The sequence below is a fragment of the Eleginops maclovinus genome, chromosome 5 (genome assembly GCF_036324505.1).
Source record: "Eleginops maclovinus isolate JMC-PN-2008 ecotype Puerto Natales chromosome 5, JC_Emac_rtc_rv5, whole genome shotgun sequence".
Taxonomy (NCBI): Eukaryota; Metazoa; Chordata; class Actinopteri; order Perciformes; family Eleginopidae; genus Eleginops; species Eleginops maclovinus.
The window spans coordinates 9,434,669-9,546,965 of record NC_086353.1 but is presented as its reverse complement, the minus strand read 5'-3'; the positions used below and the strand labels follow the sequence as shown (position 1 = coordinate 9,546,965).

Here is a 112,297-nt window from a genome sequence, read left to right as displayed (position 1 = left end):
GAATATTATTTGCATAGTAACAACCCAGGCGGGAAATAAGAAGTGAGCGTTGGGATCGCCTGATCCGGCGGGGCGCACTGTGCGCACTGAAAACAAAGCCGGCGAAAAAAGAAACCCTCTTTCTTCCAACTCGCGTTTCTCACACGATCGCCTGTTTACAAATCCCAGCAAGCGATCTTAACTCTCATCCAAGACTGGTCCGAGTTTTAAGGCCTGTCCAGTGTCATTAGAGTAATTAAGTAAGCCTTTAATAGGCTGTTCCGCCAAGTTCAGGGGAGATCTTTTGGAGACGGAGTCCCCCCGTTTGTTCTCGGCGTTTCTCACACGACTTGGTGACACGTCCATCTTTTATGAGAGATGGCAAGCTTTTTGTTTACATTCTTTATTTTGTTGGACTCCTCGGCAGGTGTGTGATTAGCCCTGGCACACGAGCGTCGTCTGCGTCAGGGCCAGCGTCTCCAGCAGCCTCTGGCACACGAGGGTTACCCACCGCTGGAGACTCTTTGGAGAGGCTCAATTTGTATCCTATTATCCTATAAGAAAATGTCTATTCAGTCGAATGAATAGTTTCATTGGCCTAAATTTTAATAATGCTGTGAAAGAAAGGGAGAAATAAAGAAGAATGCAGCTGGTGTGAACGCGCATTATTCCCCGTCACCTGCAAGATGGGTAGCCTGGAGACCCCTATTCATTTGCCTAATTTCGGTCAACTTAACAAACTTTGGGAGAAATTATACTGCCATTGTTATGAAGGGTGAAGCTTTCTGATCGAATTAACAGCATGTTTTGATCCGGTAAATGTCATTAGAAAGAAAGAAACAATCGCGTTTAAAGGGGCCTGGGTAATGCGCCAAGTGGAGACGCCAAAGCGCAAACTGCACAAAGGGTGCTAGTAAATGCCACAGGGGACTTTTGTACCCTCACATTGCTCAAGTTTTTCCCCCCAAACAAAGGGCATTATTTTATACTTGAATACATTTCATACAACAATTGGCTGTTTTCTTCAAACATATTTTCACAGCAAGGTTAACAACAGGTTTATTGTGTGCGCTCCTCACAGACTCAAACTGCTCTCATGCGCCAAAACACTTTGCTCCGATTCTTTTTGTCACTGAGAACGTTTTAATCTCAAAACTTTCACTGTGTTTGGATATATTTGATCCTGTGAGCGATGTAAAAGAATAAAAAGCAGCGGAGGTTGAGAAAGAAAGGCTCACAAGACATCTGAAGCGTTTGGAGAGTTTTCAGAGCACCATGGAGAGAAAAGCGCGAGCGAGCGGGACGGGGGCATAAAATCCAATTACTCCACTGTGCAGTTTTAACACTTTTTATGTGTTTGTCCTTTGAAATATGGACGGACTTGTGTGCTGTTGCTTTTTTTTTTTTTTTTTTTTACTGAATTAAATACTGGAAGTTTTGACAGACCGACTTTGTAAGGCCAAGTGTTGCATCAGTAGAGGCCCAGCGATGCGTCATGATTAACTCTACAGCTTTATTTCCCTATTTGGTATCTTATTTTACAAAAAGAACCCATTCAATGTAGTTATAATAATAGGCTCCTCTGAGTAATATATATGTCAGGGCACTACATATCCACATTTGTGTCTTTCTTTTTCAATCTTTTTGCAGCCACTATTAAGATATTCCATTATTAATATGATTTACAAAAAGCTGCTTGTTGTTTGGGAGTACTTGTTATACTAATATTATTCATAATATAAAGACATTAGAATACTTCATTATTGCTTAAATGTGATGGATGTCTGCAGAATGGTCTGGATTACACATTAGAATTCTTTATCGATTTGTACAACTTGTATTGATTGCATTGGATTTATGGAACCATATGTACAGTATAGTATGATACAGTACGGTATTACAACATTTAATAACATAATGAGTCACTTTTCTATACTTAACCTGATAAAGGGTTACAATAATTGATAGGGTGCACAGAGATCACAGCTTAACCACACAAAAACATCACTTCATCAACATTATGTTGCACCAGGACTAAATTAAGCTATAGGGAGTGGGCTGTGATATGAGTTTAAATAAATACTCATGGTCAAAACAGTTTTCCATTCTGTAGTTCCTGCACCTTATCTGCTATCCACAGCTTCTGCATGGATAAAACTTGGATATTAATCCCTTTTACTATCCATTTTGCATGTTCGACACCCTCACTATCAGACACTGGTGCACATTTAGCTTGAATGGTCCTGGAACCTGATGTAACTTATGTCTCATGGTTATATGGAAAATATCCTGAAATCAAATCAACAGCCATTTCATATTGATTTTTTTCATGCAGCCCAAAGCAAGAAAATAATATATAACAATATATATTAATACTGAACATTTTCAGATCTGTTTTAACTCAAGGACATCAGCAGTAAGTTCTGTGAGAATATAAACTGTAAACAGTAACGATAGAATAAACTTTATTCTCAATATAAGAGTAAAACATATTGCTTATATTGCCTGTTTACTTTTGCAAATAGCTGCAGCATTTGGTTTTGCAAGGGGAAACAAAACCAGACACACAAAAAAAAACCTCACCATCTGTAGAGAAAAAGCACAATTTTAGAATATGACTGTTTATGAAAAATGTCTCTGCTCAGTGATTTTGTGGTGACGAAATTGCTTGTGTACTTTTTACGGAAGTTTACACAGCACCTGCCAGTTACAGGAAAAAATAAACAAGCCACTAATTTGTGACAGAAGCTCAGTGTGTGTCTGTGTGTGTGTGTGTGATTTGGTGCGTGTGTGTGTTCGCTTGTGTTGTCAGGGGCTGCGCTCTGACCCGTGGTGACCTTTGAGGGTCCCGGACACAATCCTTTGGTTCGCTGCGCCACCCTCCGCCTGAACCGCAGCAGTTCACACGGTCCCCATTGAGCCTGCAGCGGTCTGAGCTGAGTTCACGCTGCATGGTTCAGCAGCCACAGACTCTTTGAAAAACTAATACAGCAGCAACAGAGGCTGAAGATTTACTCATGAAAACTTGTTAACATGGAGTTAAACGTGGATTGCTCTCACAGAAAGTGTAGAAATATATCAAAGTGTCCAAAAATGATCATGCATCACTATAAACTATAAATGAACTAAACGTTTATTTTTTCACCACATTGACTTGGTTTTTTGGGAGACAACTTGTATGCCTCATACACTGATTTAAATGTCAAACATTTTTTAAAACTGTTTTACCACTCACCCGTGAAGTAAGTAATGCTTTTTAAGCCTTTAAATGTGTAAAGGCTGTATTATCCTCTCTTTTTGAAGTGTGAAACAGCTCCCTCTTGTGGTACATTTAGGACATTTCCTGGGAGAGATTTTAGAGAGTTAAAGTTTTAGAAAAACGGACTTTAGCAAACAGTTCTGCCTTAAAAAGCAATAAACTATAATACATATATTAATAATGTTACAGGGATATTTATGCAGATATAAGATCATAAATCTGAGATGTCAGAAACAGTAACATTTGTCATACATTTTAGGATATTACTTTTAGCCAATATGATTTTTGTGGGTTTGGGTAAAGGTTATAGTTCACTATAATATATGTGCAGATCAATATCAGAAAGATATACAAGACAACAAAGCTGTAATCAATGTATTTATTATTTCTGACAACTAGAAACATAAAAAAGGGGATTAAAGTTAAATGACTTAAACACGTATTTGTATTTGTATTATAACTTTTAAAGTATCAGGGTACAAGTTGTCATCATTCAAAATAGAACCAGTGTTCAAGTACACTGTTGCCCATAACATTGAAATACAATATTTTGTACCTCTTCTCATGAAATAATTGTCAATTGATTTATTCAAGATACATTGTATATCTTCTCAAAACTGTATGGATTAATCTCTTTCAAACATATCACAGGGAAAATGTTATAGAAGTAAAAAGAGGACTGTGTCTGAAAACAAAATTATTCCAACTTTATGAGCAACAGTATTTTATAATTGAATAATTATAATCATGCAAGATAGATAGTAATACTTAGGTGAAAGAGATCTTATTTATTTCATTAGAAGAGTAAAAAGTACAATATCTCCAATTGTAGGGGAATAGTGTAGCAATAAATGATGTAAACTCAAGAAGTATCTCAAACATATTCCTGAAATGTAACAACTTGAATAAATGTACTTTACCTTTTTTTGTGGTTGATGATGCGTTGGCTTTCTTTTGGTTATTGATAAGCTATATAGGTCTCTGTGGCTTTGTACATCACCAGTTATTTAAACTGGCTACAATTTGACTGATGCTATTAATTGTTTTTAAATTAGAGAAGCTGGAGATGTGTGTAAGTAACTTTCAGTTTGTCTTAATTCAATGTGCCTATTACACAGAGGTATAAAAAGTGTTTCTTTGACTTTAAGATCTTTAACTTAAGTACATTTGCATACAAAACAATGTAAAACTACTCCATTACAAGTCCTTTTCTTAACTCAAATTTCATACTAAAGTCAAGTGTAGATGTATTATCAGCAGAATGTGATGAAAGTATTAAAAGTTATTGTAGTCATCCCGTGACTGATATTCTTTATGTGACATTGTTATTATTAGAAATAGTGATGCATCAGCATGTTAATAGCATTTTACTATTATAGGTTGTTGATTAAGCCAGTTTGAACTCCTTCATAAAGGCAGCAGTGGTGGAAAATAACTGAGTATATTTACTATCAGAATCAGAATTGGTTTTATTACCAAGTAGGTTTGCACATACGAGTCATTTGCTTTGGTCTTTAAATGGTGCCTACAGAGAAAAAAGTAAATAAAAAGGAGTATTTTTATAAAAGCTATTTTAAAACAAAAAATAAAGACAATATTTATGCAAAATATAATTATGTGGGGAACTGAATACAGTAAAATATAATAAAATATAACAATACTAAGTGCTATATTCAAAGTGGATAGTTACGGTAATTTAAAAACAGGATTGTGTGGAGCAGAAATGTTCACTATAGTCCTGGAATTATTGGTATGTGTATGTTTATTAGTCCATGTTCTGGTATTTTACAACATTTATTTCCATTTTTAAGTTACTAGATACTTTTCAGATTCCAATAATAATTCTAAATATAAACCACATATTTATTTGGTGTAATATTGTTGGTTGATTAAGACGTATTGCTCTGGGGGTACATTTACAAGTCATTCAAACAACCATATGCTGAATGCACTTTCTGTATTAAATGTAATGGACATCTGAAGTATTCAGAGGCTGCAATATAAAGTACATACATATGTTTAGTAACATTGGCGTTACTTTAAAAGGGAAGAATGGTAAATTAAGTCATTTTTTAAAATGAATAATTGTAACTGATTCAAAACGTGTACCATTTTAATTACAACACTGTGTGTATCCTGGGGTCCTGAAAACTGTCTTAAAACAAGTGAAAATCTGTAAATGCATTTAACCGGTAATATTTCTTGAAGAACCTGTAAAGAAGCATTGTAAAAGGATCTGTAGTATTGTAGTATAATTGAAAAAAATCACACATACAAAAGCATAACAGTGAAGTACTCTAGTATAGTACTTTAATTTGCTTAGGGGTGGAATGAACTGATGTAAATGCTCTCAAGTACTTTCTCATGTACAATTTTGAGGTACTTTTGATATGTTCTTGCATCTTGTTACTTCAACTCCACTACATTTAGAAGCAATATTGTACTTACTTCACTAAATTTATTTGACAGCTATAGTTTGTGATGTTATATATTCACAATATTAAGTCACAAAATATAAATCAACTAATAAATAAACATTAACATAGAATGAAATGCAGCTGCATTATACCTTTTTTTTTACCACTCTTACAGTGACTGTGATCAATTAATAATCAACCCAGTAACTAGAATTCTTAAGATGGGCCATGTAGCATAAAAACTACTTTGACTTTTGGTACTTCAATTATATTGTGATGGCAATACTTTTGTACCTTTACTAGAGTACGATTCTGAATGCAAGACTTTAACCTGTAACTCAGTATTTTGTCAATATGGTATTGCTTATTTTACCAAAGCGAAGGATGTGATTTCTTCTTCTACATACTGTATGCTTGTTCCGGTTAAAATATACTTTCTTTTTTCCCTTTACATAAATCAAACATTATATACACACAACACATTGACATCAGGGGTACATAGGTACTTATGCAGAGTAAATAAAATCAAATAATAATAGTGATAAAATAAAAGGTAACATTTCAAGTTAAATGTTTATCAAATACATTCGATTTTTATTGCCTTTTTGTTTTTAATATTCGTGTTGCCATACTGTTGTAATTCTAAGTAAAAATGCGCAACATTTGGTGAAAATTTAAATCCATAGGCTAAAATATAAACATATTGTAAGGGATAAATGTACAGCTAATGTCACAACGTATTGACCAATGACAGCACGCCTCTCAAACTCTAGGAGATTGCAACACCTGTGGCTAGTGCTGATTGGCTGAGAGCCGCACCGCTGAGTAAAATGTAGAGAGCTGCTACCGCTGTCGCTTCCTCAAGATTTAGGAAGTCTCCGGAACTGCTGCTGCTTACAGGTCAGTACAAACATTAACACCGTCTGCCTCAAATACTCATGAACACATCACCGTTTACTAACAGTATTTTGTTTAGAGGTTTGTTAAAACGTGATGCTTTAACGAACCCTCGGAGAAAAAGCTACTCTTTGCTAATTGTTGCATTAAAATAGAACAGAACCAAGCCACGTTTTGCGTTTTTTCTCCAAATCATATCTCCACTTCCCTTTTATCTAATCGTGTTCACATCCACAGCGCGTTCAGTCAGCAGTGTTTCTTTTGAAACAGATTAATTTGTGCATCCCTTGTCTGTCAGTATCGAAACTGCGTGTACGTCTGAGACTGCTGCTCTGAAATAACAAGAGATACAGACACGTAGCATCAGGTCGGACTGCGTATGTGCAATAATACTCTGCTTAGAAAGTTTTTTGTTTTGTTAATCTCCGCCTCACCTATTTCGCTGCCTTGCCCACTGACGCCATTCTGTGTTTAAAAATAAGATTACAACAAGAGTCAATGTCACGATAATCAGGCGCATGTTGTGGCTTGTTGTGGCATCAACACCATTAACATTAAGTACAGCAGTGTGTGTGTGACCTGGTAACCTCCAACAGTAGGCTACTCATTTACACACTGGGGAGTAGACCTGCCATTTTTCAGGTTATAGCCACTCCCTTTCAGTACGTTTCATTTATAAAAATCTTGTTTGTAAACTTTGTTTGTGTGTAGAAGTTGTGGAGTGAAGTTTGGATGTATTTTTTAAGTCACGATTACATGTGATGTCGACGTGTCACATGCTTTTTTACACGTTCGTATCGAAATAGATCATGTATTGAAGTTTGGTGATACTCAGTCCTTTTTTCAAACATATACTTCACAGATCGGATGTGAACTATTTGGGGTAATATCATCACTTTACATTTCTACTCAGCTTAACGTGATCAACCAACTTCAGTTAAATCACTACCGTAAAATTAAATAGCATTATAAAACAAGACTAAATGATCGTCTCTTATTACTCTGGATTTATCAGCATGCGTGTAAACAAACACAGTAAATATGCAGTATGTAACCAAGATGTGTACGGAGTCAGAATGAGTTTTATTTGCCAAGCACGTAATCAAATACTAAGAATTATGTGAACAAAGGGCTGCCTGGACTTTAGGACAAATCAATTTTATTTGCATTTGATCAACTGTAAAGTTCCTAATGAGTTCTTACCTCACAAGCACACGAGGGTACTTTTTAAACTTCACTGCATAGCTAAGAGAGACAAATGTTAATACTATTAAATGCAGGACTGCTTGTGTTATCTCCAAATAAAACAGAAACTTACAGAATGAAAGTGGAAGTGTAATGAAGGTCTGACTCATATTATTATTATTTTTTGCATAAGCATATCACTATAACTGAACACCTAAAACAGGAGGCTCTTTTTAATGGAAAATGTCCTTGGAATTTGTGGAATGTAGCTCATGTGGGTGTTTGTCATCTCCCTCCCTTTTTTATAAACAACATTTTTAAAATGCTAGGTAATGCGCTTTTTTCCCTGCTGTGTGTCACATGAACATGGGATGATCTTAAAGTGACCATGCACAGTTGAAACAAATCGAGCTTTTTTGCCCTCGAGTACAGGAGGAGCTTTCATTCCAGTGAACAGAGAGGGACAGTATGACGTTTGTGATTCAGGAACACACTGCCACCCTGTCATCACTCTGCTTTAGTCATTTGGGAATACCAGCATCAGCTTGTCAGCCTGTGTTGGGTTTGATGGCATGCAAAAGACTTGTTGTTTACACAACAGTTGCTTGCAGCTCTGATCTGAGACCTTTTTTAAAGCAGGAATTTCAGGTCAGAGCAGGATTTAGAAAAGTCATCCCAACTGACTTTCCCTGATGTCACTGACTGTCTAAAAAAAACAGTTAGGAGAATCATGTGAGCCCAGCAAGTGAAGGACCGGGCTTCACAAGCCAACCTCAAATTCATCAAGCTTTAACCGAAAAAATGAATTACTTGGAGTGGTGTTTCTCTCGAGGAGAGTCATTATTGGAGAATGTCAACCATTTACAAGAAACCATCTGATTCTGGGGGAAATTAGCTGCAGCCATCACCCCTAGGGTATGATGACAGAGAGCTTGAACAATTTTGTGAATTGAGCTCATCCTGCTTTTTCAATGGAGCCTAATGTCTGTTCAGGTGCTTACTGCTAATCCCCAGGGCTCCTGTTAATGAGCTAAGCCTTCCCTAAATGATTGATCCTTTACTATTGTGTATCTTCCCTAAAGTCTCATACGAAATATTATGTTTATCAACTCCAAATATCAGCCTGTAGTATAAGGCTACAGTTTTATAGTCAACAAAAACATTTTATTATCAGATAACTGTGAAGAACTTAGCACTATCAATGCGCTAACTCGGTTTTAAATTCTATTGAATGAGCAGCGGGAGGCTCGTAAACAGCTTGAGCAGCATGTATTGTGTGGTACAGTGATCTAACCTTACTCAAACAAACAGCGCTGCCTCAGAAATGTGTCTTTGTCTGAGCTGAATCTATACTGTCAGTGCCACGAGATCAGCGTACCTCTGAATTTCTGACACTTGTGCCTCGGGCTGCTGATAGCAGGATGTGTGTATGTAAATAGAGTGTATACATGTTTGTTTACACAATAACATGGTGTCTGCATACCTTTTTGTATAGCTCACAGCAATAGTATGTAGTGATACCACAGCTAGACTCTGTGGTGACCAGGATTTTGGGTTAGTTGGACAAATGGATAATTAAAATGCTAGAAATGTTATGGATACAAAATTCAAATAAAAAGGCATCTTGAATTTTTTCTGTAATTAAATAATTTTTGTAGCTTTGTTTTAAAGCAGAATAACTTGAGTTTTTTATTCTTCCAAGTCACTAAAAGGACCTCAGTGGAAGTAGTTTAAAGGTAACCTGTTAAGTGACTGACCTCTACCAGCACTATAAAGTGAAGTAGAAATGTTACATGTGTCAACACTGTTTGTTTATGTGCACATGGATTGATAAATATTCGTGCTGATAGTTTTGACATTGAATTTTATGATTGACAGTCAGATGTAGGATAATAAAAATCTAAATTGCTATTATTTTAACTGATAGTGATAGTATTGCAATATTATTTCTCATATTGGAGGGAATCATCATTTATACATTGTTGTTCAAATTTTTCTTAGAAAAACAAAATGACTATGGTGTGATTTTTGCAGGTATGTGAACCAGACAAATAAATGTTTAAAGTATATGATGTGTATGCTGAACGTCTCTGCAGCACAGTGGCAAGTGTTAGTCGCAGGTGCAATCTAAAAAGAACTGTTCATAGTTGTAAATGGTGCACTATTTAAAATGTTTGAAAAACAAGCTTTGCAAATGTTTACTAATCAGGCAGGAATCTCACCCGTGACATTTGTAAGACCTTTATGAAACTCTTAGTGGAGTAACATTAAATTAAAACATAACTTGTTTCATAACAACAACACAAATCTGACCTCTAAACTGATTTGCAGCCCATATCTCACTGAGACTGGTCCACAGTGACATCTCAATGGCAGCACGTTTTCTTTGACCTACAGTGTAGAGGTCATGTGTCCTGATGCTGGTAGCTCTGTACGGGCGTGCGACCTTTGTTCCACTTCACAAATCCCATCCTCCCCTCCCTCTCCCCTACATTTCTCCACTGAGACCATGTGCCTGGGAGTGTGCGATTTCACCAGGGAGGTTGGGACCTGCAGTCTTGAGCCTGGTCGTCTTGTGCAAGGTCAGCCTTTGTGTCCTAAAACCAGGGTCACATGTCCCCGGAGGAGGATAGACACGAGACAGGCAGAGGGCTGAAGCAGATGAAAGAGATCACACTGATGCCATATGGGATTCAACAACCAACCATAAACCACACATTGACAAATGTATGCGTGTTTAGGTCGCCTCTTCCTGTTGACGCTTTTACAGCTTTCACGTAGAGTGCCGCTCATCCTCGAAAAAAAAAAAAATCAAGAACAAGTGGTCGATCAGTAGCCCAGGATCATCATACACTATTTCCCTGTAAACCTATGCTATCGGTTTTACCCAGGAATGCATTGACTCCTCTTTCTTTTTAAATTACTTCTCAAATATCAATAAGGTATTGCTTTGGAGCCGGACTGAAGCCACCGGATCTGATAAATCAATCAACACGTGAATTTCAGATGTCAACATTTTGCATATTGAGAACAGAATCAATCTTGATGTATGTGGTCGTTACTCAAACACATCTGGTTTCAGGTTTTAAAAAAAGGTTGCGTCTAACTTTTTTCTGATCTCTGATGGGCAGAAAATATAACGTGGCTGTCAATGAGCCATTGTTTCACTGTTGATCAGGGCTGCGTCTAATGATTATTTTTGTCATCTTTTTGATCTGCTCAATTGCTTCAATGCAACATGGCACTGTTTCCTCACTTCTATCCATCGACTATTGATTTTGCCAGATGAGAACCACAAATGTGTGGCAGATTTGACTTCTTACGCATGCGTTGACGCTTGCCGTAGGGCGTGTCTGGTGCTTGGGGTAGCAGACATTAACGTTGTGTTCCTTAGCCTTGGAGATACTTTCTTACTGATGGAGGTTGTAAGATAGCAAGCCAAACATGAAAATGTATACAATTCCTTACATTTTTGCACTTGTGTTTGAGAGGTAGGTAAATCCTAGCAAGTTCACTTATTATCATAGCTGTGCATGACATGCAGACATTTGTGCTGATTCACGTTACAGCATCTACAAAATAAGCTGCTACTGAGATTTGCTGGTGATCGTCCGATCTAGATAGGATTAAGTAAAGTTTGTCTAAAGGCCCTGTTAACCCTGAGCTGATAAGGTTGTAATAATGAGCTTAACTCATTTAAGCTAACACCCAAGCTGAGCTGTTTGGTACAACAGTTTTTGGTCTCAGTGCACTCTGTTCTTTTAGTGTCACAATGAGGAACTAAACATTTATTTAGCAGAAAGTGCGAGCCAGCCCACTGGGTGCTTTTGTAACTTCCTGTCTGTGGTTTCAAAATTACAGCTTGCAGTCTACTTCAAACTGCAGTCTTGGTGTTCTGTTATGTGTCAAACGAACCAGCTGCCCTCTCCCCCTCTTTTTTCCAGTGTCCGTGTGCTTGGGTGTGGTGTGACTGGAGAGCTGGCTCTGCCATTGGCTTCTCATCTTCCCAGTCCAAGTATGGAGGTGTGTGTGTGTGTGTGTGTGTAAACTTTTGCCCTCAGCAACTCTCTGCCAATCATGCAATTAACGCTGTTGGCTATTTTGCATAAAGACACACAGCTGTGTGAGAGCTGAAACTAAAGCCTATTTAAATGATTGCTTTGTCACTTTTCTGATTACTAATTGTTCAGTCTGTGAAATGTTTGGTTTGATTGGAATAATATCTAAATAAAAAAACAGCTATTTCATGGGCCAAGTTGTGTTTAAATTGAACATGTTTTAGTGCTAAAAATATTGATTAATTTCCTCAACAATTTAAGTGAAAATAAATGCAGGACTTGCTGCTCTTGTTTATTTGCTTTCTTTTCAATAAATATTAAACCAAACACCTTTTGTGTTTTGACTCATGTTAAGACAAAGTTATTATTTTTTAAGATGTCATCCTGGTCTCTGTAATGTTGTGACTGGCAATGTTTAACAATTTTGATGACATTTCATATATTAAACAAGAAATTAAGTAATCTAAAAAATCAAATTGATTGATGGTGAAAATAGTTGATGCTTTACAGATTTCGTACATTTCTAAATCTTCAAGTAACCAATTTATATATAGACAAGTCTTCTTGATATTTAATTCCTTAAATAATTGGTTATATATCCATTGATTTCATCAGAGGTGGCATTATGATGATTGAGCATCAATGTGGGGAAATTTCTTTATTTTTGTCTGGTATTTTTTATTTGATGAATTAACCCAAAAAACTTTTTTGACTTTTTTCAGTATTATATCTATAAAAATCCAGGTTAAATCGAATATTGTTCTATTTTCGATTATAGGATTTAAGAAAAAATTGTCATCCATACTGCCCTACCGCTACGTCCATTGCTATATGTTGTTATCTACGCTCCCCAGACATCCATGTGTATTTGCATGCTACAGTCACAGCTGTTTATACTTAGTTAAGTCTCAGGCTGGCTACCTTTATCCTCTTTCTTGTAGCCAACAAAAAATGAGTAAATCCACATCGCCCTTCATTTTCCATTTTCCATATCCATTCCTCAATGGAAACACAAGAAATGGAAGTTGTACATTAAATGAACGCAAATTTAACACTTATTATTCATCTTAGACTCCAAGGAATCTGCACATGTGATCAGGTTTGTGTGTATGTTGGTCAAGTGCTTAGATACTCCGTGATATCAGTATACAAATCGGGGGAATTGTCAACATTTCTATTATGTGGAATACAAAGACCTTCTTGTTGTTAGTGTGTCATTCTTTCTTCAACTAGTTTAATCAGTTTTGACGCCCGGCAACACAAGAATTGCACACACTGTGTTCAGATAAAATGTATGTTTGATAAGATATACGTCATTTAGTCTTGAGCACACATTACTGAAGCCTATTCAACCAGATTGACTATCAGTTGTTTCTGAATTCTGATTGAATTTGTGGCAACAATTTCCTTTTAAAATATTTGATACGGTTTGTTGTGTTTTCAAAGCTCAAACTCGTGTGTGTTTTAAATGAACATGCTACTTAAATATTGCTCCAGTGAGTGGGTAGCTTTGCCTCACGTGTCTGTTTTTCTGTTCATGAGGGGCGTGTTTCTGCTATTCATAGTTGTGAGAATCTCAGAGGTCTATTAGAGGTCAGTGTGAGTCCTTCTAATAGCAACTGCTGCAGCAAAGGGCCTGTCAGATAACTGCCTCTCTGCCCTTGGACACACGTTTGTCTATACGTTTCTTCATAATCACTGCGTGGGATTGTGAGTAAAGAGATATTTTATTTCTTCTTCTGTTAATAATCAGTGCTGAAACTTTAGAAAATCCATTTGGTGTAATCATCTGGTCTTTCATTATGGCTCATGGACACCTGTAAGACTTACAGTAGTGGAGCATGTGTGAGGTTTAATGGTTATTACATTTTTTTTTACTTTGAGCTCATATTGAACTGAAATTATTTGAATGAATCGTGTAGGGGTTTTTATAGGTGTACAATTTAAGGAGATTATATAAATAACTTATTTTTTTTATACAAATTTAACAATTTATTTTCATTATATCTCAAATAAAGAAACGCATTTTGTCTACAATACTTTGTCCCTGTTGGCACTGATCGCAGTAGCCATGAGATGTGTGTAATAATAGAAGTAGGTGAGAAGTCAATTGTTCCCTACTGTACTCTGTGTGGCGGGTGGTCAGCTGTCAGTTTACCTACCGGGCTGGTACCGTCTGACGTAAAGGTCAAATGAGTTTAGCAGGTTGTACATAAAGGCACCCAGCCTAAAAAATAATCTAACAAAGCATTCAATTTTTTAAAAGTGAGTGTTATTTACATGTTTTCAATGTATTTCCATCATTAGATATAACCACCAAAATAAACTGTATATACTTATCTAGCCAAGTGCTTTGAGGATTTGATAAGTTTATTAGCTGGTGAGTTTGAATGAGTCTTTCTTTCCACGGGCTCATTTTATATGAAGTTTACTTTAACATTAATAATTTGACTGTTCTGTTAACACTTAGTGAAACAGAGCACTATATCCAGGACTTTAAAATATTACTTTCCGGCCATTTCCATAGCATCCAGAGCAGAAAGCCTCACTTCCCTTCAGACATGAGGAGAGTTGTTTTCATTGCAAAGCATCTGTGGTCGAGCCTTTGTATCTCCATGGAAGCTTGTGATCAGAAAATGAGTGCGGAGTCATATTTCCTTCCTGTGTCTTTGTTCCAAAGCTAGTGAATGGGACATCTTCCTTTTGTGTTCCTTATTCATAAAAGTGCAGAATGCGAATAATGGCCAAGATAAGCAGCGTATCTCGCCCTAGCTAGGCTTTAGTTAGTCAATCTACATTCTGGATTTTAAATGTAGAGACATCTCAAAGAAAACATTTTTACATTCAAGGTCACATCACTAGCAGTATATACTTTTGTGCTCTGAATAATCAAGTACTTCATCTGTATGGAAATTATTAAAAAAAAAAATCTACTCATGTTTTATTTTTTATAAAGAAGGACTTGATCGTTACATCTTCATAGCTGAGGTTTCTGTTTTGTAGGGTCTACAAAGCTGTCGTATCTAAAGATTTGAATGAAACACTCAATATATATGCCAAATAATCAGTAATGCTGAAATTGTGTCTGAGTCACAGTGCTGATCACAGCTGCTGCTGCATCGCCCTGCGCTGTATGATGCACTGGAGATCTATCCTTGGCGCTTTTTCTTTGTTTTAAACCGTATGTTTGTCTCTTATTTCATCATTGTGCCAGAAATAAATATTCATATATATATATATAAGTTCCAAATGTTCCTCCTGTCTATTGCTTCAAAGGAAGAAATTAAAGACTAAGATGAGATATAATGCAGAAAAAAGAGAACACTTTCTGACATGTGGGTCTCACTGAGATCAGTGTTAGCTGGGCAGCTGTTGTTGAAGTGTTGGACACCTGAGTGTTAACGGTTGAGAAAAATACGGCGTCCTGGCAGCCTAAGCGTGAAGGTATAACTTATGCTGTAGCTTCTGCTGTCTGATTCCAGCCAGGGACCTTCAATCAATGTGAGAGGTGCAGCTGTTAATCATGTTCATAATTGTTTAATCAGTAAATCATTTTTAAGTAATGCCTTAATCCGTACAACAAAGAAAGGCTTCAAATGCCAATCAACATTTCCTAGAGGTTTAGGAGCTAAAATGTCTTGTTTTGTCTGACCAGCAGTTTAAAACCTAATAATATCCTGTTTTTATCATGTTTTATCACAAACAGGATTTGCTGTTTTTAAGAGCCCTAATGTTGGGATGATTTAGTTGGAAAATGACAATGAATCGTCTGATCGTTGCAACTCCATAGCCAATGTCCTCTTCCTACGAGTCCTGTCTGTTCATTTTTGCTGTCAAACTATCCCATAAGAAAGAATCACATTACATACCCTAGGCCTAGGGTATGTCCAGTACAGCATGTATTTGTGAACACGTTGACACAGATGGTAGTATATTGCGTGCCGCTCTGAATGGAACCAGTATTCCTCTTCTGCAGTGTGAGCGCCTCTCATGTTGTGCTGTAATTGTCCAACACAAGAGGCCCATTCATACAAACATGAAAATACTACCTGCTGTATCACCACATCCTAACGGAACCACATTCCAGACAATTTCCTTTTAGATGATGCAATGTGTTAAATTGTGTTTTTTATTATGGTCAAATTATATGATAATTAGAAATGTTGTGCTGAAATAAAACAGATATTTTCCAAACATATCTCAGAGGCACACATGCAGAAGCAATGCAGACTTAAAGTTTCGTAATGTACTAAAGTTCCTGTCTCTAATTCCCTGCAGGCTCACTGCAGAACAGTCATGCAGGCTCAGGAAGTCCTGAGACAGCTGCGCTTCCCCGACCTGGATGATTTTCGGCATTACATGCGTGGCCTGCCGGCCAACGCACTCATGGGCATGGGAGCCTTCGCCGCCTTCACCACCTACTGGCTGGCCACCCGGCCAAAAGCCCTCAAACCGCCCTGTGACCTCGGCATGCAGTCGGTGGAAATGCCAGTAGGTGATCTCTTTAAGTTTCTTCTGGTAAAATCAAATGTCCTCAATGCCGGTTCTGCAACACAGAAAACAATGATGCATCTGTCCCTCCTCTGCCTTGTAATCCTGTGTGAGGAATAACGGAAGCATGAGCAACTTCTGGAAGGAAACTGGTCAGAAAACCTCATTCAGCAGGAATGTTAATGGATCCTTCCCAGAGACTAAAATCACAGCTGAAGCTCTTTGAAATTACAAGCTTACACATCCTCACTACTCGTCACACGTCCAACTTGACTTGAGTTTTTTTTTCCTTTGTTTATTTGAAAAACAACATTCACTCAATGCAAACATAGCAAGCTGTGCTTAATTGATTTGTTTGTCTGTTTTTGATTAGACCCTTTTTATAATTAGCTATTCTTTAAAGCAAATGTTAGGATTTGTAACCCAACACTGAATTACGCTGTTAATAAGAACAACTTCCGAATTGCCAGGTTTTTGAAAGATCACTCGGGTTGATGTTTATCCTCCTTCCTTATAACTGCAAAATGAATAGATGACAAACCCTCTATTAATAAGGTATTGACATTTACTGCACAGATAATGGCTATTAAGAAGTGAGTGATTGACTTTTAATAATTTAGATTAGAGTTGCACAGAGTTTTCACAGCCTAGCATCACAGTGGTCATTCTAACAGCATCGCTGATAGCTGTTATTGAAGGTCATGATAAAAGTCATTTGAAAAGTAGTAAAACTCATAACATTTTAATAGTATAGTTTGTGAAAACAATAGCTTGTCATGATTGATTCATTAAATAAATCATAGTATAAAATGTCATAAATTATAGTATGTCGCGAAAAAAAGAAGCAAAACAAACATAGGTCATAAAATGGCCTTACAGTTTAACTGCTGTTTTTTTATGGCCTTCACGTGTCCGACTGTTGGGAACACCCCAATAGCTTTCATTCCACAAAGTTTCTTTCGCCAGAAGACATGATCGGACACGTTACAAAAACAGAGCGACTCTACAACCTGTCTCGCTTGTTCTCTATCCTCGGTCCTACTACTGAAGTACAGGCGCAGTCTTAAAGTAACAGTAATAAAAGGTTGTTCTAAACATGTAAGAAAAAACACCTACAGTCTAATGTCTTTTGAAGCGTACTTATCCAATATGAGTAGTTTACTTTAAAATACTACAATTCAAAAGAATTCCAAATGTACATCTCTAGGAAAACTGGAAATCCTAACAAACACACCCTTACCTCAAGCGTATAGCATGTCGTAAAAATGCAAATAGTATAGAAATCTAATATAAAAATCATTCTATAGTACGGACATGAGAAAAGGTATATTCAAGAAGTATCATGTGTCGTAAAAATGTCATAAAAAGCCATAGTATAGTATCCCATAAAAAATATTTGATGCAGTATATTAAATAGGATGTCAAGTAATGAAAATACCAGTAGTATAGTATGTCTTTATTTTTATCAAAAACAAAGTCAGGATCCGTGTTTCTGTCTCCTCAATGAGTCACATAAATAAATAATGATAATTTCTCACATGTGCTCATGTAGTAGAGGTACTCAAGGTGTGCGTATGCTGGTCATAACTCCTCATGATTTTTTCTTGTAGGGTGATGAACTCGCACGCAGGTCGGTTCTGAACGACAGCGACGAGCACATTGCATATTACTACAGCGACGCATGCACAATGTACGAGGTGTTCCAACGAGGGCTGCGAGTATCAGGTGAGTGTCTCTCTTGTATCTCCTGTGATCTATCTCTTTCAGTGAGTGTAGATATTAAGACGCTTTATTTATTTCCTTTCACAGATAATGGACCTTGTCTAGGATCGAGGAAACCAAACCAGCCGTATGAGTGGCAGACCTATAAAGAGGTGAGACGTTGACCAGGACGTGGACATCTAAACTAATTCAACTTGTCTGTAATTCAAAACTAACTGAGTCGCAATATATTTGAAAAACTGAATTTTGTTTTCCTGCGCAGGTGGCGGACCGAGCGGAGCACGTCGGCTCTGCGCTCCTTCACAGAGGACACTCTAACACAGGAGACAAGTTCATTGGGATCTTTTCCCAGAACAGACCAGAGGTACAACAAGTTGCATCCATCCCTAACGTTGCCTGAATCAAACATTTTTTCAGATGCAAAGTATAAAAGTTTGTCTTGAATCAGTAGTTGGAAGCAAGAGTTAATTTCCATTATCCATTGCAAAGAGGGAAGAGTTCTAACCCTGAGTAGTTTGGAAATGTGTTCATTAGTTTCACAATTTTATGGCATGGTTCCACTCCTTTAAATCATATCTCAGAAAAGATTATTAACTGGATTCAGTATGAGAATCTCTGCTGCTCCACTATGTGGACTGGCATGTAATGTGTATATTAAGGGTTATATCTCTATACAGAACTGTTATTTACACCTTTTCAAGCAACTCTGACCACCTGTTTCACCTTGGTTATTAAAGCCCAAAATAAAGCACTAACATTGGTTACATATGTCTACATGTTTTTTGCACTTATTGTAAGTCGCTTTGGATAAAATCCTCATCTAAATAAATTGAAATGCAATGTCCTGTAATCTTAAGCATGTGTTTTTTGTGTGTGTGTATGTGTTATTTGTGAATGGATTCCCTTCAAAAGATGTTTTGTTTTTTTGTCATGTTTTATCTGTTTCCTGTTTTTGTCTCCTAGTGGACCATTTCGGAGCTGGCTTGCTACACGTACTCCATGGTGGCAGTCCCTTTGTACGACACACTTGGCATCGAGGCCATCGGCTACATTATCGAAAAGGGTACACAAAAGTTCACCTTCAAAGGCACACACACACACCACCTGCAGCGCTCTAAATCGAGGACACTGATAAAAACAAAGTGGTTCAATTTGTGCCATCTGTTTTTTCAGCTGACATCTCCACAGTGATTTGCGATGTACCTGAAAAGGCTGGGATGATTATGGACTGCATCAAAGGGAAAGGACGGACAGTGAAGACGATCGTGCTCATTGAGCCGTTTGACAGTGAGCTGGTGACACGTGGACAGGACTGCGGCATCGAGGTTCTGAGTTTAAGGGAGTTTGAGGTGAAAATAACAGCTATTCTTCTTTCTGTGTATTAGACCATCTTCTGTCTACAGAATGCCCACCATAAGCAGATCTGACACGGCGCCTCCCGCTGTTGCTATTGGAGTGATAAGGTTATAACGAAATGGAAATTAGGACTTGAGGCGATGTTTGTTTAAAGCTAGATTGTTATCAGCTCACTCTGCACACGTCTCACTGTGTTTTTAATATCTGTTCCAGGCCTTGGGGAAAGCAAACCTCCAGAAACCAATGGTGAGTAGTTACAGCACACCTCATTTGACTTGATGATTACATGACAAAAAACTGAATCACAACAAAAGAATAACCTTTTAAATGAGGATAATTCTCCTAGTCAGCAGGAGTCAGTCAGAGACCCTGTACTGAGACAAAGTATTGCACATTTCTAATGAAATAGCTTGATATGCATTAGTGTAGACCTGTGATCTGATTACAGCCCCCGAATCCAGAGGACCTCGCTCTAATCTGCTTTACATCTGGAACCACAGGTGATTACACAACTTGTTTACAACGTTAATCCGTTGGAAATGTTCTTTCTCGTGTATAATCACAATCATCGTTTTCTTTTCAGGGAACCCAAAAGGTGCAATGCTTACTCATGGAAATGTAATCTCCAACACTGCAGCTTTCATTAGAATAACAGAGGTAAACACACACACCAGCTAAACCTGATATAACATTTAAGTTATGAATCTTAACATAAATGACATAGTAACGTATCATCATGTATGCTTGATGTTTGTCCTCTTCTTTGTAAGGTGGCAGCTTCTGCTTTTTTTCAGTTCATTACTTTTATCATTAATGAAAAGTTACATTTTCACTGGTGTTCCTTTGTTTTTATTGTTATTGTTTTATTACTTTTGTCTCAGCCTGAATGTAAAACTGCAGCCTACTCAGAGCTCAAAAAGTACCTCCACCTCCTTGGCATAACTCCTTTAAACGGTTTTGCTTTCAGTCTATACCCCCCTATAAGGACAGGGGATCTACACAGCCAACATAAAGCAGTAAAAGACATCTCTTCTTTGCAGTAAACGAGCAAATACTATTTTCTGCTTTAATGAACTATCTGATATGGAGTTAGGCATTAACATTGCATCATTTTACACAGTGCATGAGATAAGATAGACCCTTTATTAATCCCTGCAGGGACTTTCAGGTGTGATAGCAGCAGCAGAGTATGAGTGAAACACAAGACCGTACAGATAAGAGTTCACTCAAGGATAATATAATTAAAAATAAGATTAGATACAAGTAGCAGTTTGAATACGATTCTCACAATAACAATTCGAGACACTGATCAGTTTAGAGTGCATGAAACAGATACGAGTTTAGATTGTTCATCATGAGATTTGGATCATATAAGATGTAAGCGTAGAACTTTGCTTAAAATCTAAGATGTCTCCGTCCAGGTTTGAGCTCCTTTTTGCCCCTTTTTGAAAAATATTTTCTTTTCCTCTCACATCTGTTTCTCTCCTCTCGTGTCTGTTCCTCCTCCTCTTCCTCCCCTGTGTATATTGTCGTCCAGAGCATACTGAAGCCCAGCGCTAAAGATGTTCTCATCTCCTTTCTCCCTTTGGCCCACATGTTTGAGAGGGTGGTGGAGGTACAGTACGCCATGCCTGACCTGCGGACGTGCATGTGTTTTGCTTTGTGTGTCCTCCGCAGGTACACTGCATGCTGGACCTCCATGACATTCATGTATCCTATCTCCCCCTAGCTCACATGTTTGAGAGGGTTGTACAGGTATGTGTTGGACTTGTTTACATTAAAATGTTCTGTACAAGTGGGGTTTTAAGTATCATTGATGGGACCAGTCCTCCAGTATTTGCAGTAATGAAACTTTGGTGTTGGCGCAGGTACCAAATCCATAGGTGATCCTAAATATTTCATGCATGTGGATGAACTTCATGTCTTTAACTGTTTTAATGATTTGCTTCTTGAAAATGATGCAGTGGATTTGAATATTAAACACTGACTGTATAGAGAAATCCTACCAACATTGCCCTCTTGTGGTTAAATTGTCGAAGTGATTTATTTGCAACACAAATGAATAAGTTCCTCTTTCCATCAGGGTGTCATCCTCATCCATGGGGCTAGAATCGGCTATTTCCAGGGGGACATTCGACTTTTGATGGATGATTTGAAAACGCTGCAGCCGACAGTGTTTCCTGTGGTCCCACGTCTCCTCAACCGCATGTTTGATAAGGTCAGTTTATCTAAAGTCACTAATTGTGAAGTCTACCAAAACCATGTTTAGCAGAAGAGCATGTATATTCACTATTTTATTTTATGTATTTACACAAGTGCCATTGCTCTGGTTAGCTGCCCTTTATGTTTGATATAAAATGTGTTTTAAAATAAAGTTGTCTCAATTCTCCACAGGTATTTAGTCAAGCCAACACGCCGCTGAAGAGATGGCTGCTCGATTTTGCGTTCAGCAGGAAAGAGGCAGAGCTTAAAAGTGGTGTGGTCAGAAAGGACAGCATGTGGGACAAGATCATCTTCAAAAAAGTGCAGGTAAAGAAAGCAGCTTGTTTTTTTCCCTACTGAACATAAAAAGCCTGATACTGAGATATTAACCTAGCTCTGAACGAGGCTTGGTCTTACAGAACTCTTTTATACATTTTATATTTGATGTCACACTATCTTATTAAAGGTTAGATAAACAGCAAGTCCAGTAGTTATTTCGATTGATTTACCAGGGAAATTATGTATATTAAACAATGGTCTTCCTGTGTGTTTGGCACTTTCCAGGCGAGTCTGGGCGGTCGCGTCAGACTGATCATCACAGGAGCAGCTCCGGTGTCTCCGACCATTCTCACGTTCCTACGAGCTGCTCTGGGCTGTCAGGTGAGCCACCTCCACTCAACCATCTCACATTCATTTGGCTTTATCAATGACTCTGTTTTATTTTCATACATGTCACTAAAACATGCTCTGCTCTCCAGTTTTATGAGGGCTATGGCCAGACTGAATGCACAGCTGGCTGCTCCATGTCCATGCCCGGGGATTGGTCCGCAGGTAAACTCTCGTCTGTTCTCGTGCAGTAAAGACTATGGCTGAAATAAGCATATCATTCTTTCTGTGAACATTGGAACTGAACTGTGATGATTCTGTGTCTTCAGGTCACGTCGGGCCTCCTCTGCCCTGCAACGCTATCAAACTGGTGGATGTGGCAGAAATGAACTACATGGCAGCCAATGGAGAGGGAGAGGTGAGGATGAATCAAATACATAAAGTCAGTGGAGGAAAACAATATTTATTGGCTTTGTAATTAACAACAGTATTGGGTAGAAATAATGAATGCGTAGTGCAATGTATAATTATTATTATTATTACCAAAACAAGTGAGTTCACATGAAGCCTCACTGCCATACCAATCACTCTTAAAAGAATATACAAAAAGAAATATTGCATTTGTGATGGTAAGTATACTTTCACTATAGTGAACATGGTAGCGAAGCTCACTCTACAAGCTGCATATCAGGCAGAATTAATCAAAACAAATTGGAAAAACTGTAAATTAAATCATTAATAAAAGTGTAGTTTGGATATTAAAACACTTTTCTTTGCAGCAGAACATTAAGGCAAGTAACACATGAATAAGTACATTTGTCAACATGTTCATTATGACAATGCTAACATGCTACTGTCCAAAAAATATAATGTTTACAATGTTCATGTGTTTTTCAATAAGCATTAAACACAAAGTAGACCTGCAAAATACCAATGGCTGCACAACTCAAGTGTCAGACAATTATAACACTTTAAACCGAGGGTGGCGCCACATTAAAAGGGGATCCCTTAAATGATAGCAATGTATCCTGAGGGAAATAAAGGGAATACATTCTATGGAAATCCATCAAGTAGATACTGAATCATTTCACAGGTTTAGCTGAATGTTTGCCCTGCTGGTGGTGAAGGATAACCAATGTCAGATTTATTCTCTAGGCATCATAAATGTCTGTTTGGAAATTTCAGGAAAATCCCCTCTAATATTTTCTGAGATATTGCAGTCTGTACTAAAATGGTGCAGTTAACAGACCAACCGTCATTGCTCCTAGCGTTGATAAACAGCTGATATAATCTGCATGTGTGCTTACTTCAAAAATATCCGAAAAAAATGATTTCCATTCATTTTATCCTCTCTCCCTCCAGATCTGTGTCAAAGGACCAAATGTTTTCCAGGGATACCTGAAAGATCCCGAGAGAACTGCAGAGACCATCGACGACGACGGATGGCTGCACACAGGAGACATTGGGAAATGGCTTCCTGTAAGTATATACATGTTGAAGGGCCCCATTGATCTTTAATTTTGAGTACATGTGGCATCAGATTGTTGCATGCTGTGCAACTGAGGGGCAGCAGCCAAACCTATGACGGCAAAAATGACATAGCATAGTGTCATAAAATTGTGAAAACAGTGAATATATATATATGTCATAGAAAATATAGCACATCACAATATATGTAGTGTGTGATACAAATAAAGTTAAGTCATACAAATGTCAGTATGGTGTAAAGAACAATCGTAGTAGATCAAAGTTATACAAATACACTGACCATGGTACCGAGTGTACCTCTTAAAAGTCCACTTCAAAATGTGTGTTTCTCTTTTGCTTTTTTGCAGAACGGCTGTCTTAAAATCACTGACAGAAAGAAGCACATTTTCAAGCTGGCCCAAGGAGAGTATATCGCCCCCGAGAAAATAGAAACGGTGTATAATCTCAGTGATCCAGTGGCCCAGATATTTGTTCACGGTGAAAGCTTACAGGTGAGTTAATAAATGTGTAAACATCAGATATGCTTATCATAATCTACAGTTGCTAGTTTAGTCAAAACTAAACTGACATGTTGTTGTTGTTTAAAGGCTTGTCTGGTGGGGATAGTGGTTCCTGATCCAGACTTTTTACCTATTTGGATCAAGAAAAAGGGGATTGAAGGCTCCTACTCTGAACTGTGCAATAACAAGGTGAGGTGTTACTGTCTGCTGCTCTGACACACACAGCCACACGCGTGCTATGTGTGCTAACACGTGTGACTGTTTTTAGGATGTGAAGAACGCCATTCTGGAGGACATCCTGAGGTTGGGCAAAGAGGCGGGACTCAAGTCCTTTGAGCAGGTAACTGTTGCCTCGTCTTATCAAAATGCATCATAATAAATAAATATAATTATTCTTTATGACATGATTAGCCAGTTGATTATTTTCAATTCTCCAATATGTAGTTTTGATGAATTACTTATTTAAGACATTTTAATGCAATAGTTACGTCTTATCAGTTGTGAAAGAATATGCTGCTTGTAGACTTTGACACGATAATGAGTATTTTTTACTTTTGGACTACATTTTAATGCTTGTGGCTAGTATAGGGAGAATTATCGAGATAGATTATGTGTAGTAGTCTATATTGTTACCTTAATTCAGTGATTTTCAACCACTGTGCCGTGAGAGATCGTCAGGTGTGCCGTGAAAAAATATCCAATTGCACTTCATTAGTGTTAACTTTTTTTTTCAAAAATTAACATTTATTCATTATTATCTGCAAATAATATGCCATCGTGGAGTCTCTGTGCTGTAATATAGTTACTGGCAGAGTAATGAAATATTCGTCCGGGTGGCAACAGGTAGCTAATTGCCTCGTTCCTTCTTAGAGACAAGAGAATTAGTGACGCCTGCGACAGGTCGTGGTGACAGTGATGGAGAAGTTTTTAAAAAGGAAAAGTGCAAACTCCGAACTTGGCCCTGGACAAGATTCTGACCGAGATGAAGGCCCTAGTACAAGTGGTGGTAAAAAGAAAGTAAATACGGTGAGCTCGAGGCAATACAACGAGAGCTATCTTTCGTTCGGATTTACTTTCACCGGGATGAGACGACACCGACTCCATTATGCCTGGTGTGTGGGGAGAAGCTGTCGAACAGTGCCATGGTGCCAAGCAAGCTTAAACGCCATCTCCACACTAAACACCCATCGCTTCTAAACAAGCTGATGGACTATTGTTCGCCTGCGTGAAAACACAGCGAAACAGGCAACTTTTATGAGAAAAAACACAAAGGTAAATGAAAAGCCCTCAAAGCTAGTGACCTAGTTGCTGAACTCGTAGCTAAATCAAAAAAGTCCCACACTGTGGCAGAGACATTAATACTACCTGCCTGCAAAGCCATAGTCAACGAGATGCTCGGCCCTGACACGGTTAAAGACATAGCTAAAGTCCCACTCTCAGGTCACACAATAGCCAGACGTATTAATGACATGTCTACAGACATCCAAAGTCATGTTTCGGAAAAGATACGCATTAGTGGGAAATTTGCGTTGCAACTTCTACGGACATTAGTGGCCATGCTCAGCTGTTGGCCAATGTGCGTTTTGTGGATGAGAAGCCATTAGAGAAAACTTCCTATTTTGCAACACACTGCCAGAGAAAACGACAGGAGGACATTTTTCGGTTCGCATCGGAATATCTTGACCAGGGAGGGGAAAGTGTTTGCACTGATGGAGCTGCAGCCATGGTCGGGTGCACCAAAGGCTTCGTTAGCAGAGTGAAGGAAAGAAACCCTGATCTTATTACTACGCACTGTTTTTTTGCACCGTGAGGCCCTCGTCGTGCGCATAGTGAACTTTTGTAAAGACACGACCTTTGAAAAGTCGTATATTTGCATCTTTGTGTGAGGAAATGGGAGCGGAGCATACAGACCTATTGCTCCATACGGAGGTCCGATGGTTGTCGCGCGGCAAGGTGTTTTAATTAAAATAATCAACAAAGTATTTGTTAGATGCAATTTCTAATAATTAATTGAATTTGAAACACTACCTCAAATATGTATTTTTATTATTTACTCTCTTCTGTTTCTCCCGTCTGCAGGTGAAAGACATTGCGTTACAACCCGAGCTGTTTTCTGTGCAGAACGGCCTGCTGACCCCCACCCTAAAGGCAAAGAGGACTGAGATTCGTAACCGTTTCAGAGAGAATATTGATGAACTTTATGCCAAAATGAATATGTAAAGTGGGAATTGAGGAGTACTATAGGGAAGGTGGCCATTCAGAGCACACTGCCAGAACCAAATTGTTAATGGAGGGGGAAGTATTGTTCCTGTACCACTAAAGTGTCCCTGCTTTCACTGGCTACATCCATCACCATGTTACTGGAATAATGTATCTAAGGGTTGAGCTTAAAAACACACAAAGAGGAAATCTGACTTGCTTATGCCTTAAAGTGCCTTCTGACTTCTCACCGTCAGAAGGTAAAAACATTTCTGCCAATTTTTATTCTTGGGAGCCTCAGAATGAAATCCTATTAACATGCTTTTACATCAGTGACTAATGTTGAGTATTTAATGTTTTGGTCTATCTATTTAAGTTGGTATTTAATGTAATCAGTAAACTGTAAATAGTGTATCTGCTAAAAAAGTCTATTTGTATGCAGAGTATTGTGCCTGATACTCTGCGGTTGTGATTTCCTGCATTCCCGTGTTTCTCGATGCTGAAGGACTGATGAACCCCTTCCTGTGCACACTTTAGAAATTTGAGTTTTGGGAAGCTTTACAGACTTTGGGTGCCTTTTTGTGTTTCTTTGTTTAACACTGCACAGTGAATGTTACTATTCTGAACATGATGTTGCTCATATTTCCCATTTGATCATCACAGGATAAAGCTGTCAGTTGTATAATACACTTCAGGTTTCAGGGTAAATATTTGAAACAATGGTGTCACTTTTCATTTGAAGATGCACGTTTTAAAAAGATTTAATGTCTTTTGTCAACATTTCACGTTCACTTTTTTGTGTAAAACGGAGCAGCGTTTCAGTTGTCTGACAACAGATTTTGTTGTGGAACCAGATGTTAAGTCTAAGCCATCACACACATTAAAACACGTCGAGGCCTCCTTGACATTTCAAGCCATAATGTTCTTATGTTTTTTTTTAAACACTTGTGAAATGAAAAGGGCGAATGTGCAGTTTTGTGCTAAGAACAGTGTCTTTATTTCAGAACCGTACCAAATAAACACTTTCTTCAAAAACGGTAGTTTGTCTTTTATAAGGGGCAGCAATATAATTGATCCCTAAATAAACATCCATGATGTCTTAATGTTTTTGGTAGCAAGACACTGATTCTTGTGTTTTAATCCATGAATCTTAGAAACACTTTTGCCCCCTCCCATTTGTGATTCGTAAGCACTATTTAAACCTTTCCTAAAAGTTTATCAGTTAGTGATGATTAGGCAGCTATAAGGGTATATTACATGTTTATGAAGAATTTACATTTATGAAGACGTATATTACGGTTTATCTGTTTAGACACCAGTCTTTCCCTACAAGAGGTACGGGAATAGAGTTTATTTTTTTATGGCAAACCAATAACGTGTATCTGCTTGCAAATATATAGTCGCTTATAAACCATTTATTACGTTTGGCACTTTTGTTAAATTATAAATAGGAGAATATTTGGTAAAATGGGTGCAAATTAACAGAACTCACCCTCTATTCGGAGTCAAAATCTGCCATACATTTGAGCAGAAGCTGATCAGAGATATCCACGCTTTTTTGTTCAAAGTCGTCCAGGCTCTCCAAATAGTCCTGGTCATCCTTTCCGTCCCCCCAGCCGTCTGCAGGTTCCTGCTCTGGACACGCTGTCCTCTGTGGGGCCCGGTTCGAGGCCTGGCTGGGTTCAATGTTGCCAGCATCGTCCATTAAGTAGGCCTGGTCTTCCTCGTCCTGTTAATAGAAAAGAAGACATGATCGTAGACTCCTTCATTCTGAGGAGAGCAACATGGGTTTGAGATTAACAAGAAGAAAAACAAATCTCTCGAAAGTTTAGCGTAGTTACAAGTTTAAGGAATCTCACCAGAGTCATGATGTAGCTGACGCAGATCTCCTGTGGCAGTGGGTAGCCTGCAACATCAGAAATGTTTATCTAAAAAAGTTCTTTAACAACATTATGCAATTTATCAACGTGATGTTTTTTTAGGTTCATTACTTACTTGAGGACCTGAAGTTCCTGCACTCGGTATCGTGACACTTCTGGTACCACGCTTCGTCTTTGAGGTCCACAACAATCCTGCAGAGGAGGGTGAGAGAATCAGAAGGGAAGTGGAGCACACTTTAAGATCGTAAACAAATAACCTGAAACATACATACATGATGTTGTTGCTTTTATGAAACCTTTCCACGTTTGCACACCAGCGGTATTTTGCGATGTCATAGACAACGAGCTGTTCAGCAGCAAAGTAGTTCCACCGTCAGATGCCTGTTGAAATAAACATAAAAGGAAACTCCTGACAAAGTCCCAAAAACAATTATATTGCATAAATGTTCAACCATATACCACGTTTTGATGTACATATAGTTGCCACTGTAATAGGTACTGACTCAATCCAAGTTAGTCTTTAATTACGTTGTTTTAGTTTTGGTTAGTTTCAGCTCCAGTTCCAAGTCATGCACATTTTTGGAAACGGACCCAATTTTTGTAAAAGCATTTAATTTATGAGTCCAAACACTTACTTCCATGTACGCCGTCCTTTTTAACCACAGTTAATACAAAGCTGTCCACTTCTGGATAAGGGGATGACAGGTAACCAGAGAGTGAGCCTGCCAGTGATGGATGGGGAAAAAGTAACATAAATATTGCTTGAAACATCAGGTCAGGTATGGATGAGCCAGTTATACACAGAACTTTGCATGTTTGCATAATAAATAGTCTTCTGTTGGCAGTGTTACCTGGATCTGTGGGTGATTCCTGCTGACAGTCAGCCCCCGAGGTTTTGGATTTCTTTGTTTCAGATTTGTCCGACGTCAGAATTCTTTGCCCTGTGAAGCTAATGAAACACAGTAATAATGATGTGGCTTCAAGAGGAAATATTTCTGGAAAACATTGTAAACACAGCAAAAAGTCACGTACCTTATATTACAGACTAAAGAGGCCAAGAACACGCTTTCCTCCGCAGAAATTCCCTTCGCAGGTCTTTGAATGAACTTGTTGTCGTCTGCCACCGTGAACGCAGCGTTCTTTCCCACTTTTGATGACTTGTAGAGACGGAAATTTCTGTTCTTGGTATAAACACCTGTTTTTGTAAAATATAACTAGAATTATGTATTTATTAATAGGTACATACTGGGAATGTTTACAAAAAATTAAGCAAATATGGGTAGCTGAATATATCAAGAGAAACATTTAGGACAATAAAAACTAAAGTTTTTTCTTACCAAGATCGACAAAGAGACATGGTTGGCCATCTTTGTTTTTCACCTGGAGGAAGCTGAGGTCTTTCTCTTCCTGCTTGCGCCGCTTGGCCTCTGGACTCCCAGACGTCTCACCTGCTGCCGCTGCCGTCCCTTCAGACACAGCAGGTGTTCTGCAGCCAATGTCATTGAGAAAAGTCACACAAAATGATAGTAGCTAAGAAATGTAATCATTTTTTTTCACAAGTCTAAAAAACAGACCCTGTGTCACTGTTTTTCTCCTCTGAATTTATCCCAACGCTCAGGCTGCTTTTGGGTGTGTTCAGGACCGATTGAAGAATTGAATGGATAAACCTGCCTAAAAAAAGACAAGAAAACAGGTTGGAAATAGAGGTAAAAAAACTAGTGTTGTTACCTCAATGCAAAACACTGAACTTACCCATGTGCAGGTTGTCTTTGAAAACTGCATTTTGCAGATTAAAGATGAGATGTCGACTGAATTTATCATCTGTGCTGGAGTCGAGATTGAGGATATTTTTTGCAGAGCATTCAATCCCATAAACTTCCATTAACTTGTCGCAAACATACTGTCAACACACAAAACACAGACAGGTAAAACTGTATATCCTACATCCTTAAGGTAAACTAGTTTCAAGATAAAATACTACCCATAATATATCCATAAGCTATATATAAGCGTATCCTCCTGTAACCGAATCTAGTGATATAAAAGAAACTGTAACTACTTCATTAAAGCAAAAAAAAAAATGCAAATTCACAACATTCTCTAGAACTGAAAGACATTGGCCAAACCCAATTGCTGCAAAAAACTCTTGAAATGAAAAGAATATGAGGGGAAAGTAAACGATAAATGCAGGGCCCTTTTTTATATTGTTGATATTACTTCCCCTTTTTTGTACTGAAAGAATGTCAAGTGGATACTTTTACAAAACATACAATTGATTGATACAAAATCCTTTGTGGTATTTATATCGAACAGCTTACTTCAAACACAGATATATTAAAACAGAATATAGTAAGGGATTTTGTAATTGAGGATTTATGAAATTCCCAACCTGGATTAGTGAAGACATCATGGATATACCATCAGTCCCTTGGTTTGAAGGCTTGTGAAACTCCAAGTCAAAGTAAAGTTTGCAAACAGCGCCCTCTGGTATCACCTCATAGCAGTGCATCAAGGACTGTGGGTAGGTCCTGAAAGAAAATCCCAATGAATTCACTTTGTTTTCCTAACACACCGAAGAAGTTGACCTCATTTTGAAATGTTTATCATGTACCTGTAGTAATGCCACAGCTCACTGTAGCTGGTCACCAGGAAGATCCTTTGACCCAGGGATGTCTTTTCCTTTTCAAGTGCAAAAACATGTACAGTCTAGGGAAATGCAAAGTGCAAGGGTCACATTTCCCATTAAACACTGGATGTACAAGCAAAAGGTGCAGACCAATGATAATAACTCTTGTTTTATTACCTCTTTGCAGCTCTGAGCGAAGCTGATAGCCATACTTTGACGAGGGAAGAGCTTCCAGATGGAGGAAGGCTGGCATGGCCACAGCCGAGGTTTGTATTGTTCGGCCAGAGGATTCAGCTGGAAGGACTGAGCGAGCTGCTCAACCTTTTTCAGTCGCTCTCCCCACTTACTCATCTTAAAGTGATTAACAACCCTTTATTAAACCCACAGGGTCAACTTTTTCTTTCCAAAACGGTGTCAGAGGTCAGTTACAATGAAGCACCTTCTTCGAGTTGTTGGAGGTTTAGTGATTTGCTCAAGGATGCTTGAACTTGGTCCTCCTCTCATCCTTCAACATGGAAAAACCTGGTTTGTATAGAAATAGGTGTGCCTGTTATTGAGCTTTCTCCCTGACATATAAAACAATAAAATGATGTGTGTAATGCTTAAAATCAAGACACTTTGAACAAATTGTATATGATCACAATAATTGTATGAAATTGAAAAAGCCAAATCCAATATAAAGAAGTGTCATATTTCTCCACTGTAGTTATATTATCTGATAAAGATTTGGAGTCACTGGGCTACATGACATGGGAACTATTAAAAGAGATAAGAATTTATTTGTTTTAAATGCTGAATTTTCATTAAATGTTTTATATATAACAGAAGGTGAATTAACATCCATAAAAAGAGATATCCTACTTGTTTATTGTAATATGAACAAGGAGGACTGATTTCGAATCACTGGGGAAAAAACAATAGAAATGTAGCCTTTATGTTCAATGTAAGAACACAGTTCCCCATTGAGTTATCAGATAATATGATAAAGTTGTACACAACTGAAATGATCTTCCCTTAAATATATTTACTCTATTTAAATAATATAATTCATGACAGTGTAAGACCCATTTATTATATACATTTCAATAATATGGGGACGGAGGTATTGGAAATAACATTGGTTTTGAGACGTTGAAATTCATTTATTGATGGTCCCCTAACTGAAACTAATATCCAACCTAAAACTAACTTCACCACATTGACGTTGACTTATACTATTATTCACTTGAAAGTTTAGGAGTCAGTTTGCCAGACATCATTGTCAGTAAAGGGTTATCGGAACAACAGTACTGTAGGTTACGTTACCGTTGTGTTTATGTCAAGTGTCCACTCTTCTCTCAGAGAACATGTTGCAGGAACACGCAACTGTTTTCTTTTGGCGCGTCTGGACCCGGAAATAGTGCCGTTTCCGGTAATGAACCCGACTCGTAGCGTCAGCACCAGATTATTAACATTTACATTTTTACTGTCTTTTATTAATGCATTATATATATATACTCACTGGGATGAGTCAAAATTAACTAAATATTCTTTCCCCCATTCTTTTTTTTTTCTACGTTAGTGTTCTATATATATATGCAGCGTAAGCGTGTCAGTATGACACATAGTTAACTAACGTCCGGTAATTGTCTTTAAAAAATAAAAGCCTTTATTGGTTTAACCTGAAACTTATGAAATGTCAACATTATGTTAAATTTTCTTCATGGATACTTCTTTTCTAACTGTGCTTATTGCTGCAGTGGTTCCTATTGGCACCTTAAAAACAAACACACACACACACACACACACACACACACACACACACACACACACACACACACACACACACACAAAGACTCTTGCACACTATATTAACAGCAGTTTAGTACACATATATTACATGGAATGTAAACTTAAATGCGCTTGCTAATAATTGTATGTAAAACCCAGTGTTTTGGTGATAAGACAAGAACATTTGTTAGAATTACAAAAGGTTACAAGTGCTGGTATGATTAGTTGAGATACTACAGGGCTCCTGTACCAGCAGGGAGGAAATGAAGGAAGGAAGGAAGGAAGTAGGAGGAACATAACTGCATAGGAGCAATTGCTGACAGTCTACCGGGGCACCAGGGAAAACAGCATGAACAGTTTTTCAGGTTAGTGTCTGTGCAGTGAGAACAGTTACTTTCATTTGTCAACAGAAGATTATGCAATGTTTTTTTTTTCATCAGAACTTGTTTTACTACATTTTAAAGATTTAATTTAAAAGTTACCCTACTTTTACATTCAGAAAAGCATCTATGCATTCATTCCATACTGAATGCAGCAAGTTAAAGTTTTAGGCAAGCATCTAATGTTCAGTCTAGCTATAGATAAACTACAACACAGCATGTTAGAAAAGGGGTGCCGGTCACAACAATATAAAGTTGATCCATCAAAATGTTAGTTGTTTAATGAAAAAGGACAAAGAAAAAGAAAGCATCCAGTTTTAGCTGTTTTTGTCTCACTTCAGTTATTCAGTAGCTCTCACAGAAGGAATAGCTCCGGCATCAGCAATCTTAATGGCGTGTTATTTCCTTACCACAGGAAATGAGTAAGCGTTGCTCGATAAGTTTGTACTCCACCAGAGACAGTGTTCGGCAGAGAATTATCACTCCCCTGCAGATTGATGAGACGAGACGTGATTTTTGTTCTCAGAAATTAGTTTGTCTATCTTAAGGTATGTGCCTTTCAGTATTTTCTTTTCATTTTAGGGTTGATTTCTTTTTATCTGGGGTGCCTTTTTCCTAGGGAGGATAATGATTAATGGTAGATCTAGGATTGTAGGCTTGTCTAAACAAAGTATTTGAGTAATAAGAAAGATCAACCCATTTATGGACTGTGTACAACTTTCTCTTCAAGTTTGGTCCTGCAATGCTTTTCTTGGATTTCTGTTTCAGCATTCTGCACAGGCAGTACACAGGAAAAGACCTTCAAAATGTGGAACACAAGAAAAATGCTTTTAGCCTCAATTGTTTTCACAGCTCTCTTCTACAAAGTAAGTTTTATTTATTTTACTAATAGCTATCCAAAACTGTTGTGATGTTATGTTACAATAAAATAATAATATTCTCCTCTCTATCTATATTTTAAATCCTTCACTCAATTAAAGGCAGAGAGCGCCAAAGTGATGGACATGGCCCCAGATGCCGTAGATGACATGTACAATGGATGCCGTAATGAAGCCTTGGAGAAGTTTGTCCACTCAGGGCTCTTAAAACAGGAACTAAACAGCAGTAAGGAATTCCAGGAAGCATGGACTAGAAATACTGCATGTTCAAAACTGATCCCTGGAGGAACAAAAGAACATATGGCTGCACTTTTGGCATATTATGTTGAAGAGAATCAAGATTTTTCCAAGACTTTTGACAATGCAGTACAGACAACTGGCGGAAATGTTAGTACCTATGAAAACCAGTTCCATTACAAGTCACTTCACTTCCTGCTCATGGATTCAATGTGGCTGCTGGAGCAAAAGGAGTGTAAGACTGTGTATGTTGTCCAAGAGGATTACACAGCAAAAGAGGGCTCAAAGGTGAGATTTGGAAAATTCACCAAAGTTTGGTCAAGTTACCGCTCTATGCAAAACATGGTAGATTTCGACGGGCAATTCGTCTTCAATATCACTTCTTGCTACTTTATCAACCCGGGAGCCAACATTTGCACAGCAGACCAGGACATGGTCCTCTTATCTCCAACTGAAGAGTTTACTGTTGAGGCAGTAAATAAACTAAAGGATAGCATCAATGAATCTGAATACACTGGAATCGTTTTGAAACACTCATCACTGAACAGCACCCACAACTGTTACATTCTGTCACGGTAAGACATTTTCTTGATTAAAATACTGTGTGTTTCGCTTAATCCCACGATAAGTAAGAGGGATTTTATTTTTATAAAGTCAATATGTTCCTTAATAAGTTTGATTGCTACAGAATTATGAATGATTAAGAAAATATTACTTGGCATCTAATATTTGAAATAAACCAAAAGACCACAGAGTTTTACGTGGCCTTGTGTACATTTAACAGCATCTTAAAATAACATTATCTCGATATTTTGTGTTCTTATATACATTTGAAAAGGAGAAAATATTCAATAATCAAACATCATAAAAGAGGAGCTTAACACTCAATAATCAAGCTTACAGCCTGTGTGTGCAGATGTAAAGGTTTGGGCAGGGATCGTAAAAGTGAAGAGGTTCCTTAACCAAAGAAAAGACACAAGAAAACATACATTAATGCTAATGCTTTAAGCAAGCAATAGGTCATGATTAAATATTATAAATATCTAATAGCTTTCTCTTTTCTGTAACATTTTTAGTAAATGTTTTTGTTTTTTTGACGGACAACAAAGTAGAAATGGGGGGGTTGGACGGAGCATGCGCAGGAACCACTCGGCTACCAAGACCAGCTTGAACTACATCTTTCAATGTCCATCATAAATGACCTTATCTGAAAATAAAAAAGCAGCTGAATTAATTTCTCACAAAAAAATACAAAAGAGTTAGGGGATTATTTTTGATCAGATTTGATTGACAGTGCTGACATTAGAAAACAATCCAAACTATAAACCCTTAGAGCAATAGTATTCATTAACCCTGCCTCCCAATGTTGGGACTTAATGATTTAATAATATGATATTTATTCATCACAAAGCAAATTATCATTGTCTAAATTACTAATTAATTCTAAGTGTTTCTAAGTCTTTTAGGGCCGAATGTTTGAAATGATACGTTGTTGAGGTTGTAATTTCATAGTTTGTTCAAACACAAATTGGTTTTAAGGCTCAGGGCTTTTCCTGGGGTTTGTAACAACCCCGCCATCCAGGTTTGATTTTGATTATAATGTTGCTGTTTCCTGATTGAGGCTCAAAAGCTTAACCCTGTACACTTTCTATACCAGGAAGAAAAGCACAGAGGAAACACAAATTGCAAAAATAAATGAAATAAAATCTCTGAAATATCTGAAGTTCATTATATTCAGCATATTCATCACTCTCTCTTTGTCTCCCACTCTCTAGATCTCCAGCTGATGTCTCCAGCCAGTGGCTTGTGTTGATGCTTGTGATTTTGTCTCTTTTTTTCTTTAACTAGACGGATGAAAAAGTAATCAGCAACTCAGATTGCATCGGGAATGACTAAAACACAAAATGCTGCTTTGTTTGTAGCCGAACAACGGACCATGTGTGTGTCTGGAATGCTGACAATTAAGGTGTGGCCGGCTTTTGTAGACACAGTAATTTCATTGTTTTTTTAATTACTTCCAAAACATTTTCTTCACGCGTATCAGCAGAAGTATATACTGATATTAACACTTATCTGATAAGACCGCTGTGATTTATTTTTCGTAGTTATTATATATGGATATTTTAAATGTTTGGGAGTGTGTGCAGTAGAGAGAGGGAGGAGGGCTTTACGATGAGTCGAGCTTTATATAAACATATATACTGGTTAAATTACTCTTCTATTGTCTCTTTTTACAGCCGTTTATACGTACATTCACCTTTGAGAATCTTTGCATGTGACAACTACACTAACAGTAGTTTGCAAACAGTGAATTATCTGCGTCCTGACGTAAAACAGTGAATTGTCTTCATTTGTAATTCTTGCAGAGACACGCAACTGCATGACCGTAAATTACATTATGTGGTGATTATTTACAATACATGCTTTTGAAAGTAATAAAAATATATTTTGTAAATTAAATTTGGTTGTGTTTCTAGGTCAAATTGCATGAGGTTATTGCTGCTGTACTGCAGGCACCGGACACATTGTGAAGCATCACACACACACACCCAGAGGGATCAACTCATGTTTACCATTGATTCAATGTGAATCTATGGAAGACTTCCCAGCAGGCTTTTTTTCCAAATGACTTCTCTCAGAACACCACGCCATTTTTATTTTTAAGAAAACAGACTTTTTTATAGTTTTGTTGTGGCTTTAATACATGTTAAATGTAATGGTTGTTTCTTTTCAAGATGAAAACAATAACAAACTGATGATGTAGAGTTGTGATGAATTCAGTCCTTGTAGCTGCACCAATATTAAACCAAACATTTCTGAAAGTGGAACAAAGTAAGAGCAGCCACAGCTCTATAACTGTGATCTGTGTTGTGAGAAGAACGGACTATTTAAAATGTACATTTTTACAGCACTAAAACAACACTAAAAGACAAATTCACCATAAAGGCTATATTCACTTTGTGTGTGTGTGTTAAATGTGTGTTTAAGTCTGCACCAAACATCAGAATATCATAAAACATACTGTACAAACACTTATTATATACAAAAAGTAACTCTGTAGTACAGTAACTTGGCCAGAGTAAGTGGATTTTTCCTTGGCTTAAATGGCACACGCTTTCTACGAGAAACAACAATTACAGCAGCAAGCAGTTCATATCCAACCAGGATAATTTAAAACTGGTCACTTGGATGGATTCAAGGGCATTATAATGATGTAAGAGCAGCATTAACACTGACCCTACAGTTCATTCAATCCACTGAGTAACAGTCTGAAGGCATTAAATAAATACATACCGTGAGTAGAGCATTAAAGCAAATTCACATACTTGCATGTTACATTAAAGCATATAGTTTAATATTAAATTAATAGTATTTTCTTTTTGATGTGTCAGATCAGCAAAGATTGTCGTACATGTTACTGGCACTATTGAAGTTACAGTATGCTGAATAAGCATTTAGCAGTTCCTTTGCACAACTTCTGCAGTTATAAAGAGTATATAGAGTAAAGGTATAGTTTTTTTTTATGTTAGTTTGCTGACAACATCAAAGATCCAACAGTATGTGTGTTAAGTCTGTGTGTTGGGTGCCTTAATGCTTCCAGTGTGTCACACAAACTGCTGCAGCTTTTAATAAACGGGCTAAATATTTGGGGAGATGTGCCTCACAGTTCAAACTTTTTGAGGCGTTCATCACACCCAACTGAGTTAAGTAAATAAATTAAAATGATCAGCTCTATAAGTCAACCAAATACAGTCCAATCAGCATTTTTTTTTACCTTAAAGTAATGTGCCAAATAAACCTAGTGAGCTGCACTGTGTCGAGTGGAGAAAACTAACTGTCTTTATGACCGGGCTCAGAGTGGAGTCTGTGTCCAAGGGAACAGGTGCTCTTATTTTTGCTGAGGATGCTGGTGTCCACACGGGACAGGGTGCACATGGTGCTTTGGCGACCTGGTCCAAGTCTTGTTTTTCGGAGCTCCAGTTCATCATAGCTTGAGGCGTAGACAAAGGGACACCAGCGGAAAGCCTTTTTGAAGCCGGCCCGAAACCTGCACCCAAATCACCCCCGACATGTAATCACGCGGCAGTTAATAGGAACAGTTCCTACATCGGTTTCTGGGTTGTTCTAGAGACGTATTTGTACTCACCTGCTGTTGAGGCAGCAGTAAATGATGGGGTTGTACATGGTCGAGCTCATTGCCAGCCACAGCACAGACAGGTAAACCTGCTGGATGTACTTCCACCTGCTCAGACGCTTGTTGATACCCGTCACCATGAAGTAAACATGATAGGGCAGCCAGCAGAGGGCAAAGGTCACGACTACGATGATCATCATCTTTACCACCTGGAAGAGGAAGGAGGAAAATGACTAGTAGCTCAAGATTTCCAAAACTCTCCTCAGCATTAAAACTGCAGAACTGCTGCGATCAAGCTCAGGTTTACCCCATTTACACTGTAACACCAAACTGATTTATATATTCTATGAGCTGTTTTGGAAAAGGACGTATCTCAGGCAAGACAAAATGATGTTATAGTTGAGACACAAAGTTAGAACAGAGAGAAAATTAAATCTGTTAACAACTGATTCGTGTGGATGTGATCTGAAGTACACAGAGAAGTTGCAGGCTGTCAAAATGAGCTGAAAGGTAGCAGAGCCTCGAGTTGCCCGGTAATTACCAGTAACTAGGGATGTCTTCCAAATGATACTTTAACATTATTATTAGCCTTAACATTTTGATTGGTGCAGCTTTTTTAATACTGAATGTAAAGAAAGCTTTAAAAAAGTATTATTCGTCCTTGCAGTTAACCACACCCTTTCAACCAGAGAAAACGTCAAATAAAGGAACCGAAACTGTCTAAATGTCATTTCATTGTGACTTTGAATATTTGGAGCCATGGGTTGATATGCAAATTGTCTCTGAAATAGGGAGCATGTTGTCTGTTCTCCTTCATTCTGATCCCAAATATGTTTCCATTCAATGGAAGAGAGGGAAAGGTTGGCGATGACGCACAGGACCCAGCAGGTTCCAGGTGTGACAGATGAGAGAGCAGCTCAGAACTCATCAGCGCTTTGCAGCATAATGCAGAACTGTGGGGGTGAATGAGCAGGAGGCCATTACAGCATCAGCAGAGGCTCATCTGGGGAATAGATAAGAGCGACTTCCTCTTATCCCCAGCCCAAATGGCATCTTGTCAGAATGGGCCTTTGAATCAAGCATGACATTGGCTTGAAAGCTTTGTCTCCTGACATTTATAGATCTCTTTTATCTTGCCGCTCAATTTTGCCAGCAATATGAGCCTCTGATCATTTCTGTTTTTGTATAAAAAAGATTGTAAATGACAACTTGCACCTGTTGCTGTCTCGATTTCTGCATACTGAATATTTGCGTTATGATACCAGAAAATATTAACAATACACGTTTTTTAAAATAATTTCTTCTTAGTTTGTTTCTCACCAAGCATATATTTCACAAATTAAAAAAAGTTTCTTTAAGATGAAACTGATTCTAATTTTGACATTAGCAAAAAAAGTTGCAAACAAATGATTTGCATTTTATTTATCTAAAACATTGTTACCAAGGTATCCTTGTCCTTGTCTGCTCACTAAACCAGCAACTAGACCTGCTAAATGTGTGATGTTTATCAATAAATTCTGTATTGTACTGTTGAGTGTTAATCCTGGGGCTGTCTTTATAGATGCTCGTCATGACAGCTGTGATGACCTTAATCCACTGTTAACCCCCAACCCCACAGTAACTGCTGCAAAGCTGCAAAGTCTGGTTGATGATGAGCTACACTGGAACATGATCCTCTGGATGCATTTTAAGTCTAGATTACAATCGAATAACATTTTTGCAAAAGTCAATATCGAAACAAGACAATGGAAAGTATCTCTCTCTCTATAGCTCTAATTGTTCTGAGGTGTGTTTTCTCTCTTTGCACATTCACAGCACTGAACCGTTTGTGCCATTTGGCTCAGCATGACACATTTAACTGATGCTGTAAGTGAGCTTGTGTTTCTCACTCTGCAGACATGACAGCATTTAGTTGCCGATGAAACCTTTAAGATTTTGGGTTGAGATATAACACAATTAGAGCTGATGGTTGTTATTTGTTTATTGAGTTGTTTTTCTCTCTTTTTTCAATAAAAAAGGCAACCCACTTTTTCCAAGCCTTTGTAACAGACAGCCTACTGACATTTAACTTTATTGAAAGCTGTTGGCTTGCTTTTCTTTTTTATCTAAATGCTCTCAATGTGAAGATGCTTTCCAACCAATTTCTTCATCTCCCCACATATTTGACACTTATACTAAATCCTTATCAGCCAAGGAGGTCAATATACAAGCGAATAATATACAATAACATCTGACAACTTTACAACCAGTTGTTTTCCTTTCCTTTCAATTCAATTTTGTTTTGATACATAATTTTATACTTGAGAAAAACCTTATTTACATGTGTACATAATATGCCTACAAATACCCCTTTTTGCTTCCACCCCGAAGAAACACAAAAGGAAAAGTGTTAATCAAAGGTGTGAATGCATTAAAGAAATGTGGCGTTTTACCTTCCTTTTAGCAAGGAGCTGTCTGTGGTAGTTATCAGATGAGTCACCTGGGATCTCCCCTCCCCACAGAGTCACACCTACGATGGTGTAAGTGATGCCCATCACCACTAAGGGCAGCATGTACACCAGAACTGTCACTATGATATGATACCTGTAAAAGAGCAGAAACACATTACCAGTATTTATTTTAATTTTTTTGACAACGACTAGCAGGATGAAGAGGTGGCTAACAAACACATATCTGGAGTTAATGATGCCATGAAATTGCCATACAAGAAACATGATAACTTGGTCATGATAATGATGATGAAGCTTGACATAAGCTGGAGGGTTAGTCAGTGTTTTAGTGTTCTCACATGAAGGGGTCGTCCGTCATGCGGGGCCAGGCAACGTAGCAGAGGGTCCTGCGGGGCAGAGCACGGGTGGTGGAGAAGTAGCAGAGAGGGAAGGCAAGAACCACGGCCAGACTCCAGATACAGACGATAACTCCTGTGGTGGCTTTTGCCGACAGACGGGGTTTCAGAGGGTGGATGATAGCCATGTACCTGTAGGTCAGAGGTCACAGCATCCTCCAAAGTTATGAATTCACACATATGAAAGTCTACAGGAAATGGATTATAAGAGGTCTCTCCCTTATCCCCTTAGGCGGGTCGTTCTGAAGTCGAGGGGCCTTGATGGCAAAATAATTGCTGCCCTTGAGTTATTAAAATCCCAGAAAGACCATACCTAAGGATCTGGGACTTTCAGTATTTTCAAATATTAGGTTTGCAAGTCAATTAATGTATAAGGAGATCATTCCTTACTTGTTTTATCTCTGTTGTAAACTAAGAGTAGCAAGGATTAAAGCAAAGGTTTGAAACAAGAGAGATTTATTTTTTCAGGATTAATAAAGATGTGCCAATAAACCTTTATGGTCTCAAACCCTTTTGATATCCTTCAGAGCAGTGCTTCAATTGAATGATGGTTTATGTTCTTAACATATTCTTATATGTACATTTGAAAACATACAAAAATGTATGTTTATTTACGAAATGACTGCAAATATAAATGCATAAAATAATCTGAATGCATGTATAAACGTTTGATGAAAACTGAAAGCAAGAGAGAAATAAATAATATATTATCACAAAATAATATCACTTGCATTGCCTGGAGTTACTGTGGTATCATCTTCCTCGTACCTGTCGATGGCTATCGCGGTCATTGAGTAGATGCTGGCGAACACAGCAGTGACCGGGAAGAAGTTGTGAAACCTGCAGTAAACCTCTCCAAAGTACCACTCTCCGTGTGCCGCGTAGATGAAGTTGATGAGCGTGTTGAAGGCAGCCATGGAGACATCGGAGAAAGCCAAATTCAGCAGAAAATAGTTGGTGACAGTTCTCATCCGCTTGTGTGCCAGAATAATCCAAATCACTATCAAGTTTCCGAAAACTGCCACCGCCAGCACGGTGCTGTATGCCACCGACCACAGCGCGATGCGCCACGCGGGTTGCACGAACTGGTTGGTCAGATTTCTGGTTGAGCTGGATTCATTGCGTTCAGAGGCCATTCCTCAAGTGTCCTCGGTCTGATCTGCTGCTGTCAGCTGCTGGCAGGCGACAACAAACACTTTGAGTTTGATACGCAACATACGCACAGCATGTGACACGAGAGTCAGAGAGAGAGAGACAGAGGGGTCCTGATGCAGCCACTCACACAGATACAGTAGTAGTGAGGGATACAAACATAGAAAATAGTTTTATCAGGGATTTTTTTCCATCTTTTAATCCTGGAAAAATCATGCAGGCTGCCAAGCTGATATAAGTAGGGCTTGCAGACTTTTTAGGAAAACATTTAACATGCACACTTCCTACACTTGTAAAATGAAAAAATGTTTGTTTTTGTTTCCGCAGTTTTTGCTAAAAAATTGCAAATACCGTGCATTGTTGTATTGTTTTCCCATCCCATGAGACCATTTGCTATTGCTAAGGGTTTTTTTTGCATTAAATCTGCCTAACGTGACTTTGATTTACTTTCAGTGTGATAGAGTTAATCCCTCATAGCTGTGCCATTAAAACAATGCTTCAGAAATGTATAGTAGGCTGGTCTGTGTTATGTAACCATAAACTCCAAACAGATCAAGTCTAAACGCCATTAAGTGTTGGAAAAGCGTTTTGACGATGTAACTTTGAATATTTGTCAATGTATTGTTTGGGTAAATAACATTTTATTCAAAACAATCTCTTCATGTTTCTCTTCCAATTTTGAGTGTGTTCTAATGTCCAATTCTGTTTTACAGCAAGAGAAACAAAATGTAGAGTTTATTTCTCAAAAATAACAACATCATCTAGAAATAACTACAAATACATTGCATTATATCAAATATTATCTAAACAACACATTACATCTTTAAATGTCTCAAAGGGTATGCCCTGAAATGACAAAGCCACCAAAAGTTTTTAAGGGCTCATGACAACTTTCATGTCTTGTCAGAGTTAGCAAAATTATCAGTTTCATGTCAATATGTCATTACTACAATTGTGAGGAGTTTAAGAAAGCTGATATAGATGGCACTTGGCTATTGACCCATCACATGTAACTAAATCCAATTGGGTTTACTTGTTTATAATCCAATTAGTCTATAATTATAAAACCATCTAAGCGAATGCTGGTAAATTGTGAACTTGGAAATCTCTCCAATTGCCTCCACCCATTCCATATTATGTGATATCAGCATTTCCAGAGATGCAAAATCAGAAGCCAAATATGTTGAAATCCAAACTGAGGTCAGTGAAGACATCTCTGCCCTGATTAGCACATTTTTCCACTAATTGGACCAACCTTTAAATAGCTTAAGCTATACTTGCTGTACTTTTTTTTAAAGCTCCATTTTATTATGTATTGTCTCCATGTTATCCGGTCTCGTCCCCAATAAAATCTTTTCTGAAGAGGTGGTTAATGTTAGATTCTGAGTTCATGCTCAGTGTCTTCAGAGCACACAAACAAGCCGTAAACGTTAGAAAAAGACCACCAGAAGGTCAGAAAGTCGGTATCCTCTCAGCAAGACCTCATTACCAAGAGGCCACCTCTTTTGTGCCACTCCCTGTTTGAAATGTCAATGTTCAAACCTCTTCCAAACACACCCTGTTCCCTCTTACTGAAAAGGTTGCAGGTGATTAGATAACAGCTGATAATATCATTAGCTGCATCAACAATAATTTCTCCTCTATTTCATATGAATAATTTAACCATCATTTAATCACAAGGGAGGGAACAGCAGTGGAGATGATAGCATTACTCTCTCTGGTTTCTGATCTGTGTGTAACAGGATGAAGGCGGTCACATGCTTAATATTTTGGCATCTTAACAATGAGCTGCCGTTTATAAACTCATCATAGATATGTTTTAGCATGTACATTTAAAGTAACTGGTTGTCAGATAAGAGTAGTAAAGTAAAAGTAAAATATTGTCTTTTAAAATGTAATGATTTAGACGTAGAGAAGCAATTTAAGGACAAGTATTTCAAAACTATACTGTAAAGCATGGTACTTCGGTAAATGTACCTTTCACCACTGGAGGGCAGTGACTATAAATCATCCAATAGGCCACACATCACATTTATTCTTGGGCTTTAGAGCTTTTCTGCCATCTCCTGTTATAAATCATGATATTCAATCATATATTAAATGTTAAACAGGTTAGGATGCTGACAGAAATGTGTATGTATGTTTGTGTGTGTGAGAGAGAGAGAGAGAGAGAGAGAGAGAGAGAGAGAGAGAGAGAGAGAGAGAGAGAGAGAGAGAGAGAGAGCAGCTTATGGTCAAGTGACTGATCTGACAGGATTACATGTCTAAATGGATCTTAGGACTTCCCTTTAGTGAGAGTGAGAGGAATGGAAGTGTTCGGAGGGGTCATGTGGAGGGGAAAGATATGAAAGGTTAAAAGGTAATTTACATTTAAAGATGTACTAGATTAGTGATTCCCAAACTAGGGTTCAGCACCCCTCCGAGCGGACATAAGATGCATCTGTGGGTTCAAAGGATGATTTAATGGACAGGAAGGAAAAAAATGTATATGTCTTGATTCTTTTGGGGAAAACAGGTGTGGTCAGTCATGGTACAAAGGTTTTCCTTTATGAAATGATTCAATACTTCAACAGTAGGATTTAACTATTGGTTACTGTTGTTTAATTCAGAAAGATAACTGTTGCAGCCTCTTAGAGCCTCAACTTGTTGCCCAAGTAGCTAAAGTTAAAACATTATTTGTTGAATACTTGGCATGAACAAAACATTTAAAGTTGGCGCCCCTCCCTGGCTCAACAATGGTTACAGTGCTCACCTGCTGAATGGTTTTGAAATTAGCGCTTGATTTAATTGAATGTTTTTTCTTCTTTTCAGGCTAACGCTGTTTGCTCTGTCAGCACTGTTGTAGTGTTTGCGCTGTCCCGGCTGTTAGCGATCAATGGCTGCTAGTCGCAACCTGCATCGCTTTGATCAAGTTTAATGTGGGGAAAATCTTTAACAAAAGATATGTTGTGGTTTACAGAAAGAGAATGTGTTAATCATATTATATTTTGGAGCTGATTTTAACACTCAAAACTGCCTTAACACTCATGGTGCAAGCATCTACAGTACACCAGTTGTAGCCAATCTAACGCCACTGACACTGACTATTACCCTTCCATATTTATATTTTCTCTCATCAGGCGAGCAAATCTCGTTCATTTTAACTAGGAACCCTACACATTCATTTGTACGTTTTGTACATTTCTAAAGCTACCTCTGCTATAAAACTGCAGAGCTCTCCAATTTCTTCACATATCTTTTGTAAGTTTGAGTAATTTGACTTAAATTGTTGTTTGTTTAATAATATTTCTTATAAACAATTATCTTTATTGATTTTTATTTACAATATATTTATAATAGCTGTATTTTAGCTCATTTTTACAACTTAATTTTCCGTAATTTGTAAACAACACTAAAAAGCAATTTTTCACATGTTTAAATCTACCTGTTTTTTTTATTCTATTACGCCATATCAATTATAAGGCGGTTTCTTAGTTTTCTGTCTCAATGAGTCTATTGCTGCAAACACTTATGCCAGCAGAACTTTTCAGGCCATTCATGAGGTTTAAAGTAACCATTTTACCCAAATAATAAATCAACTGCTAATTAACCAGGATGCACAGTTCAGCGAGGTCACAGCCAACGCACTATAACCCCTGATTTTCAGAGCCAGCTATAATGATCAACCCTTGGTGGCTGTACATCTATATATGTAGGCTCTTATATCAGTGAAGCTGCCTAACCTAGCATGTAGTCTAATTGTTTTGGGAGAAACTTAAAGTTACACCCAAGTCACAGAACGGCTCTGACTGGTTTAGAAATAAAGGAAAGCAAACCACTGTGTGACATTTAAATAAAAAGAGGAGGGCCCAAGGAAAAAGTGAATGAAACACAAGGAAGAAGAGGGCTGGCTAAAATCACTCTTTATGTGTAAGTAGATTTTGTATCCCTTTGCATTCATTTCTGTCTGTCTGTGCATGTGAACGGAGGGAGTCCCTGTATTGTTTTGCCTGTAGCTTGTGTAATACTGCACAACAGTCCTGACAGGGCTTGCCTTTAGGTCAAAGGTTACTGAAGTTGTTTGAAAGCTGAGCAGAGCTGAACTGCCAAGAAAGGTAAGACGAGCGGGCGTGAACGTTGTGTTTTGGATATGTTAGAGTAAACTTGCTTTAGGCCTATGTTAGTTTTCTCTTCTGTGCTTGGGTTAGGGTTGACAACTGAAGCTGTGTACCAAAATAGTGCAGTAAAAGTGATAGTTTTGTTTTTGTTTTGCCTCGGCACCAGTGAAAGGAGTTGCACAAGAGGTTGTTACCACAGGAGGTTTTGGTCTCTGTTGTGCAACAGCTGTTTCGTATCAGTGCAGAGGCCTCTCTGTCACTCTCATGCTTCACACAGCGGCTAGTGAAATTCTAATTTTTTTAACTTTTGCAAGCTTTGACCCGATCTTGCAACTGGCTGTTTGTATTATTTCTGCCTATCTCCGTAAAATGTACTCTCTCTGTGTAATGTCAGCAGGTCTCCGTGTTAAAGAGGAGGAGGAGGGGGGGACTGTTTTAATACCTGAAATTGCACCAACTAACTTGTAAATGACTTATGCACCAATAATGCCAATATTGCCCATAACATTGGCGGAACATGTCGCCTCTATGCAAGTTGTTGTCAGACCATTTCAAAACACAAACACTTTCCAAATGTAGCAGCCAGACAGCAGGCTAAAACTATGGAGAATTGATTTAGATTAGTTAAGCACTTTCTTAACCCTTCATAATTTGAGCTGAGTTGTGCATTTTTAAGACTTTACACTTAATAATAATCGGAAGAAACTAATAATTAATTTGAGGGGTTAGGGTTAGGGTTTATTTTCTTTGTCAGGCATGCTTGCTCACTCAACACTCAAGCTGCAGTGATTAAAGACCATCATAGTAAAGACCTTTAACCCATCATTGATTAAACAACCGTAAAAAAAAACCTTCAGGTTTATGACTTCTTCTGGCAAACAAAAGGTCAAAAGTCTACAAATTTAACAAGTCAACAACAGCATGCACCTCATTCACAGTAATGCTCTTCCTCTTGTTGATGGGACAGAATGGTCCATGTCAGTTTAATGTGTTCAGGAAGATATCTGCAATCATTTAGAGAAAGTTCAAACAACAAACCAAAACACTGTAACCTCAGTTTCTGATCATCAGGTTAAACCTTATTTCACAGACTATTCTCCACTGTCTGGTTTATGTATAACATGTTAGTTACACTTTAACAGGTTTGGGAAGACCCCATGAGTTTTACCTTCACTTGTGTAGGCGTGGGATTTATGAAGTCACACAGGGCTGAATAAAGTAAGAATAAAGTAAAACACACCTAACAATCTTACTTTTTGTTCCTGCCAACAGATGGAGCATGCCTCTTTCTCGCCAGTGTCCCGTGTTGCCATTTGTGGTGGCACCCATGGAAATGAGATGACAGGCATGTACGTGGTGAGAGAAATGCAGAGACAGAAGGCGGATCAGACTGGATCTGTTTCTATAACCACCGTAATATCAAATCCACTGGCTGTGGATGCTTGCAGAAGATATACAGAAACAGATCTCAATCGCTGTTTCACAAAAGCCTTGCTGAGGTAATGTTGAAAAGAAAGCTTATCGTACCAAAACTTTAACAACAGTATTTTAAAAGACACTCACATTTGAAAACTGCCTTGTAATAGAATTATAAAACTGGAAACGGCTAGATTAGAGTAATGACAAAACTCATAACCTTTTCGAAATATCAGTTCCCCCATAACAGATTCAACACCCTACGAGGTGAGGCGCGCCCAGGAGATTGACGTTCTGCTTGGTCCCAAAGGAAGCCAGCAGGCTGTGGATCTGCTTTGCGACCTGCACAACACCACTGCCAACATGGGCATGTGCCTCATCTTTTACTCCTTGGACTGGCTCACACTGCACATTTACAAATACATTGAGGTAAAAGCATGGCGTCATCAAGACAAATATTTTCTATTAGACTTCATGACGTGCAGTGTTCTGACCTGGACTGTAATGATTCCAAAGATCGAAAAACGCGAATGACCATAAAGTCCTGGAGCTGTTGGCCTTATAATCTTAAAATTAAATGATGTTTAAATTAATAAAATAATACTGTATTTTACTTACACGCATTATAAAGAATACCCTATTTATTTAAAAGAAAGGGTCTGAAGATTGTCATCCTTTATGTTCAGGAAAACACAACAAGAGACCTGGGCGTTGGGTGGCACTAGAAGAGAGGATGAGAACAGTCATTAGCATTCATCCTCTTGGGACCACAGATCTCTGTTCAGAATATCAGAAATCAGAAATCCTATATTGATGCCAGGCGGGAAAATCTATAATGTTACAGCAAAAGGGCTAGCACAGATAGAAAAGGAAAAGAAAAATGAGTTCACTAACATATGAAATTAAGAGTCAATCACATACAAAATCAATAAGTCAAAGACAAAGTTTTATAATTATGTTATGTTAAAACTAAAGCAGCTTTTCTGGTTTTCAGAGCAAAATGACCTCTGCGCCTGTGAGAGCAATCTTACTGAATATATCCAAATCTGAGGCTTATTCCTTGGAGTCAGTTGGCAAACATGGCTTCGGTAAGTGTGTTTATCTGTCTGCATGCATCTGAATGATTAAACTGATTAATGTGTAAAATCCTAGAATTGCTTTTTGTTTTCTGAAGCGATTGAAGTCGGTCCTCAACCCAACGGTGTAGTCAGAGCTGATATCTTTAACATGGCGAAAGAGGCAGTGGATCGCACAATAGAATGGCTTCATGAATTCAATTCTGGTAAGAAACAAGTATTTAAAGAGTGAGATTATCAAAAAATTGTTAAAGTTCAAGCCTACTGGTGACCAAGCTTTTGCTGTTCTGAGTGATGATTGTGAAATAGTCTTCCTCTGTGGGTCAGATCAGAATAATATTATTAAAATAGTGTTACTTACATAATTACTTGTCCATAGTGGTATCTAGCAATGAACACAGTTTTGTTTTTATTTGCTCAGGTTTTGAAATAAGTGACTCTTTCTATACTCAAGTACAATGGAGGGTCGTACAGCAGATATTTCAAAGCCTGGCCAAACCATAACCATCTGCAAGATAACCATTAGGGTTAAGTGAAAAAGAAATCTGTTACATTACTTTGTTACCTGCCGCTTGTCCACCTTTAACACACCACCATTAAAACTCACTACTTTGCCAACAGGAAGTACTTTTGAAGAAGGTGAAGTGGAAGCATACACTGTAGTGAAGAGTGTAGACTACCCAAGGGATCCAACAACCAGTGAGATTACGGCTGCCATTCACCCAGAGCTGCAGGTAAAGGACAAAAACATCTGGTGGAGATATGCAAACATTAGCCTTCACTGAAAGCGCCTGTAATCCAACAACATATCAAATAACAATGCAATCTCGATGGGTGTACAGAAAATAATCATCTGAATCTGCTGCTTCCCTTGGCTTTATGGAGCTTTATAGCCACTTGAGGCCCAACTCTGTTAGTCCAAAGGCAGTCAATAAACCATCTTTTTCTTTAGCTAATCACAGGGTCAAAAGGGTCAGGAAGCAGAAGAAACAACTGCAAAGAATGTAGACAATTCTCTCTGGAGTAGGTTAATATCGGCGAGATAGCATGAGAAACTCAGAGTTGGTTGGGCAGAGGCTGTGTCTCTACGGTGTCAGCATATGTTTGTTGATTCTCTGGCCCACTGGCACAGTGATATGTCCATGTTGTGCTAACATCCACTTTCAGTTGCCCATAGGCGACCTCATATTAGTTATTGCAGGATTAGCTCTTTGCAAGAAATCAAACAAGCATAGTTACCAAAATGTTTAACTATTTCTTTAAACATTGCTACATAGGGGAGTCCGTGCATCAATGCATAAAGCTGTGATTTAGAAAACAATGAGGGTAACAGTTAACTTGATACTTGCATTGAAAAGCTGAACGTTTGACTAATCTGAGAGTTCTCTATCTTCTCCAGGATAATGATTTCAAGCTTCTGCAACAAGGCGACCCCATTTTCCTGTCTTTTTCTGGGGAGACAGTGAAGTACGAAGGAGAGGACCTCTACCCTCTCTTCATAAATGAATGTGCTTATTATGAGAAGAAGATTGCGTTCCATTTGGCCAAGAAGATCACACAGACCCTCCCGTCTATAAGTGTGAAGAAGGACTGAGAATACAGAGACAGATGAAACCTAGACTGAATCTACATACTTGAAATTTGAATTACAGGAATGTATAAACTATATGTGTAATCATGTTTTCAATGCAGTGATTGTATATTCTACAGATGCTGGACATGATAACATGATTAGCTCCATATCCTGTATCGCTGCTATATAATAAAGGAGCAGCTCTGCAATAGTGCAATCTCTGGGAGGCAAAAAAGGGTATTTTTGTGTTAAATCAGTATAATTTGTACTTAAATGACATTTATAAATGCTAGAGTTATAATCCTTCACCCTCTGTATAATAACTAGACTAGAACATGGAAATTGTATAAACTGCGGCAATTATGCAAACACGAATCACTGTGAAGTTTTTGATGGTGTGTTTTGACTTTAAAATGATGTGACGCTGATGATTTGCATCTTCAATATTTAACCTGTTCACAAACTAAGTTAAGCATGTAAACTTCTGCTCTTTGCCATGTAACACAAAGTACCGTCGAGGCTGATGGGAATGACAAGGGATTTACCATAAACTAAGTCATTATACTGCCATGCGAAAAGCCTTTTGCCAACATAACAGAGAAGCCTTTTTTGTTATTATAAATAATTTCACTCGAAATGTTGATAATAACAATCTAACACAACAGCAGATCACACAGGACAGGTAGTCAGAAGTCAACAAATGTCATATTTATCAATAGAGAAACAGGAACAGTGTGCTTCAGATACATAAAAACATTTACAAAAGCCTGTGTTAAACATCAGACGTACAACAAGACATTGTGACACGAAAACATCACAACTTCTTACAAAGAAATTTGTTGTATTGCTCACACAACAAAGTGACAAATCTTTCACTTTCCAGACAAATGTCGAGTGTATGGTTTTTGAGGATTCGCACTTGCAAGTGATTTTGCAATTTCAACTGTTGTTTGAAATACCCGTCTATTTGCTCTGAAGTATCACTGACCAGTATTTAAAAAGGCTTTAACTGATGCAATATTTGGCTTTCAAACCAGTCAGGTAAGTAACTGAACAAATGGAGCTCTAGAAAGGAACAGACAACCGACTGCAACCACGACTTGTAAAACATTTCGAGCTTGACAAATGTAAAATGGCAGTAGAAGAATTTTGGGGCTTAACATCAGAATTTACAATTACAAAGAGGTATCAAGTTTGCGAAAGTGGCGTCAAATCAACTCAGTATTTTAACATTCCAATTGACCGTGTTAATAGAGATTTAATCTATAAACACAGGTGCTAATGGGAGATGAGTGGTTACAGTTTTAGTGAGTGACATTTAGTGACATTTAGTCAACACTTACCACAGGCTGAAATCAGAAATGTCAGCTTTAAAAAAAGGCATGCAAAGATAAAACCTCACAAAAAAAGAAATCATAAAAATAGGCTTTTATAATATTTGTCATGCACTAATAAAGAAAGCTAACCTGGCTTAGATAAAGACAGGTTTAAAATCTATCTATTGCTGATTTAAGGGCAATGTGGTGAGCAGCTTTAGAAACAATGGCAAACCAAAAGAAGGCATTAAAATACAGCACACCAACAGAGTTAACACGAGATTAAACAAATGACCCACAATATCTGTTAAAATACGCTAAAGAACATGCTTTGGCTAAGATAGACAGTGGGGCAAAAAAGTATTTAGTCAGCCACCAATTGTGCAAGTTCTCCCATTTAAAAAGATGAGAGAGGCCTGTAATCACATTGTAGGATTTTTAATGAATTAATGTTCAATTACTGTGGAAAATAAGTATTTGGTCAATAACAAAAGTTCATCTCAATACTTTGTTATATACCCTTCGTTGGCAATGACAGAGGTCCAACGTTTTCTGTAAGTCTTCACAAGGTTTTCACACACTGTTGCTGGTATTTTGGTCCATTCCTCCATGCAGATCTCCTCTAAAGCAGTGATGTTTTGGGGCTGTCGCTGGGCAACACGGACTTTCAACTCCCTCCAAAGATTTTCTATGGGGTTGAGATCTGGAGACTGGCTAGGCCACTCCAGGACCTTGAAATGCTTCTTACGAAGCCACTCCTTTGTTGCCCTGGCTGCGGGGTGAGATCTTGCGTGGAGCCCCAGATCGAGGGAGATTAGCAGTGGTCTTGTATGTCTTCCATTTTCTAATAATTGCTCCCACAGTTGATTTCTTCACACCAAGCTGCTTACCTATTGCAGATTCAGTTTTCCCAGTCTGGTGCAGGTCTACAATTTTGTCTCTGGTCTCCTTTGACAGCTCTTTGGTCTTGGCCATAGTGGAGTTTGGAGTATGACTGTTTTAGGTTGTGGACAGGTGTCTTTTATACTGATAACGAGTTCAAAAAGGTGCCATTAATACAGGTAACGAGTGGAGGACAGAGGAGCCTCTTCAAGAAGAAGTTACAGGTCTGTGAGAGCCAGAAATCTTGCTTGTTTGTAGGTGACCAAATACTTATTTTACCGAGGAATTTACCAATAAAGTCTTTAAAAATTTGTCTCTCATAGTTGAGGTATACCTATGATAAAAATTACAGGCCTCTCATCTTTTTAAATGGGAGAACTTGCACAATTGGTGGCTGACTAAATACTTTTTTGCCCCACTGTAGGTAACAGATGTGAGAAAACAAAAGGTGAAATAACACCTGAAGGTATAAAACCTTATTATAAGCACTTATGATTAGCTGCAAAAATGGTTAGGTGTATTCCTGCCTAGATCTAGGATATCATGTTACGTTTTTTTTCTATTCAAAGATTGTTACAGAGGAAATGACAACCAGTACAGATCTTTTTTTACGAAAGTCCTCAGACCAGTAGTCTGATTTAGGTAAGATGTTGTAGCAGTGTCTCTTTAGGCTACCCTGTAAGCCGTCATGCGGGTGTAGTTTTTGCGGTGACTCCTGGCTGCCCACAGAAACAAAGCAGCTGCCATCATCTGCAGGGGGAAGGAGATGAGGCCGAGGTAGAGGGACCAGCCCAACGAGCCAACCACCCCTTCTGGTGGAGGGTAATACTGCTGGAGCAAATCCACGCCCGCCAGGAAACAGCAGACGGTTCCCAGAGTGCACAGACCTGAAGAGGAGAGACGGAAAGATGAAGCACAAAACAGACAATTTCAAGCACTGCTCTGTTTCTGGAGGTGTGAAGGCAGTAGGAGGAGAGAAACAAGAGTTATTAATTTTAAGAAAATCTTTTTTTTTAATCTTAAAATGAAAATGAGATTGCATATATCACAAAACAAATGACTGTGTATTTGAATAAGTCAAAAGAGGTCAGAATCTACACCACCGGGCTGATGTTACTTTAAGTTTGAGAATCGTAAGCTGGACACGCGTGTGAGGTATAACGGCGTTGATGCTTTTCGTGTGGTCAAATGCCCGCAACAATTGTTTCCTTTTTGAGCTCACACACTTGCACCATCTTGGTCAGTGAGTCAGGATACTACATTTAAAAATGTTCCATATTTGCTCCCTTGATCAGTACATACCAGCAACCGTACCTTGACTGACTTTTAGTGTGACTATTAATGCTGTTATTTGACACGCGTTAAATGCTTTAGTGTTATTAGATGTGGTCTGTTTGTTTACATCATTGCAAGATAGCGGAAAGCATTTTAAATCCAAATTTCCCATCGGAACATCACCGATGCTATTTATTATTTTTTCTGTGGTCCGTGGATGAAATAACAGAATGAGTATGCATATCGCTCACCTGCGAGCAGATGGAGCACTCCCACACCCAAGGTGGGGGTGAAGCTGCGGCACAGGCAGGCACAGACCCCAACAAGGCTGCCAAGGAACACCAAAGCCAGAGACACCAAGGGTAGGAGAAACTGGCACCTCCATAAGTCTGGAAAAAGAAAGAACATTAACTAAAAAAGGACAAACAAAATGGACACAATTGCCTGATGCAAAAAAGCTTGAGCAAGTGGAGACTGTACAGTATGTTGGTGACTAAAATTCAGTTTTTACAGCTGAAGTTGATTTAGTTTAGCTTAACATCACGTCAAAATAGGCTTTATATATTCTGATGTATTAAGTAGAAGTTGGATAGGTTCCAAACAATCAAGATTTAAAAAGTTCTACTGAAAATATTTAATATTTAAATATTTAAAATAATTTAAATCTAACAGTCCTTTGGGCAGTTGCTATCTCTAGGGGAAACAGGTTAGACTCACATGTTCTCAGCAGATCTTCTTCACTGCTATTGCTTCCGTGGATTTTGTACTTTGGACTGAACTGCTGAGGAAGACTGATGCTCACACACTGCCTTTCCATCTTCGGATCTAAAGTAAAAACAGAGAGCACGAATCCAAATGAGCAGTCATAATTTGCTGAAACCCATGGTGCAGTGTAAGCTTGAGCAGCATGAGCATACAAGGTACATCATCAGGCAATACATCATTGTCAAACAACCAATGATGTTTGACAATGATAAGGAACTACAAGTACAACTTTTATTCAATTAAAAATCCTAGAGGTTTGGTTTAATGGTGGTTAAAATAGGATAATCATTTTTGTTGCATGAAATTATGAGCTTTTTATTTTATTTTTGTATGTATTTCTGTGTGTGTGTGTGTGTGTGTGTGTGTGTGTGTGTGTGTGTGTGTGTGTGTGCGTGTGTGTGCGTGTGGACCCCAGGAAGAATGCTCATGCTAGTGCTTGTGTTAGCGGTCCTAATAAAGAATAAATTAAGTGTGGAATTAAACAGGCTGTAGCTGAAAGAAACCTGTAGAGATGTGATATATTGAAAGGAGCTCATACCTGGCTCTTTGAACCAGTGCGACTGGCTGGGTACCAGTATGCACCTCCACCACAGTCCCAGGGTGCCGTTCAGGAGGAACATGGTTTCGCTAAAGGTTTTCTCATCAAACTCTCCATTGATGAACTCCTCCCTGAGCTCGGTGGCGTTGATCCCTCCACGTTTACCCGGTGGACAGCTGTACTGGTACCAGTGCTGAGTGCCCACAGCCACAGAGAGGTACACTGTGGCCAGCAGGCTCAGCACCGAGCCGATCACCAGAGCTGTGGCATAGCGATTGTCTACCATGATCTAGGTCGTTTTGAGCTGGTGTTTACAAGAACAAACTAGGATTGGTTTAAAGAAATATATGCACATACAGTGTGTCTTCCACTGTTTAATCTTCAAAACTGATATTTCCGCTTGGTATTAAGGCACCACGGCATGTCTGTTAACTATTGTCAGGTAGTAATAGCAAAAAGTATCTCAACATGATACTTTATTTAATAATGTTGCTACTGGGAAGCATTTTGAGTAATGTCCCAGACAGAGGCGTTCAAATCCTGCAGAAAAAGAAAAAAAAACACATAGGTTAATGTATAAATGTAGCTATTAAATGCTCCGAGCTGTGTTACATCCTTTAGTTGGTTAGTTTCACGAGAAAATAGTAAGTTGTTGATCGTAAACACAGATGATAACAATAAACAAGAAAGGTAGCTTCCTGTAACGTAGCATCTAACTAGCTAGAGCTAATTATCGTTAGCTACAGCTTGCTACATACGACACATTTAACTGACAATTAAACGTTAAGGATTTAATTCATTTACTTACCTCACCACTGGAAACAACTGTCGAATATTGGCGTTTATTCGTCGCTCTTTACATTTTCAACAGGCCTCCGCCCTCTTATTTTATGTTAGTTTCCTTTCTTCTTTTTTTTTGGTTTCGCTAGCAGTTGGCAACACGAGTGTTAAGTACACTAGCGCCACCTTGTGCTCCGGCGTGTTACTGGCAGTCTATCTACCAAACAGAAGAGAAGCAAATAAGCAGAGTTGAAAGAAGTTCTCGGATCTGGTTCTTAAGTAAGAGTAGAAGAACCAGAGGGTAGGAATACTCTGTTACAAGAAGCATATATATATTTTACATTTTATGCACGCTTTGAGAGGCCCCCGGCTGTGGAGACACAGAAGGCCCAGGATCCCGACTCACTGGTTTTAACCAGTGCAGATGTGTGTAGATCTCTGAAAAGGATCAACACACACAGGTCTCCTGGACCTGATGGCATCCCTGGCCGTGCTCTCAAGGTGTGTGCAGTTCAGCTGGCAGATGTGTTCACAGACATTTTCAATAGGTCACTGCTCCAGTCTGTAGTCCCCACATGTTTTAAAGAGTCCGTCATTCTCCCTGTCCCCAAAAAGACAAAACCCATCTGCCTCAATGACTACCGCCCAGTTGCACTCACCTCCATCATCATGAAGTGCTTTGAGTGGTTAGTCAAAACTTTTATCACCTCCTCCCTCCCTGACTCACTGGACCCCCTGCAGTTTGCCTACAGGGCAAACAGGTCCACGGATGATACCATCTCCCTCACCCTCCGCACTGCCCTCTCCCACCTGGACCGGAGGAACACTTATGTAAGAATGCTGTTCATTGACTACAGTTCAGCATTCAACACCATTGTGCCCTCCAAGCTCATCATTAAGCTCAAGGACCTCAGGCTCAACAGCGCTCTCTGTGACTGGATCCTGAGCTTCCTGACGGGCAAATCCCAGGCTGTGCGGATGGGGAACATCACATCCTCACCTTGACCCTCAACACCAGAGCCCCTCAGGGTTGTGTGCTCAGCCCTCTCCTCTACTCCCTGTTCACGCACGACTGCGTGGCACACCCCAACACCATCATCAAGTTTGCTGACGACACGACCGTCATCGGCCTGATCACAGACGGCGACGAGACAGGGTACAGAGAGGAGGTCAGAGCCCTGACATATTGGTGCCAGGACAACAACCTCCATCTCAACGTCAGCAAAACAAAGGAGCTGATTGTGGACTACAGGAAGAGGCAGAGAGAGGTACACACACCCATCACCATCGACGGGACTCCTGTGGAGAGAGTCAGCAGCTTCAGATTCCTCGGGGTAAACATCAGTGAGGACCTGACATGGACACATCACACCAGGGTCATATCCAAGACGGCTCGACAGCGGCTCTTCTCCTCCGCAGGCTGCGGAAGTCATGGACTCCAGGATACTCTGCAACTTCTACAGGTACACCATCGAGAGTATCCTGACTGGCTGCATCACCGCCTGGTAAGGCAGCCACACCGCCCTCAACCATAAGGTGAAAACTGCTCAGCACATCACCAGGACGGAGCTGCCATCCATGGAGGACCTCTACACCCAGCAGTGTAGGAAGAAGGCCGGTAGGATATTAAAGGACCCCCATCACCCCAGCAACAATCTGTTCTGTTTGCTGCCGTCTGGCAGACGGTACCGCAGCATCCGGACCAAGACCACCAGACTCAGGGACAGTTTCATACCACAGGCTATAAGACTGCTGAACTCCTGAGCTCTGTGAATGTCTACTCACATCTGTTTATAGTACACATATCTATATATTATACATATCTGCCATAAATATCTATTTATACGTAATCTGTGCATCTGTCTATACCTCCTCATACAACAGTGTAAAGTATTTAAATTACTGTATAGTATATTTAAATAATTTCAATTTATTCTACATATGTATATATGTTACATCTTTACATCCTTATTGTTGTTGTATATATTTTCTTGTCTAATTGTTGCACTATTTTATTTATCTTATTTGCACTATGTATGTTGAGTTGTTGGAGGAGCCTGGGATATAAGATTATCATTGCCAACATATACGCTGTATCTGCTGTGCATATGACAAATAAAACCTTTGAACCTATATAGCATCAAAATATTCTAAAAGTACTAAATGTAAAAGGTATTCACTGTACAGATTGGCCCATTCCAGAATAATATATTATATATTTTAATTATAATTATTGATCCATTAATGTGTTGATTATATTTCACATCATTAATCCAAAGCTGAAAACTAACAAAAGATACTAAATGTAGTGGAGTAAAAGTACACTACTTAAAGTAGCAAAATAATTCAAGTACTGTCTAAAGACCAGAATATACTCACACAATAAAAAAAAGGAGGTCTTTGAAGTATTATAAAATCATACTTTTATTTTTTGTGTTTTAAAAAGGCAAATGCTAAACAGCATTACAATCAGACCGATTCAGGGTTAATGCAACATATTTTTGTAGATAATGTAGATGTCAGCAGTGCCACAATATATCCTCAGTTGTATGATAATATGGTATTTCCCTGATGTGTTTTTCAAGATAAAAATAAAACCGTCTCCAAAATACAGCTCGATGTCTTTCAATACAGAAAGATCCCTTTGTGAGGAAAAAAAAGGCTTTGAATTAAAATGTTTTGGAGAATCAGTGAGGTAGAGAGCTCACAGTCATGTGATGGTTAAAATAATGATTTGGCTAAAAACATTTCATCAGTTTTCATAAAAACGACACATTCAATCATTGATATCACGTCCCAAATGAACCCGCTTTCACAAACACAGGTGCTGATTAAGAAATTGGCAGAAAGTGCAAATAGATTCCTTTTAGTGCAGCAGTAAGTTTCCCTTATTATCAGAGCAAATCCTCTTTAGAGAAGAGCCTCCTTTGCTGTTTGAAGTCAGACTGTACTGTGGCATTAAGGATGGGGGTGTCGGTAAACTCCACGCTACAGGGCCCGGAGCCGCAGGGAGCGTCCTCCAGCTCCAGCACAGTCACATTGTTGGGCGCAGCGTTGCTGAGGATGGTGGCAGGGACAAAAAGTGTCACCTGAGGGCCCCGAGTTGGCCAGTAGCGCCCCAGGTTAAAGCCGTTAATCCAAACTTGCCCCTGAAAAAAAACCCTGATTAATTACTGCCCTGTACTTAAACTGTGTTTTAAGTCTTTGTCATCATGTAACTACAAAACCACAGACAACACTGACTACAACTACAACACTCACAGACTAATGAGATCTGGGTCTGTGCTAAAGAAAGTCTTGACAGGATACACTTAAACTTCATGTATTTTATTATTTCTTTTATCCGCATTTAATGAAGGCCTGAAGCAAAAACAAAAGTGTATTAATTTATGGTTATTTTAATTGGAATTAGTCAGTATTTACCCGTTATGCTAATGGTCTGAAATAGAGATTAGATAGTGAAATAAAGATCAGAGGAGAGAGTAACCATAACTAGCAATATTTGTTGATCCTATTTGCAAATCTGTTTAGTTTCGGAAGATTTGCTTACATTTTAACCAACCCAAAGATATTGAATTTACTGGATTACCAATGATTCAATATCATTTTTTCTTGATGCTCCATTTAAATTGGGCTGATATACTTTTAGATGGCCACATGTTTTTAAATTTAACTGGATAACATACCTTCCTCCATTTGGGCAGCTTGATGTAGGTGTCCTGGGGGAGGTCTGGGATGCCGTCAGGAATGACGAAGCTTCCCTGGTAGAAGGTGGGGAGGGAGAGAGCCGCAGGCGGAGATGGGTCTGTTGGTTTGGTTTCACCGAGGAGGCCCTCACTGACCGCTTTGTCGATGCTGAGGCTGTACATCGTCCAGCCAGTGAGTGTGTCTTTCCCTAGAGTCAGGTCTGACACCAGGCCCTGTGCACGGGAGAGCAACACATATTACACTGATATCTTAGCTTGCTCAAAATGTAAAGTGTCAAATAAATGTCAAATTCTAATCTTTTTTATGCTCGCAAACCTGCAACTGATATCCAGTAAATCTCTGTGACTGTAACAAGCAGGCAGTCACATGTCAAAGCACACCAAATAACTTAAAATGTAGCTGCGAAAAAACCTTAAAGTCATTGATGTCTTTTCCGTAGTTGATTCGGCCCATATTTTCCACCAATATGTCCACCTGACTGCCGGCTTTCCCAGTAACATTGACAGTTAAGGCCTTGTTCCTTTCAAGAACCCCCATTGCCACCTGTAAAAGAAATCAGAATGGTTATATCAAAACAATATTCAGAGTTTGTTAAATGTGTTGTTAGGACTAGGTATCACATTTACATTATTCATATTAGTGAATACAATCCACTAGTTCTATTAAAAATCACCAAAACTATTGTTTTTTTCCTATTATACAAAAAACTGCTAAAAGTTTCGACATGTCTAATGTTGTAAAATGTCTAAGAATATCAGCTTATCTAAAATTGGTAAAATGGTGGACATGTTCTGATGGTAAGAAAAAAGTATTGAGCATTATATTTAACAAATAGTGACAAGTAATGACAACAAAAGGCCTCTGGTTGGACCTGCATGCACCATCTGATGAGAAACAATGAGTCTCACCCCGTCCACTGAGACATACGCCCTGTCATGGACACCGTTCAGAGGAGACGACAGTGGCGTGGGTGTGTTGCAGTTAACAGGAAGTTCAGTCCTGTAGAGCACATAACCAAAGGCCTACAGTACAGGAGATAGAGGAAGGAAATACACTTTAAATATACCCACAACTAAATGAATTACAAATATAGGACAAAATATTGTTGGTGAAAAGAAAGCAACAACAAATGTTTCACAACTAAAAACAGACAAACATGAATACCTGCTTCAGTTCAATAAAGGTCTGAGGATACATGCTTTTTACAGGGGCCGGAGAAAGAAAGCTTTTCTAAGGCATCTGAAATTGTTTGGAGCTGTGGAGACAAAGCACTGCTCTTTAGTATTTATCTTTTATTTTTTAAATCATGTGAAAAAAAGTTGTTGATTGATTGAGTTAATAGAAACAAAGTGAACATACCTTTTTCATCCCAACAGTCCCATATCCATACTTTGGAGTTGTAGGTGGTATCGTTCCCTCTGGTATCTTACGGTACTGTTGTTAAAAGATAAATAAGTTCTTTCAGGTGACATAAACAAATGATACACTTTTTAAAATAGATTAAAAGCCCCTTGATTTGACACAAAACAGCTAAAGTGATTTTAAAAGCAAAACTAGAGGCCTAATGTTCTTACCATTTTGATGACATCACGAATTGCAAAGTACTTCTTTGTGAGGTCTCCTGCTTCAGAGAGCGGTGCGTCGTAGTCATAGCTCGTGGGCTGCGGGCTGTACGGTGCGTTGGCACCTGAGATATCAGAAGGCAATCAGAGGGGGAAGTTCCTTCAGGGTTATCATTTTAGCAACACAAAAATCGCAAGTAGCTTTGCGACATCAACGTCTGTTAAAGTTCACTCACCGTTCCAGTATCCGAAGTTTGTCCCTCCTATGAACATGTACCTGTGAAGCACAAATATATAACATGATATGAGCTCCTCGCCTTTTGGTCATTCTCTCAATTCATGAAAATGTGTTTGCAGATGTACATTATTAAATATTAACCAGCTTTTTTTTTGGCTTAAGAGTTAACCATAATAATAAAACCTTAAGTACAATTGTAAATGCCTTCAGGGTGTCTGTACATCTGTAGACTCACATGTTGACATTTGCTCCCATGGCCAGCATCACATTGAGGGTCTTGGCCACTGCGGCGGTTGACACGACAGAGTGAGGAGACCCCCAGTGGTCCAGCCAGCCAGTGTAATATTCAGAATTCACCTGTTAAAGCAGGAGGAAACCCTATGAGCATGAGAGAAACACTAGTGTGGTTTGGAAATCACAAACCGTATGAAGGAAAATACTTGCCAAAGGTCCATGAGGTTCTGCATGTCTCTGTGCATTAAAAGCAGCCGTTACATTTCCACCTAACAGGATTAAAACACAAAGATAAACTCACATGTATTTGTATGATTTCCTACTGACTAATCTAACACATGACACTTAGCCAATGTGGAAAAAACCCATCACACATGAATCTCAAAATATTTCAGTTGGTTTGTAATGCATTTCATCTGAATAGGCTTTTATAATATAAGCTTTATCCAACATATCATCACATACTCAAACCTTTAGACAACAATCAATATTTGGTGCAATTTGCATTGCATTCACGAGACCTGGGCCGAAGTCCACAGTGGCGTAGAGGCCTTGTATTGAGCCACACTTGAGGTAGTTGAGTCCAGCTCCATCTGTGGTGAAGAGCACCACCTCTTCGCCCAGGTGGGACCGGAAAAGCTTGGTCAGGTGACGCATATAGTTGTAGTCACAGGCAAAATAACTGCCATATTCATTCTCCACCTACCACAAACAGGCACAGCAGGAGGGATATGTTATTACTTATTGATGAAGTGCTGTAATTGCATGTAATGCACAACACCTAATGGCACAAACCTGCAGAAATCAGTCAAGGACTCACCTGTACAGTGATGATAGGACCCTTGTTCTGGTAGAGATAAGGCTTTATCATGGGCAGTAAGTATCCCATCCACTTATCTACTGCTGCGATGTAATCTAAAATACACATTCAATTTGTATTTATTTTATTTGATCGTGATAATGCATTTAACATAGTTACAATACAAAGCAGGAAACAGGGTGTGCTTCACAGAGTTTTTTGATTTGTTCAATTACACCTTTTGTCCCTAGTTGTTTAAACAATACAGCTTTCAGGATCATAAAACCACAATGCACTACAAAGGGTGGAAATAAAATGAAATACACATGCCATAGTGCAGAAATACACATTCAGCAATAGACTTGGGTAATTCAATGTCAATCTGTTAAACATGGGAACAACTCTGGTTTGCTTTTGGTCAGCACTTAAACTTTTATATCTGAAAATATTTTGATTCCAGTTGGAAATGTTTTCCAGATTTGAAAGCATTTTATAGACACAGCTGGTTGTCCAATATGAAATCTACAATATGTGTTATTTTAGAGTTTCCCCATTCAGCATACTTCTAGTTACATTGTACTGGTATCTGGAAACAGGCTAACATAGAGTGTTAATAAAACTAAGTTGAGAAAATAACAATGAGTAAAGCTTTAAAACTATGCATATTTTATCTTAATGTTCCTGCACCCTGTTTTTCTTTGAAATATTCTCACCTGGATCTGACGACCGCAGCACGATGTCTTTCTTGTTGAGGAGCCAGGCAGGCAGCCCTCCCTAGTTGACAGAATAATGCAAACAATGGCAGTAGGTTTGGGTCAAACTTAAATGGCGTATCGTAAATAAATAAACACAGGAAGTTTAAGCACAGCTGAAGTTGAAGTGATATTGCACCAGGAATCTGTTTTTGGAGTACCAACGTACTCAGAAGGTGGTTTTAAAAATGGTTCTAGTTTTGTCCTAATGATTGTGGTCCTTCTTATTTTTATAGGTTGAATGTTTACTAGTTCTCTTAGTGGAGAACAAATACCAAACATTGACAGATATATTAAAAATGAATCCCGCATTATAACGCACTCCTCTTCTGCTCACCCATGTTGCAAATGCTCATATTTTCCCCTAAAATACCTAACACGCTACTTTGTAAACGTATGACTATAATTGTGGAATAAAACTTTATAGAGTTATTCTGTATCATTCCTTTTTATGAAACAAGGTAAGATGGAGAGGATTATGATTAGTTATGTACTGTTGGATAGTTCAGTCTGTAAACGCCCTAAAGCGTTGTAACCATAGTTGTAAAATAAGTGCAGTGATATAAAAAGTACTCTCCAGATTCTAATACTATAAGGTCCGTTTTTTAATTATCCCATTATGCTATCAAAAACTGACAAGGTGTACATTTACTGATAACCCACACTCACCATGTCCCACTCTCCACATATGTAGGGTCCAGGCCGAAGGATCACCATTAAGCCAATGTCTTGGGCCAGCTGAAGGAAATACTCCACATCCCGGTCCCCACTAAAATTGTACTGGCCCGGAGACTCCTCGTGGTAATTCCAGGGAATGTACCTTCAATGGTAATGAAGTATGAGTATTAGGAAAGCAGTCATTAATGCAGATTGTATGTTTGCTGGCCTATAAATTATATGCAAGAGAACTGGATGTTCAGCTCTACAGCTTAATTTCCTGAAGCTTATTTCCAAATATCACTACACCGCAGCATGTGACTTCTGACATATTTGTTGATTGACTGCAGCACAATCACATGCAAATGATTGTAGCGCCAATAGCAATGTAAACAGGTGTCTCTAATGTTACACATTTTCTAATAGTTTAAACTGTCCTCCTGGATTAGTTTTGATATGGAAGTCAGTTGAAACATGACACACTCTCAACAACAGCCTTAAAATGAAACAAAATCAAATCAGAGTGAAGCATAATGAGGGCAAGACAGCAGGTAAACCTACGTCTGGATGGCATTCAGTCCTGCCATGTACATCTTGAGCAGACGGTCCTTCCAGTAGACTCTGGGGATCCTGTTGTAATGGATGCTTCCTGATATGTAACGAAACTCTTCCCCATCTTTTCGAAAGCAGTCCTTCTGGTAATCCACGCTGAATGAACCAGGTGCTCCAAGCTGCAGATCAACACATCATCAGTTAAATCGCAACTCATCTCCATAATTCAGTTTATATTGTGGTCCATTATGAGGTTAAAGATTCATGTGTTTATGGTTCAGGGCTGACATCTCAGCTGACTTTAGGGATGTGTCATTCTCACAAGCTAACCTAGACTGGCTATTAAAGGTGTGAATAATGCTAAGATATAAGAAACGGTCTACAAACCAACATGTTTTTAAAATGTTGTCATGTGGAAAGTCGTACAGTAGTTTACCAATTGAGGATTTTGACTTCTAGACGAAATACAGTTTGTTGTATCGACCTGACAATAACTCCCTAACCCGTTTGTTAAAAACATTACTGATGTTACATACCATTGGCAGAATCTAAACATGTTTCAACTCACATTAAGATCTCTTGAAAAAAGGCGTGTGTGTCTTGTATTTAAAAATGATCAATTTGACACCAGGTTCCAGTCCTTTGTTTTGAATTACGCTGAAATTACTTTTGTAAAAACTTGAACAATAACGTGTTTTTTAATGTTATGGGGATTAGGCTGCAGTTATACACTAGCTTCTTACATGTCGACCACAGGGTATAAAAAGCTTTAGGAAGTACTTACTGAATGTCCTAACAGCAGCAGTAGCAGCAGTAGGTTTCCAAACATGAGCCGGGCCATGTTGGTCCTCACAAGGAGGCGTGCTGTCCGGTGCAAGAACAAAAATAAATCAGAATTCACTTGAATACATTCAACTACCGTACTTACTTGCCTGAGTCCAGCGGTATTTTGAATGAGTCTAGCAGCATGATTTGCGGAAGTGAAATCATGTGATGCTGTGTTGTTGTTGAGTTGTAGAAACGCGTTTTAAACAGTAGGTGTCAGTGTCGCACTTTTTACTTATGTATTTTAGGTACGTTTTAGAAAGTATTTTAGTCTATGGCCAACATCCAAAACAAACTTTAAAAAACACCAGAGTTTGAAAGTAATGAAGTCGATTTACTCAAGTACTGTAATTAAGTACAATTTTGAGGTACTTGTACTTTACTTGAATATTTCAATTGTTCGCTACTTTGTTATTCTACCCCAGTACAATTCAGAGGTAAATTGTGTACTTTTACTCCACCACTTTTATTTAATAACTTTAGTTACTTTGCAGATTTGGATAAATGATGTCGAATATAATCGACACTTTAATAAGACTATAGTTACACCTGGAGTATACAAAATAATTAATAAATATAATGACTTAATATTATTCTGAAATGCGCCAATCTGCATAATGACTACTTTTACTTCTGGTACTGAAGCACAAGATCTAAGTACTTATTCCACCTCTGAAACACACTTTAGAAAAAGGTCACAGGAAAGATGGATCATAATGGGAGTCGATTTTACGTTTCCAAGAAAATAAGAAATGTTCTGATTATCTGGTTATCTACATAATAATATGGTTTAAGGAGAAACATACAGATGGATAAATCTGAAGGATATGAACTTTAAAAAGTGACTGAAAAGTTTGAAACTAAATATCAACATTACATGCATAATAAGAGAAACTGGATCATTTATCACCTCAGACACATTTTCAGACCCATGGCCTTCCACTGAGTGAAAAGAACTGACCATGGCATAAATAATGGGCTACAATGGATTAATCAACAGAACAGTGCATGCTGACCTTCTGGGACAACTTACACGAAGACTGCAAGAAAAAGTATATTACAATCAGGGGAGAATTACTGTGAGTGAACAGATATTTTACTGGTGTGCACAAAAACAAGAACAATACAGATGTCACTGAATATTGTTCAGAACAACCATAGAGTGAACTTCTTTCAAACATTTTATTTTAAGGGTGTCAGGGTTTAGGCACCTTACCTGCTCCAACTGTTCTGCAATTGGATTTTACACCAAGTGCCTAAACCCATGGATAATGGTCTTAATATTTTGACCTATTATATTCAGTAATCCTCTGAAAACCTGCATTACAATTACCTCCTTTTTCATCTGATCTCTTATCACTTTCTTTCTAGTAGTCTCAATAGCCTCTGGTGCCGTGTGACCTTAAAGCAGAGAAGTAAGCCTCTAATTGACCACTCTGAGCCGTCATTGGCAGGACCAACCACAAGAACCAGAGCTGGCAAGCCCAAAATATTCACATCTGCAGTGTAGAGAAATATGATTAATATTTATGTGTAGCAAGGATATTCACCTGTCAGGCACTCAACTGGTAACAGTTATCCCTATTATTTTCATTAATAACTAATTGTTCAAGTATTCTCTGGAACTCTGGCAGTCAGAACAACCTTGAACAGTTTACAATGAAGCGGCAGATTACAGTAAAGTTTTCCACTTCAACAAATCTATAACTTATATAATGCCAGATTGGATAAAGAGAACAAAGAGAACAGAGAATACAATCCTTGACTGATGTTTGATATTTGGTTTGCGTAAAACTCCACCAACAAGGTTCCAGACAACACAGCCCCCAGATTCATGGTTATCCAACACGATAAGGTGATGTTTTCCAGAGAAGTCATGACCAAAAGGCCGTGATTGCGGATGCAATCGGCCGAAATGTGTTTTCTCAGAAGCATGGGCATCTCCCTTAGGGATAAGGTCTCTGAGTATACCCACTGCTCCCATGTGTAGAGAGGAGCCAGTTGGGGTGATCGAGCACCTGGTAAGGATGTCGCCTGGCTGCCAGCCTAGGGAGGTGTTTCAGGAACGTCCAACAGTTGGGAGGGGGACACAGAGCGACAGACCCAGGACCAGGTGGAGGAATTATACAGTATCTCCACACAGGCAGCGGAAACTTGTAATCCCACAGACAGAGCTAGTTAATGTGACCAGGGAATGGGAAGTTTGGGGCGGTCTGCTAGAACTGCTTCTTCCGCAACATTGATTGCAATACAGGATAGCACAGGTAAGTGTTCACACGAGGAATATTGCCACCTTGACATTTCTCTGGAAAGAGATAGCGGGTGGCAAAGAGAGTTTGAACTTCTTTTAAATAGATAAAGCAGACAGCAACAGTCCACGCTGTTTAGTCACTCGTTATTCTCTTTGTATAAATATGTGTTCAAGACAGTAGTCTCATTGAGCAGCCTTACAACCTTTATGTATACAGTCTATGCTTACAACCAGAATGTAAGAGTTTGAACATCTATATATATGTGTGTTACTATGATTCAAGAGGAGCTGGTAGGCATATATTTAAACTCATGATAATAAAAAGGTTAGCATTAGTTGTTTTACAACTGCAGTGTATGTAAACAGGTAGAATTCAACAAGGAAGGTGTTATAAAAACATGTCCACATTTCTTTAAGGTGTGTGGATAGAATGCTCAACTTCTACTACAACAATGATGACGAGGTCCAGAACGACTCTGAACTGCAGACATGGATTTCAGACATTTTTGAGCACGGATTCCTTTCCCAAGCATCCACAGGTGAGCTCAAAGAATAGCAGAATATTCATCATAATCTATGTGCACATTTGCATCTTTGTGTTATGATTATTTAAACTTCTAGCCATCTTTTAGTAAAGCATTTAATTCCCTTTGATTCTCAGGGATCCCACAGAGCTTCACCACCGTGGCAGAGTTGGTGAAGTTTGTCACCATGGTGATCTTCACCTGCTCAGGACAGCACTCAGCTGTGAACTCTGGACAGGTGAAGCCTCTTAATATACCATAATTATTATGTATTTTTGTGTGGAATGGGTCAATGAGGTTTTGTAGTTTCTTTACTGAACCGGAGAGAGTTGGATGACATTAAAAAGAGTAAAGGACCGTGTTAGGAGGTCTGGGAGGCCGCACGTTGGTTCAAATATCCTTCAGATGCTGACATACTCACAACACGCAGAATTTTAAAAGGTACAATTTTTACTAAGATTGCAATCTTAGTTTTCAATGTAAGCTTATAGGCACAGATACAGAGTAAAGCTGAGACTGGTGAGAATATCATTAGGTTTGCAGGTCATGAATCAAAGTATTTTACAACTAAAACATTTTTGATCTAATGATGGTGCTGGATATGAAAGGTATCAAGGTCCATCCTGAGGTCAATGGGAATATCTGAACTTACTTGAATGGCAACAGAAGTCAATAAGATCCTTTGGGCAGTGCAGATTTTTGTTCCAATCCAAATTTCATGGCAAAACATCGAATAGCTGTTGAAGTAGTTCAGTTGGCTGAAAGTATTGGACACACTGGCCAACAAAGTGAGATGGTGTGGCTTCAGAGAATATTACTCCGTAATCTGCCTATCTTTTATTTAATGCAGTATGACTTTGATGGATGGATGCCCAACACTCCCTCCACAATGCAACTTCCTCCACCGACAACAAAGGGGACAACAAGTGAGGAAACGATGCTGCAGACCTTACCTAACAAAGGTGTAACAGCTAACGGAATGGCCACCTTGTGGCTACTCAGCAGGCCATCGTCTGACTACGTGAGAAAAAGATCCTGCTTTGTGTAAATTATGTTCATATGTGATTGTGATTGAGTAAAAATATAGTCTTTTAGCCACTGAAAATCCTGCCCACTTCCCACAACGGCACATTATCTTACCCATAGTCTTTATTTGATAAACATTGGAATGTTCGTGGGAAAAAATAAACTTGTGTATAACAATGTGTAATTGATGTCATCAGGTCCCTCTTGGCCAGTACCCGGAGGCCAATTTCAGTGAGACGTTTCCTTGCGAGCTGATAAGGAGCTTTCAAGGAATGCTTCAAACCTTAAGTGCAAACATCAAAATCAGAAACATGAACCTGGAGGTCCCATACACATACATGGATCCAGCGGAGGTAGAAAATAGTGTGGCTATTTGAATATCAGAAGGTGTATGTTCCTGAGCTGTTTGCTAAATTCACCTTTATATTAACCAAAGTCGGGAAGGGGAGAACTGCAGGTTGTTAAATAATGCTGTGGTGGAAGGAAACTATACTATGTGTGATCACTGAGTGATGATCTGGGAATCTGTATACTGCCTGATTGATAAAAAATTGAAAATATTTGTCTGTGCAAAAAATAACTGGGTGCGGGAAAACATTATTTTGCATTACAATAGTAACACTTAAATAAACTGTTCCTTATTACTTATGGTAATAATTAACGAATAATGATTTGTAGAGGGAATTTTGTTTTGCTGTAATCACTACATGCTGGGTAACATGTGTATGAGAATTGTATGAGAAGTCTCTTATGATCCACATGTATCTTTCGTGGACAAAATGTGACAATTTCAACTTGTTTGTATAAACTTGTAGGTGATATGGAAAAGGAATTAAAACATGGCGTGGGTCATTAATATACATTTATGTGGTGGATTTTTGGTTCCCAGAAAGAAGCAACTTGCTTTAATTACTAATACTTACTTGTATGACTAATAATTATATTAAATATATTAAGAAACCTTTTTTTTATTATGACTAATTTCTTCTGATAGCAATCTGTGCTCCAATAGAGAGCAAATTACCCTTACCCTAAGTGAAGCTTTTTGCAAGTCAAAGCTACAGATTCAATACAGATACACAGAAAGTTGATACCACATGAAAGTGGTATTAATCCTATTCTCCACGTATTGATAGGATTAAGGACATTTGATTAATTATTAATTAAGTTAAACTATTTCTGGACACCGGCAGTAATGCTGACATGTTGATATTTCAGGTCCAGCTTTAATATTAAATTAAAATATCTAAAAAAAAAAGGCTCTTGAGTAACTTCTGTGCTTGTGGCACACAATAATAAATAAGGAAATCTGAAATATGTCAAAATGATAAGAGGGCATGTAACATACCATTATTGCACATAATGCTATTTTCCCGTAAAACCAGAAGGGAGTGTGAGTGACTAGTACATGATGGAGAGGGTGAGGGTTATTGTCCACAATGCTCCACAGTTTGCGCAGCATCCTCTTTTATGACACCACAAAAATAGAATCAAATATAATTAGGATTTCCTGGAGAACTTGTTGAATCTTTTGGTGTGGGCTGCCCTCACTCACCCTGCTGGCCCAACACATTAGAACAAAGAAAATGTGTTTTAACTGTCTTGAACACACTAGGAGACAAAATATGAACAAGACACTCTTTTACTCCTACCGTAACTCTTAGTTTTTCCATGTTTTGTTGTATGTGAAACTATTCTGTTGCCTATAATTTAAGTTATTTGGCTTGGTCTTAGGCTTTTGTATAAACCTGATCAACAAAGAAAGTAGGTAGAAGAAAGTGTTGGCAATTTGCAGTTCCCACTCCAGAGCAGTAAGTGGCGGTGTGTCACACTCCAGACCAATAGGTGGCGGTAATGCTCTTCACGTTGTGTGTCATCCGCCTTGGAAGCGGAAGTAAAGCAACGTACACAACACTGGTGGAGATCACACGTGGGTAGGCAAGTGTATCAGAGTAATGTTGTGTAGTCAACTTGATTAGAAACATGTCGAAGAGACAGGCAGCTATGTCGGAAACAAATACCGTTTCTGAAGTGGATCTTGGTGAGGAGGAGATCCAGGATCCTCCGCCGGAGACCAGGCGGACCCGCAGCGGCCGCAAAGTGCGAACTCCTGCCGCACTACTGGACTCCCTAGCCCCGGTGAGGACTCCAACACGGAGGACCAGGAGATCTGTCCTGCAAGAGCTGCCGGCTGAGGAGGAGAACAACAAGGAAGATTCAGCGCCGATACTCGAGAGTGTGGCCGAGGACAAGCTCACTATGTCTACCGAACAGGAGCCGGGTACCGTGCCAGCAGAGCCACATAACGAGGCTGCAGCTGATACAACTGAAGCCGGTGTTACTAGTGGAGACAGCTCTCTGTCAAGGCCTGCACCGACAGAAACGGCACCCAGGAGCTCAGAAACCGTCCCAGAGAAGAAGCCTCGTTTGGGTTCAAGTGGAAAACTAACCCCGGTCATACCGCTTGGAAAACCCGCATCTGGGAGGGTGTGGAAGGACCGCAACAAGCAGAGGTGAGGATAACGTTGTAACTGTGGCTACATGCAGACATTACCTAGGACATCACATTTATTCAGAAGCTGTGATTCAGTTGTTTTTAGTTACTGCTACTTTATACAATAAGATTGTTCTTACACAACATGTGATCAGTTTATGATGCGTCACTACAGATGCAACTTCCAAACAGTGCATAAAAATGTGAAACAAGGCACGTTTATTTGTAGCACCTTTCAACACAATGCAATTCAAAGTGCTTATCAAAAGTGAAAATCATTAAGAGCATTGAGAAATATGGCACTTAAAAACAGACATTAAAAAGCACAGGATATAAAATAGAAATAAATCAATCTAATATACAGACAGTAGAATAACACAGGTATACAATACATGAATAAGTTAGACTGTGGTGCCGCTCACGTTGATTTATCAATAACAATGATGCAACAATATAACTATACTTTTTTATTTCATTTTTTTTTTTTTGAATGGATGACTTGCACTCGTAATACAGTAGTTTTATGGTATCCTGAAGTTTCTCATTCTTCTCTAACAAATTGTTAGAATACTTTACAACTGGCACTGTGTACCATTAAACAGGTTTTCCTCTTATTAACAGTATTTTTCATAAATGAAGACATGATGAACAACATTGTTTTCTTAGCAGCAAGTAACATTTAATGTTTAAACGTTTTTTTAAACAGCTTTTATTGGATCATAAAGTTCAATAAATTCGTCATTTTGTTATTGTAAAGCAGTTAGGGTTCAAACTAAATATAGCACAAATGAAGGTTGGTTTATTTCCCTGAATGAAAATGGATATTGTAGAGACTTTATTACACTGTTCAAGAAAACACAGAAGGGAGGAAGTGTTTCGCACAATGCCATTTTTGAAAAATGTTTGGTGATTTTGTCTTTTAGGTTCTCCGCACTGTTAAGAGATAAACCGCTGTGCTCTTCCTGGGAAAAGAAGATGGAGGCCAAGCGGGAGAAAGAGCAGGTGAAACGGTACAGTTTGCAGCTTAAAGAGGAGAAACTCAAACAGAAAGAGGTAAGCTAAAGTCATGTAATAATTTTAACCTTTGTAATGTTAGTGTTTGCAACTTTTTTGATGTATTCTATTTCCCGGCTCTATAGGATAAGAGAAAGCGGAGAGAAGACAACTTGAAACGTCGGGCAGAGAATGAACGCAAATCAGAGATTGTTCAAGTGGTACGTCATCTGTTCACACTAAACTTTCTAGGAGAATTCGCAGAATTTAAGATGACACCCTAACACCACGCATGCCTGTTTCACTCATGTAGTGTACAGAGAAACACTGAATTATAATGTTATTAATAAGACTGAAGTATTATAAATTGTGGGCTCAGTCATGAACCCACAGTTGCTTTATTTATTTTACGATATACTGCTTCGCCATAGCTTTCTTTATATAGGACCAGTTCAGTCATACATACGTGATCAACTGATGAACTGAGCTTGTTCTGTCCAGCATATTATGTTGCAAGCTTCCTAATATTGTAATTAAAGTATTTAATTGTAACTTTAAATTAAGCTAAATATCCTATCTTACACATTTAAGCCTCGGTAAAGTATTATAGAAACACGTTTCAAAATTTGATGCAATAAAATCAGCTAAATGAGTGAATTGGTCGTTATTATTTGATATTTAACCTGTATTGTCTCTTCTTTTTTTAAATCACAGATCAAGAACACAGCAAAGATCAAGAGGATGAAGAAGAAGCAGCTCAGGAGAATTGAGAAGAGAGACACTCTGACTCTGCTGCAGAAGTCACAGAAGCAGAGTGTAAAAGCCAAAGGGCGAAAAAGTCAGAAAGTTGCCCAAGATTCAACCAAAGACTGAGATAATAAATATATATCTTTTCAATACTTCGCCTACATGTTTTACATCTGGGAGGACGTACTTTCACATGGACCCAATGAAAGCTTTCTAAACAGAGATGTTATACTCAAAAAGTCAAAAATAGCAAAAAATAAGGATGCACAATTTGTATGTGCTGCGGTTCACATGGGCGCTAAGGAGATCAACAGTTAGGAGTCACCTTGTATCGCTGTTTGTATTGTTTCCTTTTATTGATGTGCCCACTTCTGTTTCCAATAAAACATTTAATCATTATTGTTCATTAAATTGTTGGGAAAAAGCTTCAGACACATTTTAACACCAGTGAAAGTATATATAGGAGTTTTAAATGTATACCATTAGCACACAAGTGGACTATGTGTTTTTCCATTGGTAAGTTAAGATGCTCTGAGTTTAAATAGCACTATGGCTTTGGCATAGTTTATTCCTTAATCTAACCTCATAAGAGTTTAGAAGCTTCATAAAAAGCAATATTGGTATTTTAATATTCTATCCAATACATACAGTTTCCATGACAATGTATATAAGATAAGATGTACCTTTATTAATCCCCGTGGGGAAATTCAGTAGTTAAAGCAGCAACGGAATAAGAATGAAGAACAGGACAGTGTGGTTCACACAGGATAATAAAACGATGTACAGGTTAGTATCTGTTAAGACAAAAAACAGAATTAAGCATTTGAATGAACATATACATTTTGTATCCGGATTGTTAAATATATTGACTTTGATTGATACAGGTATAAGTCTTTGTGCAAAAGTGCAGGTTTTATGTGCAGTCCGGGTTATTGTCAGTGACTTACATGGTTAGCCCCTTGTTGTGCAGCCGGATGGCTACAGGCACGAAGGCGTTTCCCAGGCGCTTAGTGCTATGCCGAGGTGGGATGAGTCTGGCTGAACGTGCTCCTCATCTTCGCTAGCACTGCATGGAGGGGTTATCCAGGATACTGTCCAGTTTCCTTCTCGTCCTCCCCTCAGCCACCTCCTCTAGATTGTCCAGTTTAACTCCCAACTACAGCGCTGGCCTTCCTCACGATGTTGTTCAGCCTGTCAGCATCCCTTATATCACTCCATATTACCGCAGCACAGAGCTGGATATTGATATCGGTTTAATGGCTATTATAGCAAACCAGTAATTGCTGAATGGAAAGAATTTATCTTTACTAAATTGTGAAATATAAACTACATTTTAAGAGAGACTACTAAAGGGACTATTTGGTTTGTCAAAATATATTACGGTCAAGGTTTAACTTTGAAACTTTTATTATTCTCTGTTTTGAATAATGCTGGGATTATTTTTTGTACAGCAAAAACAATTGATAAATATCATCCAGAAACGCCAAATTTAACCAGCTGCTCAAATTGGAAGCTTTGAGGCTCTTCTTATACTATAGTGAACCTCAAATCTTTAAGTTATGGACTATTGGTCTGACGAATTTAAGAGTGTCCACAATTATAATTGGCAGATTTTCCTATACTAAAAAGATTTTTTTCATCACTAAGGTGTCACCTGAGATGTCAGGGTGAATTGGGTGAAACCCTTTGTCTTATAAGACGCTGTTTATTTTTCAAAGGGTTAAGCAAGAGGCTTTTGTCATGGAACAGTCACAGCTTGGGCAATAGGTTCACAGTATTTACAGTGTGGACACTGAGTTGTTACATTAGTTATTGTATTCAATTGTATTTAAAAGTGAACTACATGCATGAGATTTAAAAAAAAAATGAACATAATGTACTACATTTACCTCCTATAAACAAATACAATAAGCCATAAAAGCAACACTTTGTCTCTTCAAAGAAGTCAATAAAATGTGTTAGTGAGGTAATAGAGAGCTTTGACCAACATCAAGTTATCCATGTGGCCATTTCAGCCACATTTTGGAATAATTCCCTCCAGACATTCTTGCAATATTGCATTCATGAGAGTTCAACGTACAGACAGACAAATGGACAAACTAAAACATTTTTTATAGAATGAGGCAGTTAGTGACCAACTGAATCGTCAGTGGGGACAGAAGTATTTAGATCCTTCAATTAAGTTAAGGTACCAACATCACTCTGTAGAAATACGGTCTATTCAAAATTATACTTCAGTAAAAGTGTGCAAGTATAATAATAAAAGTAATGTCAATGCAGACACTCATGCCTTCATTTTAATGTTGTCGTTGGTTTGGGAGCATATACTATTACTAGTACTACTACTTATTTTGCAATATGAGCCCTACACTACACCTTCAAAATCCTTGTTTTGCCGGACCAACATTTTACACCTCCACAAAGTTATAAAGAAAAACTTGTGCAAACAGAGCTAAATTGGTGAATTGGTATTAATTAGAAACATAAACACAGACAATCTTTCTATTGGATAATTCACCTTACCCTCAGAATTATAGAAATACATTTAAGGGAAAACAGAAGATCCTCACATTTGTGCTTACTGTCATGTTACTTTTTGTGATTATAACAAAAAACACATTCTTCTCTTTGTGTTTTGTAGGCAAACATCTTAATTTGTAAAGTAACTAGTTCAAACGTACCTTTTGAATTGTAGAATAGAAGTATACACTAGCATTAAAAGAAATACTGATGTAAAGAATCTACAGAAACCTCTAATTTGTACAATAATTTTGGTTGAGTCTGAACTCTTACAACATATTCTCAACTGTGAATCATAACTTTGTAACGCGGCTTCTACGTAAATGAATGCATCACAAGACTCTGGTTTCAGTGAAAAAAACGTTTTGTATGTTCACTTTAAATAGCGTAGAGTAAATTTGGAGAACAGGTTGCATACAAAGACCCTTTGCTTTTCCCTCACCTTTCTCATTCCAAGTACTTTGAATGACATCCACTATTAATGTGAAGACTACTGTCTTTGTGTCACATGGACGAACAAGTCCTTCAGTGCCATGCCAACTTGTTTGCATTTTAAATCCTTCTTGTTGCAGCAGAACAATCTGACATGTTTAAAAAATGCACACTTAAACAAAGCAACTTGTTACACTGTTAGAGGAACGATCACTCTTCAAATGCTCAAAGCTGGGTGTCTTTTAAAAAATGCACACTTAAACAAAGCAACTTGTTACACTGTTAGAGGAACGATCACTCTTCAAATGCTCAAAGCTGGGTGTCTTTTACAAAATGCACACTTAAACAAAGCAACTTGTTACACTGTTAGAGGAACGATCACTCTTCAAATGCTCAAAGCTGGGTGTCTTTTACACCATTATTTATGTTGGTCATTCACCATATAAAGGCAGTGACAAAATCAGAAGTTGAGTTGAAGGTGCACATCTGAGGGTGAACTAAATGAATAGCGAGACAAGAGAGGCAACATTCACATCACAGCTCAAGGCAGCATACAAGAAATCCAGAGAAGTAAGTACAATCTTGTGTTGTCTTTTGGTTTGTGGAAAACTGATTTATTTTTTGTATTTTCCTCACCTGTTCTTTAACTTTATTTCCTTCTCTGTTAGACTTTAAGTTCATCTTTGACTTGCATTTTGAATTGGAATTCATTTATCTTGATCAAGTAACAAAACAATTGTATTGTTTTTTATTTTAGACGCAACTGCCACTTAAGATGCTTCTGACAATTCTGATACCCCTCCTGCTCATCGGTAAGTAAAGAATGTTCTTGCATTGCAACTTGTTTTGGAAAAGGAAACAGTCCTCTCTTTTATTGTTGTTTGATTTTAATTTGATTCAAAGCATCAACAAATGCTCAGACCACAACGGCTGCACCCACCACTGCGGCTGCTACCACCGCAGCAGCTACTACTGCAGCTGCTACTACCACTGCAGCGACTACCATCGTAGCTACGACCGTCGCAGCAACGACCGTCGCAGCTACGACCACCAACACCACCAACACTGCTGCTGCTGCACATGCCCCCATCAGCGGTCTGGCTGTGTGTCATCTCAGCATCATGCTCTACAAGTTCCTCTTTACAGTATAACTGGGAAGCCTTTATTTTTACAGATAGGCATCACATAGTATGCCATTCATGGTGAAAGGAACAACATCACAATCATTTTATGAAGCACTTGTGCTGATAGGTTAGAACATCTAGATGATCCAGTGTGATGAATTGTTAAGAATAAAAGGTTGTTATAAATCTAAATATCTCAGTTGGTTTGTTTTCATAAATTCATCAAAGTCACAACTGGTGTTTTTTTAAAGCTTTCCCTGGTCTGTCACTTTCTTTCTTCCTTCTTTTTCTCATACTTTTAAGTGTTTTCTTGAAATCCGGTATGAAGTGAACAGAAAATGTATGATACATCTAAAAGAGGAAAAAACTAAATGCTGATCATTTTCAGATATAGTAATTTGTTTTCAGTTTTAATACAATAGGCTTATTAATATGTTTTTACGGACTATTGAATCACACATTAAAGCTATCATTTGGATTAAATACAACTCATCCTTCTTTTATATAAACGTATATGTTTATGACTGCAATCAAGATTTGATCTGCAAACTTTAGCTATATCTAACTTAATAAGGGTGACCAGATTTGAGGTGGCGAAAAAGAGGACCCTTGCGATTGTTGGGGGGGAAGTCTAAGTACAGTAGACTTCTGTGCAAAGCGCCATTCAATTTAAGTACACGCTTAATGGTCCCATGAAAAACTGTGAAAACCGGACGTTTTCATGAATTTATAAAACCCCCCCGGACGCTCCGGACAGGACATAAAAAGAGGACATGTCCGGGCAAAAGAGGACGTCTGGTCACCCTAACTTAATGCATGCATACTTTCCACATTAGGTTTTTCTTCTAATGCATGTCTTAATAATTAAACAGTGAGAAAGGCTTCAGATTTGTGGTTTTAAATGTGTTCTAGGTGTGTCACATTCATCACAGTGACTCATTGAGTCTGAGTCTATTTGCTAAAGGGACACTGTTTCACACACACACAAAACAGATGCACTTCGCCTTCTTAACAAATGGCGGACATCATTCAATTACAAAGTGTGCAATGGACAAGATCAGGTCCTGGCAGCTAATGCCTACTATAGGCCCAAAGAAAACCCTAACCCCTTATTATTATAGCTCAATTATAATTGGAATATGGTGCCATTAAAACTTGCGGTGTGCTTTTTGGTTTGTTTACTTAGACTTTAAGGTTATTCACCTAAACAAAGCGATGACTGATTTACAGACACCTTTTAACCGATTTAAGTCTATGAAAAAAGCATTCATGGGCACAATGGCATCATGCAACAGATAGAAGCTAACCGCAACTGCAACTACACACCTGTAAAATGTTAGGATTGCATCTTGCACCATTGTAACACGGATTGACAAAAGTCTGGGTTCATCAATCACAGGCATCAGGGTGCAAAAGAGTGTAAAACTACCTGCATAGGTAGGCTACAGCTTGTGTAAGTACAATACTCCTTGTGTGACTTTGAATAAACCAACCGCCGAAATTAGAAGGACTGCTTTTTCTTTAAAGTGATTTTATTCCTGACGTGAGAAGCTACTACATAAAATGACAAACGTTTTATGAAGCCTTTAGTAGCTCCGCTGATGAGCCGGGAGGTATTCCAGTGGCGGTGCGTCAATAGTGGGCGCTTGGGCGCCGCCCACCCTGACTTTTTGAGTTAAAAAACGTTATATATTCAACATAATTGAAATAAGAAATGTACCGTGTTTATGGGTTAAATGTGTATGGGAGACCACTGTCAAGAACCGCTAAAATGTGTCCGGACATAATATATTGCCATTCGCCTTTTCTGAGAATAGGCAGGTCGGCTACCGTCCGTGGGCGCCGATAACATGGGAGTCTATAGGAGAGCTTATACTTTTCACAGTCATTTTAGCAAGGATAGCTTTTCATTGGGGGATGAAACTTAGATCTGTGGGCGCAAATCTTTGCGCCCACAGCCAATGGCATTGTTTCTTAGTTCAATGTGACATTCTTAGATACGCGATTGGACTATTTCGGCGAATCAGCATCGTTATCATTCCCTAACCACAAGCGTAAAGAGCAGCACCGTAGCTAGCTGAAACTTAGATTGAGTGAATATGGCGACATCCATGGCTGAGAACTCCGTGCAAGCTCTACTTAAAACACCGTTTCATCGACTATCAGATGTCGAAAAGAAGAAATTGAAAGACTTGGGACCCGAGCGTCCGGATTTAAACATTCAACAGACGACCACTGATCGCGGGAGAACCTACACTCGGACTTTCTCCTCAAACTTGTATGCTAAGCGGAATTGGTTAGCTGGTTGTACAGTGAGCAATGCCTTTTTTTGTTTCCCTTGTCTGTTATTTCAAAGTCCTGGGACTGAAACACTTTGGACTACAACCGGGATGAAGGATCTAAAGCACTTCACACAAAAATGTAAGAAGCACGAATGTGGCCGCAGCCACCTAACCGTCTTAAGCTAAACCTCTAAAAAAGTGCTATTTAAACCGTGCCGCCCAACTGCGCCCCCCCCCAAAAAATGTTCACCAGCCGCCACTGTTTTAACCACACATTGAAATAAAACTCTTTGGGAATGTGGAGTTGTAGAGTGAGTTTACCAGTCATCTACTGCCCGCTCCTCATCTCTGCTTCACGCTACATTAGCTGCTGTCAGCTGCAAGACACCTGTCCTGGATCTCCGACTGTCGAGGTGGGCGGTCGAGTTGCATTGTGGGTAATGTGGGCGCCAGGTTTTGACAGGGAACAAATCATGCAAACAAAAATATCTCTGGTTCTGCTGCATTGAATTAACACTATTTTCTTCAACATCCATTATGAAGGTGTTTATACAATATGTACTTTATAATTTAACATGATAAATCACAAGAAATCAAATCATAAGGAAATGTCAATGTGGTTATCGTGTTGACCAACATGATAGTTTGACTTACGCTATTGAACCACAAGGTGGCGGTATAACACAAATATTTAGGGCTAGCTGGTCGACTTGACACTTCCCAAGCTAAATATTTATCAAACCTCAGAACAAATATACGATGAGCAGTCGATAATTACATTTGTACAACAATAATATATCAAAAGATATCAGCTTTCTCCGCCCTGTCCACAGACTCAAATGTTGTATATCTAAGGCAATATATAACTTTGAATCATATTCAGGGTAGAATGTTTTGAGTGTATGCAAGGAAAAACACAAACATGTTTCCAAAACTTGGAGATTTTTATTTACAGTTCAAGTCAGTTACATGCAACATTTTTCTTAAAATGAATAAAGATGAAATTAGCAAAAACAAGAAAAAGAAAAAATGCATATTATTTTCTCCAAAATAGCAATATACAAAAATAGAGCTTACAAATACTGTACAGCAATTGTCTCCAAAAATATTCTGCTGCAGAATTCTTAGTTTTACAAACAATGTCTGTGAGAGTCCACAAACATAATCAGTGTTAACAAAAAGGGTTGTGTGGGGGGGTGGGGAGGGTTGCCCAGGTACGCTGGTAAAGGTGGGAGGGTTCGTTGGACAAAGAGGGGGAAGTTTGTTTGTGAGTTGAGAGGGCACTACAAGAGCTTCAGAGGAATAAATAACACAATAAAAACAGGAGGACAGTTCACTTCAGGGAGGCAGTGATAGAGATTACAAATCCTCAATGGTGTGGTTGCTAAAACCAACCGTGGAAATATAATGAAACCCCTCATTTATATCGCTTAATAAAACAGTAGAGTTTTGTCTTTTTCTTCCACAACATGGACTTCTGAGGCCATCATTCTGGCGCTTTCTACTCCGAGTACATTTTTGATGTGAAGCTGTGACGTCGTCTTTTAAAAGGATTGTGGCTGTTCTATTTATAATAATGTTAACTCAGAAGCAGCGCTGACGTCAATCGTGAATCCAGAGGTGGGAAGACTGTTAATGCTATATTCATGGCTGGCTCACTTTCCTTTTTTATGTGACAGAGACTCTTCCCGTTTCTTTTTCTTTCAACATTTTGAAAAAATCTTTATCATTGGCTAAGACTTGAAACCATAATCATTCCTTTTTTGGTTGGCACTTTGATTTGTGTGGCATTAGGACGGCAAACCTGAAGGTCAAAGGGACGTTCAGGTGGAAAGGCTATAGGTGTTTACAATCAAACACAACACTTAAGATGGCCAAATGGCAGGAAGTGCTCAGCTGCCATTTATTTTATATGAAGGATTACTTTTTTGCACCTTATTTATAAATACACTACTACTGATACCACTGTCTACATACACTTAACAATGGTGATATCAGTGGCAACTTGACTATGCAAAAAAAAAAGCATGCTTTCACATTAAATCTCTCATCCCGTCTCTCTATCGTGGACTTTACATTCCAAGACAACACCGTTTAAGACCTGTGTTATCTGATTGAGCTACAAAATATCTTGTTGTTCAGGGACAGTGGCAGAAAGACTCTGGTTATAATACTGGGAAATTTCCAGTGAGATAAGAGAAACAGTGGCAGCTTCGTCTTAAAATAAAGAAGCAAAAAAGGTACCAAATACTGTTGCTTATATGTTCCAACATAAAGCCACAACCTCTTCATTTCAAAGTCAACGACTTTGATTCCTTTGTTTTTGTAAGTCTGGCAGGTTTTGTTCAAATAAGGCTTATGTGGACAATTGTTTTGAATTTTAGATGCCTGAAAATGTATGATGATAATGTCACTTGTTTATCCTCAGAGGGTGCATAGTGATGCGTTAGTGTCAGTGAATTGGACCGTGATAATGGCATGGATCAAGGACTAATAACAGGATAGAAAAATCCTGCTTTTGCTATCATCTTACAGTTGACATGTCATCTTGCTGCTTGCTCCACAAAGTTCAACACTGTGGGATGTGGGCAGACGTTCCGCAGAGATTACATATCAACCCACAGAGCTCTGCTGCATCAGGAAGTGAAACATACTGTCACTTTTTAAACCCATCCATGGAAAGGGAACCTGCGCAACTCTGTCTGAGACAGTGTTTTATGTTAGGGAATGAAGTCTAATTTGAGTTGTGAAAGGCCCATTCAAATGTTGGTGTGTTTATAAAACAATCAGAATTTAAAATATAAGCCGTTTGCGTTGATTATTTTCCATCAGTTATGTTTCTTTTATAACTCCAGAGCACATTGTTAAACTTGATCTAAATATTATCTAATGTATTTCACATTTTATAGTATTTTTTTTTTTACATTGTGCCAATATTGAGAATGTATAATTGTAATTATTCAATGTAATACACCAGCTCATCTTAGGTCCATCACTCTGACACACAGCTTTTATTCTTTTTAAAGATCAGCACAATTACCTCCAACCCATTTACCAGATGCAGCTAACAAAGGATGAGAACAAAAACAGACCCACAAAAGCTGGCGGGGCTCAGAGTTACTGTGTGTTTGGCACAAAAGAAAAAGCACTCTGTACCGTACAGAAAGAGGGAGAGGGGCGAAAGCACCAGAATGCTGCAGCCAAAAAAAACCTACTACCCTTTTTATGTGTGTGTGTGTGTGTGTGTGTGTGTGTGTGTGTGTGTGTGTGTGTGTGTGTGTGTGTATGAATGAAAATGCTGCTTCATTAAAAACCTGCTGACAAATGGCTGTGTGGCAGCTCGACCCCCTCCCTGTGTGTGTGTGTGTTTGTGTGCGTGTGTTACAAATAGTGTTTATCTTGACCAAAAGATATGCTGATGTTCTGCTGAGGGCAGTAACTCTGATGCAGGTATCAAACTGCAACCTCATATACTCAATCCAGCTGTACCAAGAGATTGCAATAAATACTAAAATAAATACAAATAATATATTGGGAGCACATTTTAAGAGGGAGCTGAATCAGCAGTGTCTACCTCATCCTGGTCTTTAATAAATGGAATTATCAATAATTTGCTTTCTGGATCATTTGAGATAAATCAACTTGACATGCTAGCCATTTGTTGTTTTGTGAAGTGTCTCCTTTATCTGAAGCATGTCACTGTAACATTAACATAGCACATCTTCGATAAAGTAAAATGATGCGGCCAGCAGAGCAAAATGAAACCAGAACATTTATGTTACAAGTTGTAGATCTTTGTGTAATATTGCCTCATTAATGGTGTTTGTTCTGTGGGACAGTTTTGTAGATAAAGCACCTGTATTTACACACTAATACTGGTTGAGATAAACACAGTAACGTAGTTAAAGCAGTTACATTGAAACTGTGATGTTCTGTCGGAGAGGCTTAATTGTTTTTCTGAGTAATGTATGGGGTGACTACATACAGCCTGCACTTGCTTGACAGCACTTGTATGTTATGGGATGTAATCTGGTGAATTCCTTTAATGAAAATACAACTTGTTTACTGTTTCACCTTCCCGTTTAAAATAATAATAAAAAAATAGTCACATGGTAAAAAATAATAAACAGGCGACGAGGGAACGAGTTCAATAGGCTTCGTGTGAGTTCTGCGTTTCAACACATTCAAACCTTTCACATTTCTCAAGGTTGCTTTGAGTCAAATTTCTCATGTGTTTTTGCAACTAAAAGCATTGTTTCCTGACATCTATTTACTGACATAGGTATTGTTGTCCCTTTGAGATTTGTTTTATAATTGACAAAATAAAAATGAAAACCCATAAGGCTCTGTACAATACACAAAAATAATAGTTAATGATAAAAAATAAAACACAACCTTGCTTCTAGGATCACAAGCAATAAACGTTTGCCTTCTCGTAAAGTGCTTGTTAAAAAGAATCAAACATTTTATATATTTTAGTGTATTGTAATTCTTGGCTTTTTTTTCTTTTTCCTCCTGGTCTTTAGCTGGTGTCCCCAGAAAAGTGCTTTGGTTGAGAAAAGTTATCGACCACATCTTGGCCAAGAAGTAAACCTCTTTAAGATCAACTCTTCTTCATTGTCCGCGAAAGAAAAAACATGAAAACAGTTGATAATCACTCAGATCTGATATCAGGAAATCCTTTTTTGTAAACCAATGCAAGGATAGGAGCGGTGACGATGGCAGTTTTTGTGTCTGCGCATGAGCTCCAGTTGCTCCGCTCTATCCACAGATTCGTAGTAATGTGTAACTGTACAGGTGAGGCTGTGAGTGATGGGGTGTGTGTCTGTGTGTGTCTGTAGTGTACTATGAGAGAGTCTGCTACACCAGGTTCTCGATGCCGGGTAGAGGCTGCTGTATTGGCACAGGGGGCTCCATGCTGCCGGCCTGCTGGGCGAGCTGCAGGACGGGCATGTTGCACAGCGGGCACACTTTCCTCACCTCCAACCACTTAATGAGGCACCTGGAGGAAAACAAATACAGTGAGCATATGGTGAAGGCAAAAAACATGAAAGAGATAAGGCAGAAGTACAGAAACATGGGTAAGCTTGACTCACCAAGGTTACTCAAAGTCACTGCTGAAGCCTCTATATCATGATGATACTACAAAGGCCATAGGACATGAACTACACAAATCAATATGTATATACAACTGTGATGAGCTTGGCAAGCTTGTGCATAATTAAATGTATAATCATATCATCTGATATTCAGGAGGAATTTAGCTGACCATCACATTCTACTGCAATACTGAATCAGTGCATAAGGTCAAACATAAGGTCACAGAAACCATCATTATTGTGAGATTGTTCTGCTCTCCAGCTGTGGTGCCACTGTCAATCACTGAGACAGAGGCAGGGGCTGTGTAGTTTCACTAAATGACCTAGTCTGGAAGTCTATATTTAAAGTCAAAGTCAACTTTATTGTCAATCTTCAATTTGTGTGTACAGACAGGAAATCGAAATGCTGTTTCTCACAATTCTCTGATCTGAAAGTAACTTAAATGTTGTAAACATGGGAAAACACTCAAACAAGCTGTCAATTAACTGAATCAATGCAGCCAAACTGCAAAACCGTCTGGTTCCAGCTCGTCTAATGTCTGTTTCGTATCATTGTGAGTTGATTATCTTTGGATTTTGAGCCAGTAAATTCAAGACATTTTGTCTGAATTTGAAAAGGTAGTTTTCACTATTTTCTGACCATTACAGATGAGATGATTGATCCTGTACTTGAAAAGAGATGTTAATAATAAGATAACATGCTCTTCACTGCTGAATGTTTTTCTTCATGGTCTATTTTTTCCCTCTGAAGCAGCATGGCTTTATTAGTGCACACACTAAAAGGATTGTTTATCCAGTGGATTCAGTGAGTTGTGACCACTCTTGCTGCAACTGGGGGGAAACTAGGCCAAGGGAGGTGTCTTGCTGATGTAAACAACAGAGTTTCAATGGTCAGAGCGTTGTGACTGGTGCGTGGGGGTTTGCTCAAGGAATCCATCATGTCCTGTGTTGTCCCACAGGTCTACATACTTGGCTTTGGGGATTAACGCTTGGTTATTGTCGTCACCCTACATGCACTGCATCCACTTAAAATGGTTTAGGGGGGCGAAAGAGTGAACATTTTTACTTTGTAAAGGAAATCTGCACCATCTCCACATGTCCTTGACTTTTGTTTTCTGTGTTTACATGAATGCAAAACAAAACAAAACAAAACCTCATACTTACTTCCTATGAAAGGCATGTTTGCATGGACAAATCCCCAGCTCGTCTTTCTGTTTGAACTCCTCTAAGCACACCGCACAAATCTGAAAGGAAGAGGGGAACGTTAGAGATGTTATATGGGGGGGACCATGCAACATTTTTGGATTTGTTCCTTCAACACTTAATCTGATCTATGTGTTGGTGTATAAAAACAAACTATCCAAAAAAACAAGGTCAAGCATTCAAGGAAAAAGACAACTGTGGCCAACATTTCAGAAAAATGTGACAAAAACTGACCAACTGTGTTCTGTTACATAACTCGCACTGGTGATTTGTTCAGTTGTTGGTCAGAGGCTTCCTTTAGAGAGGCTTCCCTGATTCCTGCTTTTAACAGAACATCTGTAAAACACTGTGATGTGAAACTTTGTTTTCCCCAGCTTTTTTTTTCAAGTTACACGGCTAAGACAGACTGAAAGAAAAAGCCCAAACAAGTGGACCCTGCACCTCAGAGGGACTATTAGACCACATAAAAACCTAATATTTGAAAGAAAAACGGACGTGTTTTCATGGGCTCGTGCATTAGCTCGGTTGTACTAGCTATGATTTCAGCTCTGTTAGAAAAAGCTTCTGTCGTATTAGATAAAACAAGTCAGTGATAACAGGAGTCCTTTATTCCTGACTGGTGTCCTGTGACAGAGGCAATTCTGAAGGCCAGGTTGGAGTTTTTTTGTTTGTTTACACTCATACACACACAACTGTTCAGCAGGCATGACGCCACAAGTCATGATCTGCCAGATAGCATTAACTAAATATTTTGGCTGTACGTGGCTGGGTCATTCAAGCTGAATCTAGACTAAAGTATGTGAGTGCTCATTTTTTTCAGTGCATCCTGGGTGTCATCCAGGGTGAATAGTTTCCATTTTGACAGACATTTACAAGAATCTGCTGGAACAGTGTGAAGCAAAGCCTGTGTAGCACACATTCATCCACTCAACATGTGGTTGTGGGGCTAGGTTACAGTGACAGCAGGCTAAGCAAAAGTTCTTGCTATCCACATCTTCCAACCCCTCTGGCCAGAAGAGATACCTTTGGCATGTTACAAGTCTGCCTGCTGTGTCCTCCTCTTTTACAGGTAGCTGGGATATATAAAAGCTGTTCAGGAGGCTTCCCAATCATAAGGCAGAACCATCATGGCTGTTTCTTTTAGAGCAAAGAAACAGAGGTTCTCCTCCATCCAGATGCCTGACGTCAGAGCTCGTCACACTGTCCTTCCGGGTAACCCCAGGAACGCCGCAAAGGAAACTTCTTTCGGCAACTTATACCTTATTATTCAAGGTCAGGTGGGCATTAATCAAACCTCCCAGTGAAACTCATTACTGGCTAGTAAAAAGAAGCAACTGGTAATTGACTACCCTCTCCAGACCACCATTAGACTTGCACTGATAAGAGAAACAGTGCAAATTGAACTGGACATTTCAAATCTTAAGAAACTGGGTTAAGAATAAGATCACAAAGTATTTCTATCACAAAACTTCCCCCAACCCTGGGGTAACATTTCCGAAAAAGTTTTAATTTGGCACTGTTATTTTGGCAGTATAACCCTGCGACTGTTACCCCTTTAGCCACACCGAATATATGTTCCCAGCTCTACATATAGAGGTGGATGGATAAGGAAGGATGAAAAGAACAGCATGGGGGCTCTGAGCTTTCTGTCCTGATGATTTTTAGACACAGAACAGTCCTCTGTTAAGTTGTCTGCTTTGCTCTCTTTTTATGTGAAAAGATCAATGTTTTTGTTCCTTTCACTGCCTTGTCTACGGTGTCACTCTCACAGTTGGGATCTGGCAACCTTCCCGAACTTTTGACAAAATCTCTTTCTCCCTATTAGCTGAATGAACCCATGCAAACTCCATGCAAAACAGATGGGCTGGTGGGAAAAACATTACCATATCAAGGAAAGGTATCACTTCATTCTCTATCCAGAGAAGTTTGTCCCAGCAGTCGATAACACACTGATTTGAATACAAGGCAAACCACAATCTCACTCACAGGACATCACAACCAGTCGAATAATACTTCCATCCCATACATAACATGTTCAGCATGCTTTTTATGGCGGGGTGAGAGTTTTTTTTCTATGTACTGTACATTTGAGTGTAACAAAAAAACAACAAAAGTTGGATTTGCATTTGTTTTCTTCACATATCATATTGTATGACAGGTATCCTTTGTATATGTTGTGTGCATTATCTACACATTTGAGACAGAGAGGTTTAAAGTCATACTAAAAAAGGATAACTGATCAGGTTTCACATCAAACAACCTTGAACGCGAGTTGTCCAGTAAGCTGATCCCATATCAGCCCTCTCACTCTACACATTCCATAAAAATGCAGTGATTGAATTCATGCAACTCAGCCAATAATCGTGTATTCAGGGTGATCCTTTGCCGTGGGAGCTTTTAAAACTAGGTCATCCACCCAGGCTAGTGTAGTGTGTGTGTGTGTGTGTGTGTGTGTGTGTGTGTGTGTGTGTGTGTGTGTGTGTGTGTGTGTGTGTGTGTGTGTGTGTGTGTGTGTGTGTGTGTGTGTGTTTGTGTGTTGTCTTTAAACAAATACAGCTTGGATATTGTGTCACAGTCTTCACTCATATGACACCTTGCAATGTTTTCTCTCGGTTTCTAAAAGCATAACCATCACAAGCCTGCGGCCGGATGAAACAGTGGGAAGTTACAACACTGATGACAAGAAAGTGAATTTAGCCACCTGTCAAAGCCCACACGAAGATGCTATTGTTAACATTTCATTTGCACTTCAGTGTTAAAGGGAGGGGGTTCCTGCAAAGTCAGTGCCGGTGCATAACACACAGATTGCTGCCTAAAATGTTCCAACCAAGCAGAGTTGACATGAAGCATTACGTAATAACGGTAGGAAGAGGACTCATGACTTAATCACGGGATGCCAATTTTCACGTGACAGTGTGCCAAGACCGATTTACTGAATGTTAAATTAGTAATGATGTTTTTGTCATCACTGTTGAAAAACCCAGAAACCATAAACCCATTGGAACAACAGATAGTCCTTATTTGTTCAGTATGTCTGCTCCTGATGCACATTACATAGCAGGAGTTGGTGCAATTTTGAGCATCGCATTGTCCCTCTCAGTGCCAAGATGTTTATGTTCATGAATGCACCTTCTAGAGTCCCAGGGCTTAGCCTTTTATTTCAAGTCGATGGACAGCACAGTGCATGAAGGTACAACCACCACCAGAGCACAACCAAGAACAGCAAGTACAGAGAGGAAGACATTTTGGCAAAAACATTGTTCAATCAAGTAGGATGTGCCTGGTTAGATCGAATTATCTGATATAACTGCACATTGTGAACTTAAATGTACTGTACAATAGATCCGAGATCAGTTCATAATAACGTAAGAAAGGAGATGAGTGCTTACCTCATGCAAATTTAGCTCTTTGACTTTTTCCTTCTGAATGACCTGAGAGGCATAGTGACAGAGAAGTGAAGATTAGGTTCTCTGGAATAAAATAAAAGACTTAAACTCTAATCATCAGAGTGTAATGAGAAAGCAACAGATTAAATAAGAGAAACAGAGATACCGTGTCACAATACAACAATGGGGTTTGTGTATACCTCTATGTGTGTGTGTGTGTGTGTGTGTGTGTGTGTGTGTGTGTGTGTGTGTGTGTGTGTGTGTGTGTGTGTGTGTGTGTGTGTGTGTGTGTGTGTGTGTGTGTGTGGGTAACCTTATATGACTCACAGAAAAGATGGACCCATTACTCTTTTGCAGCTGGCAGGTAGTAAGGGAAAATGACAGAGCTAATGGTCACCAGTGTGCTTGATTTTGACATGTGTTTTTTTTTGCATGCTTGGATTACATAATTAAAGAACATGAGAGTTGTGCGTATACCCTCCATCACTCCAGCTGTGAACTTGATTTTTCCAGCTGAGCCACTTGCTTCCCTTCTGCTTAAGCGCAGATGTTTGAAAGCACACTTGTGCTCGCTGAAAAAAACACTAAATATTTAAATGGTCTAGATCCATTAATAAGCATAAACCTTCAGAAATACCTGCAGCCACCAGAGGAGTTAGCAAATGAATTCATCCATTTTAAGGACCAGAGGGTATCTTCATGATTTTACTAGACACATAGTCCCAAAACCGCATTTCTGCTGGGCATTAAAGTATGAGTAATTTAAAGTTTGAACTGATGGTGTGTGTGTGTGTGTGTGTGTGTGTGTGTGTGTGTGTGTGTGTGTGTGTGTGTGTGTGTGTGTGTGTGTGTGTGTGTGTGTGTGTGTGTCATTGAAATGCTTACTTGTTTGTATGCATAAAGCTCTTTGTGTGCCTGGTGCCGTAACCTGGGGAGACGGAAAGACAAAACACCTGTTTGATGAGTAAGGGGTTTTACAACAGACCAGGCCAGTTAGAGTTTCACACATGTGCATAAATCCTGGAAAAGAGAGAGAAATGACAAACATAGATGTAATACTTTCCTTCTGACATCTAGTCTAATCATTGTGTTAAAAATATGTTTTAATCCAATAATAAGGGGGCATACATGTGGTACTAGGTTTCACAAATGATATCACAGAGACAGCCAAACAAAAGGTAGAGCAGATTGTTATCTTGATATAAAACATCACATTTTCAACATCATTTTTTAAGAGGAGATGACTCTGCATCATGAGAATACTGACTAAATAAATATTAATCGGAATAACTAATTTCAGTAAAGGAGTGAAAAAAAGAGCATAAAAAAGCAGGTTACTGAAAATTGACAGTTATTTGTTCAAGTTACATATTAGCAGATGTCAATCATAGAAGACATGTGGTCAACCCGACAACACACATTCAGTTAAATATCAACTCACAAAAATTGCATTGGATCAGACATTAAAAGTATTCCTATAGGTTGCTGGGGTACTCTGCAGAACTCCAGGTAAAAAGAAGAGTACCGACAGATAAAACCAATGTTAAAGGTTTATATCCAACTCTTTGTTATCGTCGCTCTTCCAAATGAGCAAAAACAAAATAACTGGACCAAACAGAACAGAAAGAGCACTGTGTAAGAAGAGAATCTATGTACTGAGGGTAATAATAAAATATGTAGAAAAAGGGAAGAAAACAACAGAGATAGGAGAAATTCATAGGTTTGTAAGATTTACCTCCATTACAAGTAACCTTAACCTCTCGCAGCAGAGTGAGAGGGATCTGTAAAACAAGCAGCACAGTCTAGGAGAGAAACTGACATTTTGAAATAAAGTCAGCAGGAAAAGGTGCAGAGACTCCCAAGGGTCTAGGACAACTGGTCATGGGTTAGGGGGTCGTGGGTGACTGATTGGGCCCTTAAATTCAAAGTCAAAGTCAAAGTGCGCAAGGAGAATAACCAGCTGAAAAATAAAAAACTGGTGTCCAAATTGACCCCTGTCTTAAAGCTTTCATTATCATAATTCACCTGCTTTTAATATGGAACTTAAAATGTAATTTATGACAGCCATCAATTATAGCGGAACATATGAGGTGCCGTTAGGGACATTATTCAGAAATACCGTTCACATACACATGTGAAACACTCTCACACACACAACTGAAACCAAAATAATTTACAAACATATGTGAAATTCTCTCATAAACACGTATGAAACGCTCTCACACACACATAAGAAATCCAAAGTTATTCATATACACATGTGAAAAGCACACACACACACACACACGAAATGCGATTTCAGTATAGTTTGTGAGAGCAATTTCAGTTGAAACGGAAGGCTTTTTTAAAAAACAGCGAAAACCACGAAAACTACATTTTTCGTTTGTCCGTTTGCTTGTTCCATCATGTCTGCTCAGCAGCCTGCACAAAGCTTAACGGAGGCAGACTGTGCACCCCGATATCAGACAGTAGTGGGCCATTGCCCGCCGCTGGACAGGAAGAGGGACAACAGCTGACCGTCCAGGGTGTCCCCACTTGCAGTTCCGAACGGTGGGTTGCGGCCCGGTTGTGGCCACGTTCGATAGCGTTCTAATAGTCTCCGCTGAGGCCAGTATATTATTTAACAACGCTACTGCCTCCGTTAAGCTTTCTGCAGGCTGCTGAGCAGACATGATGGAACAAGCAAACGGACAGACGAAAAATATTGTTTCGCAGTTCTTTGCTGTTTTTTTAAAAAGCCTTTCGTTTCAACTGAGATCGCTCTCACACAACATACTGAAAACGCTCTCACACAACATACTGAAATCGCATTTCATGTGTGTGAGTGCGTTTCACATGTGTGTGTGAGAGCATTTCACGTGTATATGAGAGCGTTTCACATGTGTGTGTATGAGAGCATTTCACATGTGTATATGAGAGCGTTTCACATGTGTGTGTGTGTTAATAGCGTTTCACATGTATATGAGAGCGTTTCACATGTGTGTGTATGAGAGCGTTTCACATGTGTATATGAGAGCGTTTCACATGTGTGTGTGTGAGAGCATTTCACATGTGTTTATGAGAGTGTTTCACATGTGTATGAGAGCGTTTCACATGTTATATGAGAGCGTTCCATATGTGTGTGTGAGAGCGTTTCACATGTGTATATGAGAGCGTTTCACATGTGTGTGTATGAGAGCGTTTCACATGTGTATATGAGCGTTTCACATGTTAATATGAGAGCGTTTCACATGTGTGTGTGAGAGCGTTTTATATGTGTATATGAGAGCGTTTCACATGTGTATATGGGAGCGTTTCACATGTGTGTGTATGAGAGCGTTTCACATGTGTATATGAGTGTTTCACATGTTAATATGAGAGCGTTTCACATGTGTGTGAGAGCGTTTCACATGTGTATATGAGAGCGTTTCACATGTGTGTGTATGAGAGCGTTTCACATGTGTATATGAGCGTTTCACATGTGTGTGTGTGTGAGAGCATTTCACATGTGTATATGAGAGCGTTTCACATGTGTGTGTGAGAGCGTTTCATGTGTGTGTGAGAGCGTTTCATATGTGTTTATGAGAGTGTTTCACATGTTAATATGAGAGCGTTTCATATGTGTGTGTGAGAGCGTTTCACATGTGTGTGTATGAGAGCGTTTCACATGTGTATATGAGAGCGTTTCACATGTGTGTGTGTGTGAGAGCATTTCACATGTGTGTGAGAGTGTTTCACATGTTAATATGAGAGCGTTTCACATGTGTGTGAGAGCGTTTCACATGTGTATATGAGAGCGTTTCACATGTGTGTGTATGAGAGCGTTTCACATGTGTATATGAGAGCGTTTCACATGTGTGTGTGTGAGAGCATTTCACATGTGTATATGAGAGCATTTCACATGTGTGTGTGAGAGTGTTTCACATGTTAATATGAGAGCGTTTCATATGTGTGTGTGAGAGCGTTTCATATGTGTATATGAGAGCTTTTCATATGTGTTTATGAGAGTGTTTCACATGTTAATATGAGAGCGTTTCACATGTGTGTGTGAGAGCGTTTCACACGTGTATATGAGAGCGTTTCACATGTGCGTGTATGAGAGCGTTTCACATGTGTATATGAGAGCGTTTCACGTGTGTGTGTGTGAGAGCATTTCACATGTGTATATGAGAGCGTTTCACATGTGTGTGTGAGAGTGTTTCACATGTTAATATGAGAGCGTTTCATATGTGTTTATGAGAGCGTTTCACATGTGTGTGTATGAGAGCATTTCACATGTGTATATGAGAGCGTTTCACATGTGTGTGTATAATAGCGTTTCACATGTATATGAGAGCGTTTCACATGTGTGTGTATGAGAGCGTTTCACATGTGTATATGAGAGCGTTTCACATGTGTGTGTGTGTGAGAGCATTTCACATGTGTATATGAGAGTGTTTCACATGTGTGTGAGTGTTTCACATGTTAATATGAGAGCGTTCCATATGTGTGTGTGAGAGCGTTTCACATGTGTATATGAGAGCGTTTCACATGTGTGTGTATGAGAGCGTTTCACATGTGTATATGAGCGTTTCACATGTTAATATGAGAGCGTTTCACATGTGTGTGTGAGAGCGTTTTATATGTGTATATGAGAGCGTTTCACATGTGTATATGGGAGCGTTTCACATGTGTGTGTATGAGAGCGTTTCACATGTGTATATGAGTGTTTCACATGTTAATATGAGAGCGTTTCACATGTGTGTGAGAGCGTTTCACATGTGTATATGAGAGCGTTTCACATGTGTGTGTATGAGAGCGTTTCACATGTGTATATGAGCGTTTCACATGTGTGTGTGTGTGAGAGCATTTCACATGTGTATATGAGAGCGTTTCACATGTGTGTGTGAGAGCGTTTCATGTGTGTGTGAGAGCGTTTCATATGTGTTTATGAGAGTGTTTCACATGTTAATATGAGAGCGTTTCATATGTGTGTGTGAGAGCGTTTCACATGTGTGTGTATGAGAGCGTTTCACATGTGTATATGAGAGCGTTTCACATGTGTGTGTGTGTGAGAGCATTTCACATGTGTGTGAGAGTGTTTCACATGTTAATATGAGAGCGTTTCACATGTGTGTGAGAGCGTTTCACATGTGTATATGAGAGCGTTTCACATGTGTGTGTATGAGAGCGTTTCACATGTGTATATGAGAGCGTTTCACATGTGTGTGTGTGAGAGCATTTCACATGTGTATATGAGAGCATTTCACATGTGTGTGTGAGAGTGTTTCACATGTTAATATGAGAGCGTTTCATATGTGTGTGTGAGAGCGTTTCATATGTGTATATGAGAGCTTTTCATATGTGTTTATGAGAGTGTTTCACATGTTAATATGAGAGCGTTTCACATGTGTGTGTGAGAGCGTTTCACACGTGTATATGAGAGCGTTTCACATGTGCGTGTATGAGAGCGTTTCACATGTGTATATGAGAGCGTTTCACGTGTGTGTGTGTGAGAGCATTTCACATGTGTATATGAGAGCGTTTCACATGTGTGTGTGAGAGTGTTTCACATGTTAATATGAGAGCGTTTCATATGTGTTTATGAGAGTGTTTCACATGTGTATATGAGAGCGTTTCACATGTGTGTGTATGAGAGCGTTTCACATGTGTATATGAGAGCGTCTCACATGTGTGTGTGTGTGAGAGCATTTCACATGTGTATATGAGAGCGTTTCACATGTGTGTGTGAGAGTGTTTCACATGTTAATATGAGAGCGTTTCATATGTGTATATGAGAGCGTTTCATATGTGTTTATGAGAGTGTTTCACATGTTAATATGAGAGCGTTTCATATGTGTTTATGAGAGTGTTTCACATGTTAATATGAGAGCGTTTCATATGTGTGTGTGAGAGCGTTTCATATGTGTTTATGAGAGTGTTTCACATGTTAATATGAGAGCGTTTCACATGTTAATATGAGAGCGTTTCATATGTGTTTATGAGAGTGTTTCACATGTTAATATGAGAGCGTTTCATATGTGTGTGGGAGAGCGTTTCATATGTGTTTATAAGAGTGTTTCACATGTTAATATGAGAGCGTTTCACATGTGTGTGTGAGAGCGTTTCATATGTTAATATGAGAGCGTTTCATATGTGTTTATGAGAGTGTTTCACATGTTAATATGAGAGCGTTTCATATGTGTTTATGAGAGTGTTTCACATGTTAATATGAGAGCGTTTCATATGTGTGAGTGAGAGCGTTTCACATGTGTGTGAGAGCGTTTCATATGTGTTTACGAGAGATTTTTACATATGTTTGTAAATTATTTTGGTTTCGGTTGTGTGTGTAAGAGTGTTTTATATGTGTATGTGAGCTTTATTTCTGAATAATGTCCCTAAATGTCCCTAACGGCCCCTCATAGGAACATGTCCAAACGGTCTACCTTGTGGTATGTCACCAAACATTCATGAACACTAATTATATTTGAAAAGTTACTTTTCCAAATTAAATATTCAGGCCATGCTCATGACTTCAGCATTCAATGCCTCCATGCTTAGGTAAAGAATGCCGTTACGAAATACTTTTTTTTGTATACAGCATTGCATATTTCAGTCTGCCTTATGTCTATGGTTGAGTGTTGGTCACATGTCAGCGCTAACATTAATTCTTTGGTCACATATTTCACCTCTCAATGTAAACAAGAGCCACAGAAACTGCACAGAAACCCTAGGATTTGTTGGCAAGCATTGAGATTTAATTCAACTATTGCTGTTTTGTAAAAGAAGTACTGGCTTAAAATGAAATGACTACATGTTTAGATAGCATTTTATGGAGCTAAACTGCTTAGTCACTAAACCTGGCAATCTTGACTCTAGTTTTGAATCATGGTTCTAAATTAAAGTCATAAGGAGTCTTTTTCACAGTTAGATGAGGAATTGTAGGAACAGTAGTAGTTAACCTACTTACCATTTTCCTGAAACATAGGATATGGCAGGGTGGCGAGGGGTGAATTTAGTTGGGACCTGCTGCTTCCCACTGTCTTAAAAAACGCTGGACATTATTTCTTTTCAGTTTGTTGTTGCCGGGAGAAAAGCCACTGCAGCAACAGCAGCCAGGACTATTTGAAAAGACCAGTGGGGTTGAAAAGAAGGTCTAGGGAATGACCAGTAAAGCACCTCCACTATTCCTGAATAACTGGATTACACTCAGGACTAAAAGCCTGAAAAAGGAGCTTTAACAAGATGAACGTTATTGGTTACAAACAAGAGATTTAAACATCCAACTTGTGATCCTGTAAAGTTATCAATTGTAGTATCATCGCTTCTTTCTCCAAACTGTGCTGTTGAAACATTTTGCCCTTGTGTAAAAAAATGATCAGTAAAACAAATGCAAAAACAAATATTTCTGAAATAAAATAAAAATAATTCAACCTTAACTGAAAGCCAGAGAGACAAATGCCATACAGTTAGTGAATAAATCATATTCAGCATGCAGACACGTTTAGCACTGACCTTACAGCAGTGCGTTTAATCATGTAGATTACTAAATATATAGTTTCCACTAGTTTTAAGCGATTATAAAACGACCATAAGTGTTAATGCAAATAGCATGGTTCTTACCTTATTAGGTAGCAGCAGAAGAGGAGGCTGAGGATGAAGACAAAGATGGCTGTCCCAAACACCACAATGTAGATATTGAGGGGAAGATTCTGAAAACCTATATTTGGCATCCTGAAACTGTAGTGCGGGAAATCGGAGCTCATGGATATTCTGGACGGAGAAAAATAAATGTCATAAAGTTTATAAATATTCTTAAACCTAAACATACTCAAGAAATGAGTGGAAAAAAACAATAATAATGTCAAACTGTAACTTATGGTATGTGAGTTCCACTTTCAAATTAGTTTTACTTTCAGTATTACACAAACATTTAGGTTGGTTTTGGTTTTACTGTAAACGTTAGCGCTATCAGCCTGTGCAGCTTTCACTTATTTACAGTAAGTGTAGCAACAAACAGTTCTCTGTTGACATTATTCCAGAGCAACAGCTTGATTAGCTTTTCATAGTCAACCCTAGAGTTGAAGAATATTTTTCATGTTTTTATGTGGCTTAAAGTCTAAAAAATAAAAATGTGTTACTGAAGGCATAAGCACAAAGGCCATTGCTAAGCCGAAACTTGGGTGTTTGTTAGTTCCGTAATATTCAACAAGATACTTTTTAAATGACATCATGTGATAGAGAAACATATGAATACATAGGAAAAGAGACATAGGGTGTGTTCATATTTTCACACTAACCTACTATTCATACATGGTATGTTGTAAAAGTGAGTATAGTGCATTCAAACTGCATATTATGTGGATTTCCTGTCAGTAAGGTAGGTGTCCTCCTGCTTTGGCATCTGCTGACTCCGTCCTGATTTAACCCAGAAACCCAGGACACTAACAACATGAAAGCTATTCCCTGAAATACCATGGTAGGTTTTGGATAAATATGCACTTTGCCCCGTCAGTCCAGATGTCCCTAAATGGTCCTTCCTGCACAGCTGAAGAAAAAAAGAAATGCTGAAATTGGCTAGATGCCAAAATCAAAACGTACACTGAACGTTAACAGTGGATGTATGTCGCAATATTGTACCTGCCATACTGTTACATTAGGATACCTGAAAATCTTATTGAGCTTCATGCCTACAGCTATCTTTATTTCACACATACAGCATCGAGAGACAAAAGAGTTCCTGGTTTCATTTTTATTATTCAAAATAGATCGCTTCAAGCCCAAGATAAGCTTTTTGTTACAAAACAGGCAAAAAATAATGTTTATAAAGGCTATATTATAAAACGTATGTTGTACATTGTAACAGCATATATATAAAAATCCCTCCTAAAAAACTAATTCATAAAAGCCAAGGCACACACAGGGTCTATTGGTCAAGAGCTCTTACTCAATATACTAAAGGGACATGACTAGACATGCCTACGCCTACCAAAGCAGAGGAGGAGGAGAGGACAGGAATAACTTGGCTCCTTTGAGAACCCTCTCTTGTGCCCCTCCCCTTCACTAAACACCAAGAGCTCCATTCCTCTACACTTACTGGACAGTGGAAAGTTTTGAGAGCTTTGCTGAGGCCATTAACAATCCTCTCCTGCTTATGATTACGCCATGAGTGCATGACACTGATACTTGCTTCCTGTTATATCACGTAAGTTTCTCAGAGTCAGGAACACTCTCCCAGCATTACCCTCAGAAGTCTCTTTATAACATTACTCCATCCAGTATCAGCTGTCATTATCAGCATCTCAATGCAGGGTATCCATGAGAAAGGGATTTGCCGTTCAAGATCACCTCTGTTTGTGCTTAAACAAGGGTGGTTTTCTTGGTAATGGTATGGCTCATTATATTAGCTTGATTGACAAAATTTGGAAGTTCTCTATTTCAACAAATGTTTAAACGTCCAAATAACTACCGGCCAAGCATTTACTTATTTCATTCATGTATAAGAAAATCTTTCACTGTACGGAACATACGCAGCCACTGTATACTCAGCAGAGGAGACAAAGTTGATGATAAATATGCTTCATTTAGTGAGTTGTCAATTCTTTTGATGAGACAAACAGCAGCTAACACAAAAGATGCGTTCAGTGTGCTGTGGATGGGGCCAAGAGTGTCAATGCCAATAGAATTAAAGGGAAGCCCAACCCTTACCAAGTAAAGCAGGACACTTCCCAAAAGCGTGGTCCATTTCATTTTAAATTTCCAAACAGCACAGGCCATTTCAGATGTTGATTTTGTGACATGACTCTTTACATATTGTCAACAATGTAATCAGCTGTAGATAAATCCTGTAATGACATCATTTGGACTTCTTTGTCCAAGTTGTAGGGCTTCTTGCCAAACTCCAGACCTGCTTCTCTCTTGGGCTTTCCCTTCAAGCAAAGTCAACAGACAACCTCTCTTCTTCTCAACACGCAGAGCTACATGCTACATAAGTGACAAGAACCTCTGGAGATAGGCGAACAAACTGAAAAACATTTTAATAGCAAACAACTGCTACTAGTACATTAATACATTGACTTTAAAAAAAAACAGACTTTTCCCTAGCTTTAGTTAAAAAAAAAACAGACTGGTGTTGATCTTGCAAGACCATTTACAACTAAATCATCATTGTTTCCCTGTACACACAGCACACACATACCCACGTGGCGCCTTCATGCTGACGAGCAGTCTGTATAGATCTCTAACACTGGCCCTTGAGAAGTGACATAACCTGTCCTTGAGAGCCTTGTCACTACGTTGCCTCCTGTTAACTTATTTAGATCATAGCCCTTCTTTGCCCCGTTCATAAAGGCTGCATGCCAAATTCAAATTCAAGCCTCGCTTCACTCTGGCTCTCTCTAAACAGCCACAACAACCTCCCCCTGCTTATCTGAAGAAATAAACATGCTGTGCAGCAACATGGCTTCTACACACACACAAAAACACCCCAATTTGAAAGCAACACAATGACAATCCTCCCTAAATAGTAGATTATTAAGTAAGACCTCTAAAGAGTAGCTGGAAATAAGGTTGGTCCTTCTATAATTTTGCATCATTATTGATTACCAACAATAAAGCAAACTTAGAACTTAACTTAGAAATTGTCCTTTTCAGCTGCAGCTCCTGTAGCCAAATGCTACAGGTGTGTAAAGGCGGGTCCAATTTGAGATGTGGAAATTTTTAGCACTTTTTGTTATCAGATCAGCTTTAAATAGTGAGCTGTGGCTCGCCACCGGGGAGGGCATGCCCCTCCAGTATATTGGCAGCCAAGAGTTTTCTCCTTCACATAGTGGTACATACACACATTGTTGATTTGACACCCAAAAGTAGTTCCACTCTTCTAGTAATCTACTAAAGCTATTTCAAATCTAACGACAAAACAGTGCATACATTGAAACCTGCATTAATTTGAATGGAAAGAATAACATTTCACAAAGCTATACAGGGCTAGCCTGACCGACAACAGGATACAGATATTAATTTAGTCTTTCTTGTGCTTGTGAGCTTGTTCTTTTTCTACAGTCATGTATCATATTCATAATACTACAAATGTGTGATGTTTCTTCAGAACATCTCACCTAGGAGGATTTTGATAAACACGTACATTAACTCTTTGGGGGCTTCTTGACTTTACAGATTGTTGAAAGCCAACAGAACAATTAAATCTGCTTAATTGTTAGCCAGTCGTCAAAGATGTCAAATTACCTAGTCCCGTATATCCACTACCACAGCTTCCATGTAGCCTAAAAATGACAGTTGCAAAGCTGCCAATTGCTACAACAAAATAACCTCATGCTAACTAAAAATAACATAATATGGTGTCAGGCCTTCGCATCATTGCTGTAAATCCCAAAGTTTAGATTAGTATTAAAACGATGCTTGACATGGCCCTTATAATCCATAATGTAGTGGCGCTATCAGTGAGTAACATCTACACACACTATTACTACACCTAATTCAGCTACAGGACGACCAAAAACACTTGATGAAGAAGAAAAACCCAATCTTTACAGTTCAATGAGAAGCTACAAGAAAGACCTGTAGCTCATTAAGCTAGTATGAGTTTAGGAGGTGGCAGCATTCCATGCAGGTTTGACTGAATCAAGGTCCTTCTTCAAAAACAGTCATCTGCTCTGAGGCTATCCTCTTCACTGTGCAACAGCTTTACAGTATCAAGATGCGCTGATCCAGAGGACTTGGATGGATCAAGCTATCAAGAAATCTAATCCTTTTGCAGTAAACAACCCTTATACCGCTAAAAATAAACACTCAGAAATCCTTATAGATGCAAATATGTATGCAGATGGGGGACACATTTAGGGTAAAACCTTAATGAATGAACAGAGAAAGGTAAGTGCAAATGCTTCCATACCTAAGGGAAACCTGAATGATATGTAAGTATGAATTGTTTTGGACCAATATGTAGACAGTGCTCTACCATCGATATCCAAACATCAAATCGAGTGAATTGACCAGTGGTGTTGGTCAAAAAATAATTAAAAACTACTCATAGTCAAAGCTTAGCTATTAGTCCTGCTTCCTGTAACTAAATAGCTTAATGTGAATCTAAAAATACCTTGCTGCCCTCTCCCTCTTAGAAACTGAAGGGCCCGCTCGGGACGAGAGCCAAACCTGCACGCTTCACTGGCTGAAAAAAAGTAGTTGAAGCTACAGCGAGGCAGTGCTGGCAGAGCCATCTCTAATGCACAACGACTGAAAGGGAGATGTATATTTAAAATGCAATGTTATGGTGAACAGATTTAACATAGAGGATAATCCTATTACAGGCCAATAAGAAATCATAAAATGAAATGGCTTGGTATCAATCAGTGTCTTCTAGTTGGAGAGGGCAGTTTTGATTTGCATCTGCTCTCCACATCACACCATTTCTGCCACCAACTGCCTCTCTCACGCAGACATTTTCACATGGCCTCACCCTGTTACATAAGCAGCAACAAGACCACGCACAGAACAGCACGTCACATTTATAGGATATGAGCTTGAGTGAACAAATCACTCCTCACATTCGTTCATTGTGCACGTTTTCCTGTGGTATGATCGAACAACATGTGGTACAGTAGCAACAAAGTAAATATCATCATCATCAGGACCAAACTATAAAGAGACCTACTTTTGCCTGATAAATTTAACCTGTTTAGATTCATAAAAATGTACATAAGTCGGACAAGAATGAAGAATTGAACCATAATTTGCTCCTGCTAATGCTACTATAGTAACGTCTTAAGATGAAAGGTAGCTACACCCTTGTGAATACACACAATGGATGCCTATAGGCATTATCAAGAATCATGTCAAACAATTACCAAAAACAAGTCAGCAAGAAAACACTAGTCAGGGTGTCAGGGTACATAATACACATGAAAATGAAATCTTTGTTTACACTCTACCACTCTGTGTGAACTAATAGAGCATTCCCCTAATAAGACTGAGAAACAATTTAACATTAAAAAGGCTCTGTTTAGATCAGGAGGAATTGTGACTAACAGTTGTAGGCTATACTTTTAATTTCCAATAAAACTTCCATTGAGTAAAACCCTTCATGAACAGCTGTCCCTTGTGTGTGGGAGCTGTTCATCTTAGGATAACATCACTCCCTAACCACGTGAAGCAAAGACAACACGTTACTTCATCTTTTCCTTCTGTCAGCCCAACTTTACTGGTAAATATAGTTTCACTATTAGAATTTAGTCATTTTTTACCTTTAATACAAGCACAGAAACGTCTTGAATAACCCTTTCACTCATGCTATGGAGTCATTACCTATTTGAGTAACAAAATGGGTTTCATTTTGGCCTATTCCATGTATAACTTTAAAGTTAAATACATTACAGTACACATACAACACAGTTTGATATGTGATAGCAGTTGTAAACATTGTATCTGATTCAAGACAATGAGTATGTAGGAATAGTTGTCTTGAGGATCTGTAGAACATGGTAATTGATCTTAAAAGCCGTATCAGAAACCATATTTTTATATAGACTTCTCCTTATCAAACAAAACATCTGACCACTAATGTTTTCAGACAACCGAGATCATTCTTGAACAAATCTGACCGAAAGAACCCTCTCTTTGTCCCTGCGCTGCCATTACGTAACTAGTTACTCTTACAATGTGTTGACTGTAGAGCTTAATCAAACATAATGAACACAAGTCCACCAGTCAACCTCCACAGTCCTTATATGTTATAGTAGTTCAACTATTAGTAGCAAAATCACATGGACAAATGATGACATTTTTGGCCCCATGATATTTTACATTTTAGTCATGTGATAGAGTAAGGTTCAGGAAGCTGCGCAGTAATACTTTTCTCGTAAAAAAAATGTTAGGAAATGGGTTTCGGAATACCCTTGTGCTTTGTCATTTTCCTCTCCATAATTGTTGTTTTACTTAATGATTCCTTAATACTTTTCTTATTTTTTATTTCCTTGATTTAATAAATGATCAAATAACGAACTCCCAACCTCCAAGCTTAGCTCTGTACAGTAGATTCATCAGCCCACTGCACCACATTCACAAGATGCTGTCCAAATGAGAAGTGGAAATTTCCACCAGCAGCCACAGCCGTGCTAGAGATTTGCACATCTGAAACTTAATATGCCAAAGGGCAGCAACAAACCCTGGGGCCTCGAAGGAAAAGCAAAAGGGCTCTTCAATATGTGCTGGCTCTGGTAAGTGTGATGCCCACATTCAGATGATACTTGCACATCAAATGTTCAGCAATTTGATTGCGGGGCAATTGTCAGGTGCTGGTCATTCACACATCTAACTGTCCATCAAAACACAATTGCTCATACTTAAAATGTTTTATGACTGGTTAGTTAAATCATTCTTTCAGCTGAAGAAGAGGAAAACAGATCGATTACAAAGCATGAAAAGCACAGGCTTAGGATTCATCTCTCAGAAAGGGGAGTAGAAAGCTTTAAAAGACTCTCTTTAAACGATAAGACAGTGGTTCTTCCTATGATAAACAAAGATGAACATATGTATGATCACACACACCAATTACTTCCTACAAAGCCTAGGAACAAGGTTTCAACTTCAAGACTTAAAATATGTATTCAAAAAATGTTGCTTTTCCAGGGTTGTACCAAGTTCTACAGTAAGTAAGTCGCTGTGACTATTACTAGTTTTAGAGATGTGGGAGGGAAACGACTTGAGAGGAGCTGAAAAAGTCAGCCTGATGCTGATTGAATTTCAATTTACCTCAAATGCCACTTAATGCACCGTTAAACACCCAAGTTATATTCACAAGCATGCATCGAAGTGCAGCAGGTCGATAATGAAAGGCACACGATCATTTGTTTTTACAAAATGTATTAATATAAAGCCTCTTACCTATTGCAACAAAGGTCCAGTGAGGTGTTGTTTGTTTACTGAAGGTAGTGGTGTTTTGTCATGTGTTAGGTTTATAGTTTTCAGGTTTTCTGACTTGACTGCAAAAAATAAAAAGGCACGTCTTTGGTCAGAACCAAATTTTAGATTAAGACCAATTTCTGTATTTATGCTTATCAGAATCTGATCAGTCACTAACTCTCAAGACGGTCTGTATCTAAAATAGTGTCAAATAAAACTAAGTCTATGATGTACAACAAGTTACCCCAGCTTTTAGGTTTTAAAGTTGCGTTCTTAATCACCAACTGCTAAAAAATTATTCAATATAAAATGATATAACACTGAAAATTAAGCTACTTTTCTTTAGTGGAGCTTTTCCCTGACATACCTTTGAGTATGAAAATGGTGTCAGAAAATAAGGGTTAGGGTTTTATCTATACATGAGACAAACCTCTCTATATCTGGGAAAGAAGAGTGGTTCGTTCATGGACTAAAATCATGTAAATGTGACCAGAATAAAAAGGGTGTTATGACCTTACTATATTTGCTCTTCCCCCCACTCTCCCATTAAAGCTCATCCTTCCTCAGTGGACTTCGATAGTAACACAAGCTGACACAAACAAGAGGAGCTGACACACACAGCTGTCTCATAGCACTCTCGTCTCCCCGTATCCAATGCCACATTTTTCTGAAGGATTTTTTTTCTACTTTCAGTACTCCATGTCACCTCATTTAACTGTAAACATTTGACTTTCTACCCAATTATATTCTATTTGTTGTGAACTGTTTGTTGACTTTTGTCAAAGGTTGTCTAGTAGCCACTCATTAAACCTTCAAATCAAGAGTGGTAAGTAATTTCATTTAAAAATAACCTTTGCTAAACAGTACCACTGAGCAAGACTATAATACATTATTTAACGAGCCTCATCCTTTGCCATGTCTTTTTTTTTTTACTGATACATACTTTAGAGAAATAGGATCCTTGGTCTGCATAGTGCAGGGTCACAAGCGCTATAAATAAAAACTGTAGTCATGTGAGGGTGAGTAAGTCATGCTGAAACATAAAAACAACCTTAACCCAATACACGTCATATCAGCTCTTCGGGTTATACACTATTGACCTGCATGAAATAAACAAAAAGTCTAACTGAGTAAACGAAAGGTGTCAAAGCACAACCTATGACTAAATCTAAAAAACTAATATTGTTTCAAAAAGGACACCCACATTGTATGCCTACTCATTGAACTTATTTTCAGTTTCAGAGAATCTTTAGTCAATCTATTTGAGAAATGTGTTTGTGTTGGCCAAGGGCCTGTACTTAAAGCCAAGAGCAACAACAATTATGAAACAATTAGTATATGAAACTAATCAGTAACAAAATAAATAGACAACATCTCAAAAGTTAGCCACCAACTACTCTGAGTCAAGATAGCAAAGGGGGCAACTTAATCAATCATCAATACCCAATGCAGGCTATATGCATGAAACATTGCTGGCATGAGCACAACAGTTCCCCACATACTAACATATATTGCAAACCTTGCATGAGACCATACAGTATCTCAAATTACATAGCAAAATCTCAGCAAGACAGATTATGATATACTAGTGTTGAAATGAGATGAGGAGATAAGTTAACGTTTGTTTTTGTCCGTTCATTTTGTTCACATTCTAGCTGCTTGAAGGTTGCCACTTAACGTTAAACCACGTTACCGTCTAAGTTGCCGAAAAAATACTTTCTGATTCTTTGTGGAGGGTTGATAACATAAAAATTGACAACAGCATCTTATTATCCTCAAGTTAAAACACTGAGAGTAAAAAGTGGCAATACTGTGTAACAAAGACAAAAAAATCCCCTTCGTTTATTTTCCACTAATTCTGCATTACGCGTGAGGACTCCAGCTATTAATGTTCATTTTCTCTTTAAAATGACACAACTAATGCAACAGAAGAGCGGCAATGATTACAGATTTTATCATAAAGAGATTGTTAGGAAAAGTTAGATTTAATTGTATAATCGAGAAGATTTTCTGCAGATTATTCCACAAAGATAATTGTTGCAGACCTAATAAACTATCTGACATACAGGATTGGGTTTTATTTTTGGTAATATTTGGTGTTTTTCCAGAAATATCAAAAGATCCTTAACACTTAATACCAAAACAACCACTAATGGCAGTGAAGTAGAAGACTACCTGCACTAAACAATTGCCATATTCAAATCCCAACTAAAACCCCACCTGTTCAAATCAGCCTACTCACTGTAGTGCTCCCCATCATCTGTTCCTCCTGGATAACCTGTCCCCATGATTTGAGTTCACTTTGATTGTCCCCTCCATGATTTCCTGTTTGTGTTTTTATCCTGTTCTGTTGCCTCTTAGCATATTTCACACATTGTACGGTGTCCTTGGGTGTCATGAAAGGCGCCTAGAATAAAATGCATTATTATTATTATTATTATTACTATCTGCACTTGCCGTTACAGAACACCAGTGTTGCAACTACTTGATCACCCTCCAAAAGTAACAGGAAGGCATGGGCTCCACGCTCACTTCAGGATTGGGTTGCTACTATTCGTTATCAGGTGAGCTATTTCAATAATGATTTCATTTGAGCCTTATACCGTCTCATTGAAGAATGCAAATGTTACCTGGCTTCACCTCTGAGGAAGTAACATTACAGGTAGCGCAAAGTAATGAATGCTGCAGATGAGGAAGTGTTCAGTAATATTGTGTATAAGTGAAGACATTTATTTCTCCTAAACATACCAACTATAAGATAATACATATTTAAAACACCCATGAAATCTGAGCACCGCAGATAACCAACATTTCTCAGGTTTGCTGCCTGCTTTGACATATTTTTGACTGAGCTATAGACTGCATTTTTTACTAGCTGTATCTAAATGTTGCCTGAAAGTGCCTTAAATGCATGATGGACCAAACTTGAGCATTTTTCTTTGTCTAGTGCCTGTATCTAGCCGAGCAGTTGCTTCTATAGTGCATTTCCATTTGTGCATCGACTCGTGCAGAGCAATGTTTGACCACTTCAGCTCAAGATGAGTTGAGTGCAAATGCAAACATTGCCAAGTTTCTGTTCTGTAGTCTATGTTTGTGTTGAGACATTCTTATATTATGACTTCTTCTTGAAAAATGTTTTCTTGTTTGCATAAAAATCAGAGGAATTATACATCTTTTTATGTTTAATCCATTTATTTGTTTTGTATAGGGGTTAAAGTCCAGTTTACAGGGGCTATCATTGTATTGCTCTCATAAGCCAGAGCACAGAATACATTTTACTTTTGAAGGATAATGGCCAGTAAAAAAACCTGAATTCAACACAATAGAGGGAAGGCTGAAAGGTAAGATATCCAATAAATGATCACTTTAAGGTCCCCTATTATGCAAAATGCACTTTTTTATGTCTTTAATACATACATACGTGTCCCCGGTGTGTAAGGAGACTCAGAAAATGGCAGAAAATACCAGCCCTCTCTCCTTTCCTCCTTACCCACATCTATTACAACAGGGGTAAAAAATGAGCTGATCCATATTTGCTTCAGTTATGACGTCATAACCGAAATGTGGGCTGGCTTTACATTGAACTCCAGGCAACGTCCCGCCCACGTGACACGTCCCAACCATGGCATGCTACAATGGGTGATCGGTTTGGTATTTTGAGCAAAACACTTCACAGACAAGTTTGGTATAGATATTGCCCTATAACATATTGTTAAAATATAGCTTAATAGGTGACCTTTAAACATATTTCGGACCTATTTCTTGGCATTGTACCACAGTTTGAAATTTGCTTCCTTAGTAAGAAATCACTATAATGAAATGAATGAACAACATATTTTTCTAGCACTATCATGGCTGCATGGTTTATTGACAATATTACTTTCTACGGATTCCACAAGCAATATCTGTCAATTTAATCTCTATTTTAAACAAGATGTTTAGATTATTTTTCACTCTCAGAGATCAGTGCATAGAAACAAATGTGCACACTGTACTTTCCACCAACTACTTAAGTAAAATAATCTAGGCTGTCAATATATCGTCTTGCAACAAAATCACAAATCATACATTTGCATCAGAGGCCTATAAAACATATGACACACACAATTCTGAAACAGGCAGGAAGCTAAGCAGTATCTTCTCCAATATTGAGATGTATTCTTAGAACAATGTTATTAACAAGACTGATTCAGGGGAAGACACAGAACAAATTGTCTCTGGTTACATGACGGCTGCTTCCACTGTAAGCAGTCGTTCAATATCATTTCTGGCAATATCAGGTTTACATCATAAACAACACTCTCACGCACCATTTTATGAGATTAGAGTCCATAAGCACACATTTCCTACTCCGTATATGTATATCTCTACAAAAAAAGTGAACATGTAACTACTTGCTGCCAACTACACCCACTAAGCGTGTTATGGTTCATGCGTGTAACAGTCATGGTTACAGCCCACACAATGCTGTCAGTGTTGACGGAAACGCAGAGAAAGCCCTGCTGTGTCCCTACCATGCGTTTTCAAAAGGGCAGTCCCTGTTTTCGCTTAAAAGTGAGTTTATCTTTAAACCACGGTAGGTGCTCTTATAATCATATTGTATGTGCGATTATAGAAATCTATAACATAGAGCTGAATTGACTTTACTCAGTTATATGCCAATGTGAAAGCTTTAATGATTCCCCCTCAACGTCTATATTGTTACATTAATACAGGTTTATGTTTCAGCTAAGATTAGCCCACTATTGCTGTGGTTATTGCTGATTAAAAGGGCAGGAGACAGCTGGGCGTAGGCTCGCTAGCTAGCAGCGTTTACGGCTAACTGCAAATGGCATCGCGTTTACATTCCCCGGAGCAACCCACTGTCCACGTTTACTAAAACCCAATAATAGTGTCTGTTCAAAAACATCCACACACAAAGCCCCTCAAAAACCCTGTGACTAACAGGTTGAACTAGTAAATAAACAACACGTTTGACTGTTCTTGACATTTAAATATGACTGCTTGTTGCCAAGTACAAGACATTCAATATAACAGTAAGTGTTGGCAGCTAAAGACAGGGGGTTAAAAAAAAAACGAGTAGCATCCACTCACCAGCGGGTCTCTCAGCCCAGTAGAAGCTATGCCCTTCTGCTGTGTATTTCTTCACACACTCGGCGTGCGAGGAGGCTTTGAAAAATGGAGCCAAACGGATAAGCAAAGAGTGTCCTAGCAACAAAAAACGCGTTAGCGAAAAGTGTCCTAGCAACAAAAAGAAAAACCTTATTTTAGCGTAACCAGACCCCGGCTGTAGGGCGACTTCATCACACAGCCCCCCCCGCCTGAGATGTTGACCAAATCCAGGCTGTGGTTAACGGGAACCTCGCTGGGTCTGAGTTGGAAACAAAAAACACTCCTTCTATAAATGAAGAAAGTGGTGGATGGATGTGTTTGGAAGGAGTTCCCCGGATTAGTGATTTCCCCCCTTAAAAAATTCGTCGTTATGCGGAGGGAATTGTGATTCGCAATCTGCACCGCTCTACACGTTCACACAGCCCACTACCACCAGTACTAGATCCCACCTCCTCCCAGTCAGCTCGGCATACACAGCGATGCGGCTCCGCTGGAGGTTTTGAGTACAGCTTGTACGAGGGGAGTGATGCTAGCATGGGAGAAAGGGAGAGAGGGAGGTAAAGTAGGGAGGGGTGCTGCACATGGTCACGTAAGCATTGCAAGTGATTCTTACAAATATTTGGACAAATGAATCATTACTGGTTCCTTAATGGTGATTGGATGAACTCAAAATAAATCAAAAGGGCTTTATTCATATTTCTGAGGGCTTTATTCATATTTCTATTCATATTTCTGGGCTTTATTCACGTTTCTGTCTGTAATTTTGTAATTTTTGGACTTTTATTGTTATTTTATAACGACTAAAATACATTTTGAATAACAATTATAAAAGTAGTAAGTAGTAGTATATATGTAAGTAGTAGTATATATATATATATATATACATACATATATATGTATGTATATTTATAAAAACAAAAAATATTAAATTATTAGTAGCCTATAAGAGTTTTGTGCAACACACTATTGAGAACCATCTGAGTATAATAACGATTAAAAATACGTGTTCTCAAAGCCCCAAATTTTAAAAGGATAAAGGTTGATTTTTCATGATAATGAAACCACCACTGCTTCTATATTGAGCCTTTAATTTTAAGATGATGTAATACCAGCAAACAGGGTTCATTCATGCTCTCTGTGAACTGTTCTGTTAGTCTTTCTTAATGGCGATGGCGATACTGGGAGTTCTTGCCTGTTTTAGTAAAGGGAGGATAAGGCTGGTAATTCTTTCTTAAAATGACCTCTTGACATTTTCTTGTACATCACAGCTGTTTTTAGGTCCCTTTTCTTATGAATCTTTCAATTATTGTACAATAAGATAGTGTCCCTATAAAATAATCTAAACTGAGTTTCAGATATTTTCTGGGAGGCAATGTAGAATCCATCAAAAAATGAATGTTTGATTTAATTTCTCTCAAAGGACCAAGGAACACAGTTGGAAGTTAGACAGTCACTAGGCCAATATGCTATATGAGGGAAATACATTTTGATCTTTTCCCAAAATATTCTAGGTCAGATGATTAATTGGTGAAGATATTGTTTATTGTGTAAATTGAATAAAAACAGCCACACACATGTGTCTTGTTTTATGCTAAAGGTCTTAAATTCAAATAATCTGCTTGAAACTCTTACTTATTCTCTCTTTTAAATTACACTTTGTATGCCTTTTTCAAAGGATTTTTCAAAAATGTAGTTCATAACTTATTATCAAATATGTTTGCATTCTTTGATTGCAGTCAATGCAAAATTGCCTTTATCCGTCATCATGTCGGTCTTTTTGGACCAGGTACTAAACATACCAATTTTGTAATTAGATTGTCCAATCAGCCCAAATTAGATCCTTTAAACATCAATTTTACAACTTTAAAATAGGGAAAAAAAAATCTAAATTACCTAGACTATGTAAACTATTTAATCTGTGGACTGAGTATTATTGATCAGCTCACAAGGAACTAAATGACCACCAACAGGGATGAAGCTGAGAGCAGAAAGCTCACCTCCTTTCGACACAGAACAGCACTTGTCTGGGCCAACACGTCAGTCTAGAAGTATAATAATTGTTCTGAATTGTGTTCAGTCTTACGTTGAAGGAACGCTTGTAATGTCAATCGAAATTGTCAGTTCTCATCTACCTCTTTTAAACCATGTAGAATCTTGTAAAATAATCTGACAATCAAAGCTAAATGTCTGCATTGCGATATGGAAGTACAGTATGTAACCAAGATAGACATTTTAAACCTTATTGCTGATTAGTTTCCCTCATCTTTAACAAAAGTGCTGTAACATATTAAGGCTGTGGTTTGAACACATTACTTGTAGCCTAGCACTTTTTCTCCATAGTAACATTCCAACATCAATCTTTTACATTGTTACATACATTATGGATTTAGCAATACTTGTTGTTCAGCATCAATTAAACATTTTCCCAGGGTTACTGACATTAAAGGTGTGGGAGTGTGAGACATTTGATGCATCTCACCACAAATTCCCAACGCACACACACACACACACACACACACATACATGCACACACATGCTTACGCACTTCCTCTTAAGAAATATGAATACCGTATCCAGGAAGCCACACTTTGGCCACCCAGCCCGGCACTTCATTTCCTTTGAAAGTAGTACACCAGCACGACCATTCCCCAATGCACATCACTATGAGCGCATGTCAATGAGGGGCGAATGACAGGGCTACATTGTGAGATGGGCGCAGAGAGGGAGTGCCATGTGACACTCCTGAATGGGCTGCCGGGGGTTGACTGGGGGGAAGGATGGCAGGAACCACAAAGGCCCATTGAGGGATGGCAGACTAGGTACAAGACTGGCACTGGTCCTCCTTCCCTTCCATGGAATGGCAGGAGGAGGCTGCTGCTTGGTACTGAGTGAAAGGAGGGATTATTTCAAAAGAATTGGAGAG

General features: G+C 38.6%; 10 protein-coding genes and 1 long non-coding RNA gene across 22 annotated transcripts; 6 read left to right on the top strand and 5 right to left on the bottom strand.

Moving 5' to 3' along the window:
• Positions 1-6,469: 6,469 nt before the first annotated feature.
• On the top strand, positions 6,470-27,394 carry acsl1a (acyl-CoA synthetase long chain family member 1a). Of its 3 annotated transcripts, none has more exons than XM_063883906.1 (21): positions 6,470-6,555; positions 16,074-16,286; positions 17,897-18,011; positions 18,096-18,160; positions 18,271-18,372; positions 18,972-19,071; positions 19,182-19,357; positions 19,578-19,610; positions 19,813-19,864; positions 19,948-20,021; positions 21,042-21,119; positions 21,448-21,582; positions 21,759-21,893; positions 22,131-22,226; positions 22,325-22,397; positions 22,502-22,590; positions 23,535-23,651; positions 24,008-24,151; positions 24,248-24,349; positions 24,429-24,500; positions 26,240-27,394. In XM_063883906.1, exons 2-21 carry the CDS (start codon positions 16,092-16,094, stop codon positions 26,378-26,380), a joined length of 2,094 nt encoding a protein of 697 aa, XP_063739976.1. In that variant the 5' UTR covers positions 6,470-6,555; positions 16,074-16,091; the 3' UTR covers positions 26,381-27,394. The 3 variants fall into 3 exon arrangements, with proteins under 3 accessions (XP_063739976.1, XP_063739975.1, XP_063739977.1); XM_063883905.1 differs by lacking the exon at positions 6,470-6,555 and adding an exon at positions 13,389-13,505; XM_063883907.1 differs by lacking the exons at positions 6,470-6,555; positions 21,042-21,119 and adding exons at positions 13,389-13,505; positions 20,902-20,979.
• On the bottom strand, positions 22,616-32,353 carry primpol (primase and polymerase (DNA-directed)). The gene is given in 16 exon segments (XM_063883908.1): positions 22,616-23,751; positions 27,852-28,088; positions 28,219-28,265; positions 28,355-28,431; positions 28,512-28,620; positions 28,875-28,961; positions 29,091-29,188; positions 29,272-29,434; positions 29,577-29,725; positions 29,814-29,910; positions 29,992-30,139; positions 30,629-30,767; positions 30,851-30,945; positions 31,043-31,216; positions 31,305-31,387; positions 32,171-32,353. Coding segments are annotated over 13 exon segments (1,617 nt in total). The 5' UTR covers positions 31,305-31,387; positions 32,171-32,353; the 3' UTR covers positions 22,616-23,751; positions 27,852-27,854.
• A 540-nt stretch (positions 32,354-32,893) lies between these two features.
• Positions 32,894-36,590, top strand: si:ch211-145b13.6 (erythroblast NAD(P)(+)--arginine ADP-ribosyltransferase). 3 transcript variants are annotated; one of them, XM_063883911.1, is made up of 5 exons: positions 32,894-33,000; positions 33,431-33,563; positions 33,784-33,881; positions 33,996-34,705; positions 35,906-36,590. In XM_063883911.1, the coding sequence occupies exons 3-5, from the start codon at positions 33,822-33,824 to the stop codon at positions 35,976-35,978; spliced, it is 843 nt and encodes a 280-aa protein (XP_063739981.1). In that variant the 5' UTR covers positions 32,894-33,000; positions 33,431-33,563; positions 33,784-33,821; the 3' UTR covers positions 35,979-36,590. The 3 variants fall into 3 exon arrangements, with proteins under 3 accessions (XP_063739981.1, XP_063739980.1, XP_063739982.1); XM_063883910.1 differs by lacking the exon at positions 33,431-33,563 and having other exon boundaries at positions 32,950-33,000; XM_063883912.1 differs by lacking the exon at positions 32,894-33,000 and having other exon boundaries at positions 33,130-33,563.
• On the bottom strand, positions 36,292-42,297 carry tacr3l (tachykinin receptor 3-like). The gene is made up of 5 exons (XM_063883909.1): positions 41,879-42,297; positions 41,054-41,242; positions 40,698-40,848; positions 38,278-38,474; positions 36,292-38,178 (listed from the first exon to the last, which is right to left on the bottom strand). The coding sequence occupies exons 1-5, from the start codon at positions 42,244-42,246 to the stop codon at positions 37,962-37,964; spliced, it is 1,122 nt and encodes a 373-aa protein (XP_063739979.1). The 5' UTR covers positions 42,247-42,297; the 3' UTR covers positions 36,292-37,961.
• Positions 42,298-44,550: 2,253 nt separating this feature from the next.
• On the top strand, positions 44,551-50,793 carry LOC134864629 (N-acyl-aromatic-L-amino acid amidohydrolase (carboxylate-forming) B-like). 3 transcript variants are annotated; one of them, XM_063883764.1, is made up of 7 exons: positions 44,551-44,621; positions 47,632-47,858; positions 48,012-48,204; positions 48,770-48,863; positions 48,950-49,057; positions 49,473-49,585; positions 50,251-50,793. In XM_063883764.1, the coding sequence occupies exons 2-7, from the start codon at positions 47,632-47,634 to the stop codon at positions 50,443-50,445; spliced, it is 930 nt and encodes a 309-aa protein (XP_063739834.1). In that variant the 5' UTR covers positions 44,551-44,621; the 3' UTR covers positions 50,446-50,793. The 3 variants fall into 3 exon arrangements, with proteins under 3 accessions (XP_063739834.1, XP_063739833.1, XP_063739832.1); XM_063883763.1 differs by lacking the exon at positions 44,551-44,621 and adding an exon at positions 46,053-46,171; XM_063883762.1 differs by lacking the exon at positions 44,551-44,621 and adding an exon at positions 46,175-46,356.
• A 317-nt stretch (positions 50,794-51,110) lies between these two features.
• Positions 51,111-56,155, bottom strand: cldnd1b (claudin domain containing 1b). The gene is made up of 5 exons (XM_063883765.1): positions 56,009-56,155; positions 55,201-55,740; positions 54,615-54,722; positions 54,149-54,286; positions 51,111-53,509 (listed from the first exon to the last, which is right to left on the bottom strand). The coding sequence occupies exons 2-5, from the start codon at positions 55,484-55,486 to the stop codon at positions 53,289-53,291; spliced, it is 753 nt and encodes a 250-aa protein (XP_063739835.1). The 5' UTR covers positions 55,487-55,740; positions 56,009-56,155; the 3' UTR covers positions 51,111-53,288.
• A 2,231-nt stretch (positions 56,156-58,386) lies between these two features.
• glb1 (galactosidase, beta 1) lies at positions 58,387-65,497 on the bottom strand. The gene is given in 17 exon segments (XM_063884079.1): positions 58,387-59,129; positions 59,667-59,900; positions 60,100-60,231; positions 60,597-60,710; positions 60,853-60,897; positions 60,899-60,943; positions 61,048-61,122; positions 61,263-61,375; positions 61,487-61,527; positions 61,724-61,845; positions 61,933-61,991; positions 62,244-62,424; positions 62,543-62,637; positions 63,235-63,295; positions 63,943-64,093; positions 64,492-64,661; positions 65,267-65,497. Coding segments are annotated over 17 exon segments (1,950 nt in total). The 5' UTR covers positions 65,324-65,497; the 3' UTR covers positions 58,387-58,874.
• Positions 65,498-67,356: 1,859 nt separating this feature from the next.
• LOC134865135 (hydroperoxide isomerase ALOXE3-like) lies at positions 67,357-69,951 on the top strand. 2 transcript variants are annotated; one of them, XM_063884566.1, is made up of 5 exons: positions 67,357-67,571; positions 67,976-68,097; positions 68,220-68,320; positions 68,933-69,103; positions 69,306-69,951. In XM_063884566.1, exons 2-5 carry the CDS (start codon positions 67,989-67,991, stop codon positions 69,483-69,485), a joined length of 561 nt encoding a protein of 186 aa, XP_063740636.1. In that variant the 5' UTR covers positions 67,357-67,571; positions 67,976-67,988; the 3' UTR covers positions 69,486-69,951. The 2 variants fall into 2 exon arrangements, with proteins under 2 accessions (XP_063740636.1, XP_063740637.1); XM_063884567.1 differs by having other exon boundaries at positions 68,933-69,126.
• A 1,032-nt stretch (positions 69,952-70,983) lies between these two features.
• On the top strand, positions 70,984-73,741 carry ccdc86 (coiled-coil domain containing 86). The gene is made up of 4 exons (XM_063884080.1): positions 70,984-71,621; positions 72,526-72,655; positions 72,742-72,816; positions 73,310-73,741. The coding sequence occupies exons 1-4, from the start codon at positions 71,092-71,094 to the stop codon at positions 73,466-73,468; spliced, it is 894 nt and encodes a 297-aa protein (XP_063740150.1). The 5' UTR covers positions 70,984-71,091; the 3' UTR covers positions 73,469-73,741.
• A 2,902-nt stretch (positions 73,742-76,643) lies between these two features.
• LOC134864327 (uncharacterized) lies at positions 76,644-77,447 on the top strand. The gene is made up of 3 exons (XR_010165824.1): positions 76,644-76,864; positions 77,052-77,106; positions 77,198-77,447. It is a non-coding gene; the product is annotated as an uncharacterized LOC134864327 (long non-coding RNA).
• Positions 77,448-80,623: 3,176 nt separating this feature from the next.
• On the bottom strand, positions 80,624-109,906 carry rnf24 (ring finger protein 24). Of its 5 annotated transcripts, XM_063883302.1 has the most exons (7): positions 109,524-109,906; positions 109,357-109,431; positions 96,970-97,119; positions 90,274-90,316; positions 89,392-89,433; positions 85,964-86,043; positions 80,624-84,702 (listed from the first exon to the last, which is right to left on the bottom strand). In XM_063883302.1, exons 3-7 carry the CDS (start codon positions 97,110-97,112, stop codon positions 84,561-84,563), a joined length of 450 nt encoding a protein of 149 aa, XP_063739372.1. In that variant the 5' UTR covers positions 97,113-97,119; positions 109,357-109,431; positions 109,524-109,906; the 3' UTR covers positions 80,624-84,560. The 5 variants fall into 5 exon arrangements, with proteins under 5 accessions (XP_063739372.1, XP_063739371.1, XP_063739370.1 ...); XM_063883301.1 differs by having other exon boundaries at positions 109,357-109,904; XM_063883300.1 differs by lacking the exons at positions 109,357-109,431; positions 109,524-109,906 and adding an exon at positions 99,545-100,025.
• Between the last annotated feature and the right edge of the window lie 2,391 nt (positions 109,907-112,297).

Coding starts and splice junctions, on each gene's coding strand:
- si:ch211-145b13.6 (XM_063883910.1), top strand. Junction 33,882..33,995: donor TCACAGCTCTCTTCTACAAA/GTAAGTTTTATT, acceptor ACTCAATTAAAG/GCAGAGAGCGCCAAAGTGAT. Junction 34,706..35,905: donor AACTGTTACATTCTGTCACG/GTAAGACATTTT, acceptor CCCACTCTCTAG/ATCTCCAGCTGATGTCTCCA.
- ccdc86 (XM_063884080.1), top strand. CDS start 71,092: ATGTCGAAGAGACAGGCAGCTATGTCGGAAACAAATACCGTTTCTGAA. Junction 72,656..72,741: donor AGAAACTCAAACAGAAAGAG/GTAAGCTAAAGT, acceptor CCGGCTCTATAG/GATAAGAGAAAGCGGAGAGA. Junction 72,817..73,309: donor AATCAGAGATTGTTCAAGTG/GTACGTCATCTG, acceptor TTTAAATCACAG/ATCAAGAACACAGCAAAGAT.
- cldnd1b (XM_063883765.1), bottom strand. CDS start 55,486: ATGGTAGACAATCGCTATGCCACAGCTCTGGTGATCGGCTCGGTGCTG. Junction 54,723..55,200: donor GCACTGGTTCAAAGAGCCAG/GTATGAGCTCCT, acceptor TTTTTACTTTAG/ATCCGAAGATGGAAAGGCAG. Junction 53,510..54,148: donor AGTGCTCCATCTGCTCGCAG/GTGAGCGATATG, acceptor TCTCCTCTTCAG/GTCTGTGCACTCTGGGAACC.
- acsl1a (XM_063883906.1), top strand. CDS start 16,092: ATGCAGGCTCAGGAAGTCCTGAGACAGCTGCGCTTCCCCGACCTGGAT. Junction 21,583..21,758: donor TCAACCGCATGTTTGATAAG/GTCAGTTTATCT, acceptor AATTCTCCACAG/GTATTTAGTCAAGCCAACAC. Junction 24,350..24,428: donor CTGAACTGTGCAATAACAAG/GTGAGGTGTTAC, acceptor GACTGTTTTTAG/GATGTGAAGAACGCCATTCT.
- LOC134865135 (XM_063884566.1), top strand. CDS start 67,989: ATGCTCAACTTCTACTACAACAATGATGACGAGGTCCAGAACGACTCT. Junction 68,098..68,219: donor CCTTTCCCAAGCATCCACAG/GTGAGCTCAAAG, acceptor TTTGATTCTCAG/GGATCCCACAGAGCTTCACC. Junction 68,321..68,932: donor CAGCTGTGAACTCTGGACAG/GTGAAGCCTCTT, acceptor TATTTAATGCAG/TATGACTTTGATGGATGGAT.
- rnf24 (XM_063883298.1), bottom strand. CDS start 97,690: ATGCACTATACTCACTTTTACAACATACCATGTATGAATAGTAG. Junction 89,434..90,273: donor AGCTTTATGCATACAAACAA/GTAAGCATTTCA, acceptor TATGCCTCTCAG/GTCATTCAGAAGGAAAAAGT. Junction 86,044..89,391: donor AAGAGCTAAATTTGCATGAG/GTAAGCACTCAT, acceptor TCTTCCTTTCAG/ATTTGTGCGGTGTGCTTAGA.
- LOC134864629 (XM_063883764.1), top strand. CDS start 47,632: ATGGAGCATGCCTCTTTCTCGCCAGTGTCCCGTGTTGCCATTTGTGGT. Junction 48,864..48,949: donor AGTTGGCAAACATGGCTTCG/GTAAGTGTGTTT, acceptor TGTTTTCTGAAG/CGATTGAAGTCGGTCCTCAA. Junction 49,058..49,472: donor GCTTCATGAATTCAATTCTG/GTAAGAAACAAG, acceptor CTTTGCCAACAG/GAAGTACTTTTGAAGAAGGT.
- tacr3l (XM_063883909.1), bottom strand. CDS start 42,246: ATGGCCTCTGAACGCAATGAATCCAGCTCAACCAGAAATCTGACCAAC. Junction 38,475..40,697: donor AGCTCCTTGCTAAAAGGAAG/GTAAAACGCCAC, acceptor TTCCTCTTCCAG/GTGGTAAAGATGATGATCAT. Junction 38,179..38,277: donor TACTGCTGCCTCAACAGCAG/GTGAGTACAAAT, acceptor ATTTGGGTGCAG/GTTTCGGGCCGGCTTCAAAA.